Source organism: Nymphalis io, chromosome 7 (assembly GCF_905147045.1).
Source record: "Nymphalis io chromosome 7, ilAglIoxx1.1, whole genome shotgun sequence".
In the NCBI taxonomy this organism is placed as follows: Eukaryota; Metazoa; Arthropoda; class Insecta; order Lepidoptera; family Nymphalidae; genus Nymphalis; species Nymphalis io.
The window spans coordinates 10,593,197-10,737,375 of NC_065894.1; the positions used below are offsets into that span (position 1 = coordinate 10,593,197).

At 32.8% G+C, this 144,179-nt stretch overlaps 11 protein-coding genes, 1 long non-coding RNA gene and 5 other non-coding genes across 21 annotated transcripts in view; 8 read left to right on the forward strand and 9 right to left on the reverse strand.

The window, feature by feature from the left end:
• Positions 1–1,844: 1,844 nt before the first annotated feature.
• On the forward strand, positions 1,845–7,499 carry LOC126769531 (uncharacterized). The gene is made up of 4 exons (XM_050488391.1): positions 1,845–2,141; positions 2,531–2,698; positions 3,642–3,804; positions 5,809–7,499. Exons 1-4 carry the CDS (start codon positions 2,055–2,057, stop codon positions 5,937–5,939), a joined length of 549 nt encoding a protein of 182 aa, XP_050344348.1. The 5' UTR covers positions 1,845–2,054; the 3' UTR covers positions 5,940–7,499.
• Positions 7,500–15,387: 7,888 nt separating this feature from the next.
• LOC126769565 (uncharacterized) lies at positions 15,388–23,158 on the reverse strand. Of its 2 annotated transcripts, XR_007669387.1 has the most exons (7): positions 22,956–23,158; positions 21,535–21,699; positions 21,242–21,416; positions 18,539–20,741; positions 17,259–17,429; positions 16,666–16,846; positions 15,388–16,217 (listed from the first exon to the last, which is right to left on the reverse strand). It is a non-coding gene; the product is annotated as an uncharacterized LOC126769565 (long non-coding RNA). The 2 variants fall into 2 exon arrangements; XR_007669388.1 differs by lacking the exon at positions 17,259–17,429.
• Positions 23,159–23,973: 815 nt separating this feature from the next.
• Positions 23,974–27,806, reverse strand: LOC126769530 (uncharacterized). Its single transcript, XM_050488390.1, has 4 exons — positions 27,526–27,806; positions 26,196–26,372; positions 24,930–25,080; positions 23,974–24,233 (listed from the first exon to the last, which is right to left on the reverse strand). Exons 1-4 carry the CDS (start codon positions 27,610–27,612, stop codon positions 24,097–24,099), a joined length of 552 nt encoding a protein of 183 aa, XP_050344347.1. The 5' UTR covers positions 27,613–27,806; the 3' UTR covers positions 23,974–24,096.
• A 1,934-nt stretch (positions 27,807–29,740) lies between these two features.
• On the reverse strand, positions 29,741–34,751 carry LOC126769528 (uncharacterized). Its single transcript, XM_050488388.1, has 4 exons — positions 34,536–34,751; positions 31,209–31,376; positions 30,509–30,650; positions 29,741–30,027 (listed from the first exon to the last, which is right to left on the reverse strand). The coding sequence occupies exons 1-4, from the start codon at positions 34,620–34,622 to the stop codon at positions 29,864–29,866; spliced, it is 561 nt and encodes a 186-aa protein (XP_050344345.1). The 5' UTR covers positions 34,623–34,751; the 3' UTR covers positions 29,741–29,863.
• Positions 34,752–47,474: 12,723 nt separating this feature from the next.
• Positions 47,475–49,550, forward strand: LOC126769535 (uncharacterized). Its single transcript, XM_050488395.1, has 5 exons — positions 47,475–47,610; positions 48,184–48,390; positions 48,546–48,681; positions 49,098–49,212; positions 49,447–49,550. Exons 1-4 carry the CDS (start codon positions 47,512–47,514, stop codon positions 49,184–49,186), a joined length of 531 nt encoding a protein of 176 aa, XP_050344352.1. The 5' UTR covers positions 47,475–47,511; the 3' UTR covers positions 49,187–49,212; positions 49,447–49,550.
• LOC126769529 (uncharacterized) lies at positions 49,301–52,069 on the forward strand. The gene is made up of 4 exons (XM_050488389.1): positions 49,301–49,556; positions 50,546–50,758; positions 50,912–51,041; positions 51,854–52,069. Exons 1-4 carry the CDS (start codon positions 49,470–49,472, stop codon positions 51,976–51,978), a joined length of 555 nt encoding a protein of 184 aa, XP_050344346.1. The 5' UTR covers positions 49,301–49,469; the 3' UTR covers positions 51,979–52,069.
• An 843-nt stretch (positions 52,070–52,912) lies between these two features.
• Positions 52,913–62,942, forward strand: LOC126769440 (symplekin). Its single transcript, XM_050488242.1, has 13 exons — positions 52,913–53,165; positions 53,264–53,457; positions 54,326–54,521; positions 55,167–55,354; positions 56,095–57,641; positions 57,970–58,209; positions 58,408–58,608; positions 58,900–59,006; positions 59,306–59,411; positions 60,101–60,219; positions 61,156–61,299; positions 61,963–62,103; positions 62,666–62,942. Exons 1-13 carry the CDS (start codon positions 53,118–53,120, stop codon positions 62,717–62,719), a joined length of 3,285 nt encoding a protein of 1,094 aa, XP_050344199.1. The 5' UTR covers positions 52,913–53,117; the 3' UTR covers positions 62,720–62,942.
• A 1,037-nt stretch (positions 62,943–63,979) lies between these two features.
• On the reverse strand, positions 63,980–64,101 carry LOC126769799 (U5 spliceosomal RNA). Its single transcript, XR_007669422.1, has one exon. It is a non-coding gene; the product is annotated as a U5 spliceosomal RNA (small nuclear RNA).
• Positions 64,102–65,643: 1,542 nt separating this feature from the next.
• Positions 65,644–65,760, forward strand: LOC126769801 (U5 spliceosomal RNA). The gene has a single exon (XR_007669424.1). It is a non-coding gene; the product is annotated as a U5 spliceosomal RNA (small nuclear RNA).
• Positions 65,761–67,698: 1,938 nt separating this feature from the next.
• Positions 67,699–94,213, reverse strand: LOC126769429 (uncharacterized). 2 transcript variants are annotated; one of them, XM_050488214.1, is made up of 23 exons: positions 94,073–94,213; positions 88,309–88,406; positions 86,997–87,166; positions 84,043–84,203; positions 82,398–82,545; positions 81,828–81,992; positions 81,376–81,433; positions 80,509–80,729; positions 79,417–79,519; positions 79,091–79,218; positions 78,553–78,840; positions 77,692–77,847; positions 76,610–76,732; positions 75,251–75,526; positions 74,611–74,831; positions 74,252–74,435; positions 73,302–73,379; positions 73,020–73,215; positions 72,151–72,735; positions 71,194–71,375; positions 68,806–68,995; positions 68,472–68,585; positions 67,699–67,875 (listed from the first exon to the last, which is right to left on the reverse strand). In XM_050488214.1, the coding sequence occupies exons 2-23, from the start codon at positions 88,352–88,354 to the stop codon at positions 67,805–67,807; spliced, it is 3,864 nt and encodes a 1,287-aa protein (XP_050344171.1). In that variant the 5' UTR covers positions 88,355–88,406; positions 94,073–94,213; the 3' UTR covers positions 67,699–67,804. The 2 variants fall into 2 exon arrangements, with proteins under 2 accessions (XP_050344171.1, XP_050344173.1); XM_050488216.1 differs by lacking the exon at positions 73,302–73,379 and having other exon boundaries at positions 67,700–67,875.
• On the reverse strand, positions 69,821–69,937 carry LOC126769798 (U5 spliceosomal RNA). The gene has a single exon (XR_007669421.1). It is a non-coding gene; the product is annotated as a U5 spliceosomal RNA (small nuclear RNA).
• On the forward strand, positions 70,507–70,623 carry LOC126769802 (U5 spliceosomal RNA). The gene has a single exon (XR_007669425.1). It is a non-coding gene; the product is annotated as a U5 spliceosomal RNA (small nuclear RNA).
• Positions 94,214–98,711: 4,498 nt separating the features above from the next.
• Positions 98,712–101,451, reverse strand: LOC126769550 (uncharacterized). Its single transcript, XM_050488416.1, has 4 exons — positions 101,371–101,451; positions 100,539–100,736; positions 99,280–99,409; positions 98,712–98,788 (listed from the first exon to the last, which is right to left on the reverse strand). Exons 1-4 carry the CDS (start codon positions 101,449–101,451, stop codon positions 98,718–98,720), a joined length of 480 nt encoding a protein of 159 aa, XP_050344373.1. The 3' UTR covers positions 98,712–98,717.
• Positions 101,452–114,897: 13,446 nt separating this feature from the next.
• LOC126769546 (uncharacterized) lies at positions 114,898–124,956 on the forward strand. Of its 2 annotated transcripts, XM_050488410.1 has the most exons (6): positions 114,898–115,403; positions 117,796–117,896; positions 121,024–121,111; positions 121,549–121,701; positions 123,055–123,220; positions 124,745–124,956. In XM_050488410.1, the coding sequence occupies exons 3-6, from the start codon at positions 121,031–121,033 to the stop codon at positions 124,828–124,830; spliced, it is 486 nt and encodes a 161-aa protein (XP_050344367.1). In that variant the 5' UTR covers positions 114,898–115,403; positions 117,796–117,896; positions 121,024–121,030; the 3' UTR covers positions 124,831–124,956. The 2 variants fall into 2 exon arrangements, with proteins under 2 accessions (XP_050344367.1, XP_050344366.1); XM_050488409.1 differs by lacking the exon at positions 117,796–117,896.
• On the reverse strand, positions 123,693–123,809 carry LOC126769803 (U5 spliceosomal RNA). Its single transcript, XR_007669426.1, has one exon. It is a non-coding gene; the product is annotated as a U5 spliceosomal RNA (small nuclear RNA).
• A 5,918-nt stretch (positions 124,957–130,874) lies between the features above and the next one.
• LOC126769547 (uncharacterized) lies at positions 130,875–134,391 on the reverse strand. 2 transcript variants are annotated; one of them, XM_050488411.1, is made up of 5 exons: positions 134,290–134,391; positions 133,743–133,829; positions 133,149–133,334; positions 132,100–132,229; positions 130,875–131,012 (listed from the first exon to the last, which is right to left on the reverse strand). In XM_050488411.1, exons 1-5 carry the CDS (start codon positions 134,290–134,292, stop codon positions 130,942–130,944), a joined length of 477 nt encoding a protein of 158 aa, XP_050344368.1. In that variant the 5' UTR covers positions 134,293–134,391; the 3' UTR covers positions 130,875–130,941. The 2 variants fall into 2 exon arrangements, with proteins under 2 accessions (XP_050344368.1, XP_050344369.1); XM_050488412.1 differs by having other exon boundaries at positions 134,193–134,295.
• Positions 134,392–137,855: 3,464 nt separating this feature from the next.
• LOC126769480 (alkaline phosphatase-like) overlaps positions 137,856–144,179 on the forward strand; it is a 10,874-nt gene continuing 4,550 nt past the window's right edge. The window contains exons 1-3 of the mRNA XM_050488324.1: positions 137,856–137,978; positions 142,294–142,496; positions 143,565–143,757. Coding sequence (XP_050344281.1) covers positions 137,894–137,978; positions 142,294–142,496; positions 143,565–143,757 — 481 coding nt within the window. The 5' untranslated portion in view covers positions 137,856–137,893. The remainder of the gene's footprint in view (positions 137,979–142,293; positions 142,497–143,564; positions 143,758–144,179) is intronic.

Genomic DNA, 144,179 nt, shown 5'->3' on the forward strand with positions numbered 1-144,179 from the left:
ACATTATTTTGTAAAATTTGCAAATTGATAAACAAATTATTCGGTGACATAATATTTTACAAAATTCAACGTTTGCGAAGTAAGTATTTGTTACATTATTATAATTTATGAAATGATATGTTTGCTGAAGGCATTTTTACCTGAATAGTTTTTAAAACGATTTTTTTTAAATGATCAGTTGCTTTACAATTATTTTATTGTTAAATATATTAGAACAATTCACGCCAACTGGGAGCTTTACTAGCTTACGCCGCGTAAATCAATATGCGAGTACATATCGTTCGGCATTTATATGCCATGTACTCGTATATGTATAATGTGAACATTGTACGAAGACCCTTAAATTGTACTCGTGTGAAGGCGGGACGGGTAGCTATCTTATAAATAAATTAATATTAAAAATATTAGTAGTCTCTAGCAATCTATATGTATGTTTGAAGAATACAATGTATCTGAATGTTGGTAAATATAAATAATAATATGGCCGCGACTTAAGTGAATGTTGGTAAACATTTTTATTATTAACGCCATTGTTTGAATGTACTTAGGACATACAGATAACATTTTCACTATAATTGTTCATTTACAGAGCTGGATTCGAATTCTTAGCCTAATTACTTCATCAACTAAAGCGATGATAAGAATGTAAATAAATAATTAAAATCACTTATCGTTAATGGTTCTATAAAACATTCCATTGTTTTCTTCAATTATGGATCATAGAGGTAGTGAGAAGTATATTTGTTCAGGACTTAGAGATCTATGGCTCTTAGTGGTTGCCGGGATAAACAATTTACCTATCAAATTATACTTCATTTAAATATGCCCCTTAGAGTACTTTTGAATCATTCAGTCATTCATTCTGCAGGATTAATTAGAAGTTACCGTACATTAAACGCAATCATATTATTTCGAAATATTATTTTTTTAAGAGCCCATGAATCCCTGTGGTTGAGGTGGATTGCGGGTTCAAGCTCGGGCAAGCATCACTGAATTTATATATTCATGGTGACGGTGGAGGAAAATTTCGTGAGGAAACCTACATATGTCGGATTATAATCTTTCAAACTGTATCCAACGTACATCAGAGCAGCGTGGTGGAGAAAGCTCCAAGCCTTCTCCTTAAAAATAGAGGAGGCCTTAGCTCAGTAGTGGGACCTTAAACATTATTTACGTTTACATTAAACTGTTGAATTGATAATTCAAGTACACATCAATTATATGCGAACAAATTACAAGTTATAATAATAGAAATAAAAATGATTACTCGCTATGTTTAGGTAGCTATTGTAGTAAGTATATATAACACATATATTCATTTCCTGGCGGAGTTTTCATTGTCATTTACAAACAGATAACAAAACCGGGAATTCGTTTATATACTATCTGAATGTTAGGTTGCAATAAATTTCCTTGTATTTGGTTTTTAGGAATCTTGCAAAAACATTTTAAAGGAAAAGTCTTTGTACGCGTTGAGAGGAGGATTCCTAGGTCAAATTTGAGTGCAGCATAAAGTTACGTTAGAACGTTAAGTTTTGAACGTTTTTAAGGCAAAACGATTTTGTTACATGGGCTTAGTTACATATTATCTTATATAAATTATATTAAGTATCTAACTAAACATTTATTCATAATTTGTTTGCGCCCGTAGCCTAGCCCGCGTTTGAAGGAAGAAGATACAGCTGTTACCATATGCCCTATTATGCCCTTTTTCTGTAGCCCTGACGACAGTTATACATGTCGTGATGATCGGCTGTGTAGTTAAAACGCGAAAGCGTGAAACAAATAAACAAACACAGCTTCGAGTTTACAATAGTTAAGATTTCAGTATTGTCACTTCAGTCGCGCGAACTCGTGTCGGATCGCTTGTACGTTTTTTATTTAAAACGCAGTTAACATTATCAATTGGTCAGATGATGTCGTTCGTCTGCAAATCGCACTGTTTACTAAAACTGGATTCTGAACGAATAAAACAGAAGTGATAATTCGGATTCCTTTTAACGAAAAATTTTGTGGTTGATTTTAAAAAAAAAGGTTATTAAAATAATATAAAAATGAAATGTGAAATACCGGAATTGGGGAGGTGTTGCTTCTGTTTCCCTTTAAGGCTCGGGCTACTGGTTTGGGGTTATGGGAAATTAGTAAGTGTATTGTATTTCCATTTAAACTACAGTGAAATTAATCTAGAAAGATAACGTTCAAATTTTTTTTTTAATAAACGTATATTTGTTTGTCGAAGGTAAAAAGTCAGTGATGACTATAATCATTAATGGCGGGTTCAAACTCGTGCTAGTTTTTATATTAAGTTCGTTTCTTGTTTATAATTTTATTCTCGTCATCTAAGGTGAAGGAAAACATTGTGAGTATATCTACATAATATTTAGAATACAATTTCGATTCATTATTCTTATATCAATAAAGTATTTGTATCAAATTGATGCCGAATTCCATTTTTTAATAAATATATATTGACGAGGAAGCAGGAAGCTTTATCGATAAAAAGTACCGCAATGTGTTATTTATTTTACAGATAGCAAGTGTAGTACTGCTGAGTTTGATTTTGATAAATCTAATAAGCGATTGGTATCGTTTTTGGACAACTGTTGACCTGGCCTTTGCGATTATTTACTTAACATTCATAGGGTCAGTGGCAACGGATGTCGTGTTTCTCATAATATTTGCTGTTAGTGCACACAAGGTAAGCATACACACACATAACAGAACACAGAATGAAAACAAGGAAGATGCGATTGCACTCACACGGGGAGCTAGGTACACGCTTTTTATAATTTGCCGTTAATTTTATCAAGACAAAGGGTCTTGAATAAAATGAGTAAAAATTAAATATTGACAAACACTATTTATTATTATTATTATTATTAATATTATATGTTTTATTATATTATTATATTATTAGTAGTAGTTTCATGAGTTTATAGAATAATGTTCTTTGAATTCTTGGGAATATAACATTACACATCATGAAAATAAACTCTAGTAATACTATTTATGAGTACGACCAAAGTCCACGCGTCGCCACACGTATTATTCGCTTGCCCTTACGTTTGCGCAGTGTGTTTTCACTGCAAGAAAGAGGATTTGCCAGACATTTACGACCAATCGCGTGCTGCGAATCGTTTTAGGAAATGCTTCTCTTGGTTGATTGGTTTCTCCAACAACAGTCCTCGCATACACTGCAGCCGTTTTGAAATTAAAAATATATTTTGCTTCTGTAATGTTAATAAGGTTGTATTCTAATAATAATGTCTTAAAATAAAACAGAACAGGCTTATTAGACCGCAGCTCCTGCGGTCCCGGTTCAAACCCCAGGTAGGACCATTAAAACTATTGGATTTCCTTAGAAACATTCATTAGTAGGGTTTCCTCCAACAGATTACGATAGTGAGCGAATATAGTATTGACACACACACTTGTGTTTTATGGAAGAATCGCACTAATCTCTATAAAACATTATGAGCCTGTATTACAATAGGCTGGCTTCTCTCTTTCATAAATAACTGTTATAATGCTTTTACTTTTGAGAAAAAAAAAATACATATTTTATATATATATCTATTATTTGAGAATTAAATAATTATAAATTTATATAAGTTTAACGATGTTGTTTTGTTTTGTTTCAGAAAAATTTCAAATTAATGGAACTGTTTTCTAAGTTTTGTTTGTACATGTTAGCAGTGTACATTCTAGGTTTTGTTCTTTCCATTGTGTATGCGACTTCCGAAAGTCATTTCATCTCGTTTTACATCGAATTTACACTTGCGACGATAAGCTTCTCCTGTATCGGTAAGTAGCTGTTTAAGTTTAATATAAAATATTATAAATGCGTAAGTGAATTTGTTTATTTGTTTGTTACGCTTTCACGCCTTAACTACCACAACGGATCATTATGAAATTTTACATACACGTTGTTAGGGGTATAGTAGTTTTATTAATTTTAGCTTATTAAAGGTTAAAGTATATGAAACTTGGTACACGTGACTGGGGCTTATATATTACAATTTTGCAACAAATTTGCTTCAGCTAAACTTTACTAAACTTTATTACTTTATTGGTTAATTTTTTAGTTCATATATGTTTCATACTGTGTATTCAATATGTTTTTTGTACATACGTCAAAATGTAGGTAATATTAATTGTCTTAATTCATACTTGCCATTAGATGGCGCTGCAGCCGATCGTTATAAGAATTCCTTTTCCTACAATTGAGCATAGTAAGGTATTCTGTAAGAACAAACGCGAAACTCACTGTAGAAAACGGTCGTGAAATTTCAGAAATTGATATGCGAATTGGACCATAATAATTTTAACATTTCAAGAATACACGCATCAAAATATTATATCACCTTAAGTCGGTTATCAACATTTGAGTAATGAGGTGAGTTCTTACAGAATAGCACTGCAGATAATATTTAAGCGCAAGGTGGGAGCGCATGGTATCCCGTAATAGTTTTCCAACTTTAAAGAGGTATTGCAATTCATGCTAGGCGTTATTTAGTAATATTATATTTATTCTGTACATAATGCCCATTGTTAAAAATAATAATAGCGGCGCTATTACATGTAAAATGCTAGTTTAGATATCATGGTCGGCAGCGCATTGTCAGAGTTATATTTGCTTATATATCATTGGACTTGACTTCAAAAATATAGAGATTTTCATACCGACTTATATTTGTTTGTGTTTTTATCAGAAAATAACACAAAGTGGATCCGATCAGAAGAACAACTCCAAAAGCCTTATAAAGTATATATAGTTCTTTTGGATAAATGTTTGTAGTTCAGTACATGTAGTCAAATTTTGTAGTTGAAAAATAAAAATGAGCTAGTTTTCGTATGATTCATTTATTTTCATAATTAACTCTGGCTCGGCGGTAAAGGAACACATGGTGAGGTAGCCTGCATGTGTCAGATGAAATTTTACTATTATACCGGTATTGGAGTTGAACTTGATGGAATAAACTGGAAGCCGTTCTTGATCAGCACCTGACTTAGTGCGAGAAGTTGGAATTAAGAAAATAACAAGCCTTCGCTTAAATTAACGAATAGTCAATTCAATCTTATTTAAATATTGTTTTATTGTACACTATAAAAATTATTATTTTACTCTTACTGCTTCGAAATGGGCCACGCTCAAGTCCAGTCGTGCCTAAATAATAATAATGTCCTTCTGACCGATTTTGGCCACGACAGCTAATCTTAAGAGAGATTAGCCTAATGCGCATGAGATATTATAGTGTACAAAAGTGTGCGCAAACACAGGCGCACTCTCTATTCCCTAACTCTCTAATCCGATGGGACGGCAATCATCGACACGATCGGAAAGAGTTCAGGCGCACGAGAAACGGCTTTATGTGCTTTCCGAGGCACGGAGTGTACACAATTCCAACTTCTAGACTCCGGGCTACTACTGAAAATTTTCGACAGAAAAACCCAATAACTTTTTACTGGCCTGACCTGGGATTTGAACCCAGGACCTCATATCTCAAGTCTGCAGCCTTATATCTAGCCACTAGACCAACGAGGCAGTCAAAATATGTGGCTAATATGTGCCTAAATATCGACTATATTAAATATGTTTATATCGCTTGAAAAATGCGTTACGCGTTTCCCCTACGCCGAATACGCTCCGAACATCGGACTACCCAATAAAAAACCTGAGGTACTCTCTTCATCTTACGAGGAGCGCCACGGAATATCTTGGGCATGCTACCGTGACGAAATCATATTAATCGAGACTTTTAAACACAGTTACATCTGATTATTGAATTATTATCTTAATTGTTTCAGTTATCCAAATGTATATTGTGATCCTTGTAAGAAGTGAAGTGTTGAAGCTGCAGAGAAGTACGAACTTCGAATTCGTCAATCACGGCGCTGACGCAATCATCAATGTGAAGATGGACTGCAATGCTGCCTAATAATAATATAATTATTTATGTGAAGAAAATTGTCCTTAATACGTATACAAATAAGGGCTACACCAATTTATTTACCTGTGTAAGCACCATGTGTGCTTGTCCGCACACAGACACAGTTAAATATTTGTTCATTAATATTTTACAAAAAAAAAGTTTGACAAATGATCATTTTCAAAATTTTTTTTAGAAAATAGTCAGTGTGTCTAGTGCGAGTTTTTTTACTTATTCCATAGTCATTAATTCGAACGTTAATTTCGATTTGTATGGAATGAAAACAGCGCCATCTAGTGACAATAACAACAAGGCACACAGGTGACAAGCATCTTATTCTACAAACGTATCGTTTTATAAAAGACCATTTGTCAAACACTGCATTCGCAAAATGCCTGACCTAACCTAACCAATATTAATATTAAATCAATTATTTGCCAAATTACATTTTATGATTTTTTTATCTGTTTTTTAATTATTTTTTTTCATTCTTGTATAAACATAAAATTCATAATTTTACTTAAGCTTGATTTTAAAATAAAAAAATATTTATTTATGTAATGATTCTGTCATTAATACCTGTCTAATTATAATCTCATTACACTAAGTAAAGAAATAAGGCTTAACCTAGCAGACTTATCAAGCTAGTCTTTGTAATGTAGTATTTATAAAGTTAAGTTTACTGAAGCTGCGGTAGCCATATATGATTTGGGACTTTCTTCTCATTAGTGACTCTCTTTATACTTTAATGAATGATTTGTGTATTGTATAGGTTAAGAAATGATGGGGCTTACATGTTCAAATGGACAAAAGTCTCAAAAAAACGAAGATTAAAAAAAAGTTAAGCTTAGTCGTCAATTAAGTATATAATATATAATCGTATTAACCAATAGTATTTTCTTTGCTTATACCTTTTTATTGATGGTTAAATAATAACATCATAATATAGGCAATATTATGTATTTATTACTTTTTTGTAAATAAAACAGCCCCCCGCTTTTAATGAAAGTCTTATATTATGATGTAATTAATTTATATTTAATGAATTATATGTTTTAGAGATGATTTGTGATCGTTATAAATATAGTTCAAATTAAATTTTGTCAAAGATAAAAACCAAATATTACTTTCATGACAATTCTAAATTAAATTATCCAGCCATTTTCAAAATCCCAAATAAACGGAAAAAGTTTAAAAAAATACAGATATAATGTTCCTACAATCAAATAAAACGAAACACATTTTTCCCACTCTCCAAATATTCTACCCCCAATTAGTAATTGTATTACTGTCGTTTTAATCCAGCTCAATATAAGGTATGTGTGCATAATATAACGCGATGCATTGATGACGTAGGGGTTGTTGTATAAATAATCTTAACTATCTAGTAACTCTTCTATCGAGAACATTTTATTTATTTATGTTTTTAATTTGACACGACCCTTGAAAATATAATGTTGTTTACATTATATTCACAGAACATATAATAAATACACCAGTAGAAGTAATAAATTTTATTTTTCATTAATTTTATATATCTTTAATATAATAAACTTATGAGACCTTTTATTTTTTTATTTAATTAAAACAAAATATCATATATTGTTAATTCGATGACAGTCGTTCAGTTCTCTTTTTTTTCATATAAGTGCGGGAAAAACTATTTATTAACTTTATTACCAAACAATAATGACCTTCTGAAACCGATTATATTTTAATTAAATATAATACGATATAGAAATTTGTAATTTTTACATATATTAAGTGAAGTACATAAATAAGTATTTCTAACACATACATTATTTTATTTTCAACTTTGAACTGGATTTATCCCTGCAAAATCAAACAAAATATTATTATCAATTTTGTTTTGCCTTTTAACGCTTCAAATAAAATCTTAAGAAAGCCATATATCAACTAATTTGAGATGAGATCACCTATTGGGGCTATTTTGAAATAAAAGCAATAAATGATCGAAATCTGCTTCGTCAAAAATCGAAGTGAAATTCGGGCAATACAAATCGGGTACAAATATGAAAATCTTTTGTAAATTTGTAAAAATAGGACCGGAATATATAAAGAATTCTGTTAGCGGCCTCATATGTAGATATTTTATTATATTACTCAGATTTATTATATCTACTACTATAAACACCAAGAAAAACGTGACTATACATCTTATTTCTTGCTAATATTATAAATGTCATTGATAGCTTGATGTTTACAATTACAATAGGAATACCATTGTATGTGACGCCAAATTGTGATGCCAAATGGGCATACACCAATTACATGAGCCGGTTTGCGTGGTTGGTAGATACTTGCCTTTCACGGCGAAGGTTGTAGGTTCGATTCCCACCCAGGACAGACATTTGTGTGCATGAACATGTCTGTTTGTCCTGAATGTGGGTATAATTATCTATATAAGTATGTATTTACAAAAGAAAAGTAGTATATGTAATATATCAGTTGTCTGGTTTCTATAGTACAAGCTCTGCTTAATTTGGGATCAGATCGCCGTGTGTGAATAATGTCCCAGGATATTATTATTATTATACTAAAAATATTGCTATTCCAAAACTCTACAAATTGCATGTTGTGTCATTTTGTGTTTTACCTTTAAGGAACTAAACAAGACGAGACCAACGACGACACGAAGACAGATAGTACATACACGAGACCCAACACGATTTGGACAACGTTCTTAGTCGAGGTGAGTTCTTAGTTTTCACAGAAGACACCCATAGGAATCCTCCCGTGGTTCCTAATTTCTCGCCTCAATACTCGGCTCTCAAACTCGTGAGGCTGTCGAAAAGGACCAATGACACATTTCAGAATAAAAAATCACCATTAATAACAACTCACGTCAACATGTGTTGTGTTTCTGTGCATAGCCATACGCATACGTCGTATCCACGTCGTAAGTATATAGATATCATATATAAATACCATTTGGTTTTTTTTTAAATAAATAAGGGATATTTTTATGAGATGGCCTAGTGGTTAGAACGCTTGAATCTTAACCGATGATCGTGGACAAGCGCGGGCAAGCACTGAATTTTCATGTGCTTCACATTCAAAACATCCTGAGGGAACCTGAAGGTCTAATTTTCACTGAAGTCCTGCCACATGTGTATTCTACCAACCCGCATTGGAGGAGCGTGGTGGAATAAGCTCCAAAACCTTCTCTTTAGCCTCTCTGGCTTTAGCCCAGCAGTGGGACATTTTTTTTATAGTATTGGAAGTCGGACGAGCATATGGGCCACCCGATGGTATGTGGTCACCAACGCCCTTAGACATTGGCATTGTAAGAAATGTTAATCATTGCCTACATCGCCAATGCGCCACCAATGTTGGGAATTAAAATGTTATGTCCCCTGTGCCTGTAATTACACTGGCTCACTCACCCTTCAAACCGGAACACAACAATACTAAGTACTGCTGTTTTGCGGTAGAATATCTTATGAGTGGGTGGTACCTACCCAGACGAGCTTGCACAAAGTCCTACCACTAGTGTATTTACAGGCTGTTACTAGAACTACTATTTTTGATTTAGAATTAAATCCTGTGTCATTCGTCATTTATTATTGCTATCTGCTCCGGCCTTTGGATCCGGCGCAAAACAATAACATGTGTATCACAAAGCGTGGGCTAACACTTACACTTTAAATAGTTTTATATAATAATTGTTCTAAGCTTTAAAATTATTTATTTTATTTACTTTTGTTTATATGTATTATATTGTATTTATAAATAACTTTTCAATTAATGTTATATGACAAATTGAAAAATAAATGTGTCAGACAGCTTAACAAATTTGATTATTTTTTAAGCACTATTTTATTAAAGTAAGACTTATTAAAGTTTTTCGTTTTCACGACTGCATTAATTTACCTAACTATCAATGATTAATATTTTTAACGATTGTATTTAATCCCTTAATAAACAGTACTCATTGTAATTTATACAATTTAAAACAATCATACTGATCTTATCAGTGAGTAAAATTTCATTGTGATATCCCATGTCGAGTACGCGTAAGGAAGATTTATTCCATGCTTCCTTTGTAGTTTTTTTAATAATAATAATAATAATATCCTGGTACATTATTCACTCACGGCCATCTAATCCTAAATTAAGCAGAGCTTAATTTATGGAAACCAGACAACTGATATACTACATATACTACTTTTCTTTTGTAAATACATATTTATTTATTTATTTATTTATTTATTTATTTATTTATTAGGGAAACATACAGCATATCGTATATTACAACTTAATATAATAATCATATTTTAACACTTATGCCAGTTAAGTTTCCACTACTGTTTTAACAGGGAAGTGGACTAATTTTGATGTTACATAAAATATAACTATTTATGACAAAGTAAAATTTTAACGTAAATATGGTTATGGTTAATTACTAATAAGTATTTTTCACAAGATTATAAAATTTACTTAAACTATTTTTAAACAGATCAATGTGGTTGTATTTTCTATTATGACTATTACAAGATCTTAGAATAAAAGAATTTTTGAAATAATTAGTTTTATAAATGGGTATTGAAAAAGTATCCTGAGAGCGAGCGTTAAAACGAGGACACTTAAATAAAATCTCACTGAGCAGATATGGAGAATCAATTAAATTATTTAATATTTTGTAAAGAAACATTTGGTCTCTTTGTTCTCTACGTTCTTCAAGTGGCATAAAAACAGAGTCAGGAAAAGTAAATTTGTATCGCAACCTCCTGATAAATTTGTTTTGTATATTTTCAATTAAGTTGACATATTTTGCATATTGTGGATTCCAAACAGTTGACGCATACTCTAAATGTGATCTAACGAAAGCATTGTACAAAATTACAAAGGTATGAATATTTTTAAAGTCTGCCCCTTGCCGAAAGATAAATCCAAGCATTTTATACGACTTCATCACTATTTCCTCAATATGCTTATCGAATATAAGTTTGTTGTCTAGTTGTACCCCAAGGTCTCTCACCTCGGTTACCCTTTTTAATTTAGTATTAAATATGGAATAGTCAAAAATTATTTGTTCTTTTTTTCTCGAAAATGTAATTACACAGCACTTGTCAACATTAAGCTGCAAATTATTAGCAATGCAATATTGTCCTAATTTATTTAAATCCTCTTGTAAATGAAAACAGTCTTGATTATTTTTTATTATCTTAAAAATTTTAGTGTCATCAGCGTATAATAAAACTTGAGAATTTTTGAAACAATTAGTTACGTCATTAATAAAAATGTTAAAAAGTAAAGGGCCAAGGTGAGAACCTTGTGGTACACCCGATGTTACAGGAATAAAACTAGACGTATATCCTTTAATAGCAACGGCTTGAGATCTTTCGCGGAGATAAGATGTAAGCCAACGTAGAAGGTCACCATGTATACCGATGTTGTTAAGTTTTTGTAATAACAAATTGTGCGATATCTTATCAAATGCCTTCGAGTAATCAGTGTATACGACATCTACCTGGAAACCAACTTCCATAGCACTTAATACTGTATGCAAGAACTCACACAGATTGGACTCAGTGGATCGCTTATTAATAAAACCATGTTGGTTACAGGTAAGTAGAGGCCTTAATAATGGAAATATCGTATCATAGACAATCTTTTCAAAAAGTTTTGGAATAACTGACAATTTAGAAATACCGCGATAGTTTTTTATATCGTTTTTATTTCCAGACTTATAAATCGGCGTAATTAAAGATTTTTTCCAAATAGTTGGTAATAATCCGTTGTCCAATGATTTTTTGAAAAGCATTGTTAAAGGCACACATAACACTTTACTGCAGTTTTTTAAGAAAATGGGATGTATTCCATCTGGACCATAACCCTTGGATGTATCTATGTTCGATAAATATCGTTCTACTTTTTTGTCAACAATCTCGATAGAACTGATGATAGTCTGATTTGCGCTAGTAGAATAGTGATCCATTGTTTGATTTCCACTATTATCCTCAAAAACTGAATGAAAATAAGAATTAAACATATTTGCTATATCGTGTCCATTGTATCCAACTTGAGAGTTAAAATACATTACATTAGGTACAGATGTATGACCTTTTTTAGTCTTTATATAGGACCAAAACTGTTTTGAGCTAAAACGAATATTATTCTCTGCTCGTTCCAGAAACTCATTATAACACGTTCCTTCTAAGTTTTTTGATTGTAGACGTAATTCAGAGAACTTGTTATAATCGTTTTGTTGGCCATAAATTTTCCATTTTTTGTGGAATTTTAATTTTTTATTAATTAATTTTATCAAGGGTCGCGTAAACCAGCGTGGATATTTATTGATCTCATTTATACACTTAGACGGGACAAATGTCTCTATAATGTGATTTACGATAAGATAGAACGTATCAACTGCCTGACTAATATCTTTGTTTTTAAATTCGTGTTGCCAGTTAACTTTAGCTAATTCAAAATTAATTTTATCATAATCAGCGCTGTGAAAGCGACGTACAACACGAATAGCTGGATTTAAATTTCGCTCAATGGTATTCATATCAACTTTAATACAAAGGGAAGGATGATGTTCATCTTCAGGTTCTGATAAAGGGTCCACACGAGATATGTTACAATTCAGATTGGAAAGTACTAAGTCTAAGAGCCTGTTATTTAAGTTAAGAATATAATTTAATTGTTGTAATCCAGTAAAATTCATAAAAACAAATATTTGATGTACAAGGAGACATTCCGAGGGATTTAAAATATAATTTGAATTATTATTATTTAATGACCAAACAGCATCTCGTATATTAAAATCACCTGTAATAATTATATCATCTTGTGAATTTTCTATAATCAAATCAGATATAAATTCAAAAAAATTAAGCTGTGAATCCGTTTGAGAATTATTCTGTGGAAAGTAACAACAAAAAAGATGCAGAATTTTCCTAATAATACCGCGTTTAGTTATAATTTTTATATAAGTGACTTCAGCACTAGGAAAATTAGGCAACTGAACATTTCTCACATCAACATCAATTTCGCGACGGACCGCTATCAGAGTACCACCTCCCTTTGTCATTTCTAACTGCTCGTAATCACGGTCGTTACGATAAACATTATATCGAGCATCAAATATTTCACTGTCAAAGATTCCAGGTAAAAGCCAAGTTTCTGTTAGGCAAATAATGTCATAATCGCAATTAAGCACGTTTTTATAAAATTGATTAGTTTTAGTCCGTAAACCTCGGACGTTTTGATAAAAAATATTTAAGAACATGTTGAATACTTAAAACACAAATAATAATTGTATATATTACATATCTGTAATAAAAATTCCTTCATAGTTTCTATTTCTAATAAGTCATAAATAAATGATTGCCGCAATGAACGCTGCTCAGATAAAACGAATAAAATCATAAAAGAATATACAACACTAACAATAAAATAATAACTAAAAAAGTCATGAAAATGGACATTAACTAAAAAAGTAAAGTTATGAAAAAATACTAACAAAATAAAATTAGACACTTGAAACTTATGTTTTAAATAAAACAATTTCGCACTTATACGATTTTTTTTAAACAATCTTCAGAAGTGATGTGCAGGACAGGCGAGCTTTCTGTGCGTCTAACCATAATCGTGCAGTTACGTACCCAACAAAACAAATAACCCTTTTCCTTTGACTTTCGCTTTGCCTCATTGAATAAACTTTTATTGCGAGTAGAAAGGTGATCATTAACGTAAATTTGATTTTGCATTCCTGAAAATCCTATATCGCAAGCTCTTATAGTTTTTAATTTTCGAAGCAATGACAAAAAATCGTCTTTTTTGTAACGAGCTTGCATTTTTAAAATAATTGGTTTAGGCCTGATGTCATTGGAATCATTCTTAGTCGCTACTCTTGTGATAAAGTCTATGTCAGTAACCGGGTTCAAAGGGAAATTGCACTTATCAGCGAGCACTTTTATTAACTGTATAAGGTTTTCGCCTTTCTTTTGGGGAACTCCACTAATTTGGATATTTGAACGTCGAACCCATTGTTCATTCTTGTAATGGCTATCTTTTAAATCTTTCATAGAATTCTTTAGCTCATTTAACTCCAATTCGATGTTATGTATTTTTGTAACTTCCTTGTCAAAGTTATTAACTTGATCCATGACCATATCAATTGATGATTCAACGAGCTTAATTTTTTTTGTCCATTCGTTTACAGTTTCGGTAACTTTTTTAAACTCATTGGTTATAAAACTTTTAAATGATTCAATAGATGAATTTAAATGAGTGAAACGTTCATCAAAGTGGTCTATTATAGATTTAGTATTCAAGGTCGAATAGGGCTGTGCAAGATCTAAATTGGTTTCGTTGGCGACATTAGGTGTAATGGGACTTATATTATTATTTTTTTTGGTCTGTTTACAACTTGGACATTTCCATTTAGCTTTATTCATCGGTAGAATCTTTTTAAAATCTGCAAGCGAAATTCCCACGCAGCCATGATGATATATATTTAAGCAAGCAGTACATTTAATAGATTCTTCAACTTTCAATAAGCATAAGCAATGTTTACACTCCATTCTATTCGCTTTTAAATAAATGTAGGTAAGCTTTAATGAGTTAACACAGCGTATTCAATTTACCTTGCTCTTCGATAATAACTCGCGCCCAAAAAGTCGTAAGCGCCGCGTATATCGCGTACTTACGCGTTCTCTTCAAATAGTATGCACTTCAATGTAATTACTGTGATTGTTTTAGTATTTTAAATATTTTTATTATACTGTGTCTTTGTATATTATTAAAAACAAGCACAAATATACTTTAATACTTATTAAACAACATGAAATAAAAAGTCACTTCCAATAACACTTTTATAAGGAATTAGGGATTATTTTGTATAGCACAAACGATATAGCACCGTACGTCAACTGTACTGTACTGTACGTCAACTTATATAGATAATTACACCCAGACTCAGGATAAACAGACATGTTTAAGCACTCAAATGTCTGTACTGGGTGGGAATCGAACCCAACCTTCGGCGTAAACGGCATGTATCTACCAACCTTTTTTTTTCTCGCAGTGGAAACCTTCAGAAATGTAATTTGAATATACTTCAAAATGTTTCAATAACTTAATATTCCATCCATTGTGTTGGCTTGTACCGTCACCCGAGTCGATGGAAAACTTGAATAACTAATATAAGTAATAAGTAGTTCGCTTAATAAATAAGGGTCATGACAATGTATTATAATGATACACATCGATGTATTTAATTAAACAAATTATCGTGGAAATCTTTGGGGAACGATTTTGTCCATCAGTGGACATTTTCCAGCTGATATGTTAAACCAATGAACTTTAAAATCGTATATACTTGATTGTATTGTATTGTATTGAGCCCTTTGGCATTCACATTGATCACATTTTAAGAATTTTAGGAGTAGCTTTTAAATAGGAAATATAAATAAAAAATAAATCATCATTATTATAATTTTATTATTTATTTGCGATCTATAACAATTGAGGTATCTCGTACAATAAATTATATTCGTTACTTTTTAATTTACTTATATTAATATTATATTACAATAATAATCTTAAGATATAAATAATTTATTAATATATCTTGCATTATTTGTGGCAGATTGGAAAAACCAGCACATTGATCTTTCGTCAATCTTATATGTTTGTACATACGTTAATAACATTAGTGCTTAACGTCTTAACCAGCCGAATAGATGAACTAAAAAACCATATAGCAATAAGTATTAGCGTCGGACAGCTTTACTTGGTGGTAATGCCTTGTGCACGATCAAATAGTTTATTTGCAAGTATGTAAAGGTCACCACAATATTTTTCTTCACCGCCTAGTAAGAGATGAATTAAAACACAAATTAAGCACATGAAAGTTGAGGGGTGCTTGCCAGGATTTAAGCCCTCGATCTTCGTATTCTCCTATCTCGGTTTTGGCTCTGATAATAAGAGAGTATTAACTAACCAGCCCATAAAACAATACCTTTCATATTCATATTGTATACTGCGTGTTCCTTTCAACTCCATCCGTATCAAATTATTTTTGCCTTAAATCCTATAAATCATAGCTCTTGACCGTCCCGATCTATGTGGACATTGCGATCTGCGATTTAGTCGTGATGAGGTAACAAAGAGACAGGTAGATAAATTAAGCTACAATATCATTGTTATAAATTGCCTCAGCGTCCACTGCACGATTCGTGAATTCGAAGTTCGAACTCCTTTCTAATTTCAGAGCCTCGCTTCGAACCAGAATTATTAGATACGCCTGACTAACTGAAAAGTTAGAAGTTTATTAGTTTAATAAATATATGTCTAAAGATAATAGTTTTATATATATAACTAACTAAAAATTTAAGTAATAATAAAAACACAATAATTATTTTATAATTATTTCAACCGTTTATTATAAATTTTATGTTATCTACTTGTATGTGAATAATATTTATTATTTGTAAGAAAAACATTGGTAATCGATAAACAAAATTTGTATATATGTTGATTATTAAAATTGTTTTCCTCTCTCTGTGATGATTGCGTTCTACAAACTCTCCAACTTAAAATTATTTTATTATATAATTATGTAAATAAATATTATTGTAAATATAACAATGATATATATACGAATCTCATGAAACAAAGATAAAACAAAAATTGATACTGAGATGTACTATATTTTTAATAATAAAACACTGTAATGAAAATTAATATGTAAATTACTTACTCAAAATCCAGAAAGATATTGACCAAATCAACAACAGAATCCACATCATTAGGCTGATATGTCTAAGCGAGAACTCAAAATCATATAGCACGAAGATGGTGTAATAGAAAAAATAGAATACATATACACCTAATGCAACCATTGCTTCTTTATAAAACAACTTCATTTTCCTATATTCTTTCTGTAAACAAACAAAACATTTTTTTAACTTAGTCAATGTCTATGACCACTAAAAAAGTTTATTTTATTAGTTTATTTAGCATCCCTTACATCGCTAATAGGCTACTAACATTAAGAACTAAGTTGTTGTCGTGCCCGTAATTACACTGGCTCACTCACCCTTCAAACCGGAACACAAGAATACACAGTACCTACTGCTGCTTCGCGGTACAAGATATTATTAGTGGGTGGTACCTACCCAGTTTTAATTAACATTAATTATAAAGTAACTGAAATATTTTTCATCGTTTTATTTTATAGGGATAATGTTAATATATCAATATACAATTCCTTTATAATGTATAAGAAAAATCTTGTACGGTGGTGTAAGACACCACTGTACCAGCTGTTAAGTTAATAAACATGGAACTTACCGTATGAGCACTGACAATAAATATTATGTGAAAAGCAATATCCACACATAAGAGAATTGAAAATATAATTATGTTAATACACATAAAATGAACTCGTTCGGGGTAACCAACGTGTATACAGCGTGTAACTATAACGCCTATTAAATTGGCCAAAAGTAGTAAACTGAAAACCTGCAACAATAAAATAAAATAAAATTTCTGTTTATTTCCCATAGCTGGGCTAAGGCCTTTTAAGGAGGTTTTAAACTTAAACACCACGCTGTGCCAATTATAAACACTTTTTTTTAATCGAAATCTTCCATGTTCTTATTTATATCAATTTCCTTTCTTTTCTAATAGAGTCTGTTTAATTAAATAAACATGAAAGTAAAGATACTTATTACAATTTATCTATATTTCGGTTCGATAATGTACTAAACAAGAACCTCTTTTGTTTCGTATTTTGAAAAACTGAAGCTCACACCGGCTTAAACCCCCCCCCCCTTATTTAGCAATTTAAGTGCACGTATTCATTACTTACAATAAAGTCCTATTCGAGAATTTCAACACAATCACCTGAAATATTGACTTTTCTGAAATAATGCACTTTTAGGCACGTAACTTTAACGCTACTTCATTAAGAGCAATATTTTTGGCAGAAATTTCTTGATACAACACCTAATAATTTTTATCGGGCCGACCGAGAATTTAAAACCAGAACCTCGGTTTGCATCTTATTAACTAGCCATAGACCAACGAGTTTTAACTATTCAATACCGTTTGCGTTAATAAAATGTATACGGAAAAATTCTACGAATATATGAGCTATGAGTTAATTTACGTCAACGGAATGCAACAATAAACTGGCTACTGAATTGTGTATTCTCTATTCCGAGAATCTATTCTAATAAAAATATAAACGCGACAGTAACTCTTTCTTTCTGATACGTTTTCATGGCTAAGCCTGAACCGATTTTAAAGTAATTTGGTATGAAGCAAGCTTGAAGCTCCAAGGAAGTATATAGGCAACCTTTTTTATATCTAATACCTCTCACAATCTCCAAACACGCGGCCAAAACTAGTACAATATACGTTGCAAATATTTTGAGAATAATACTACATACAATACAATATCTCCAATTACGAGTTAATAACAAATTAATCCCACTATTTTTTTTATTTTTTTTTGTTAATTATCTCATTTATTGATTGTCTTTTTATATAAAAGTTAAGATATATACATTTATTTTTTATGTATTATTTATATAACATATAAGTTAAAAAATAGCAAATATACTTACTAATTTCACATAAAACCACAGTAGTAATCCCAGCCTGAGTGGAAAGCAAAAACAACATCTCGCATATTCAGGAATTTCACACTTCATTTTTATATATTTTAAAAGTATATGGAAAATATTTAAATTTCGAACAACAATTATATTGTTTTCGAAACGTGTTACTCCTTTTACGTTTTATTATTTACAAACAGCTGTACTGTGTACGATCGCATTATTTCTGACCCAAAGCTGACATTTGCTTCGGTTTATGAAGATAAATTTATCAGTATGTAATTATTTTATTTATATATACCCATAAATATTTTTAATAGCTCGAGGAAATAAGAAACCCAATGGTTTCAATTGGATTTATTGGGATTGGGAAAATACAAATGTGGCCCTTTATATTCAATTCTGTAGTAGAATATAGAATTGCGTTTTTTTGGTTCTCTTTTAAATTTCCTTTATTTTGTATCTACTAGCTGTGTCTCGCCGTATTACCTATGTTAATTTTTTCTTATTAAAAATCCTAAATGTAACATTATTATTATCAAATCAAAGCTACTTATCATGTCCCAGAAGAGTTATTTGTGATTATTACCTACTCATACGCCTAAGAAATTTGTTTTTTATTAATATTTTTTTAAATTGCTGGGAAGTCCAATGAGTCAACTCCACCTGATGATAAGTGATAATAGAGTACAAAACGACGAGGGCCAGTACAGTCGGAAAGAACGAACTACACTAGGCGTGCCGGCCCATAAGATGCCTCGTTTGAAGGAACCCAGGTTATAAGAGGAGAAAAATGGAATGGAATTGATGTTAGGCGGTGACATCGAGAGCCAGCATGCGTTGACTTGTGAAGGAAAGGGGAAGCAGGAATTAGAGAGAATAATTCCTAAGAGCAATTATATGTAACTTGTGGTAGAGCTTTGTGCAAGCTCGTCTGGGTAGGTACCACCCACTCATCAGATATTCTGCCGCAAAACGACAATACTTGGTATTATTGTATTCCGGTTTAAAGGGTCAGTGAGCCAGTTTAATTACAGGCACAAAGGACATAACATCTTAGTTCCCAAGGTTGGTGGCGCATTGGTGATGTAAGCGATGGTTAACATTTCTTACAATGCCAATGTCTATGGGCGTGGGTGACCACTTACCATCACGTGCCATCAGGTGGTCCATATGCTCGTCCGCCTTCCTATTCTATATAAAAAAATATACAACTTTATGTGTTTGTGTGTTTGTTTGTGACAAAAAGATAATAAGCTTACTAATAATTAATGCGAGATATATAAGGGCTTATCCAACACATGCTGGTTTCAACACAAAATTCCATCCATGACAAGGAAGCAAATATTTGTTATAATCTCTTTGAATTTTCTTGCCAACTCTCGAACATGAATGGACTGGAAGTGCGGAATGTTTTGTTGTGCTTAATTGTTGACAAACATGACGACATGACAGACCGGATGCTTGCAAACGGACAACACGATAACGTGAAATATTATTAATCAACATTACAACAAATCAGAAAATTCCTTTAAGTTTCGTGACGATTAATTTAATATCAGATCATAATTATAAAGGCACATGCAATGAAATACGTTAAATGTTTACGACGGAAAACTGTTTTAATATTTTTTAAACCTCATTGCATATAAAAAACAAATTAGAGTTAAATAATAAAATATTGTTTGAGCCAAAAGATTACATTCAAATAAAAACTGTAGCTACAATTATATTTACAATTATATTATATAGTTACAATTATATTATTAGCTATTGTGTAAGAACAGACTTGAAACTCACCGCGAAATACGACTGAAATATCAGAAAATGATATGCGATATTGACCATGACAATTATAATATTTATAGGATACACGTATCAAAATATTGTATCACTTAATCGATTTCCCTTTAACGAGTGAGATACGAAGTGTGTTCTCACATAATAGCACTTCTAACGGAAGGGCTACGCGATTCCGATACGTCTGTACCATGACATTCTCCCTGGTACATGTCAATTATTGATTTTTTATTGATCATCAAACATAACATATAATCACAAGAAATTTAAACTTCAGAGTTATTTCTTTCTACGTATCCATGTATGATGCATTCAGGATCCTCTATTATGTAATTATTTGCTGCACAATCTCTATCATCTTCTAGATTCGAAATAAGGCTCCGCACAGCTATCGTGAGGTAGAGTTGAAATACTGTAAGGAAACAGATATATTTATTAGAGATTAAATATATTTACATAAATCATAATTTGTTGTTTTACATAGAAACCTGCCTTATGGGTAGGTATCGATATATTCTACCAACAAACAGCGATCTATTTATTTATATAGAAAGGCATATGGTGATTTTTAAAATCTTTAATGTAAAATTGAATTGTCTGTTATATTTCCTTTCCATGTCACACATAACTTAACACAGTAAGAGTATAGTAACAGTAACAGCCTTTTAAAATCCCAGCTGGGCTAAGACCCCCTTTCCTTTTTGAGGAAAAGGTGTCGAGCTTATTCCACCACGCTGCTCCAATGCGGGTGGGTAAAATACACATGTGGCAGAATTTCAATGAAATTAGACACATGCAGGCTTCACATTGCAAAATAAAACATAACAATTAGTATATACAATTATATGTACATGTAGGCAGATTAACGTCTTCTTTTAAGCTAGTTTCGCTGTTATCATTCAGATTACTTACGTAGCACAATACCCGTTGAGCATACACCGGCCACGACGAAGATCCAGACATCACTCAGAAACAAATTGCGTATTCTATATGCCTTAACTGGAATATATAGAGAAATTATGATAGTTAGTCCTATTATTGTGATAACGTTGTAACCGTAGAATATCTCTAGACAGCCTCGACTTCTCTGGAAATAATAAAATAATTTTATTAAATAAACAAAAATAGAATACATTACCAATTTAGTTATTTAATTCCAAAATAAATACATGTTCGTTATTACGACTTTTATTTTCTTGACTTACTCTATGTAGACCTGCTACGAACACGATGTAGAATATAAAATATATTATAGATATTCCCAGTGATAGAGATATTTCTATATACGACAACGGGTCGAAATGTTTGTATTCATCTAAAATATCCATAATCTTGAAGAGCATCCGGAGGACTGTGAAGTAAATTAAAATCTGAAAATAAGAAACAATATTACTTGGAGGCAGATCTTTCTTCTCACCCATCCACTTATACGTATTTTCCGCCTAACAGCAACTTTCACTGGTGGTAGGGCTTTGTGCAAGCTCGTCTGGGTAAGTACCACCTACTCATCAGATATTCTACCACAAAAAAGCATTACTTGTTATTGTTGTATTCCGGTTTGAAGGGTGAGAGAGCCAGTGTAATTACAGGCACAAGTGACATAACATCTTAGTTTTCAACGATGGTGGCGCATTTGCGATGTAAGCGATGGTTAAAATTTCTCACAATGCCAATGTCTATGGGCGTGGGTGACCACTTACCATCACGTGGCCCATATGCTCGTACGCCAACCTATACTATAAAAAAAAAAAAACTTAATATTGCTGTGTTCTGCATCTGTCCTTTATGCCGGTAGTTAAACTGGTTCACTAACCCTTCAAACTTCTACACAACAATACTAAGTACTGCTGTTTTGCGGTAGAACGACGACGAACAGACGAGCTTGCGCAAAGACACGTAAAACTGTTTGGATCTGGGTATAACCAACTTGTCAATTATTCCACGGCCGCGGCAACACCTTGTAATTCATTCACCTCTCAAATCTCATGTACCACTTAATTTCAGATACTTCTTACAGTGCCAGTACTTACGGATATACAATACAAATGGCAACAGGAGTGATAAAAAAATCTCTATCTTATCTAAGGTTTCTTTATCTTTAGTTCAAAAATGATCCCTTGATGATTGACGAGCCGGTTGGCGTAGTTGGTAGATACATGCGTTTCACGATGAAGGTTGTGGGTTCGATTTCCACCCAGGACAGACATTCGTGTGCATGAACATGTCTGTTTGTCCTGAGTCTGGGTGTAATTATCTATATAAGTATGTATTTACAAAAGAAAAGTAGTATATGTAGTATATCAGGTGTCTGGTTTCCATAGCACAAGCTCTGCTTAATTTGGGATCAGATGGCTGTGTGTGAATTTTTTCCCAGGATATTATTACATACTATACAAACCGTGAAGAAACCTGTGTGTGGAAGATGAATATGAAGATGATAGTCATCAACATGTGTATCTACCGACCTGCATTGGTGCAGTGTGGTGAATAAAGGTATTTTTCCTCAAAATAAGGTCTTAGCTCACATTGAACATTTATAGACGGTGACTTTGCTAGGGCACTATATATAAATGTATCTGCAAGTTATAATTAGCATTTATCTAAAAACTTTATTAATAATACTTACAATGGCAAGATATCCCCAAACGAATAAACCTGGTTTCAAGGGAAAACAAAAACAACACGAATTGATTTTCCAACTCATTTTAAAATACACTATTCAAATATAACACAATAAAACTACATATTATTACGGTATGATTAAATTTCTTAAATATGTTTATTAAACACATCTAATATAATCAAGAATACGTTGATAAATGACGTTTATATTTAATAAATCATTTTGTTTTAATTGTAACTCAATTGATATAATATTATGCTAATAACAATCATATCGTTAATTCCACAGATTATAATATATTATAATTATAATAGTATTTGCATACAAAGTAAGAAATAAAAAAAGAGCTTTCACCGCTGGAACAATTAAATTTTTAAACCATACAGAAAATTTAAAATTTTATAAATGTTTTTTTTTATGATAATTTTATCATAATTATAAATGGTATATTTATGTATCAATTTTCTTAAACGAAAACAGACAAACAGTCACAAAGATAAATATATTTTTAGTTAATCTTGTTTTAATCGAACCGTGACCCCGGGGTTCCCGAACGCGTCAACATTCATACACCCGCAGATATTATTGACCGAATGATAAAACTACACTGCAGAATTATTCATTTATTCACCGCTTTAATTAATATTACTTAAAAATTATAAATTATGTAATAAACTATGTTTATGTTTGGTTAAGGTGGAAGAAGCTCCAATAGAAATCAAAACCAAAATACATATTATTCAAGTATTTATCAAAATATTTTATAAGACCATATATATATTAATATATGTACTATTATATATCATAATAGTACATGTATTATTCTCTTTTTCAAATTGATTTTGTAGTAGTTATAAATTATTATTATAATTTTAAAGGACTAAGTAACTGGTATAATTTAATTTCAAAAACTAAATCTCTATTATATTATAATACAATTTTAATATGAAAAGCAAAGAAGGATAAAGGCTTTAAAGACAAAGTTTACGATTAAACAAATAAATATTAATATTTCCTATTATTTATTATAGTATACTTTACATTTAAACTAGCAATCTCTGCTATAAACAAGTCTGCTATTCAGTAAAGAAACAACAGAAATATGAATTAGTTAGAAAGCCTGTTTGGTCAAGTTCTGTATGTTTTAAAACGGATTTCTTCCGCTTTGTATAGGAGTATCAACTATTATTTCTGCGGCGTGATTCACATAACAAAGACGACTGGTATGGCGTATCTTAAGCAGCTCGCTTCGCACAAGTAGAAGAAGATATACTTGGATTCCTGAAAAATATATAAAGATCATTTTTTTGTTTGCGTTCGATTGAAAACTTTGAAATGTCTTCTAATTTCCTTTCACCAAAAGTTTCTCCAAATGAAGAGACTGATAAAAACACGACTACAAAATTCATAGTGAGCTTATGTTATTTGTCCTAGAGAGGGGAGAGACATAGTGACTTTATTAACAACTTCCTTGTTCATACAGTAGACACAATAACCATGAGTTAAACGTGAGTTAGGACGGGGAAATTGTGAATATACTGAATAAAGAATAATTTTCTTAGCAAGTAATTCCTTTGTTCCTTCATTTGAAATCTTTACAATTGTATTTACCATCCCACTGGGTATAGTGAGGGCAACACAGAGCGCGTCACGGCAGTATGTGCAAGCGAATCCGTGACCGTGAGGTAAATGCGTAAATGTGCTTTTCCAGTGAAAAAATAATTGATCTTATTAACATTGAGTGCTTTTGTGTTTATGCACCCACATGTATATTATATTTTGTCCTGCGTAATTGGCTCCTTTATGAAAGATGGTCAGGATAAACAAATGTTTGGGTATATTGACTCCACCCAAGTCAGTACAACGCCGAAGCATTGGTAAGCACATTGAAATTGAAATAGGTATATACATAGTTATTAGAGACAGATAATTGAATAAGATATTGTGTAGTTGTTTTTATGTCATTCGCCAACTCACCTAAGCCGGTTAGGACGAAACAAGCTTCTAAAATGTAAAAGCCGAAGTGACTGTATAAATCACTGTATCTGACCACTATGAACGTGACGAGGGATGCCAGCGTTGTTGTAATCCCGTAATAATAGTATGCTCGGAGAAGTTGCGTCTTTTTCTAGAAGTTTAAGCGATATCTTAGACTCTGGATTATGAGATTTTGAAAAGGGAACCAGTTCTACTAACAAATTGTCACTTCGAATCGAAACGTAATCGTTTGCCGTTTAACCGTTTTCTTATTCAACTAACACAACTATAGTTGCTGTTGAAGTTTGAATTGATTAGAGACGAGAACGTAGCGTAGCTGTTATAAATTAGTAGAATTGGTTTTCAGTAAATACCGACGACCTTAAGAAGGTGGCGGGCACCAACTGGATGCGGAAGGCGGAGGACAGGGAGCTTTGGCGCACCTTGGGAGAGGCCTATGTTCAGCAGTGGACAACGATTGGCTGTTGATTGAAATACGGGTTCGAATACTGATTTTTAACTAACGTAAGAAATAAATAAGAAAAAAATATGGAATTCTATATTTTATTCTTACTTATTTTTTTATGTTAGTCAAATATCATTGCGATTATGTATGTATATTAATATATAGTTAAAATTGCAAAAAAAGTGATTATATTTTATTTATATTTTATCTTTTGATTATATTAATTTTATAAAACTATTTTAGTATGAAAAGTTTTTTTTTAATATATTGAAGTTTATTTTAAGTATATCACATAAGGAATATGTATATTTATGGAAGTTGGAAGTGTTTACACTCCCGTGCCTCGGAAAGCACGTAAGGCGTTGGTCCTGCGCCTGAGCTCTTACCGGTCGTGTCGGATTGCCGTCCCATCGGATTATGAGAGTTAGGGAATAGAGAGTGCACCTGTTTGCGCACACACTTGTACACTATAATATCTCCTGCGCAGTTGGATAAGCTCTCTTGAGATTGGCCGCCGTGGCCGAAATCGGTCTGGAGGTCTATTCTTATTAAAATTATTTATATATATTTTCGAATGTATGTATTTATATCTCTATGTATGTTTATTTGTATATTTATGTATGAGTCAACTTTTGCCCTTCTACAAACTTTCTTTGGCACTTCTAAGATTAGTAGATAATGTAGGTCTTAATTTTATCATTAAACCGCCTCTCGCACAATGTATAGAAATAAAATATAATAAATATGTATGTAAATGATTTATGATAAATAAATATCAATATAATATCAATTGCATGTACCATATGCGCTCCCACAAGTAGCACTATGTTAAAAAGGATCTCAGCTATGAAGAGTATGAACGCAAACCACACTTGCGAGTAGAACGCCACCCCCTTGTACAGCGCCATTGTGTGTTGGGATGATACGTGGTTTATACTGACGTAAATCTCCACTGCCAGCACGAAGATTGAAAATAACTGAAAACAATTTGAAAATCTTCTTTTTCGTGGTAGGGATTTGTTCAAGCCCGTCCTGATAAATACGCACACACTCATCAGATGTTCTACAGCCAAACAACAATACTAAGTGCCCGAAGAATTACAGACCCAAGGATGTCCCTTCATTTCTAAGGTCGGTGACGCATAGGTGGTGTAAAGGATGATTAATCTTTCTTATAGTGCCGACGTCTATGCGCGGTGGTGACCATTTACCCTCATGTGGCTCATTAGCACGCCAGAATATCAATGTCATAAAAAAATTGACACTTCAATTGCTCATCTTATAACAAAAATGAGATAAATAAATAAAATATGCTGTCGAAATGTCCGCAAAAGAACACACCTTCTATGTTCACTTGACAAAATAACTAGCTGAATTCAATAAAATTAAGTAGAAAACTGATAAAAAGTTAAAATGTCCTATTGCTGAGTGAATTTCTTGAAGAGAAATGCAATGGAGCCATCAAAGTCAAAGTTAAAGTCAAAAATCTTTATTCAATATAGGAGCGTTACACTTGCTTATTGATTGTCATAAATCTACCACCGGTTCGGAAATAAGCACCTCAGACCTGAGAAGAACCGGCGAAAGAAACTCAGCGGTTTTTTTTATATCTCAGCCTTTACATTAAGCAATATACAACAATATAACCTTCTAAATTCTACCATCTAACTTCTACCTTGGAAATCAAAAAAATGTGGTAAAAAATGTGGCTGAATTTCATCCGTACATATTCTTATTATGTTTTCCTTCACCGCCGAACTGAATTATATAAACACACGAAAAACCAATAGTGCTTTTTCGGACTTAAACCCACAGTTTTCGGTTAAGATTCACATGTGATCAACACTGGGCCATATCATTTTTATTTTCCGCTAGAACAACACTGAAAAAATATAGATATTCTATGATTGTATATTATTGAACTATTCGCAGATTTTAATAGAAACAAAATGCATCTTATAAAAGGTGGGCGACCAGTTACAAAAGTCACACATTGCTTACATTTCCATTTATAAATATATTTTCCATAAAATAAATATTATTTTATAAGATTTTCTGTAAATGTATATTATAATGTTTTTCTTGTCTCCCATATTGTATTATACTATAATATTAAAAAATATTACTTACCAAATGAATATATCCAAAAACAATAATTCCATGTCTTAAAGGAAAGCAACAACAACACCGCCTGCACTCAGGTATTTCTAAACGCATTATTGAATTTAATCAACAAAAAACAACACTATCATCTATTAACCATAGCATGTATGAGCAAATTCATGAGATGAATACAGAAACGCATTCGTCACTTGTGATTCCTAAATGTACTTATGACTTCACGGTTCAAAATTGCTCGTATGGACAATGTTGACGGTCCAATTATCTTATTTACCATTTAAGGCGCGGAAGCTGTGCATTGTCCACGCTTTGTGAAGAAACCAACACAAACATACATCTACGTGTTACCATAATAGTTTTATGGGACATAGGAAGGAACGTCTTATTGTGATTACCTATCCCGGTTTCACTTATCCTTTATCATCTCATTATCATCAAAACTACGTTCCATTATCAGAGAGTACATCCTAATCACTGATTTTATGAAGATACATAACATATACATAATACTGTTATATGGTTTTATTGAAATAACTTGTCGCTATTTTAAAACTATACGTGTTACACATTATATAAAACAGCAATACTTGATATTGTTGTGTTCCGGTTTGAAGGGTGAGTGAGCCAGTGTAATTACAGGCACAAGGGACATAAAATCTTAGTTCCCAAGGTTGGTGGCGCATTGGATATGTAAGCGATGGTTGACATTTCTTACAATGCCAATGTCTAAGAGCGTTGGTGACCACTTACCATCAGGTGGCCCATATGCTCGTCCGCCTTCCTTTTCTATAAAAAAAAAAAAAAAATTGAATAATTAATAAACCAAGCAAAAACATAACAACCAAAATTGTATTTCAAATAAATAAACAAATGTAGGATTTTTTAGGAGTTCTTATGAGAGCCTATGAGTATTAAACGACACTCCAAGATATCTAAGGAAGAGGTAAGGATATCTAAGGTGTGACTATTCGTTTTAGGGCTTTAAAAAGTAGATAAGGTAATTAATATATAATACAGGCATACTATTTTTAATGTAACATCTATCAACGCATTGATATTATCATCATTTTGTTTTCCGATAACTCTTACTTTACTTTTTTATTTCCTGTATTGTTAATCTAGTAAATGATCAAATTATTTATAAATAAAATTCTACACATTTTATTATATTTTTTATTAAATTTTACATACTCATTATTATTATGCTCTTGTAAAATAAGAACATAAATATTTACATCTAAAGAAATAAAACACAGCCTGCTGCTTACGACTAAAACATATAATTAATTAAATTTAATTAATTAAATAAGTTATCTTATAATTATATGAAAATTAATGCTTGTTTTATTAAATATAAAATGACAAGGGAATTGCAACGCATACCAGCCATTTGGCAATAATTTTATGAATATATTAAATTATTTTGGCACAACTTACACTGACTGGTATTAAATTATATAATTATAATATTTATCCATATCTAACTACATAATAATTAAATAATTATTAAACTATTAAGTTCATAAAATTGATTGTTTGATTGTTGTATTGTAAGCAATCTTCTCTAGCACTACTACTTCAGACGCATAACTTAACCGATATACTATATATATTAACAAATAGAAAAACAAAATATAAGAAATAGATTAATAAGCGCTATTGTAGTTTAAATTGCATAATGTTTATTAATAATCCCATATCTGTTAAGTGTGCACTCTTTTCTCTTCTGATGGGATGGCAATCTGACAAGACCAAAGCGAGTAAGCAAAGCCTTAATACTACACCAAGCTATTACAAGTAAATTTTAAAATAAAAACGGTTTGAACATATATTTGCCTGACCCTGGATATCAGAATCTATGTCACACTAAGCTAGCCTCTTTTTAGCAAGGCATTTAAAAACACGAGAGTGATCATATAATCATATAAAGGTTTCGTTTTAATATTGAATGTACGAAAACCTAATTAGAAAAAGGATTTAATAAAAAAATATTTTTTCAATATTACAAACATAATATCATAATCAATTATTTTTATATTCATCTTAAATATAATCAATAAACGTCATAATCGTATTGTAGAAGATAAGGTCAGCTGTCATGTTTCGCTTAAATTATTTCCATATATAGTTAACAGGAGATCTTGGTAGAGAAAGAAGAGAGAATTTTATCTTAAGAGAATAATTCTAATATTGAGTTATTCAATTCTATCATTAATAAACTCTATATGAGCGGTTGCATTTATATATATGTATGTATGATTGATTTAAAAAAAAGTACGAATGTGTGCTTAATAAGGAAATTCAACAATGTAAGGTAAGATTTAAGTGAGATTCTATGTAGAACATCTTAAACATTCTCGATAGGTACAACAGTGCTAGGGTATATACCGTTTGTATCGACTTTCAACTCCCCATTGATAAATTGATGCAGCTGATTCTCATACGTGTGGCCGGACATATCCATCTTCTTTAGCAGACTCCTCACCAAGAACAGGAGGTAGAGATGTATACCTGTAGAAAACATGATGAGATTTAAAAATAAATGGACGTTTCATTTTATTTCTGTTTCTTAATTACCCAAAAATTATGTCAGAATATTTAACACATTTTATTTTAGTTTGGTAAACAAAATTATGATATAAGAATTATGATAACATTCTGAATTGGATTCAGAAAAAGGAATGCGATATACGAAACAGTATTCGAATAATAATATTATATATATTAGCGAGGCAGATGCAATGGACCGGCCTGATATTAAATAGTCACCTTCACTCATGTATAATTATAAACACCGTGGAGCCGCAAACCACGAGTTCAAGGTATTATGTCCCATGTACCATAGTGGTAGAATAAATATATCCTATCCGGACTGACCTACACAAACCCCTACATTTCCCGTTTATCAAAATTATCAGACTGAAGCACAATAAGATAGTCAAAATAGCATTTTTTTTTTAATTGTATTAATATATTTATGTACTATACTTACATAAACCAGTTACAAAGAGCGTCATCAGCTCCAAAGCTTCGAAACGGTTTGAATTAATTGTCGATATTATCTCCAATATGACCACTGCTACAACTGTGGCGATTGTGTAGTAGTAGAATATCCTCAGGTATGTCATGATTTTCTGAAATTATGTAGTAATACAAATACTCTTTATATTTTATACTAAAAACTAATACTTCCAAATTGTTTTAAATTTTTCTTTTCCTTTATTATTATTTTAGATGCTTAGTGTCAGTTTTGAAAGTCGTGGTTACCTATAAGTATGGCAACTTTTCCCTATTAATTTGTAAACATTTAATTTGACATTATTGCTGTATTTTATGTTAATTATACTAAAAAATAAAACTGATCTGTATTAAGAGCAAGTCTCCAAGTCTGAATTTTCTATTGATATTTTATTCCTCGTTGAAATAAATCTTGAAATAACTCCACATTATCGATTTTCTTTTATAAATATCATTAATTTCGATTTAAGAGATTTATTTAAGTGTCCAATTTTGCCGAAATGCATTTGTTGCTCTTAAGTTCTTTTTTAATGAATTCCCTTATGCACTCAATTATAATCTTACGCAGTTGCCCATATTCCTTTGATAATGGCGACATGACCGAAATCGGTCTATTTGCTGTTAATCCAATTCATTCAGGGTGGCGCAATATATGAAAAAAATATGTTAATAACCTTATGGGCGCCATAGACCAGAGCGATGTTGAATATGATATCCACGCAGAATATAGCGATACAAAGTTCACCGTCCAAGTCAGCAGGCACGCCGTGGTACACCAGCACAATACCAGAGCCATTGTGGACCGAATAACTGTATAACCCAACCATGAACGCAGAAAAAAGCTGGAAATAAAAAAAATATCACAGTGTCTTACAAATTATATTTGTCGTCTATTTTAAATTTGTTATTAATAAATTATTTAAATTGTTTTTTAAATATATTTATTACTTTTATTAAAATATTTTACATATACATATTTTAGTTAAAATAGTACTAAAATTCGGTTTTACCAAAAATATATAATGATAACTTAATATATAATGATAACAAAGTAGAGCATTATCTTTCAAAGCTGAAGATATCTAAGGGTAGCGGCCCAGATGGCCTACATCCTATTTTTCTAAAAAATTGCAGCAAGGCACTTTGCACTCCTTTAACTATTCTCTTTACAAAGTCCTTGAACACGGGTTGTATGCCAAAGGAGTGGAAGAGATCTTTAATCACACCTATTTTTAAACAAGGCGATAAAAATAATGTTAAAAACTACCGTGGCATTTCAAAATTGTCTGTGATTCCTAAGATGTTTGAAAAAATTATTTTTGATACCTTGTTTCCATTATTAAGGCCTTTACTTATACCAAATCAACATGGATTCATCAATAAACGCTCAACTGAGTCAAATCTTTGTGAATTTCTTGATATAGTATTGAAAGCTATGGAAGATGGTCACCAGGTAGATGCCGTGTACACCGATTATTCGAAAGCTTTTGATAAAATTTCTCATAATCTGTTGCTAAAAAAACTAGAAAACATCGGTGTACACGGCGATCTTTTGCGATGGTTGACATCCTACCTTCGTGATCGTACTCAAGCTGTCGCAGTTAAAGGGTTTACTTCTACTTTTGTACCTATAACATCCGGTGTGCCTCAGGGTTCCCACCTTGGTCCCTTATTATTTAACGTCTTTATCAATGACTTAACATGCTGCTTCTTAAACTCACAGTTTTTACTCTATGCCGATGATACAAAAATTTTCAAAGTTATAAGGGATAACCAGGATTGTATCGAACTCCAAAATGATCTAAATAGGTTAGGACAGTACTGCAAATCTAATGGTTTACAACTAAATTTGGCTAAATGTTGTATTATAACATTTTCAAGAAAAAAAATGCAACATTCTTTCAGTTATTCAATGTTTGGTGTTAAATTGCGAAGGGTAACTGAGGTACGGGATCTTGGTGTACACCTTGATAGCCAACTCGTGTTCGATAAGCATATTGAAAAAATTACTTTAAAATCTTACCAAATGTTGGGCTTCATCTCAAGGCAAGGTACTGACTTTAGGAACCCTAATACACACATTATACTTTATAATGCTTACGTTCGGTCACACTTGGAATATGCATCGACTGTATGGAATCCATGTTATGCTAAGTATATTCAAGCAATCGAAACAATTCAAAATAAATTTATTAAAAAATTAAAATATAAATTTGGTCACGATTTGCCTACTCTACTGTCCTTGAAAACTAGACGAGAACATAGAGACCAATTGTTTCTATTTAAAATTATTAACAGCCTTATAGATTCGCCTTATCTCCTAAATAAAATATTATTTAACTGTCCTCGCTTAAGTGCTCGGTACAAAGCCACTTTCGCAACTCCAAATCATCAAACAAATTATTACAAAAATAGTTTTATAGTAAGATCGTGTAGCAACTATAACGATAAATATAACCACATAGATTTGTTCAGCAGCGGTCTCGGTAAGTTTAACTCGATACTTAAAAATAATTAGATTAAGATTTGTTATTAACTTTTTTTTTTTTTTTCCTTTTTCATATTTCACATGATATAGGTTTGGTTTATATACATTTTTTACACTTGTTAGTTTTTTTTTTTTTTTTAATTACCATACATTTAATTTTACTGTTTTATCTATTTTATATATATGTTCACTTCCAGATTAATTATTTGTGGAAACTGTATTGGCATGTGTGTTATTTAAGGTTTTTATAAGTTTTATGTAATATAAAATATGCTGTTTGTTTCACTTACTTACAAATAAACAAATAAACAATAAACAAACTTATTTTTGCCAAGCAGCTAGGCTAAATCAAGAAACTTTAATATAATATTTAAGATAAATATGATATTAAATTATTTTTATTGCCTCGATACAGGCAATTATTAGCGGACGATACAAAAAAATATATTGAAGCAGGAAATATTTAGTAAAAGCCTAAAATTATAAATTTGTCAGTGTAACATTTCAGTGCCTCAGAAAAGGCGTTTTACATATGCTAGATCTCTCTTAAATCGTGTCGTATTGCAATCACATTATAAGAGTGAGAGAATAAACTGTGTTTTTTCACTCCGATCATGAAGACATAATATTAATAAAAGTATTAAAGACGAACTACAAACTATCTCGCTTGTACTAGGTAATTCATTTCCTCCGGATCCTATAGGAGATAGTATTATACACTAATTACTGGACTAGTGCGGTCGGTCAGGGTTCAGTTAAATATTGACACATGGCCGTTATCCGAAGTGAACGTCATTTATCCAGCTTGGTTTTCGTTTAATATAAACAATGATGTCCGACTGAGTACTGACTGATTTCGGCAACGACAGCTTTCTCAAGAGAGATTAGTTAATTGTGCGGGATATATTACAGTGCACAAGTGTGTGCACAAACACAAGTGCACTCTATCACTTACTCTTATAATCCAATGGGATGGCATTACGATGCGACTGGATAGAGTTCAGTACTCGTTCTAGTTAAAATATTAATTGGTAAAATAGACTTCATTAAAGACATTTAGGAAACCATTAATTTGAAATTACAGTATTATATTTTGTAAAATAATTTTAATTTAAAGTTCATTAACCTTAAGAGATAACTTAACCACGGTGATAATAAAATTATTAAATAAATAAATTAAAATCTTCTAATTATGTATTTATATTTAAAAACGTAAACTACTGTCTATTAGTTTCGTCATCACTTAACCTCAAACGATGATTGCAATGTCAGTTAGGTCGTTTAAAAATATAACTATTACGATTACATTAAAACCTATAAGCTTTGTTTATTATTCCTTTAATTCATAATTTATTAGTAAATGTCAAATAAAAAAAAAAAAACAAAAACCATGAATCTGTTAAAGTTATAATGTAACTATGTGTAATATTTTGAAAATCTGCACATTGATCAATAATAATTAACGCGACCCTATGAATAAACTTACAATAATATCATACTATACTGTACTTACAATATTTAAGTAGCCAAATACCAATATCCCTTTTCTCAAGGGCATGCAGCAACAGCATCTCCCAAATTCCGGTATTTCGCAGAACATTTTCGAAAACACTATGTAAAATCACGGTAAGTATATTGAGCGCTATGTACGTGCGTTGATCCACACTGTCCCGCAATGTAAATGCCACTGCAATTATCTATTATATGGTCAGTTATATACGAGAATGTACAGAACTCACTGCGATCATTGGGAAAAAACTTTTGATTATATACTTTGTTATTTTTGTTATCAAAATGAAAGTTATTCAAGAGGCGTTACCTATTTGTATATACATATGCATAATGTGCATTTTCCTTTTTTTTTTTTTTGAAATAACTAATTGCGTTTTTTTAAGACTGTCAATTTTTGTTATAATCAATGTCACAGCCAAAATTGCAGAATTACAGTAAGAATATTAGTTTTTATCAAAGGCACATACTGTTGCCAGTATAAATGGCATAAAAGTTACAATAAAAACAATAATTATGTAACAGTAGTTCTATTCTGTCTAACTTGAAACTCAGCACACCAAAATCAGGTTAGTGTTAACATTCGTAAACAATCTGAAAGTAATTTGCGATTTTGACTATAATATTGATGATGATGTCCTCCTGACCGATTTTGGCCACGACAGCCGATTACAAGAGAAACTAGCTAATTGTTCATGACATAATATAGTGCACAAGTGTTTTTTTTATAGAATAGGAAGGCGGACGAGCATATGGGCCACCTGATGGTAATGGTCACCAACGCCCATAGACATTGGCATTGTAAGAAATATTAACCATCGCTTACATTGCCAATACGCCACCAACCCTGGGAACCAAGATGCTACGTCTCTTGTGCCTGTAATTACACTGGCTCACTCACCCTTCAAACCGGAACACAACAATACCAAGTACTGATGTTTTGCGGTAGAATATCTGATAGTGTATAGAATAGTGGATGGTACCTACCCAGACGAGCTTGCACAAATCCCTACCACCAGTAGGAATGGCAATATAGGCAATATACGCAAACATAGGTGTAATCTGTATACCTTACTCTCATAATCCGACGACTTTACGTCGCCGAGGCAAGGCTGTGTACACACTCTCAACTTCCAGACTCCGGGTCATATTGAGAATTTTTCGACACATAAAACCCAATAAGTTTTTATCGGTCCGACCTAGGGCTTGAACACAAAACCTCGGGATGCGGCTTAATATCCATTAGACCAACGAGGCAGACTATAATATTATCATAGCATTAAAACGAATCAAAATAGCGTATCGTGAGATACCTCGTGAGTTCTTACGGAATACCACTGCTGATGTTAACACGGCTTAAATTGGCCTCGTGAATGTATATTTTTTCGGACAGAGGAAGTAGCTTGTTCACTACATTAGTCGTACGATTTTTATAATTCAAAGCGTTAAACAAACTGTCAATGACCTATTTTTAATAATGAAAAATAAAACAAATACCCTAGCACTCTATCATTTTGAAATTTTGATTTTATATTTATATTTAAAATATTGTACAACATTTGTCATACGTTATTATCTAAATATAAAAACATATATACGAGGATTGTAATTGGTTGATGATGATGATATGAGAGGTAAGTGACTATTAAAAGGCAGCAACATGACATTTCTTAGATCCCTTGATTGGCGGATCACCGTCGGTATATGAAATGGCTTATACTTCTTGCAGTGCCAGTTCATAAGTACAGCAGGCCGGTGTACCTTTATAATTCTATTATTGCCACAGATAATAAATCCAATGACTAATAAATAAAATTTAACTTTTTTTTTTAATATAGTAAAATTTCTAATGTAGCAAAGGTAATGTTATTGAAAATAAAAGTTAATAATTTGCGTAACAAAATGCGTTTTGACCTTTTCTCAACAACATAAATAAAAAATTTAAATATATGTATAACGATATACCTGTGAACAAATAAACATTTCAAAACACCAGGAAAACCATTGCAATTCTTAAGAAGTTTAATAAACAATGATTATTTTATCGTATAGTAAACAATTTCGCGAGATAACTGGTGACCTCTGGCATTGAATGTTCGTCGTTAACGTTATCGTTTGTTATTTTCTTATAAATCAATGTATTAGTAATTTTAACAACGATATAGTACAAGCTTTCGAAATACTTAGCCACCCGTAAAACTATTTCATTTGATGTTTATCTTAATCTTATAACGTTAAAAATTATTGTGATACAATTTTTTTTGCCATCGAGTTTATTTCGCCGGTTTTTTTTTCAGGTCTGAGGTACTTCTTTACAAACCGGTGTTAAATTATTGACAGTAAATAACTGCAACGCTACTAGAATATTAATATTGAATAAAGATTTAGATTTATTTTTTATATTGTTGTGTTATGCATTTTCTGTTTGGTTTGGAATTAATTTTATTCCTATTTGTTTTCTACATAAGCGTTGAGCGTTGATTAATGTTTATTATTGATAATTGTATGAAAAAATATAATGATTTTACAAAATCCTATTCAGGCTACAAAACTCAATTCTCAAATATTTTACTTTAAAAAATGCACTAATGAAGTTTATTTATAAAATATTGATGATCTAGACTATTCGATATTTATATTTCTATTTTCATTGTGAGGCTTTTATGCCATGCGTTATTTAATAATTATTAAATAATTAAATCAATTATCCGTGAAATTATATATTATAAAAATGAATATGTATGTATAAAATGTCTGTTTATATCACAAATAACGTTAATGGTTTTAAAGAACCAGTAGTTTGAATATAGATCTGAATAATATGATTTATAACTTTGCTAGAAGTTGCTGAAATAGAACCCTGTTAATTATTATTTCTACGGAACGTTATCAGTAGTTTTACAAATATTTTTTGAAATTAAAAACAAACACCTAGTATTGTTCTTTTTATGTTACTTAAAACTTATCAATGAAAGGTCCTGATTTGTTTAAAATACATATTATTAAGATTTTTATTGGATACATTTTGATATAACCAAAACGGACATTATAGTTTTCTAATATTCGCCTACAACAGATTAATATGTTTATTTAAGAAAACTACAGTATTGTCTTAAAGGTGCTTAGGTGTAACTATATTTAATTTTGATTAGTATACTTCCTTAAGTTCTCAACGTACATACATCCAAACTAATGTCTTTTTCTTCTCTTAATCCTTCTGATTTTGGCCACGGCGGCCAATCTCAAGGGAGATTAGTCAACTGCGCCGGAGATATTATAGTGCACATGTCTCTGTACGTAAAAACAGATACACTCATGATTCCCTCACTCTCAATCTGATGGGACGGCAAACCGACACGACAGGAAAGAGTTCAGACGCAGGACCACCGGCTTTTCGTGCTTTTTGAGGCACGGGAGTGTACACATTTCCAACTTCCAGAATCATGGGTACTACTGATCTTCAATAGAAAACATCACTAACTTTTTATTGGCTCGACCTGTGGTATGAACCCACGACCTCGAGCTACAAGACCAATGAGGTTGTCGTCAGATTTGACACACCTTTGTGTTTAAATTCGTATTAAAAATCAACCGCTGAATAAGAAAAAAAATTACAAACATACATTGTTTTTTATATTATATGTAGGTGGACGAGCAAATGGGCCACCTGATGGTAAGTGGTCACCAACGCCCATAGACATAGACATTGTAAGAAATGTTAGCCATCGTGTACATCGCCAATGCGCCACCAACCTTGGGAACTAAGATGTTATGTCCTTTGTGCCTGTAATTACACTGGCTCACTCACCCTTCAAACCGGAACACAAACAATACCAAGTACTGCTGTTTTGCGGTAGAATATCTAATGAGTGGGTGGTACCTACCCAGAAGAGCTTGCCAAAAGCCCTACCACATTTACACCACTCACACACAAACAATACTACAAATATACATAATTATATGGCCTGATACTAAAAAAAAGATATCAATGACCCTTAATATTTTTAATTATAATAGATACAAAGAACGGACGTGATTTGTTTTATACAACATATGCATTTTTATGTTAAACTGTTGGTATCACTAATGTTAAGCTTATACCGTTTAAGCACAAATAAATGAAAAGCAAAAAAAAAAAACGATTTTTACAAATTAACGTAAATGAAACAAAAAAATGTGGTTAATATTTAGTGTTTGCCTTATTATTTGTATTACTGTTTATTTACATTAATATTAATAAAAAAAAAATGTTTTGATGCTGCTAATGTGGGTTTTCTCCGCCCACAGACAACGATAAGCTAACGAGGAACGTCGGCATCTGACTTCCGACGCGTGACGTAACCTTTTATAACACACACACACGATATTTAAATGGATAATAAATATGTATATACACAAACATTAAGAAAAGTCGCAACTAGAATATTAATTATTTATTTAATTACTCAGTACACATTAGAGAGGCTTTTAAAAATATTAAAAATAGGCAAAGATTCAAGTGTAAGTACATAAAAAGTCACCTTAATTTCTTCTTCATTTAAATAATTATAAAATAATTATGTAACTAAGCTACAAGTAAACTTAATATATAATAACAATATGACAAATAAAAAAAACGTACAACACACTTCGCTATTCGTTTTTCTACTTCTCGACTTTTCTATTTCAACAAGTCTCGATTAGCGCGGAAAAATTTGTTGGAAAAAACAACACCAGTGATATACTGTTTTGTTGTTACATCTCTTGAAATAATTCTACGAAACTGCCTCGATAATGAGTGGCTAGAATATAATTATGCATATCCCGAGGTTACATACCCGGGTTCGAGTCCCTAGTTACACTCGGAATTTGGTAATCGCAGTGCTTATACTCTAATATTTATATAAAGTTGTTGCTTCTGTGCCTGAATCCAATTGCGTTGCATTACCATCAAATTGACAGTTAGGGAATAGGAAGTGCACTTAGGTTAACAATAACACCCTACCCACTCGGCTAGTTTTCCTTCAAAATGTCCGCCGTGGTCGAAAGTTTGCTCAGTTTTACTTGAAGATATTAAGAAAAATAAATTACTTACTGTAATTCAATGTATCAATGTAATGATTTCAGTATTACCTAAAACAATCATTTAAGGTATTTTTTAATATTTGATTAAATTAAATATAAAATGAATAATATTTTTTATAATAAAAATAAACGAACCCTCGTTTAAGTCTTAGTTATTAAAACATTACATTTTCTTCAAAGACACAGTTTTAACCACAGTTGTAAGACTGTAAATAATGTACATATCACAAATTTCACCAGCTTTAACGTAACAATCTTCGTATTTGTCTACCATCTATTTTTATTCAAGTAATATACTCATACTTATTATATATACTAATACTTATTTTTTAAAAATTCCAGAAAAAAAATTCTTCTTTATTTAAACATAATAATTAAATTTCGCGATATAACAAATTCATACATTTTGATCATTTAATGAATTTACATTTCTATCTTCGATCACTGGACTTGAACCAACATTTAACTGTTGCTCATCATATATAAATGGTATATCTGATATGTCGACTTTCATTTCACCTTTTAGTTCTAATGCATTCGGTCTGACAGCTCGATCCACTTCAGTAGTAACTATATCAGAAGGAAATAAATCATGATGGCTGGAAATGATAGTTGAATCATTTTGACCATTCGTTTCTGCACTTGAATTGGCAATATTCGAAACAGTTGTATTCGTAGAGTTCGCTATGATATTATTTAAATTTTCATTTATAGTATTCAATGCAGGTGGTGATATAGTTTCTATCGTTCTAATATCAGTAGTAACGATGTTATTTATATTTTCAAAGTAACAGGAGCAACTCCTGCAATGACTCTGGTAATGTCTGTTATAGTATCGTTCTCTTTGTTCGGTGATAAAATTGTTTACGTATATTTGTTCTGTTCTTTGTTCAGCTTCTGTTTCTTCCACGGGTAATCTTGACTTACCTCTCATTCTCTTATATTCACTGTTTATAGCTAAAATGTTGTAGCCTTCGGATACTGAAATAATATAATAATAATTATTATTTTATTTTAAGACCATCATATTAGATCAGAAACAAAATGTAAACGATAATAATTGCTATAGTGTAAAACTGTGAAGCAGTTATTAACGCATCAAGAAAGCATTTCAGTTGCACAAACATTTCAGTTGCACAAAATAAGATAATAAAAAAAGAAAAATATACAATAGAATTAAAATTTACAAATACGAATCGTTGTTAATTGACACAAGAAAGCTTTGATCATTTATAAAATATAATAACAGAAAATGATAAGCAAAGAATCTACGACAGCCGAAATTTTAGTTTCTATCAAAAAGATTTGATTTCGCTTTTTGTTGGAAAGAATAAATTTAATAAAAAATTAATCGCTTATTAAAAAGCATTTAATTCAAATAAATATTAAAAGAAACGACTAATTCAAACAAATCATTGATAACATCAGGGTTTTTGTTATTTATAACAGAAAGCAAATTCAATGAAATTGTATTGGATTTTGTTAAGGAAGTAAACGTTCCTTTGAATATACTATCGTCGCTACACAACACAACGTATATACTTTGTCAGTACAAGAATACTTTCAATTTAATTTAACTTTTATTTCAGTTATTCAAGCAATCAAAATTTAATTTAGATATACCTACATATGTATGATGACATGAGTGTTACATAGCAATACCATTAGTATTATAATATAATATATAACTATTTGTATGTATGAAAGGTATTGATTGTACCAGAGTATCTACAGACTCAAGGAACATAACATCTTAGTTCCTAAGGTTGGTGGCACATTGGCGATTTAAGAAATTTTCAATAATTTTTATAACGCCAATGTCTATGGGCGATGAACATTTATGCTCAGGTAACACATTTGGTTGTCTTATTTACTAAAAACAACAAATCAATCTTCCTAATAATAAAAAGTAAGTAAAAGCTTCTAATAATATTATTAACTTGTTGGTCTAGCGAGTTCAAATAGCATTAAAATTTTTACTGGTGGTAGGGCTTTGTGCAAGCCCGTCTGGGTAGGTACCACCAACTCATCAGATATTCTACCGCAAAACAGCAACACTTGGTATTGTTGTGTTCCGGTTTGAAGGGTGAGTGAACAAGTGTAATTACAGGCACAGGACATAACATCTTAGTTCCCAAGGTTGGCGGCGGATTGGTGATGTAAGCGACGGTTAACATTTCTTACAATACCAATGTCTATGGGCGTTGGTGATCACTTGACCACTTACCATCAGATGGCCCATATGCTTGTCCGTCAACCTATACTATAAAAAAAACGTACATGTTTTTCGTCGAGAAACTCACAATAATAGATGGGAGTATGCAATCAGTATTTTATAACGTCAAAATTTCAAATTATGTCTAATACTCACAGTTACAAATAACGAGTGCAACCTTAAGACCATCGGTTAGTAACATTGTGCCAATGAAGGATATGAAGAAGTCCAAGATCATATTGGGTATGCTTATATAAAGCAGTACTTTCAACATCCATGTGTTTTTCTGAAACGATTCATTAAAATATAAAATAATAATAAGAAAACGTCAAATATTATAAACGAATAAATAACACAAAAAAGAAGGTGAAGCTTAAATGAACATCGCGATCCAGGCAAATAATACTGTGTTTTTGTGTGCGTAATTTCTTTTTTAATTAATTCATCTGGTTCTCAAGGATGAAATAAACATCGTAAATTCTTTAAAAATTAATCTCGAATATTTTTTTTTTAATTATCAATGTTATTTTTTTTTAATTACGTGAAACCCACTAAAACTTTTTGACTTAATATTTTTAAAAAATATTACTAATAAAATAATACTATAACGACTTAATTAGTCAATTCAATTAATTTTTCGAACAATGTAACGAAAATATGTTTATTTTAACTGAAATTTCTGAGTATATAATTAATCAAAATGGACAAATTCAAATTAAAAGAAGAATTTACTATAATATTAACTAAGTATTTCACGGCGAGTTTAGTTTTAAAGTACAGCATCACCATCGCCATACAATAACATAAGAAGCATTAATACGTACCCTAAAGATAGCATAGGCGGTAAAAACAACGGTTAGTAGATATATAATCTTGAAACAAATCCATATAATATAGTATGCGAGAAGGGATTTGTATATAAATCTCAATGACGCCTGATCACTCTCAGCCTTCTCCCTGTCTGTTGCGATGTAGTCACCAATGGCCGTCAAGTTGGCGTTGTATATTATTGGAGCTAGACTGACCAAATAATTTAATATCGCACCATTGACAGTTAAAGAAATTGCTGATATAATCTGAAAAAGAAATAACATACCTTTAACATGTTTTATTGTTACTATTAAAAAGACTGATTACATTTAGAATATATTTTTCTACTATATTTCACGCGCCGCTTCGCTCGCGTTTTAGAGGAGGCGTGGCACGTATTAGGTAAAAAAGCCTATGTCCTTCCTCGGGATTCAAGCCACATATAAAATTTTATCAGAATTTGGTCAGTGATTAAGCCGTGAAAGCGTAACAGACATATATTCACAAGGGACATAACATATTAGTTCCCAAAGTTCCCAAGTAAGCGATGGTTAACATTTCTTACAATGCCAACGTCTATGGTTGGTGACCACTTAGACATCAGGTGGCTCATATGCTCGTCTGTCATCTACCTATACAATAAAAAAATATATAACTTTCTCATTTGTAATATTAGTATACATAGCAACGTAGTACACAAACCCCGAATACTTCTCCTTAGGAGAGGAGCCCTCTTTCACAGCTGGATTAACCAGCTTTAGATAGAAATCAACCCTTATATTTACTGGCAATGTATAATAATACCTTGTTTAACTCATTCCCATTTTTCCAAATACTGGACACAAAGATCTTAAATTTGCAGTGGATTTACAAATTACTTAACTTTCTTCATTTTTGGTGAAAACAAATACTATTCTAAATATAAGTAAATTTATCAAATGCAAATAAAGCCACTGACAACTTATGTCGTTATTTATTAAGTCTTATAACAACAAGTAATAAAATATTATGTTTTTAAGTAAGAAACTTGTTTTTTTAATTTAATGGCCAGTATCTTAAAAGAAAAAAAAAGAAAATTAACTATTCTTATCTTAAAGTAATTAATAAAAATATATATTTTTACCAGTGTGATAATCGACCTAATGTAGATACCAGTAGATAGATTGCAGCATCCGCAGTATGAAATGAATTCGGGCCAGTAACAGTTACTGGACTTCTTATCCGTCCTAGAACGACATGAAAAAAAATTAAGATGCAAAGATCCCCCAACGTCCACAGTTCTATAAAAATATTCATTTAAAAAGGATGATTATCCTAAATTTCCTCGGACTTGCAAATGGATCATCTGATGGTAAGTGATAACCACAAGCCATAGAAATTTACACTGTAAGAAATATTAACCACATGCCGATGCGCCACAAACCTTGGAAACTAAGATCCTATGTCCCTTGTGCCTATAGTTACATAACTTATTCATCTTTTTTTTTTTATAGAATAGGAAGGCGGACGAGCATATGGGCCACCTGATGGTAAGTGGTCACCAAACGCCCTTAGACATTGGCATTGTAAGAAATGTTAACCATCGCTTACATCACCAATGCGCCACCAACCTTGGGAACTAAGATGTTATGTCCCTTGTGCCTGTAATTACACTGGCTCGCTCACCCTTCAAACCGGAACACAACAATACCAAGTACTGCTGTTTTGCGGTAGAATATCTGATGAGTGGGTGGTACCTACCCAGACGATCTTGCACATACCACTTACACTTCGGTTATAAGATTCATGTTTGTATTAAAATAAAAACGCAAAAATAACACACAACAACAGTGGTGCTTGATATAATCCCATTATCTAGAGCTACGATCTACATACTTAATCCAATAAGCTATCACGGCTCAATTTTTTATTTTTAAGCTATAATATACAACATGGCTAATATTGATCTGAACAATAATAAATATTTTTAATAGAGATTTGTTTGCAAAAATGCCAAAGTGATATCTCAATAAAAAAAAATATTTTTGTGTGTCGTAATCGTGCGACAATATACGTAATCATCTTTTTAAATTATCTTTCAAATCTGTTTACGGAATTCTAATGTATTTCGAATGCACATAAAGATAATTTTCTTATTATCTTAATTAGTCAATAAAAGGACAAAAAAATATGATATAAGTCAATTAAGGGCAAATATATATATCCCTAATATATATAACTACTGATAGGAGAAATTAGATTTTTATCCGAAATGATTCAATGGATACCACACGTGAATCTTAAACAAAAATTGCAAGTAAAAATTAGGGCAAACACCGCTGCGTTTTCATATATCTAAATTGTGTTTATAATTTATCTGGATCTCGGGAGTGACTGCAAACACCATAAGGAAACCTGCATGTGTCTGATGAAAACTGCTACATAATATGGCTGGGGTGTCCTGTAGTCTATGTATGGTCTAGGTATCTATCTCCATTACAGATTTCATGCAATTCCGTTTTTTAGTTTATGCGTGAAACAGTAAAAAAGATTCACTAATCCATCCTCCGAAACTTTCGCATTTATTACTCACTGGACAAACTTTTGTTCACTGGCAGGTAAACAAAGTTTATAATATGATATAGAATATATTATATTTTTTTTTGTTATTGTATTGATAAATTAATAAAAGATGACGATTAATTTATTTATTTCAAATTTTACAGAACTCATCCAAATCCATATTGATGAACTGTACAAGCGTAAAATGAAATATACGTAATCTTGATAGAATAATAACCCTATCTTAAAATGTAACGCTACAGAGAAAAAGATAAAAAACATTTTATATATATATATATATATATATATATATATATATATATATATATATATATATATAATGTTTTTATATATATATTTGTTTGAGATAATTAATTATATATGATTTTTAAATTAAATGATAGTACACTTCGGAAAATAAATGTTCGCATCCAGATCATTTAAATTAAACAAATATATGTTATTTAATCTATTATACACTTTCACGCTAAAAAGAAAGAAAAAAACCCTCCCATCTTTCGCTAGATTATCTTTTCATGTTTTTGGTATAAATGGGTTATTTCCAAGAAGGTGGTATTATTTTTACATTATAAGAGTAAAACAATTCGATGTTACAAAATTATTTTGGCATTGATTTAAAACACATATGTTTGTCTTAAAAACACAAGCGATATAAAAAATCACTTACCTACCTTTGAACCGATCTTTGATTTTTTGACAAAATTTCTTGATACCTCTTCTAGGATCCATTATAAGAATAATATTAAAAAACACATACAGTACAATTTTTATTCGAACGTTGACGATTTTATAATCACAAATGTAATGAGTGAAGTATTGTCTCGATATTATCATTAACCGTCAAATTATCTTATCAGGGATCATAAAGTAATAAATATTTTTGAGACATTGTATAAGAGATTGCAAGACATATTTAAAAACTATAATGATAAAAGTAGGTACCACTTTACCGGTGGGAGGCGCAAGGAATATAATTTATTTTACCCCAAGGTTGGTTATCACCAATTCACCATTACATAGAGCAGAGGAAGAGAGAGAGGAAATATGAAAATATTGTAAAAGGAAAGTGATATAATGTGGACATGTAATTCAAAATATAATGATGTTCCATTACAAAAAGAGCTGTAGGGCAAGAGGGAGGCCGAAAAATACGAAATAATGTGCACGTGCTACAGATAAAAGAAGAGGCTTAGGATATGACTAGAGAAAGATAAATTACAAGCTACGCCTCACCTCATTAAACACGATAAGGACAAGCGAATTGTTTTGATATATATTTATATTTAAACTACCTTCACTGGAACTGTAGTTGGGAATCTGCCTTAGTCCAGCAGTATGTCATGTATCCCACATGACATCATGCATAACCTTATGCATTTATTAGATCTTACGTATTATGAGTATGGTCAGGGTCACTATTGCTTATATCTTAATATCTTCATGTGCAAGTGTCCAACTGCTAAACTGAGTGCATTTCTACACTCTTCCCACAAATCTATGTTTATTCTGACTATACAAATCATTCCTTAAGGAAGAAGTACCGCGCATCTTGCCAATACCAGGCATATCTCATCTGTAATCACTGTAAGGGATAAATTATAAAAGTATATTTTGTTTTGTTCTTGCCAAATTAACGGAGTTCCTATAAAAATAACTTAAAAGAATAATCTACAACTTTATTATTAAATATAATATGTAATATGTACTAACAAATATTCGTCTCTTATTCAAAATTAAATTTTCCGTTTGCAGTTGAAGTGCTTGGACTTTGACAGGAGGGCTAATTCATTTTTCGCCCAGAGAATCGGAATTGCGATTCAAAGGGGAAATGCTGCTAGCATTATTGCCATCATTCCACGCGGTCACAATTTGTACAGTTACTATTTTTAATTTTTATTTGTAATTATTTAAGGTTTTAATGTAAATAATAAAAAAAGATGCACTCTGTACTTTTCTTTGTCAAAAGTGACGTATGTCGCATCATTTGTATGTAATAATCTTGTTAGCAAAATTTCACGATCATTTCAAAGAGAATACAATAACCAATTCTTCTCTTATGTTCATCATAAATGATATTTGGCAAATAATTTTCCGAAAGCAAAAATGAAAAAGTATTTACATTGCTCAATAAGATCTCTCGTCAATAAAATACAGTGTGATCCGTATAAAGTAATAAATGAAATGTAAAAATTAAATTCACACTTGAAAAACTTTTATTTATGACTTTTATAACTTTTATATATAACTTATATTTTGAGCTTTTCCTTCATATAAAATTTAAAATAAGAATATATTATATAATTTTAGTATTGAACTTCTTAACGAAATAATGTGCATAAATATCGAAGTGATTTTACCAACTATAGAAAAGTTCCTGATATTGTATCCTTTGCGATGTGGATGCATTTTAATTCATCTCTGGACAACGGTGACCCACTTTATTTTATTTCACGTTTTTATTATTATTTTAATCTGTTATAGTTACAGCATATAATATTTTTATTGTAAGTTTAATTACAGGCACAAGGGACATAACATCATAGTTCCCAAGGTTGGTGACGCATTGGTGATGTAAGCAATGGTTAACATTTCTTACAATGCCAATGTCTATGGGCGTTGGTTACCATCAGGTGGCCCATATGCTCGTCCGCCTTACTATTCAATAAAAATAAAAAAAAGTTAAAGTATTTCTACACGGGTTTTCTTGTCAAAAATTCTCAATAGCAGCCCGGAGTCTGATAGTTGCACAACCGTATCTTGGGAGGCACGTTAGGCCGTTGATCCTGCGCCTGAACTCTATCCGGTCGTATTGTCCATCGGATTATTAATTACAGTGAGGGAATAGTGAGTGCACCTGTATTTACGCACACACTTGTGCACTATACTATGTCCTGCGTAGTTAGTTAATCACTCCTGAGTTTGGCTATCGTGGTTGAAATTGATCAGGACATTATCATCATCACCATATTATTAGGACAAGGACATATTCTTCATGTTACAGTTACGAGCGGGATTTTGCATACTGTTCTATTCAACTGCAATCTTAGAGGTTTTAATTGGCGAAGAGTCACCGTTCGGTGCTTCGCTGGTTAGAGAGAAACCGATCACAGATAACCTATACCTCGTTTATTATACACTTTTGGCATTATTGTTGTGTGAGACTGTTGTGTTTATATTTATGATGCATTTTGGAATCGGATTATATTGTGTAAGTACATATGCAAAACAATCATATTTTTTTTAAGAAAATAGCGCTATGATATTTTTTAAAATCATTACGTACTTCAAACGTAAAGGCCAGTAATAGTACTATAAGCAATTCATGTAGTTGTAAAACTTAGTAATAATCGATAACTTTTTCAGTTCAACTTAATCTTGATGAAACATTACTTAGTATGCCGTTTTTTTACATGGCTTATTGAAATGGGAGGACTATTAATTATGTGTCTCGCTCATAAACTATTAATAGGATGGTATTTGGGCATTTTGTTCTTTACTAGTGAGTATTTGGTTTGAATTAACATATAGTTGAAATTGCTCAAAACAACAAAAATAAACTTAAGTGAATTAGTGTAATTTCAAAACTTAATATTTCCTTATAATTTGACGATCGTTTCTTTAGTGTTATTAAAATAACACGAATCATAATAAGAGTCACAATAAAACACTTAAAAATATTTTAGACATACATATATGCTAATTATATTTATGTTATCACACTGCTTGGCTCCTGTCCTTCTTGAGAAGAAGGTTTGAGCTTAGTCCACCACACCGCTCCAATGCGGGTCGGTGGATAAACGTGGTTACACAATATTTGACAAAATTCTAATTTTAAAGTGCATGATCATGACTTGATGTTTTTTTTAAACGAATTATCTTTTAAAACAAAATATAGATTATCGAATAATTCTTAAGTTCTAGAATTTTACTCCTTCGTCGTAGTCTACAGTTATTATGTCAACCAATTGGAAGATCAAATGGAAGCGGAAAAACACATTTGTTAATAAAGTCATTAACACATTGTTCTAATGTGAGTACTAAATTATATACAAGCTAAATAATGTTGCTAACGTGGTGTCGGTCACTCGTTATCTATCCCTTCCTAATCTGATAAAAGATAACGCTAAAAACCAATGCACGGCTGCATAATTCATACGGAGTCCTATTTTATTATAACCTTAAAAATAAAAAAAAATAAACTGTCAAAATTGTATAGAATAGATTCATCAGATTTAAAAAACAAGTTTTTTTACGTCTTTTATAGTGTTGTGATTGTTGTTAATAAAGATGGCCTTTGAACTGCCTAGATTGAAGAAGTGTTGTTGTTGTTTACCGTTGAGAACAGGATCGCTTGTAATTGGATATATTTCTACTGTAAGTATTGTAAAACTATTATATTGCTTTGGTAATAAAACTTAACCTTTTTGGGAATTACATATTCATAAATTATTCAACTAGGTCAAACGATTATGGGTGGGGTTACTAAAATGATTATTAGGCACCAGACATTTATACACTTATATACAACAATAACATTATTGCGGATTGTAGACTATCTTACTTATAAAATCGTATACCAATTCAGTATAAAGTGCATTAAATGTAAAATAATCGTAATACATAATTAAGTATATGGTATGAATATGTCCAATTAAGTAATAAAAATAGTTATTGTCTATGGGATTATCCTTGGCTTTAAAAATTCGTGTAGGTATCTATATATTTGACAATACGTTAAAGGGCTGTGTGAGTATGATATTGTCGGTTGTCCTAATAATAATAGACTAGAGATTTAATGTGATAATAATACAGTATATATTTTATTTAAAACTGAAGAATCACTTTTAAAAAGATAATTATTTTACTGTTTTTGTAGTAAAAGATAGAATTCCATTCTCAACTGATTTTAATCGTAGGATAATTAGAATATTTCTAGATGTACATAGTATACGTACCTACCTACGGTCTTTAAAAAAATATCTATATTTATTTTAAAAAAATGTATTCAAATCAAAAGAACGCTGTTGCAATAATACGACATTTAAATAGATGTGCACATAAAAAATAACCCAATTTAACTCGTGTAAAATTCACATATCAAAAACCTATTCCAAATTGATTTTTTTTATATTAAAAGTACTTCGAGTACTTGTATGAAAAAATATACGTACTGGTAAGATTCGTACTAAAGTTGAAGTATTATTTCAACCGTCTCAGAATACTGTTTCAATCTATTATCTTTACCTAAGTAATTAATTATAATTCGAAAGTAAATAATTTAGAATAACAAGTTTTTGATAGTTAAATATTTTATTGTGAAAACTGAATATATCATTTAATGTTTATATTAATTTATATTTCAGGTACTTTCACTGTTATGTCTGGGTGTTCTGTCCTTTTCGCTCTACAAAGTGGTAACATTTGTTCAAACACATCAAAACGAACCAGACCCAGAACACACGCCAGAGGAATATGAACAAGTTTCTAAAAGTCTGTACATAACACATGCGTATATGATAATAGTATATATATACTATTTAATAATAAGCTTATTTCTTATTATTGGTATTCACATGGTGAGTAAAAATCTTAATTAACAAAACTATTACGAATATTTAAATATAGTAAAATAGAATGCTAAAATTATATTATAATGCTGACGTAATAAGTACGATGAAACGATGTAAATTCATTCATAATTATTTTGATCGCATTTTGTATTTTTTTAGAATAAAACCTTGTTTATGAGGTATTACTATAATTGCGGCTTGTTCCTGCTTATACTTGCTCTGGCGACTGTTGTTGTGTCGACAGTATTTTTACACTTCATCGCCACTGTATTACTACTTAAATGGTGTGGTAAGTAAGAAAATCTTTCATCGTTATTACTTTCAATAATAAATGACATTATCATCTGTTTGCAGACGACTTAGAACTCTATGCTGAACATTAAATTAAATATGACTTGAACAACAGCAATCGATTGTTCAAGTCATATTTAATTTGAACAATGCTTTAAGTCATTTCTTTGACTAAACTTTGTTCTGACAAACTAATTAATTAATGACAATCGATAGTCGTTATTATTATCTCTAGTACGACTTATTAAACTACTCGTGAAATTAACATATAAAAATGAATTAATATTTTCTGTTTCCGTTATAATAAGTTCCGAGTGTGTCTACTTTTCCAAATTCCAATAAGGGTGAAACTTATTATTTTATTTAATATTTATTCACAGTCTATATAATAAGCTGTGAATAAATACTAAATATCTTTAAAACAAAGCTAAACTTCGTTATACTGAGAAATTTATATAATAAATTTTCATTTGTATTCCACTCTACTGATTTCCCGCCAAATTCCCTCCGCCATTTTATTTGTCGGAACTTACTTCTAACTGACGCGAGTCTGTCACTATAAACTTATTCGGAGACAACCTTTAAAGGCTTTCTTAAACTAAGACATTCGATAGGCATTTTTGTCCTATATTTACATTTTATTCATGAATAAGTTTTATTAATTGGCTAAGTGTGTGATATTGTTGGATTGACTGAAAAATATTTGCAATTAAATAAATAATTATTGATGAATATCTGACGAAATTCTGATGTAGATATAAAATTATATACATATGTTTATCAATTATTTATTTTTTTTACTTTTTTCAGTGATCATTTTCTACTGTCTTCTAGTGGTACGAAGCTCTTATCTAGACATTGAAGAAAAAACCAAACCGAGAGATTTCGAAATGCAGAATCTTTACATACCACACAGGGCTCCGCTTCTATTATAACGTTTTTATTTCATATTTTTATATTACAAAAGCAGTATTTAGTTTGCTAATTAGATTTAATTTAACAAAATAATAAAGTATATCTTTTTCACGTGACTTTATTATTTCATCTTCTTTTTTTATTATTTACCAATGATTACGATTTTAAGGTTTTTAAACATTTAGGTAGGCATTTGTAGTAGGCACAATATGAAAATGGGATAGAACTTTTTTAAAGCTTATAAAAAATGACAGTTCTCAAGCGAAGGAGCGTGGGTTAAGAATTTCTGAAAAAGAATTATCCAACGCTGGCAACACCGAAAGTGTCATAAGATAATAGTAAATTATTTCTATTTAGATATTTATGGAGGCGTTTGTATGTATTTATATTTAAAGGAAGGAAATATTTCGTGTGATTAGCTTTTTAAAATTTTACTTATCTTTATACTTATTATTCTAATCTAATAATAATCTATTCATTAATTGTATAATCATAAATCTCTAAAATAACGCAGTAGCAAATCATGAAAAATCCACTCTAACAAATAATTAATGTCAATAAAATTTTATGAAGTATCGACCTGTCATCAGTAAATATTCAAGATAATTGCTTGCATGAAGTTAGGTAGCTGCTATTTTGCGGCGGTGAGGCAGGGCCAATATTTTAATTCAAGCTGGGGATGTATAGACTTTTAAAAGCTGCAATGATATCATAAGAATAAATATAATAAAAACAAGTACAAATTAAAAAATATACGTTTTTATAATTGCACATACTTTAAGCTACTATATCAACAGGATTATTATAAACGTTTTTGAACGTAACTTTATCATGTATTAGCATAACTTTATGTTAAATATTATTTATCTGTGTTTATTATAAGCCCGACAGTTATAACGATACACAAGTTACTAGTGTCAACGTATAAATAATACGAATCTCTCTTTCAGTTCTATGTTATTTCATATAATGAATTTGACATTTCTCGCATTATACGTTTACGATTAACTTTAATTTGATATAGTTAGGTTATACTATACTATGATGTATGTGCTTTCTTATTAATTCACAAATTGTTTTTAGTTAATAGGTATTTTAATGCGTCTTAAATATATTTTAATGAAATGATATAAACACAATACAAGAGAATTATAAAAAAATGTCGAGTAAATATCAACCAGGGTCGAATGTCACTCCTCAAACACAGGTTTGTTTAATGATACGCCGAACATTGTAATAAGTACGTAATTTAACGAAATATACAATTTTACTAAAGGGTTGTTTTATTTCCCACTTTTATTTCAGTTGGTACAATGGATAAACGAAGCTGGGATGGCAGAGGGCACGAAAAAAGCCAATCTTGTAAGAAAGATAGTGGAGGTTTTGTTGCACCAAGCTCCACAAATGGTGCCTGTTTATATGGAAAACATTTTAAGCTTAGTTAATGATAAATCAACTGACGTAAAGAGACAGGTTGTTGCCTTTATTGAGGAGTTGAGGTAAGGTTAAGAATAACATTTGACTTGGTAGACTAATTGAAACAACAAGAATTGTCACAATTTGTATGACAATTCTATTACTGTTTATTATGTATCTTTATTTTAACACCATATAATAATAAACGAAATGGTCTTGCTAGGTACTGAACATTTTATTTTTTACCTAAAATTAAATATAGTGGAAAGTTGAGATGAGGCAGCCTTAATGATTAGAAAATTTTTATTAAAAGACTCCACAAAATTTCATAAACTACTTTTGTCACTAGTATTTACAGATTTTGCAATAAAAGTAAAGTTAGCAAGAATATAAGCAAACAAAAACTTTTTTAATATCCTTAGAGTATTAATTTTTTTATTTTATTGAATAGGTAGGCGGACGAACATATGGGCCACCTGATGGTAAGTGGTCACCAGTGCCCATAGACATTGGCATTATAAGAAATGTTAACCATTGCTTACATCGCCAATGCACCACCAACCTTGGAAATTAAGATGTTACTTGTAATTACACTGGCTCACTGACCTTTCAAACAGGAACACAACAATATTGAATATGCTATTTTGCAGTAGAATATCTAATGAGTGGATGCCCTACCTAGATAAGCTTGCACAAACCTCTATCACCAGTATGCCTAATATGCACCTCATCAATGTGCAATTGTCAGATGAAAATCGTTCATATGTGAATTTCAAGCCCAGTAACATTTACAGCATTAAAGTAATGCTGTAAATGTTTTTTTGGTAACTTTAAGTTACCAAAGAGATATATATGGATTACTTTTTTAAATTATATTATATGTTTAAAACAAAACACTTAAAATATCAAATTTCAATTTGTATAAAATTGGTTTTTCAAATTTATTTTCAGTAAAGCATTCCCTCACCTCCTACCCAAGATAATTGGTCAACTCCAATTACTAGTTATTGACTCTGTGATAGCAGTACAGAAGAGAGCTATCCAGGCAGCGAGCATTGTCTATAGAAATGTTTTAATATGGATTTGCAAAGAAAGTGCTGAGGTTTCTGAGATGCAGTATGTGTGGGAACACCTCACGGAATTAAAGGTATTTAATGTGCTCATAGAATTTAAGGAACTAAAAGTACGCAAAAATAATAAGTTGGGAAGGAGCGATTTGATACTTTGAATTCACCTAACCATGTGTTGTAATATACTTATTATGATTAGAAAAGCCAGGCAATAGCTTAATTCCCAAGGTGTGCTATCAACCATAAACTCACAAATTATACACATTTGCCCACAAGCATTTCTCTATACAAGATACTATTATTCTCCATTCAATGTTGGAGTAGTATGAAAAATTATTTTATATTATCTGCATTAGTTACCAGGGCTTATAATTACAATGTAAAATTTTATCAAAAAAATCAACTAAACATGTGACTAAGATAAGTAAATATCTGTATTTCTGACATCTTCCTTATAAATAATACATTTAAAGTACACAAGATTTATTGTAAAACTAAAACTATCTATAGGAAATCAATAATTACATCATTACTATAAATGCGAAAGTGAGTTTGTTTGTTACACTTTAACACCTTAACTGATCAACGAACATCATGAAATTTTGCATACACATCAGGGGCACAAAGAAGGGCACCTCCCTGCCTCATTCACCCTTACTCGGGGTGTTATATATAAGTATTATATTCAGAAATAATAATTATTTATCAAACACTTTTTTCAGTTACTTATTTTGAATATGATAGACAGTGACAACGAAGGAATCAGAACTCACTCGATCAAGTTCCTCGAAGAAGTGGTTCTCCTCCAGAGCTCAAATCCTAGCGATGATTCCGATGAAGATTTTAGACTGGAAAATTTACCTACACACTTGGCTTTCTTGAAAAGGAATGCAATGGAAGAGGAATCGGAGTAAGTAAATATGTAATTAATATTTAGTGCAGGAATTACACTATGCAATGTAAGAAACTATTATTAATAAAAATGTAAAAATTTGTGTACCTTGATTATTGTTTAACTATTCTAATAATGATTTGGTCAAATAATATAAGCCGAGATGGCCCAGTGGTAAGAACTCGTGAATCTTAACCGATGATAGTGGGTTCAAACCCGGGCAAGCACCACTGAATTTTCATGTGCTTAATTTGTAATTATAATTCATCTCGTGCTATACGGTGAAGGAAAACATCGTGAGGAAACCTGCATGTGTCTAATTTCACTGAAATTCTGCCACATGTCTATTCCACCAACCCGCATTGGAGCAGCGTGGTGGAACAAGCTTCAAACCTTCTCATCAAAAAGGGAGAGGAGGCCTTAGCTCAGCAGTGGGACATTCACAGGCTGTTACTGGTATTCTAATAATGCAAAAATGTCACCCTACTAATAATATAAATTAGGAAATTAGTTTGTTTGTTTATTTACTAGTAGATTTGTTACGCTTTCACGTCTTAACTTAAACTGATCAACATGGAATTTTGCAAACCCGTTACCAGTGGTTCAGAAAACGATATAGGATACCTCCCTCCCTCATTACGCGCAGGCGAAGCCGTTTGCGGTGACTAGTGCATTATAAACCAATAAATTAATGTATATTGTCATAGATAATGTATAAGTGTAAAATTTCATTAATATTATCTTTTCTTTAATTACAGTCACATATTTCAACTGCTCCTCAAGTTTCATAACTCACAACACATTTCAAGTGTGAATCTAATGGCTTGTATGACAACGCTATGCTTAGTCGCGAAGTTAAGACCTAAATATCTATCAAGTGTAGTCCAAGCTTTAGGCGACCTGCACACAACCTTACCGCCGACATTGTCACAATCGCAAGTGAATTCAGTACGGAAACATTTGAAGATGCAAATTTTAATACTGGTCAAACATCCATCTTCGGGCGAAATGATGCCCCAACTGATGCAGCTGCTGTCAGACATCGGAATGACACCCCAAGAAATAAACAAGGCTGTACCTAAAGAAAAGAGGAATAAACGGTTGGGTGAGATTAAGAATGGGGATACACCAGCCAAGCGGCTAAGAGTCGATTCCCCCCAAAGCACTGTTGGTAGTGATAGTAACAGCAACAGTCGAAGCGATTTCATCATTTTTGATGAAGATAATACTCAGCCGATGATCACTAAAGCAACAGCAACTGAAGACTCTATATTCGAAGGTCTGAACAGCGTAGATAATGTCGTCAATCTCGTTATGTCGACATTAAGTAATAATTTACCGAGCGAAATTACGAGTCATTTTCTCTCCACATACAAACCCATACCGAATTCAGGTACTAAAGTCCAAAAACGTGCATTGGCGAAAATGTTACTGGCCCTAATAAGGGACGAAGCTCCAGCCCCAGTAATGCCGCCTCTATTATCGGATTTCGGAACTAAAATTCCACTATTGAGAGAAGACGACGATAAAGTAACTCTTAAGAACGCAGTAGCGAAACTTCAGGAATCAACGAAAGATAAACAAATAGAAAACGCTTTGTCTAAATTGATGGAGGAAACGAGACAGGAACATTTGAAGGAAGAGGAGAGAAAAGCTAAGGATAAAGAAAAGTTAGTGCCTCCACCGACACCGACCGTTCCGAAACTTAAGCAAAAAGTCAAGCTATTGAAACTGCAAGAAATAACACGACCAATACCTAAGGAAATAAAGAGTAAATTAATGTTACAAGCCGTCGATAGAATTCTAAGAGCGGAGAAAGAAAGCGCTATAGGCGGAGCTGCTCAGATACGTGCGAAGTTCATTACGATATTCGCATCAAGTTACACTTCAGATATCAGGGAATTAGTGCTTAATTATATACTCGAAGATCCTTTGAACAGAATGGATTTAGCGTTGTCGTGGCTGTACGAAGAGTATGCGTACATGCAAGGTTTCAACCGGCACCCGGTGACGCTACAGCCAAAAACTCATGAGAAACCTGACGAAAATTATAACCAGCTGCTCTGTGCCTTAATCACTCAAATATCAGAGAGGGGGGATCCTATAATGGAGGCAAGCAAAGATATCCTTCTACGGAAGGTGTATATGGAAGCTCCGGTGATCACGGACGAAGCGGTTGATTATTTAAAACATTTAATCTCAGAAAATAAATCGTCGAACTTAGGATTAGAGTTATTGGAGGAACTGTGCATAATGCGGCCGCCGAGGTCGCACAAATACGTCGCGGCGCTGGTGTGTAACGTACGTAAGTATACATTGGCATTCTCTACTATTTACTTGGTGATGGGGTTTCGTGCAAGCCAGTCTGCGTAGGTACGACTCACTCATTCTATATTCTACAGCAATACATAGTTTTGTTGCGTTCTGGTTAGAATGGTGAGTAAGCCAGTGTAATTATATGCACAAAGGACATAACATTGTAGTTCCACAGGTTGATGGCGCATTAACGTTGTAAGGGGTGGTTACTCAATGGGTAATACTGATCTATATAATCTAGTCGGAGCGCTTTCAATTTATATAAATGCGTTTTTATTTTTAATTAGCTTAACCTAATTCTTTGTTTAAATTTTCAGTGAGTGAAAACGAAGAAATACGAGACCTAACGTTAAAATCCTGTGTGAAAATATACAAACAATGTACGGAGGCAGCAAAGAAAGTGATCGAGAAAAATGCCCTTCTGTACCTCGGGTTCATATCTCTCTCGACTCCCCCGCAAGAGTTGTTCGGCAACAGATACACGAATAGACCCTGGACGGACGAGCTGTTCAAGATGTGTCTCAATCTTGTGATGGCCTTGTTTCCAGAAAATGAAGGTAACTAACGAACACGAAAATCACACAAGCTGCTTTTTTAGTATTTGTAATTTTACATCGCAACTAGAGACACAGATAATATAAAATATAAGTTTTAATTTCATCTGAGATTTTCTTACATCAATAATTAAAAAAAAAACATCAATTCTCGGTATTAAACACAATTCAATGATACACTATTCTCTATCGGATCTGCAGAGCTGATAATGGAGATAGCGCGCGTGTACGGCTGCGCGGGCGCGGAGGCCAAGCGCTGCGTGCTGCGCGCGCTGGAGGCCCCGCTGCGCGCCGCGCTGCAGCCCGCCGCGCTGCGCCCCGCCTTCGCCGCGCTGCTGCACGACTGCCCGCGCGGCGCGGAGACGCTGCTCACGCGCCTCGTGCACATCCTCACCGACAAGGGTACCGGCCCGCTCGAGTACATTACGCAGCATGAGGGCCGGTCGCTTTGTTCGTGTCTGTTGGTGATGAGCAAAATCCGTTTTAAAAATCTAAATGCTCATCGGTCGCGTCCTGCGTCATTGGCCGCTATATACGAAAACCGTTTACATAAAAAAACAAAATATTACTGGCCCTAAATCTTTGTTAGAAATCATTAGTAACAAAATAATGAGATATTGATATAATTTGATATAGACGCTTAAATATGTATGCGCTAAATAAATAATAAGTCATATAATGTACATAACGCAGCGGCGCCGAGCGCGGAGCTGGTGCGGCGCGTGCGCGAGCTGTACGCCACGCGCGTGTCCGACGTGCGCTTCCTCATCCCCGTGCTCAACGGACTGTCCAAGAAGGAGGTGAGCCGGCCAACGTCACGGCCTTGGTCGCACAGCGGACGGGCTAGGGCGCCGTCCCGTCCCATCTGACCACACCATAAACAATTTTATTTCATTTTTACCTGCTTCATTTATCTAATGATTAATTTGAGATTTAAAGATCCCGGGAGCCTGCAGTTTATGATTCCTTAGTTTCAAGGTCATGCCAATAAAAAATATTACAAAGATTTTGAAACATAAAATTTCCACAAGCAGCAAAGTAAATTAAGTTTTTCAAAGCCGATTAAGTACGATTAAATATATTTTGTATAATTTTTCAGATTTTAGCTGCTCTACCGAAATTGATAAAGTTAAATCCAGCTGTCGTGAAAGAGGTTTTCAACAAGCTGCTCGGATTGCAGAACCCCAATAATGAACAACTGCCGGGTAACCAAAATTATTAAACAAAATTATAGTTTCGTTTTCAGTCAAGTATAAATTGATCTGTGATTCTACAGTACAGTAACGGCCTGTTAATGTCCCACTGCTGGGCTAAGGCCTCCTCTCCCTTTTGAGGAGAAGGTTTGGAGCTTATTCCACCACGGTGCTCCAATGTGGGTTGGTAAAATACACATGTGGCAGAATTTCAATAAAATTAGTCATATGCAGGTTTCCTCACGATGTTTTCCTTCACCGCCAAGCACGAGATGTATTATAAACACAAATTAAGCACATGAAAATTCAGTGGTGCTTGCCCGGGTTTGAACCCACGATCATCGGTTAAGATTCACGCGTTCTAACCACTAGGCCATCTCGACTTTATCCCACTAATCAATATTCCACCGCCAAACATCAATACAAGGATGATTAGTATTTCTTGCGGCGCTAATGTCTATGGGCGCTGATGACCACTTTCCATCAAGTGCCGTTTGCTGTTCCATCAGATTATTAGAGTGAGGGAATAGAAATAGCACCTGTGTTTGCGCATACCTGTGTTCTATAATATGTTCTACGCAGTTGGCTAATCTCTCTTGACTTTTTCCACCGTGGAAAAATCAGCATGGAAACATAATTTATGTTATAATTTATGTGACTTTATTTTTACTCTTAATAATGTATTATCTTTTCAAATTCAGTGTCCCCGGAGGACCTTCTGGTGGCTTTGCACTTAATCGACCCGAATAAGGCCGATCTCAAGTACATTATCAAGGCGACTGCACTTTGTTTCGCCGAAAAGAACATCTACACACAGGACGTAAGTTCATATTCATAACTAGTAAATACTTTTCGACTATAGTTTTAATAAATATAATTGAGGTTCAATAAAAAAATGTTACATTGGAATTATCATTCATATCTGTATGAAAAGTCCAAGTCCAAAAGTAATTGTCTGTAATTGGTACATGGGTAGTGGTGGATTAACTAGTAGGCCGAGTAGGCTTCGGCCTAGGGTGGCAGATTTGAGAAGCGATTATTTTAAGGACCAATATTTTTTTTATTATGCTTGTTACAACTGAGGCAGCGTGACCATAAACAAGTTTTCAGACGTTACTAATGATTTTTCCTCATTATTTACACTGTTCATGCGACCTATATAAGCTATTTTTTATGGAATCTAAATAAGGAGGCATAAACTCAATAGCATATACTTGGAAAAATTGTAAATCCGATGCTGTATAGCAGCGCAATACCGCAAATATATGTATATGTGCCCATGTACATATATTTACTGGTGTACATTTACTGGTGGTAGGGCTTTGTGCAAGCTCGTCTGGGTAGGTACCACCCACTCATCAGATATTCTACCGCAAAACAGCAATACTTGATATTGTTGTGATCCGGTTTGAAGGGTGAGTGAGTCAGTGTAATTACAGGCACAAGGGCCATAACATCTTAGTTCCCATGGTTGGTGGCGCATTGGTGATGTAAGCGATGGTTAACATTTCTTACAATGCCAATGTCTATGGGCGTTGGTGACCACTTACCATCAGGTGGCCCATATGCTCGCCCGCCTTCCTATTCTATAAAAAAAAAGAAAATAAAAAACCATTATAAGCAATTTCTGTCTGTCTATAATCCAGATATCATTTGTCCTGTACTTAAGAGCCAATTTAATCCTAAAAAACAAGTTTTATATGTGTAAGTATCGATTTTGTCCTTCATTTTTAAAGAAATTACAAAAAAATTATAGGTATTATCAGCAGTGCTTCAGCGGCTGGCCGAGGAGACTGAGATCCCTGTGCTGATGATGCGGACGGTGCTGCAGGCACTCACACTGTATCCAAATCTAAGCGCTCTTGCGATTAACATTCTGCAATTACTTATAGAGAGAGAGGTAAACCTTATCATATTATAGTAGGAATTGAAGAAATTGGTCGGACTTTTTTTATATTTTTCAATAATGTATACAAATTATAAAGCCGAATTATTTTAAATTTAACTTAGTTTTATATATAAAATTGTAACTAGGTCAGTTATCGCTTTTATATCTTGCTACATGAATATCGAGAGATGATATTATATAATATATAATAAAATAAATATTTAGTCGTTGCACGTATTCATTGTTTACAATATATAAATAATAATGTTGTGTATCTTTCTCTTAAGTGAGGCTAGACTCTATATTTCGAGAGGTTTTATTTATTTCTAATTAGACGTAATTTATTCTGCTGCAAGCCGAGATGGCCTAGTGGATAGAACGCGTGAATCTTAACCGATGATCGTGGGCTCAAACCCGGGCAAGCACCACTGAATTTTCATGTGCTTAATTTAATTCGTGTCTATAATTTATCTCGTGCTTGACGGCGAAGGAAAACATCGCGAGGAAACCTGCATGTGTCTAATTTCACTGAAATTCTGCCACACGTGTATTCCACCACCCCGCATCGGAGCAACGGGGTGGAATAAGCTCGAAACCTTCTCCTCAAAAGGGAGAGGGGGCCTCAGCCCAGCAGTGGACATTGACAGGCTGCTACCGTTACTTATTCTATTGCAGGTGTGGAACAACAAAGTGGCGTGGGAGGGCTGGCTGAAGTGCGCAGAGCGCCTGGGCCCGCGCGCGGCGCCCGCGCTGGGCGCGCTGCCGCCGCGCGCCGCCGCCGCGCTGCCGCCGCACGTCGCCGCGCTGCGCCCGCAGGTGACATACGTGTGACATGGGAGCATCGTGTTTTTTTATATAGAATAGGACGGCGGACGAGCATATGGGCCACCTGATGGTAAGTGGTCACCACCGCCCTTGGACGTTGGCATTGTAAGGAATGTCACCCATCGCTTACATATCCAATGCGCCACCAACCTTGGGAACTAAGATTTTATTTCCCTTGTGCCTGTAATTACACTGGCTCACTCGCCCTTCAAACCGGAACACAACAATATCAAGTACTGCCGTTTTGCGGTAGAATATCCGATGAGTGGGTGGTACCTCCCACCAGTAAGCCAAGTCTTACCAGCAGTATGCTAAGCCTGTATGTTACACTAATCTGAACTGATCTGGATTCTAAATCACTTTAAGTGACAATTCAAATATCACCTAAAATGGACAGGCGCTGTTGATTAATATTTTTTAAAGTGCGTTTTCGAACAACGCAACGAAACAAAGTTTATCGCAGTGTCCCAGCCATTTTGTAATAAAATCACGTCTAGTTACTTCACATCCTATATGTATCATAAGCATAATCAGTTTATGTCAATTGTTCCAGGAAAAGCCGTACAAGCCAAAACCAAATGAGCCATTGCCACCGGGCATGGATTGACGAAAACATCGTACAGTGTGAGCGCTGAATAGGTGTCTGCCACACTGTACAAACATTATGCTAAGTCTTGCTAAGACTTCCATGGTACGTGATTGCTCGGTACCAGATTAGCAAATGTCAAATGAAGTGAAATAAAATAAATCCGCTTGGTGATTATTATTTTGTTCTAACCTAACCCCATGTTACAAAAACATAATAAAATCCTTTGAAATCGTAATAGATACATTGTCGTGTTTTATTTACATATATTATATATTTTTAATTTAATATTTTTTTAATTCAAAGTATAGACAGTAATCAAAACTTAAAAAAGAGGTAAGTTTTAATATAAGGACACTTCTCTGAACAAAGTTATGCCGTCTTGTCTCAGAAACTGCTGGTATTATATAATTTTTGAAATGTTTACATAATATGACAATTGTTGATGACGTCGTTCTAATCGATATTGAACACGGCGGCCATTCTCCACGGCGACTAGCCAATTACTTATATATTAAAGTGCTGGATACGCAGATGGGCATTTTTTTAAAGTTTGCACTATTGTGGTTTTGGGTGTCCCCTTTTTAAAATAAAAGATTACGTGAAATTGTAGTATCTATATGAGTGTTCTGTTAATAAAGTTAAATTGTTATTATTTATATAGATAATATAAACAAATTACTTTTTTGTTGTATATTAAAAATAAAATAGTATTTAATGATCGATGAACATGGGATGGGAACGTGGGACATGGCAAAATATGGGTTTTAATAGTAGTAGTAATTCAATAGTTGTCAGGTTTGAATACCATTGTGTCTAAAATCTGGCTTTATTACCATCAACTGCTAGTTTTATTGAAGAAATAATGAAAGGGTCTTTTGATTGTGATATATTTATTATTACCATTAGTTATTCAAAAATTTAAATTAATTATTTAATTTCAACCTAAAAAACCGCCCCTGTGGAAAATTCAACTGAGTTACGTCATTTTATCAATAAATATACCAATATATTACTGCGATTCCGGTATATACTATAACATTTCCTATTATTTATATAAAACTTTACTTATTTTCTAATATATGATTTAATATTAGTACCAAAACTTTAATAAATACGGATACTTCTAAATACTCGTGGAACTACTCGTAGTTTTTGGAACAGGATCATACGCTACGCGTACTCGTAAGAGTCAGTCAGTATGTATTTTACCTATTACCTTGGACGTCACATCTCTACTGCAAATAGTCAATAGTCATATAATACATGACTCCTCCCCCGACCTCACCCGAAAGTGAGGCTTCAGCCTTCAAAAATATATTTAGACTCATTTAAGTGTTCTCTTCCACGGAAATCTTTAGTAAAAAGCGAAAGATTTATACGTTTTGAAGGCTTCTCGGGCTTTTGGTTTTGGCTAAGACGTTCACCCTCATAAGGGCAGTCTCTCTTATAAAACCTTCCAATCATCTGTTCTTTTCAGCTTATCATCTGGAAGTTCCCGCACTACGGGACCAGTAGCCATATTAAACTGATTTTTGTATAAGCGATACCATGTAGAGCTGTAGCAAACCGTATGTATTCGGTACTGAGTAACGGGTTCGCCATCTAGTACCGAGTAACGAAACGTTACACACAAATACATTTCGTTACTCGCATTTTTCGTAGTATGGGTATATACACTGTCTCAGTTTACGCAATTACTGTTGATGTGTGTATAGGAACATTTGCTGATCGTATGTTTTACGCATGCGCGAGCATATTCGGTGAATTTAAAAACGTACGTTACAAAGAGCGATGTTTGTTTATTAAGTGAAGTATAATTTGGAAATTCGTCGTCCATGTTTTTTACTGTTTATTAAAGGTATTGTGTGTGTAGACAAAGTTTTAGATTAGAACAGAAACAAGGTAAGAAAGTATTTTTTACAAATTAGAAATATGTGTGTTTTTGTTTTTTATTATCACGTATTTTCACGTTATTTTTGTTCTTATCCTAAAAGAGATATTATAATAAAGCCGCTCTAATGAGATTGAATTAATTCTTGGTTAACAGAAGCTATTAATTATCAAATATTGTTAGTTGTTTATATTTTTAATGTTGATTTATGGTGAGAATGTTATTTAAATATTATTATCAATAAATAATTGTTGACACCTATTTGTTGCTTTTTCATTATAATTGATGCATAATGGATTGCGATGTTACTGTGATATAACATAAGCTCATAGGTAAAATTTTCAAAATAGTAAATCCGAATTTTTCATGAGAAGTATCGAGTAACATAACGATACTATAGTAACGAGTAGTAAATGTTACAGTAACGAATACACACGGTTACGCTTTTTTTCGTTACTTTCACACCTCTAATATTATGCCAGCTGCTGCTCAGGGACGTCATTCACATTTTACACGCGAAATAATCTCGCCAGCGCGATGCAGGATAGTGACGAAATTATACAGCGCCATCTATGACATTTCAACAAAACTAGTAGGATTAATAATGCCATTATTAGGATTAATATCGAAGATCAATTCATAACATTGAATTCTTGAAATAAAAGTGCCAGTTATCGCTTATCAGTCCAAAAGTAGTGAATGAATAATAATAATACATATTAATACTAAGATATATAATTACCATTAGCATTTCGGCATCACTATACTTTTATATTTATATACATATACTGGTTTTGTCAATAATAAAAAAAAATATGATTGATTTTTTTAAATAGTTTTTAATATTGTATCGTTTCATATTATTTAAATAAATGTAATGCCGAGAGTTTTTGTCTCACTAGATGGCGGGCTTTTCGAATTTTCTTAATTCGCGAGTCGTCAATTTCTAACGATTTCGTTAGATGGCGTTAATAGAAGAATCCATATATCTGAATCGCGCTGGCAAGATTTACTCGCTGTACCTTATATAGTTTCCGTTCAATATGTAGGATTACTCTGGTTTCCCTTCAAAACGTATAAATCTTTCGCCTTTTACTAAAGATTTCCGTGGAGGGGAACACTCAAATGAGTCTAAACATATTTTTGAAGCCTCACTTTCGGGTGAGGTTAATATTTGACTATAGAATGTACAATGAGCAGTAGAGATGTTATGTCCTAAGCAATAGGTAAATTACATACTGATCGAGTCTACGAGTACGCGTAATCTATAAACCTGTTCCATAAACTACGAGTATTTAGAAGTATCCGTATTTATTAATTTGGTATTGATATTAAATCATATATTAGAAAATAAGTAAGGTTTTTAAAAAGTATGTAAATCGTCTATTCATACAAACCAGAAGTTTGCGGGAAGTCTGCGGAAACTATTGAAGTTACTTAAAATAATGTACTACGTGTTTATAGTACTCATCATTACCTACAAAAAAGATCGGGAGGCTATATATCTAACTATTATAGTTAAGTAACAATAAATATTTTATGTTCAAATTATTCAATGAAAAAAACGGGTTGAAATGAACGATGACATTTGTATAATTATATTATTCCTTATGCAATAAAATAGCTTCATAGTAAAGGTACATTATACATATGTAAATTCCTCTTTAAATTATTCAAATTTGACCTTTTGCTTCGAAGTTAGTCAATTATTTATCTACACATATTATTATTTGTTTAACAACTGAATTTATGGTACGTTTTTAATGTTAATAGGATAAAATATAATAATACGAAAACATATAACAACAAGAATAGTACAGCACGCCCTGCGTGTTTCATATTTTATTCATTTATTGGAACGAAGTTCTTTTACGCGGCTTACAGTAAAGTGAACTGGCAGAAATTATACTCTCTCCAAGCTACCTTTCCTCTTTTTCTTTCTTACTATATATTTCTATTTTATATGTGTGTGTGTGAGCAAATTTTTTAATTTGATAATAAACATTGTGTAAGAAAATAATTGTGTGCAAGGCCAACGATATAACCTCAAATTCTATACACATGTAAATATTTGACGAGCCGGTTGGCGTGGTTGGTAGATACTTGCCTTTCACGCCGCAGGTTGTGGGTTCGATTCCCACCCAGGACATATATTTTTGTGCATGAACATGTCTGTTTGTTCTGCGTCTGGGTGTAATTATCTATATAAGTATGTATTTACAAAAGAAAAGTAGTATATGTAGTATACCAGTTGTCTGGTTTCCATAGCACAAGCTTTGTACAAGCTTAATTTGGGAACAGATGGCCGTGTGCGAAAAATGTCCTAGGGATTTTATTATATATATTATATAATATAATTTACTAATTTTTTTTAACTTATACTTCGCTATTTTATATGTAATTTTGAATATAAAATGAAATATATCAATTTTAATCCTTACTTAACACTCAAATGAGTAAACATATTTTTGAACAATCACTCTAGGGCGAGGTTAATAATATTTTTTTTATAGAATAAGAAGGCGGACGAGCATATGGGCCACCTGATGGTAAGTGGTCACCAAACGCCCTTAGAAAATGGCAATGTAAGAAATGTCAACCATCGCTTACATAGCCAATGCGCCACCAACCTTGGGAACTAAGATGTTATATCCCTTGTGCCTGTAATTACACTGGCTCACTCACCCTTCAAACCGGAACACAACAATAATTGATTTAATTCAAACAGTTAACAGCGGTTAGCGATTTCTGTGACTATAAGAATTAAATTTTGTTGTATCGGACTTCGTTGTCGTTATGTTGATGTTATATTTTAAAGGTCATCATTATGAATCGCTATTTTTAGGTTCTTGCCAAAAATCTCCTTAGTAATCGCCATTTCGGCCCTCTTAATCGGTTTCCATGAGGTCCAGATCATGAGTAAGAACTCATTTCTTTAAACTTTGAACATTCCATATGATACCTACCCATGTTCTCATTTTGAGTTTTATCTATAAAATAAAGTCTAATTAAGTAAAAAACGTCACATCCATGTTTCTTTTTTTTCAATACTAAATGATTTGGATACATTTTATCAAATAAGGAGACGAAGTAAAATTTAATACTTTATTTAATTTAACATAAATTCTTCGTTATAAATGACGGTTTCGAAAAATTATGACAATGTTCACTCGTAAACTTGATTACTGATTGCATGAAATGATTCTATTTTATTATTTTAACTTATAACTTTTTATGTTTGGAGAAATTCCTTTAATAATATTCTCCACGCAGTATGGTGTATCTGAAATGTGAAAACGTTACTTAGTATCTTTTAAAAGGAGTGCTGTAAGTGGAGTAGAAGAAAAAGATAAATAGTTAACAAATCTTTTCATACTTTTGTTATTTGTTATATGAACATATTGTTTTTGACTTTGAATCTTATCTTTATACTTGCCAAGTTACTTTTCAATAGATATTTTTTTTAATAGTAGTCTAATATATTTACTATTAATTTTATTTATAAACCCATTCGATGTACCCACGGTCAGCGTAATTCTCATATTTAATGTATGACGATAAACAACTAGTTGCCGTTTTTGGATATTCTGCATAAGAAAAATACGTTTTCTGTTCGTGATGCGGCAACACCGATCGGCGTATTACAGGGTTTATATTTTATTTTATTCACATAAAGCTAACTATTATTAATGTAGTTATGCTAATAAAAAAGAAATAAAAATAAGTTTCATACTTAAAAAATAGAGGACTCTAATTACAATAATTGCTAATAACTGTTAGAAAAGGTTTAATTTGGGCAAAGAGTTATGCTGTTCTGTCGGAAATTAAGAAAGTGAAAAAACAACTAAGTATATTACAAAATTGGAAATTTAAACTTACCAACATGAACCCATTCCTTATCATCATAACCATATTCCTTCCGAGCCTCAACGATAGCCTCGTGTAACGCATGTATTACGACCACCGCCAGAACTAAAGCTGGCTCACCGGTCGCTAAGGGAAAAAATATGTTTTTTTTTAATGCTTTACGAGTTTACTTATCTTTTAATAAAATATATTTTAATAAAAAAATAATACCTGACGATAGGTACATTAAATATTGTTTTATAAATGGCACCAATTTATTTATGCATAAACACTGTTTTGCTTCTCTTGATAATGGTGCTCTATTCCTATCTATATTTTGAATGAACATAGCAATATAATATCTTACCTTTTGAACCTAAAACCCCATTATTATTTATCGAGTTCCTGCTAAATGATACTCGAAAATCCACTGGTATATCACACGCACCAGGCGGTTTATACGTCCATGTTCGATTCGTCAAAAGTTGACCTGAAGCATCATAGATGAGATGTTCCGAGGTCCAAAGGCCTAAGCCCATCACAAACGCGCCCTCGATCTGAAAACGATAAAAGAATACGCTTTCAATAATATACATTACAATATTATTATTACGTCATGATATATTATACAATTATTTTTAATTATTTGTATAAGTTGTCGTACTCATAAATTTATATTATTACAATTTGTTGGCTTTCCGTGAAAACTGAAATAATTGACGCTGAAATATTTACGTCTTTAAACAATTTAAAATAATGATCATATAAATTGTTTTTCCTTCGCTATCGCTATAAGCTGTACACTAGTAGACAATTAATTGGTATGGACAGAACACGTAAAATAAGTGACGTAAGTATCTTTGTGTAAAAAGCGTCCTTCATATTGTATATCCAATTGAGTTAAAAAATAAATATTGTATGTTTAAGTAGCAAGAATGGCGATTGATTAAAATAACTACCTTTTAACGACATAAGATTAACAATACTTATACAATCAATAATACTTAAATATGCATGTTATGTAAAAGATCAACATTTTGTGGAATTGTCTATTCCGTAACCGTTATAAGTAGAAGCCCTTAACCCCCAGATAGCTCTGTACATGTTTTTATTTTTTAAATTGTTATTTATAGATTCTGAACCTTATGTAATAAATAATATAGTTCAAAATGTATTTAACAAATTGCTTACTTAATTTAGACAGTTCTTCTCAAAATGAAAAGCGTTGACTATTTAACGCGATATACTTTGAAACAGACACATAAGTTTAACTTAGCAATACTTCGTTAAACAATTTATTTTTATGAATCAACTTGAACACAAACGCTTAATGTTATCAATAAGTATTATTATTATTGCACTTAGCTGATAAGAGTTAATTAACCTCACCCGAAAGTGAAGCTTCAAAAATATGTTTAGACTCATTTGAGTGTTCCCCTCCACGGAAATCTTTAGTAAAAGGCGAAAGATTTATACGTTTTGAAGGGAAACCAGAGTAACCCTACATATTGAACGGAAACTATATAAGGTACAGCGAGTAAATCTTGCCAGCGCGATTCAGATATATGGATTCTTATATTAACGCCATCTAACGGAGTCACTAGACAGCGAGGTCTCTTGAATTTAGTAAATTTCTGAAAAGCGGGCTTTCGGACTTTGTTTTAAGAGTCAAGAGTTTTTTGAAATAATTCATGACATCCTATTAAATATAAGTACTTTGTTTATGTTATATTACTCCAAAAAATACATAAAAAGAATTAGTTTTTCGCTCACAAGTATTTTATAACTGTGCCAGATTTTTAATTAATAATAAAATACATAATTGCTATACATTAGAAACTGTTTAAATGCAATAAATAACGTTTGATAATATTAAGATAATTAATGTAGTGCCAAGTGTTTCTAGATCTCTCACTAGATGGCGGGCTTACAGAAATTTACTAAATTCAAGAGACCTCGCTGTCTAGTGACTCCGTTAGATGGCGTTAATATAAGAATCCATATATCTGAATCGCGCTGGCAAGATTTACTCGCTGTACCTTATATAGTTTCCGTTCAATGTGTAGGATTACTCTGGTTTCCCTTCAAAACGTATAAATCTTTCGCCTTTTACTAAAGATTTCCGTGGAGGGGAACACTCAAATGAGTCTAAACATATTTTTGAAGCCTCACTTTCGGGTGAGGTTAATTAATTCCTAACAGCAATGTATAACAATGTTTAAACTTTATTGTTAGCATGAATGAATCGTGTTCAAGTTGATCTATTAAATTATATTGTTTAACGATGTATTGCTGAAGTAAACTTATGTGTTTGTTTCCAAGTTTCCAAGTATGACCCGTAAATAGTCGTTACGACGCTTTTCATTTTAAGAACTGTCTAAATTAAATAATCGATTTGTTAAATACATTTTGAACCATATTATTTATTACATAAGGTTCAGAATCTATAAATAATAGTTTAAAAAATAAAAACATGTACAGAGCGATCTGGGGGCTAAGGGCTTCTACTTATTTATAACGGTTACGATAAGTTTCTAGTCTATTTCTCACAAAAATAAGCCTCAGCTGAACCTGACCTCAGTTCCAGATTCGGTTCCGATCTAACTTCGACCCAATCGTAACTGGACTTGTGCTTGTAAAAAACGAAAACGGTTAAACGGTAACGATTAAATTTCGATTCGATTGCGATAAAGTGACAATTTGTTAGTAGAATTGGTCTCCAGTTTATTTAAGATGATTGGTAAAAAGTACTCACCTGTCCCACGTCAAGATCAGGGTTGAGACTACGGCCTGTATCTTCCAACAGATCCACTCTGTTCACAATATGAGTTCCGCTGAGTACATCTAAGTGCACTTCTGCGGAACAAACTCCATATACGGGATATCCGACCAGGTTGTCCAGCTGTGACGTCATTGCGTTCACTTGCAGATTTATTCCTGGTAGATTTTTGTTACTTATACAGTTTTTTTACTTGGTTGTAGGACTTTATAAAGCCCGTTGTGGATAGAAATTATATATATTTCTCTCAAAGGAAAATAGGTATCCAATATACAGTATATTCATCAAAACCAAAATACATTTCCAAAATACAGTCACTCTTTTGGGAAAAACTGGTTTAAAATTCAGTAACCAGATATGACCCATACATACAAATTAAGATAAATAAAGCTTATAATTAATAAGACTTGGTGGTAAAAACCGTCTAAACTCGTACCAACCGCTCATTAAATAAGTTAGTATTAGTAACTTAGTATTAGTGTATTACGGTTGGAATGGTAAGTGAGCTAGTGCTACTACGGGCACAAATAACATAACATCTTAGTTCCAAGGTTGGTGGCGCGTTGGTGATGTAAGAAATGGTTAATATTTCTTACGGCTCCAATATCTATGGGCGGTAGTGATCACTTAATATCAGGTCCATCTACCCGCTCGCCTACTTATATTATATAAAAAAATAGATATAAGCATTAAATTGGTTATATATTCCATATAAACTATTAAATGTAGTTAGTTGAATTTAGTTTAAATATATAAATGTACTGAATACGAGTAAATAGGATTAACGTTAATCTTATTTTTAAGTTGCTAGTTAAAATATGAAGCTACTGTGGAAAAAAGTGTAAATGTCGAAGTTATGTATTCTTATTCTAAAGAAATTAACTTCGATCTTTATAAAAAAACCATGCTGAATTCTAATATGAATCAAACTACCTTTATTATATGCAGCTTTAACGACCTCTTGCCAAGTCGGCCCGTCGAGCTCTTCCTTGACAGTCTCCAATCTCTTCAACAATTCATTACAAGCTTTAACCGTCGCAAATGCTACAGCTTCACTAGTTATGCTTCCGTTACTCGCTATATTGTTCGGAGATACGAAGCTATCAGAGCCCTTAACGGTCACCATGCTTAATGGGACTTTTAAAGTGTACGCACAGACTTGGGCCACTTTCGTATTTATGCCTTGGCCCATTTCGATACCTCCATGGGACATCAAAATAGTCCCATCAGCGTGATACACAGAAATCGTTACCGAGAAATTTCCATCGTATACTATAGGATAACACATTATCGTTAGTTGTAAGCCCTTTTTCTTCCAAGCGTTATCGGCATTATATTTTTCAATTTCTGACCTTCGGTCGTTGTAATTGGTTTCCATTTTGAATGTATCTATCATGTTAATCAGGCTGTTGTGCTTGGGAGCGATGTTGATTTTTCGTATGTCGATTGGATCTATTTTGGTTATGTGCGATATCCGTTCCATTAAATGTTCTGTGATAGCTGTCCCTTCGGTAGTTGCTAATTAAGAAAGAATATCGGTCAAAATGGGCCCGAAGATGTCTATATGCTTTACATGCAAAGTGTTTTGTTTTATATTACAGAATCGTCGGATCTACACACACCTCCGGAAAAAGTATCATATTATTAAATTTGTTTCTGTAATATGTATTATAACTTTAAAATGAATAATTTACCTTTTGGATGAATTCGTTTATTTATTACATATCAATTTCCATAAAATAAAAAAAAGGGTTCGACTAATTCAAGGTCATTTAGTTATACTAATAAATAAATGAACTTACCTGGAGCTCTGCACCATGTGTTACCAGCTTTATCAGTGAGGACGCTGTACCCTTTGATGTTCCACCTTGAAGTATCATACAGATTACACATAATCGATGCTATATGTGAGCCCGACGTCTCGTTGTACGAACAACCGCAGTCCGAGTAGTAGACGATGTCTGCGTGCTGAATAACACCGTCGTTGTTCACCCCTAACTGATATTCAAACAGTTTATTTATTTTTTATTTTATGTTCATAGGTCTACAAAACAAAATGACAATCAAAAAATTCAAATGATTACATTTCTCTTGATGTAGACACGACATGCATTTTTGATTAAGTGCGAAAAAAGCTTCAAGTCTGTGACAGCAACAAAGACCTAAGATTATAAGTTTTTTTACTAGTTAAATAATTTAAACTATCGAAACAAATTTGCATTAAATTATTGTACTGTTCGCGGCTTACAACCTATTGACGCCTATGAATTGTATCTACTCGTGGTTGTTGTTGGTTGGTGTTGGTGTTATGGATAAATGTGAAGATCTTTACAATTTACTTAAGTTTTATTTAAATCTGGTTATTTATATTCAAAAGCCAAACTAAAGAAACAATAAATAATCAATTTGAGATTAAAAAAACAAAGTGATTTTGAAATTTTAATGCTATTTATATATTATTTATTGTTATTCATTTAGTACATATTATATCCGTTATATACCTGCCTCGTTTGTCTAGTGGCTTGATATAAAGCCGCAGACCCGAAGGTCCTGGGTTCAATTCCCATGTCGGGCCACTAAAAAGTTATTGGGATTTTCTGTCAGAAAATTTTCAATAGCAGCCCGGAGTCTGGAAGTTGGAAGTGTGTACACTCCCGTGCCTCGGAAAGCACGTAAAGCCGTCGGTCCTGCGCCTGAACGCTTTCCGGTCGTGTCGGATTGCCGTCGCATGAGAGTTAGGGAATAGAGAGTGCACCTGTGTTTGCGCACACACTTGTGCACTATAATATCTCCTGCGTAGTTGGCTAATCTCTCTTGAGATTGGCCGCCGTGGCCGAAATCGGTCTGGATGACATTATTATTATTATTATTATCCGTTATATAAATACGATTATTCATCAGTCTATGTGTTTATGTGCCACCTGCTGCTGTTCAGGCTATATTTACTTCTCATAAAGCTTGTTTTCAAAAGCACTGTCGTGGATGTGGTCTGGTCATAAAAGTAATTTATACATAAGACATAATGATATCCCACCTCGTACTCGAAGTAAGCCGCCTGCCGCTTGCCGATGGCTTGCATGTTGTCCGTGAGCGGCATGACGAGCGACGCGGAGCGGTTGAGCGCGTGCGCGGCGAGTGCGCAGGCGCACGCGGACAGCGCCGCGCGTGACGCCTTGCCGCCGTACGCGCCGCCCACGCGACTCACCGACACGTCCACGCTGCGGGCGACGGCGGGGTCACATACAGCGCAACCGGACAGAGCCGATGTCGTAATACAATTGAAGATTGTGCTCGACGCATTATCCTCAGGTGTGTTTTTTAGCTCAATTCGGCCCTGGCCTAATAATATTAGTCGAACCATACCAGTAAAGACGAATATATATAATGTATTACCTATTCAACGGCAAGTCCAGCGACCTGGCTACAGCTACATGCACTAAGTCCATCCACTGAGTCGCCGACCATACTCGTATCCCGCGACGCGTGTGTTCCACCCTGCAGCTCTGAGTCTCCATAGTAAAGTGGTATTGGTCTGGGATGTAGTAATGACCTTTAATGGTGTGAGTGGTATCATTGCCCTTGTCGGTTGCTTTAATTGTCACGTCTTCGCGAATCTAAAATAGCATAATTCCATGTTTAAATAATTGGATCAAAATAATATACGTTAAAGAAAATATTGAAGAAAGTGATATTTTGTTGAAAGCAGGGTTTATCACGGGCTTTAGATAGATTTTAGGAGTGTGTTTAATATATATCATCTACTGCGGCAAAAATTATTGGTAGACGACTATAGGTAGGTGGGTAAATGGTACACCCGATGGTAATTAGTCACCACCGCCCACATATCGATGTAAGAAATATTAACCATTCCTAACATCGCCAATGCGCTGCCAACCTTGGCAACTAATAAGATGTCATGAACCAATTATTTTTTAATTGCAAACGTTAATCTGTTAAGCCTAATAAAACTAAACCAACAGAGTAATTTTCCTCACTCTGTCTCCCTCATTTATTATACTGAATAAATACTCACTCGTGTTTGTTTATCGGGAGCGTTTAATGCTTCTGTTATGCTTAAAACCGGTTTAGTATCATATTTTTTATATGAAACTTTTACCAAACCGGCTGCCTTAATAGCGAGTTTTCTGGACACGGCCGCGATCAAACCAATCGGTTGGCCGTAGTACGATATCTTCTTACTAGCTAATATTTCTTCTTCGATCTCCTGCCAAGGTACTTCTTTGGGAGTGAAGGAGTTCTTTCCTGGTATATCTTTAGCGGATAAAAATGCTAAGACGCCTGGAATTTTCTGGAATATGTGAAATAAAATGTTAATATGCTCTGAAAATAATGTTTTAGGTTTAGTTTCGGACTTAATAAAAGTTATCAAAATAAACTTTTGATAGCAATTGCTTGGTTATACTTTGAATTTTTTTGTACAAAGATTTGTTCTTCTCGTCTTTGTACTTTAAGACAATGTTATAATTATAATGAACGTTATATTATACAATTATACGAATAATCTTGTATGTAACTACTGTATATAATTAAGGTAATATGTTTCCCTTCTTATCTACACTACCAATTATGTGATATTATCTCAAGTCAGCCCATTGTTCGTATTACATAAATATAGGATGTTGTATTGTATACTATATTGAAAAAACCTCTTACACTAAACATTGGCGAAACAGTCGTCGTTTCGTTCCGACTGACCATCGATTAGATATTCGTACGTAAGAAGATATTTTTGTTTATTTATGCCCTTTCATTTGATTTTTTTTAATATAGGTCTTTATTTCCTCTATTGCGCCCCATGTTAATTTTACTGTGATTTCCATAGCCTTGGCTACAAAGCGGTCGATCATAACGCTTTTAACGATCTCATTTATCAAAAAAAGTTTAGAAGACATGTGCGAAAAGATAAATATACATACGAAACGTGCTAAAATCATAACCGGGTAAAATTTAGTGAATTTGTGATTTACGGGGTATTTAATTGAATATAGCCTAATCTATCCTAGCGAAGGAGAAAAGATAAACAAACCTTAGATTTACGTATTCCATGAGATTTTGTAATAGCTCAGCTATATTTTATAGCACAAACAGTTCTTAAATAATATTTACAACGCAACACTATTCCACTGAGCTACTTATATCTAGTTTAATTTTACGTCCATAAGTTTCAAAACGACTTCCCCAACATGCAAGTCGCCATTTTTTTGCGAATCCATAATGAAAATCATAGATTATTCAAGATCAAATCGTCAACCAATGATATCGCGTCAATTCAATTTCAAAGTTGTTTATACATCCTTACTCCTGTGGTCTGAATAAGCTATACTTACTTTGACAATAGTACTCACATGATATATTAGATAGGTGAACTTACCAATGCTTCAGTGGCATCGAATTGGACGATCTCTCCGAGACAGATAGTGGATAGGACGAAGGCTACGTGCACGTCTCGAGGACCCGAAACTGCGTCGCAAGTGTACAACGCTTCGCCTGAACACTGAAAATAATAGATGCATAAATTATAACATTTGTCATGTTATACATTGGCTATGTGTATTCTGGGTGGTACAACACGCTCATCATTTGATGTACCGCTAATCATCACTACTCGATCTCGACGAGCCGGTTGGCGTGGTTGGTAGATACTTGCCTTTTCACGCCGAAGGTTGTGGGTTCAATTCCCACCCAGGACAGACATTTGTGTGCATGAACATGTTTGTTTGTCCTGAGTTTGGGTGTTTTCTATATAATTATGTATTTACAAAATAAAGGTAGTATATGTAGTATATCAGTCGTCTGGTTCCCATAACACAAGCTTTGTACAAGCTTAATTTGGGATCAGATGGCCGTGTGTGAAAAATGTCCCAGGATATTATTATTATTACTACTTAATATTGTTGTGCCCCGCAACCAAGCAACACAATATATAGCATTACAGATGATAATTAGTTTTCGTCATCAACTAACTAATTCACGGCACAAGCATTACCAACTCAGTAGACAATAAAAAATCATAGTTAACTTTTTTTTTTTGTAAAAATTATGTTAGACAATAACAATTATTATCATGAGCTGTTTGAAAAAAAATTAAATTTTGTTTAATTAAATTATATTTTATTTTATGTTTACATTGAACAAATGAAAAAAAAAATGTGCTATCGAACTGGAGGGCGTTAGTAGCTACGTTTAATAGTACAAAGTAGTTAATATCGTATATATTGTTTATGATAAGTATTAATTGTACAAAATAAACAAATAAATGAATCAAAAAATAAATTTGTTGGTTTACTTAATTGTAACATTTATTTAAAAGTTTGTAGCCGTTTCTTCGTAGGTGAATCTACATTCCAACGCGGAGCAGTAGTAGTAGTCGGAGCAGATTTAAATAAAATAATTACTTACTGTATATTCTTATTTTAATTTTGTTTATAATTAACTTGTGTGTATAGTCTTTACCTGAGACAAAGCTTCCAGTTTCGGTACAGGCTGGTTGAGCGGCCACAGGCTCTTGTCTGTATCATAGGTCTGCATGCCGCTTGACACGGGTCTGACTAGCTCACTGCCTCCGGATGCGTACCTAGGATTCACTGTAGGACTCAAGGAGAGAATTGCCTGAGGAAAGAAAAGTTATATGAGATTAAATTTACATATATTGTAAAATAAGGTTTCGATAAAAAAGTGTTTGGAAGACGATCGACTTGAAAGCCGATTGTAGTTTAAAATGATTTTACTTTTAGTTTCATATAATTTAGTAACGATTCTATATGTAACATTATGAATGAAAATTATTATTTACTTTAAATTACTTTAGCTTTTTTATATATTACATAGCTGAGACTATTCAATTTTCTATGTACGATTCAATATGTTTTTATATTGATGACGTGACTACCTCTTATTTATCCGTTTTATATCTAATGCGTGTAACAAATATATTGTTGAGAACAATATCATTAAAACTATTAAATTGTATTAGTGATTTTAAAAATATGCTAATAAAATAATTTACTGGTGGTAGAACTTTGTGCAAGCTCGTCTGGATAGGTACCACCCACTCATCAGATATTCTACCGCAAAACAGCTGTACTTGATATTGTTGTGTTCCGGTTTGAAGGGTGAGTGAGCCAGTGTAATTACAGGCACAAGGGACATAAAATCTTAGTTCCCAAGGTTGGTGGCGCATTTGATATGTAAGCGTTGGTTGACATTTTTTACAATGCCAATGTCTAAGGGCGTTGGTGACCACTTACCATCAGGTGGTCCATATGATCGTCCGCCTTCCTATTCTATATAAAAAAAATTGCAATAATTTCAAACCTTGTAAAACAATCCCAAAGCGATAGCCTTCTTACAGAACGACGCTGGTTCTGGCGGGACGTCAAGTGGGATGAGATCTTCCTGTAACTTCGCTAGCGCTATCCGCAGAGTTTCATCACTAAACAGCGGTCGACCTTTAAGAACGTTCTCAACATTTCTGGCGTGATTGTATGTAGGACTTATAGAACCATAGACTATGTTTGAAGAGAGAATTTTTTGATTTTTATCTACGTGGAAATTGAATCCAGCGTTGACTATTGCATGCGTATTTTGGGCGCGGGCCATAATCTGAAATATATAAATTCAAAATGCAATGACATCTGAGTTTATAAATATTTTAATGAGTTTCAAAATGCCGTCAGTACTACTTCACAACATTTTGGAAGTATATAGTTTTCGAATGTATTCCGCATTGGCTCAAAATCAACATTTTTTTATGTGAATATGACTGAATCAGCTGGTCATGAACTACACGGCCTCTTGAGGATGTGACACCGAATTAAAGAAAACATAATATAATTTATACTTTCTTACATACCTTGTATGTTCTTATTAAGTGGTTATTAGACAAAGGCGGTAGTTTTACGTTCAAAATAATTTGATCGTTTAATTTAGTTTTTAAGAATTTCGGCAAATTAATTTCCGTTGTCTTCAAATGCACGTCCTCTGCAAAAAATAACATCTGAATTATATAACGTACATAAAGTCTCGTGAAATCACGTGAAATTGGAAAAATATCTTAGAATACGTTACAAATTACCATGAGGCCCATATGCTCGTCCGCCTACCTATTTTATAAAAAAAAAAAAGAAATAAAATGCAAAAATCCAAATATTTAAATAAAGATATATGATAATAACAAACCCAATGTCACAGTCGCGTTGACTGTTTCAAACAAGACGAAAACGTCTGAGGGGAAGTAGGGATGTTTGTTCTTTATCGCTAAATTACCGCCAATCGTACCAACCTATGGAAAATAATATGTCTATTATGAAATTTTGAAAGAGGTATCTCCTGTTTGATATTAAGAAAATTTTATGATTTAAAATCGGGTATCTTACCCGAATTAAACTGAACTAAAATCACAAACTAAAAGCACTTATTTAGGGAAACCTTTTGGTAGTTTAGCTTATTAAATCATTTGTTTAAAAATCAATCACATGGTGGATACTATCATTACTATCATACGAGAGTGGATACTATCATACGAGACAAATAATATTCAAGAAAATACAAAAATAATTTAAAGCTTTCAGAACGTTGAGGTATTTTAACGAAATAGGAACTTGGGCCGTCTACCATCAAGTGTGAGTGAGACAGAGACAGGCACAAGGAATAAAACATTCTTAGAATTTGTGATTGGCAGGGTTTTGACGGATTATATTATTTTCAGTTGCCGCCAGTTGGGCATGTTTTTTTAATTTATTTTATTTTATTTATTTTTACTGTCTTTTTTATTTATTTTCACTGCTGACAAATGTTCTACTAATTATAGGTTATCACATCATTCGTAAATGCATCACATTATAAATAGTCATTATAATAAAGTTAATCGTTAACAAATACAAGTCCATAAAAATACAAATACATTAACATTATTAAAATTATTAAAAATATTGTGAAATTAATATTAAATTTACGATTGGATATTTACACGATTACCGCTTACCCATATATATGGTCATATATGGGCACCCTGGTGGTGCCCATATATATGCCTTCCAAATTAAATAAAATTTCAACGCTAACATTTTGTTAAGTTTTTCGTGAATGGTACAAGAACGAACGCCATTTTTTTTTATTGACACGAGTTATAATGTGTTATATTTAATTGTTCACACATTTAATGTGTATATAATAGATTATATTTTATACTGAACTAATTGCCAATGTCTATGGGCACCATGCCTTCAGGCTCCATGTTACAAAAAAAATATATAATAAAAATACACATACATTTTTAACAGGTACATTAGCTACTAATTCGAGATGGTCGTGAAACTGCTTCAAATATGAAAAATCATCATTTTTCATTTGGCTCTGAAATATTGCCATAATTTCGTGAAGTGAAAGACCAGCGCCTAGAACTAGGTTTTCGTCTATGAACATGTCTTTTAACGTGCTTATCGACGATATGTCGATATAAACACGAGGCTCACTGATTGGTGGATACACTCCTAAAACAAGATAAAAAACTGATATAGTGTCAACTGTCATTTGTCAAAAACAAAAAAATAATAATTAAAATCTTATTAATCACTCATTGAAACAAGAAAATAAAAATCGAATACTTTCCTAACAGACGATTTTAATATTTAATAATAATTAATATTATTAAGATGACTTCTTCCGATCTAATGTCGGTTACGACGTTTAGTGCCATGGGCGATCCAACGCAGGATATATTGTAGAATACAAGTGTGTTCATAAACACACGTCCATTCCCCACGCCCTTATTCTCATAGTCCAATGGACAACGAATCGACACGATCGGAGAAAGATCAGCATTAGACCCAATGGTCTTACGTACTTTCATACGCGGGACAACGCTACATGCTAACCCCGGGCACTATTGTTTTTTTGACAATGATGTTAAGTTAAGGTGTTGTATTCAATCAATCTAACTTTTAATTGATTTTGTTTTGTTTAAAATTCTGACGCATATAACTGACAAAATAACAAAATACCACAAAGAAGACTATCTGATCGATATTTAAAAGTAAATATTGTATTCGTTATACAATTCACAATAGGACTGACGTGCCTGTGTAGAACAAAAGTCCCTAAATTAAATAAAGAAAAAAAAATACAATTCACACCCACCTTTCCCTGTGTTTCCCGCCACTAAGCTGTAATTATCTGTGCCTTCTTTTGTAAGTACCTGTAATTTAAATGGATTTATTAAAATTATTATTATGTTTTATGACAACATTATCTAAAAATATAATAAACTTGGTGGTAAGGCTTTGTGCAAGCCCATCTGGGTAGTAACCTTTACATATTCTACCACCAAACAGCAATACATAGTATTATTATGTTCAAGTTTGAAATGTGAGTGAGCCAGTGAAATATCAGACACAAATGACTTCTAACATACATAACATCTTAGTTCCCATGATTGATGACGCATTGTTGATTTAAGGAATTGTTAAAATTTCCTACAGCGCCAGTGTCTACGGGTAGTGTCAGCATCAGGTATACCATTTGACTGTCATCCTATTGTACAAATTAATAAAAATGAAGTAATTATTATGTATTTCAAAGTCGAGTATTACCTTAAATATATCATTTACAGAAAAAGCCTTGTACCATCTGTTAGCATCCATTTTAATATCCAATATATTTCGGCTGTTGTGATCTATGAAACACCAATCGTCTTCGGTAATGTCTTCTTGAACACATTTTTTTGCGCATTTTAGTGTATCGAGATCTTCTAAATCCTAAAGTAAAAACCAATAGTGAATTCAAGTGTAGCAATATTAACCTAAAATAGACAGTTAATTTGAAATAACAAACAGACACTTCAGTTTCAGTTTTATTTGTTTGAATAGATCCATAGATTTCATATAAAAATGATTAGCCCTTCCATAGGTCCTTACATTTCTAACTACGCTCCGAGGTATAAGCCGAAGAATATTACGCAGATACATATATACATCAAATATTATATATGTGGATTCTAAGGTGACTTAATTGTTCCTAACTATATAGAGTTAAAAACATGATTCCTTTTGTATACATAACAACGTCACGATTAAACATTTTCAATCGCGACTTTGTTTTCGATAATGACATTACACGATTAATCAGTACGTATAGTTATATATTATTATTATAATTCTTACTTTTACTTCGTTACTGGCTTCAACATCCGAAGCAAAAGTCTTAAAAGCGTCGAGTATAGGCCGGTAGCCGGTACAGCGACATATGTTACCAGCAAACGATCGCTCTATCTGTTTCGTAGTGAGGTTTTTCTTTGACCCCTCGAACAAGCTGTTGGATAAACAAGACTGTATATGAACATATGGATTATAATAAGTAAATAGATTAGTTGGTGGTAGGGCTTTGTGTAAGATTTTGTATATCACTAAACTTAGTATTGTTGAGACCCTGTATGGAGGGTAAGTGAATACACGTGACAGAATTTCAGTTAAATTAGACACATGCAGGTTTCCTCACGATGTTTTCCTTCACCGTCAAGCGCGAGATGAATTATAACACAAATTAAACACATGAAAATTCAGTGGTGCTTGCCCGGGTTTGAACCCACGATCATCGGTTAAGATTCACACCACTGAGCAACTTGACTATAGCAACTTCAAGTTTAATAATTCCTTTATGTTAATTTCTATGTTAGTATTCATGACTTTGAGTAAATATATACGAGATTATATGTAAGAGTATAATATAAGTTCATTATTTTTTTAATTATTTTTTCTTAATAACTACTATTAGATATAATTCTTTAAGTAATAACTACTACGATATTATAATTATGGAAATTTACATATTCGATTGTAAAGACAGATAAAGGAAGTAAAAAACAATTTATGAACATACTGGCTGCCCGTGCCGACTTACGAGTAAAATAAGGATTTTTTTAAAGTACAAAGTTATAATTACTTTTTTTTAATAATAATTAACGATGTGGTAGATATTCGCCACTGTACCAGCTTCTGACAATAAACACCGTCTGTATATATATATAATATATACATTTATATATATATATATATATATATATATATATATATTATCGTCTCTCTTATATATGTATATATAGACGATAATAAATAAGCAGGTATACGACGTCACTTATTAGAATAGCAACAACGTGATGTATGTCATGTAGGTTGGTCGGTTGTCAGACGTCAAGTGTGTCGTAAAAATATAAGACGGGTGTCTATTTTATTATGAAGCCGACTGATAGAAATATAAAATATAAAGGAGTATGTCAGTAGCGCGTGTGATCGTTTGTCTAGCGACCCCTTTGGTTTTTTGGTCTCTTGCTCTCAGGACAGCGCCAGCGCCGGACGTGCGCACTGACTGATTTAATAAAATCAACATATTGGAGGACAATGGCGGCCATTAAAATAGCAATCCATTTGAATCCGCGACATATATATATATATATATATATATATATATATATATATATATATATATATAATACAGATATTGTATTGTATATCATCATCATCATCATCATCAGCCGAAAGACGTCCACTGCTGGACAAAGGCCTCCCCCAAGGATTTCCACGTTGGCCGATCTTGCGCTGCCCGCATCCAACGGCTTATTGTATATATATATACAATAATTAACTTGCAAATATCAAATAAAAATTCAGTTGAAATCACAGACAGTATATTCAATTTCATTAATTTATAAAATTATTAATTTAATTAGATACATATTTTTCGTAATACCTAAAAGTATAATGGTACCAACACAAATAGCGACCTTAAAGTTCGAAGATTATCTAAGCATACCTGTACATGTTCATGATCCAGCCAGGTGTGCAGTACCCGCACTGGGTACCGTTGAAGGCAGCCAGCCTAGTCTGCAATGCGTTGTAACCGGTTTTCCTGCATCCCACTCCTTCTATGGTTGTGATCTCCCATTCGTGGCAAGAAAGAATGTGCACCAAACACTGAAAGATATATCATTTGGCAATGATATCGTCTTGGGGCAAATTCTAATGATTCAAAACGGTTACGATGGGTTATTTAGTCTATTCTTGTTCAACTTCGAGCAAACCGCAACCAGATGGTTATGTCAGTAGAATAAAAAAACTAGATCCACAAAAGCATTGGCAGTCACAACACTCATAGCATGGTATGGTAATGACATTTGCAAATTATAAGTATGTGATGTTAAAACTATGCACTTAGGGACCAGTTATTCCAGATACTTGGGGCTCCGTGATCATGATATTTTATGGTATAAATACGTACACTATACACTAGTTTGTTTAATGTAAGTGGAAAAGTTCTAGACGACCATCTAATGGAAAATGATTATATTTACATACTAGCAGTCCGTCCCGACTATGAACGGGTATAATTTACCCAAAGCTACCTCGTCGCATTTCTCCTCAAAGTTTAAATATTTAAAATCCTTAGATGTATAGATAGAAGCTATAATAGGATGTGATAACCAAATTGCTGATGGTAGAGCTTTGTGCAAGCTCGTGTGGGTAGGTACCACCCCCCATCAGATATTCTACCGCAAAACAGCAGTACTTGGTATTGTACTGTTCCGGTTTGAAGGGCAAGTGAGACAGTGTGATTACAGGCACAAGGTACATAACATCTTCATAACAGTTCCCAAGGTTGGTGGCGCATTGGCGATGTAAGGCGATGGTTAACATTTCTTACAATGACAACGTCTAAAGACATTGATACTTATTTTGCATTAAAATTACAATTAAACATATTAGTGTGCGTGCGATCGTAAAATATTAATTGCCTGAGTTGGCAGTTCATCGCGTCATAAATTTTATTCATATATTTTATGTATAATAGGTAGGCAGACTGGTAAATGGGCCTCCAGGCTATAAGTGGACACTGCCCATAGGCATAGCGGCTGTAGTATTTCTTATACTATCTGAATAATACTCACATCGCTAATACACTACCACCTTGAGAACTAAGAGTCTAAGAGGTTATGCCCCTTGTGCCTTTGATTACCCTGGCTTACTTACCCTTCAAACACGAACAAAACAATATTACGTATTGCGTTACAATATCTAATGAGTGATACCTATACAAAAGGTTATTGTGTATTTATGTATATTTTATGCACTTCTGCAATCACGGTTCATGCCAAGGCCTACAAGACACCAGCTAAGACGCTCCATCCAGCCAGAAAAAGAATATAATTTTACTCTAACGGCTCGAAATTGAGGGCCTCAATTCTAGGGTGCCTTGGATCTCTAAGTCCAGGCCTGCTTCTCCACTTACTTGATAGTTAGTTCTAATTCTTAATTTTTAGATTTCATAACCTTAGACGTATTCAGCCAATGTACCACGCATTAGAAGAAAAAAAAATACGTTTATTGTATAACGTTTTTTTTTTTTTTTTTATAGAATAGGAAGGCGGACGAGCATATGGGCCACCTGATGGTAAGTGGTCACCAACGCTCTTAGACATTAGCATTGTAAGAAATGTCAACCATCGCTTACATATCCAATGCGCCACCAACCTTGGGAACTAAGATTTTATGTCCCTTGTGCCTGTAATTACACTGGCTCACTCACCCTTCAAACCGGAACACAACAATATCAAGTATTGCTGTTTTGCGGTAGAATATCTGATGAGTGGGTGGTACCTACCCAGACGAGCTTGCACAAAGCCCTACCACCAGTACGTCTAATTACGTGAAATAATTGCGATGTGTGTACGTATAAGCAAGGTTAAGGTTGTTTTAAAACATTGCAAAAACTTGTTATTGTATGCCTTACGCGTATGAAGTGTTCTTTTAGGTGGTAAGCGAAAATATTCCCCTAGTAATTATTTATAATAATAAGTTAGGCTATATAATAATAAATAAAGGCTGCTGCAACAGAACATTTACTATGTATCGTCAAAAGTAGTAGTGACAGACTGTGAATGTCCCACTGCTGGACTGAGCTCTTTCTTTATGGAAAAGGTTTCGAGGTTATTCCATCACGCTGATCCGATGCGGTTTGGTGGATACACATGTGGTAGAATTTCAGTGAAATTAGATACGTGCAGATTTCCTCACGAAGTTTTCCTTCACCACCGAACACGAGATGAATTACAAACTCAAATCAAACATTTGCATGCACTTGAACCCGTGATCATCGATTAAGATTCACGCGTTCTAAAAACTGGGCCATCTCGGTATAGATACTATATGGTAAATAAAAAAAAAATTTAATTAAACTGATTTGTTGTGACAAAAATAAGTCAAAGCAATAATGTGAAAAATAACACATGGAATTTTTTTTGAAATATTTTATATAAAATTAACTATTATATAACTGTTTAAAGTCGATGCCTAACCCTTAAATAATTTTCACCTTAATAACATAACTTACGTATTTAATAATTATAACATTCAGCTATTAATAAACTAAGTGAAACATATTTGAATATTTCCTTAGACTCGACAATGACAGTTTTGTAACAAACCAAATTGAGTAATTTTCACTTTTTATTGCAATCTAAATCTGACTAGTTTTTTGTACTCAATTAACTTTTTACCCACTTAAACAAAAACTAACATAATTAACAATATATAAAAATAAACTATAATTGTATATCTGAAATGTGATACGATGCATTTTAAAATGAAGACGAAAAACGATACATTTATCTCGACGGCTGTCATTTTACTAACTACGGGTAAAAAAACACTATAAAAAAGTAATTTAGTTGCCAAATCACAAATTGAAAATATATTTAAAATAAATCTTACCGAATTAACAGCAATAATTTGTTTCTCCTTACTTCCGGGATGAATTTTCGTGACAGAGACGATACATGCGCCACACCCCCCTTCATGACACATAGCCTTAGTTCCTAGGAGACCAAGGTAGTTCCTCAGATAATCATTTAGGGAAGTTGAAGGGGATACTTCAGAACCAGCTGTAAATTTTAATATTAAAAAAGTAAGCTATTATTCAATTCGTGTACTAAGGAGGCTAACACTTAAAAAAATGCAAATGTTACATTTGCTTTAATATAAAATAAAATATAATTTTACAAAAAAGATGAATTATAATTTATATTTTAAGAAATGTAATATTTTTATGTTAAATTTATTTATTATTAATAAATCTAAAGCAGTCTAGTAGAGATATTCTGTAAGAAATATCTAGAATCTCTTCGAGGAACACGATCGTAAAATGTCTGCAAGTGATTTTATGCTACATCAAGTATAATAATTAATTAAAATAATCATGCACGCGCAAAAATAGTATACCACTGTGAGTCGATTTTTTAAATTTCATAATTGAAATACAAAATTCTTACAGAACGGCACTGTTGGATTCAGTTTTAAAAAGTATGTTATTCTGATTCAGAGTTTTAAATACAAATTTCAAAATAAGAACATAAAAATATATATAAGAATTTATGTGTTAATATTTATTTATGTATTTGGGAAACATACAGCGTAATATAACACATAAACATTTGATAAAAAATAAGTCTCACATAAGCCAACAAAGTTTCCACTTTAATATTGAAACATGGAGTGAACCTAACCAGAACAAATTATTTAAAAAGCAAAACAAAAAAAATACGATAACAATATTAATGACAAATACAGTTTTTTAAGGCTTCTAAGAACTTAAATAAATTTATGTTAAGGATATCTATATTTTTGTAACGTTTATTATAATTGTCAGTTGCTCTTACCAAAAAGCGATAATATACTGTTTTATTATTATTATATGTCTTTGGCCTTATTTATCTATAATTTCACTATGTACATATTAATTATGACAGAGGTATCAGGCATAGACCCTACTCTATCTATCAATTATTATTTTTTTTATAAGCGCCGGTTTGGCAAATGACTCTACTCCACCTGATGGTAAGTGGTAGTAGAGTCCAAACGCGACGACGGCCAGTACAGTCGGGAAGAATGTTCTGTACTAGCCGTCCCCGCCTTGCCGGCCCGCAAGATGCCTCTTCACGCCTCGTTTGAAGGAACCCGGGTTATGCTAATCAAATATGTTAAAACATAACCATAGACAATTTACTACTTTTTAACATATACTTACTCAAAGAGATGTGTTCACCATTCACCGTAAAATTTATTTTGTCCATAGTTGTTTGCTTATTTTTATTCTTTATACAGATAAGTCTTCAGTATGATTACCTAGAACATGAAAAATTAAAAAAAATATCATACTTGCTTATAAACCTTGTTTAGCGGGTATGTTGTTGAACACTGTTTTTATCTTTCAGTCATCATAGATTTTACATTTGAAAGAAAAAGTATTGTTTAACGAATCATCCTTTAAACAAAGTATTGAGGGACATTTTGCATGATATAAACACGAATTATAATCACAAATTAAGCACACGAAAATTCAGTACGGTTTGAACCTGAAAACCTATTAGGATTCGCGTCCTAGCCATATATAATATCTAGCCTAGTATATAATATCTCGACTCTCTCATATTTATTTATTTTCAGCCTTTTGCCGTCCACTGCTGGACGAAAGCCTCCCCCATAGAACGCCAACCATCCCGATCTTGGGCAGTCCGCATCCATCCCGACCTGCCACCTTTTTTAAATCGTCGGCCCATCTTGTCACAGGGCGTTTGCCTAAGCATGGTCTCCACTCCAACACGTGTCGGCTCCATCGGCCATCAATGCGCCTGGAGACATGACCAGCCCACTTCCACTTCAGCGAGCTAATTCTAAGCGCGATGTCGGTGACTTTAGTTCTCTGGCGAATGTCCTCATTTCGGATTTATTCTACCAGAGAAACCCCAAGCATCGCTCGCTGAGCGACCCTAAATTTGTGGACCAGTCCTACGGTAAGTGTCCACGTTTCGGCACCGTAAGTCATTACAGGTAGGACGCACTGATTGAAGACCCTGGTCTTAAGCGACTGTGGGATCGACGATTCAAAAATATGACGTAACCTCCCGAATGCCGCCCAGCCCAAACGTATTCTTCTTTTAGCCTCCTTCTCAAAGTTGTGCCGGCCAAGTTGTATAATTTGACCTAGGTAGATATATTCCTGCACAACTTCAAGTGGAGAGCCATTTAAGACCACTGGTCTCGGGGATACATGACGGTTAGCCATAATTTCGGTCTTTTCAATGTTCATCCCGAAACCTACTTGTCTTGAAGAATCGCTCAGGCTGTTTAGCATCTCTTCCAAATCTTGCAGAGTCTCCGCCATGATGACAATGTCGTCGGCAAATCGCAGATGTGTAATGTGTTGGCCATTTATATTACCTCATCTATTAATGATAATTGAACTTTTGCGAACCCATTCGTTTAACGAAACACAAATACATTATTTATAACAGTTGTAAACATAAAAGGTATCAGTACAATAGCTTAAGATGAAATCACGACCAAAGTTAAGTAGGGCGTTAACGTTTTAACTTTCAACAAAAACATCATTGATAGAGTTTTTCATAAGAAACGTATTTTAACAAAAACGTAAGAAATACAACAAATAAAAATTAAAAACAAGCTACTGTTATAATAAAAATAATGTTATAATAAGTTATAGTTAAATATGATTAATTAAATCAAGCAAGTGATTTTGCATTTATCAACAAACATATTTAAAGCTCGTATTAAAAATAAATATTTACAAATAGGTATATTAAGGCTAGGGTATATTATTATAAACAAGATAGATGATTAAGAATTTAGAATTAGTAGTTAGTTATTTGTAATTATATTATTATATTAATTTTTATTTTATTATTTATTTATTATAATAATTATATTATTGCCTGTATCTGATCTGTGAATTAAAAAAAACACTACTTCTCAAAAAAATTAATAAATTAATTGAAATAATTTTTAGCCTTTGTCACTCGGGATTCTCACGATACTCCATTCATCCTAATTTGTGACAAGATGCCTGACATTAAAAGTTATGATTGAATAAAGAAACACATACTCGTATGTACCCCTAAAACATTACACTTCTTGGGCAATCGTGTATAACGAGCAGCTATTGAGATTCTAGTTTCCGTTTTACATTTTATTTTACCTTAAAAAAACGATTAAAAACACCTATTACATCCATATACAATTAGGATTTTTTTTTAAATTATAATGTCGTTAGAACAAAAAAAAGTATTGCAGAATATGAGCTACATCCCTTTGATTTCCCAAACTCCTGCTATTTAATAGAGCCCACCCAACACTTGTTTAATTCTATATTTGTATTAGACTTGTTCAAGTAGAACCGGTACTAGATCGCAGTCATACGTTGACTTCTTCCTAACGACACATTTATATCATAACAAGGTTATTACTTGCTTCCATTTTTTGTACTTCCATAAGTTGCGGCTAAACTACTTAAATAATTTCGATGTAATTTGCTATGAAGCAAGCTTGAACGCCAAGGAATGCTTTTCTATGCCTGCCCCCCGTAACTAATATATAGTTTTTAAAATAAGAATAACAGATTTATTATTAATATATAAGTCTCATTAAATTTATCGTAATGAGGCTTGTACGCTTATCAATGTCCTACTGTTGGTCTAAAGTCATCTTTTTTTTTGAGGAGAATGTTTGGAGCTTGTACGCTCCAATGAGGGTTGATGATTTTTAAATAGATAGGTAAATAAATGAATATAATTAAGTATTCTAAAATTTGTTTTGCTAATGTTAATAAAATTATCTACGATTTCACGATGTCTCCTTAACCGATTACGATATGAATTACAAACACAAAATAAACATGAAAATTCAATAGTGATTGCCCAATTTTGAACCCGCAATCTTCGGTTCTAGCTGGTGAACCAATCGGCTCATTTGGCATTTAATATTTTTTTCCAAACAATTGACATTGACAAAAATATTCAAATATGTTATATACAGACAAGGCCATTTTTTATTGAATCTGATTGTATAATTAATTAATGATATTTAAATTATCTACGTAAACATTGATTCGATTTTTTTTGCCCTATTCTTTAGGCTGTTTTATTGCCTATTCACCTACAAATACTGTTTGAGGTCAACGAACGACAAATTCCTTACTAACTCGGTCAGCCGGGACGACAAATAAAACACTACAGAAATCTCGCGCAAGACCGACGGCTTTACGTATTCCGAGGTCCGGGAATGTATCCGAACTTCGAGCTTTTATTGATAATCTCGATAACTATTTACTGTCTGACCCGGAACTGTAAGGTAGTATTTTAGTCATAATTACTTTTCCAATTACAGGGAGAAGTAAAGACAAAACGACTTTGACGTTGAATTGGTGTAGTATCGTTTGTCGAGATCTTGAACACTCTCTCGTACTAATTAAGAATTCGTGAAAAATAACGTCACTCATGTTTTGAATGTCACTCAAGTTGTTTTCGGGACTTTGGAAATAAGTGATTCCACTTATTTACATACATTTACTAGTATTATATTTAAAAGATACATTAATTAAGGACTGTTAGAAGTGCAAAATAATATCAAAGCTATTAGCAATCGCATGGGATATGTAAATATTCATCAGATATTCTATCGCAAACAGCAGTACTTAGTATTGTTGTGTTCCGGTTTGAAGGGTGAGTGAGCCAGTGTAATTACAGGCACAAGGGACATAACATCTCAGTTCCCAAGGTTGGTCACGCATTGGTGATGTAAGCGATGGTTAACATTTCTTACAATGCCAATGTCTATGGGCGTTGTTGGCCACTTATCATCAGGTGGCCCATATGCTCGTCCGCCTTCCTATTCTATCAAAAAAAAAATGGGTTTGTTTATCTCTAATCCTTCTTCAATTGGAATCGGTTAGTCTATAAACTTATTCAATGAACCGGGCTGGTGGATCTTGAGAATCATATAATACATACATACAAACAAATCAACATACTCTTAAGTTTATATTAGTATATATTATTTTAATACGACGTAAAATCCTGCTTCTGTAAATTATATAAACCTTGAACTTATTAATTGAAAAACTAATTATTATATATATGTTCTTCATATCAATAGCCAAATATTATAATATGGTTCATATTAATACAGCTTTATTCTAGCAATGTTCTAAGTATAGCTTTATTTAACAGATGTTGTAACTATATCTCTAAACACTTATTCACAAAGTTCTTAGTATAGCATTTTATTTATTATATTTTCTGACCAAGTTCAATGTAAGCACGTATCTGTTTGCGATGCGTCTATCGACCTCGGCACCTTGACATTTTTATGACTAGCGCGTTCAAAATGGTATACGTCTAGTGAAACATGTCCACAATCGGTATTAACTTTTTTTTACCTCTTTTTGATTGTATGTATATATATTTAATAATGGTCATTAGTCATATGGATGTTATAAAATAAAATTTGAGAATAATAATGCTCATATATATTATAATACTATTTTTCGTTGGCATGTTGGGGATGGCAGGGATTGAGTAAAAAATTCTGTGTCCTTCCTTGGGGTTCAATATTGCTTCACTCCAAATTTCATCAAGATCGGTTTAGTTGTTTAGCCGTGAAAGCTTAGCTCACAGACAGAATTACTTCCGCGTTTATAATATATGTATAGGTATGTCTCTTTAAATATTTATTCTTGTTCCAAGTATTTATTACAATTATGAATTAAATCCAATGTCGTCCCATTCTAACAGCACTCATAATTCGACACGACCGGAAACGGTTCAAGGGAGAACCAACGGCTTTACTTCTACTTCTACGACATGACTGAAATCAATGGAAGGAAAGGCAAGGAATGTCGTAGTGGTAGAATAAAGCCGTTGATTCTCGCCTTCTCCCTACTAAGAATTTTAAACAAAAATTCTTATCTCATTAACTTTTTATCGGCCCGACCCGGGGCTTGAATCTAAGACCGCGGGGTCTTTAGCCGTATAAGCCAGGCAAGACACCAAAAATGCAGTCAAAAACATAAAATATGTATACATAATGTCTGTAAACATCTTTCCCTCATATATCAATCATAAACTATGATTTGTTATCACTATTTAAGTTTCGTGTCAATCATTTTAGTTGTTTTACTAATTAATAATAAAAACAATTAAAAAAAAACACTTTTTAAAAATATCAAAGGGTAACCTAATTGTGAGCAATAAAAAATCAATTAATTTAAAGTTAAACATGGGCACGCTTAGTCCGTCAAAGCGTCACGGTAGCATCTGCAAGGGATCCCTTGGCGCTCTTGGTTAAGACGGAAAGGGTACCACTGGTTTTTTAGTGGGTATTCCGACGTTCGGGGCGAACTCGGCGTTTTGGACACCGGTGAGCCCCCTATACACTGTTCCCGTGGGTGAAACGTGGGATTCTTCCAGCGATAAAAAAGCACGCTTAGTCTGGAGATCCAAAGACAATATACATATAATAAATATATTTTATAATAGTCCTAACCGATTTCGACCACCGCGACCGGAAAGGCGCAGGACCAACGGCTTTACGTGCTTTCCGAGGCACGGAAGTGCACTCTTTCTACTTCCAGACTTCGGGCTATCATTAAAAATTTTCGGCAGAAAAACAATAATTTTTATTGACCCGACTTGGGATTTGAATCGAGGACCTCCGGATCTGCGGCCTTACATGTAGCCACTAGACCAACGAGGTAGTTACAGTCATACTTTATTAGTACAATAAATAACAAATAATAACAATTATCCAATAACTAAAAACGCTTATAAGCTTATAATAAGCTTAACTTCAATTTTGTTTATATCTTAATCATAAATTTTATATATAACATTTTATCATTATATTATAACACAAAAATGAAAATTTATATAAAATCCAATGCCTTTAAACACAATAAATTCATACAATTTAATATCACGAATAAAGAAATAACTCACCTCTCAATAATCTCGACACATTACTTTTAGTTTATCTGATAATAAAACATCACAGCACAAGTCTCAAGTATGTCAATATACTGCGTGATAACAAACCAAAATTGTGTATGCTTTAAAATTTAAATGACATTTGAAATCCGAAATGTTAGAGACATCGCGCATGCGCAAGATAACACGGATCAACAGTAGATTTTGAATGAAGTTTATTCTTACTGGCTTAAAAGTGTTGCCAGACTGACTTTGATTTTCTTCCAACATTATTGGGAGCTAATTTATTTAAATTTTATGTGCATATATTAAAAGTATATTAAAAGTACAGGAAGAAACAAAAAAAATACAATGACTTATTACCAACATTCTATAAGTGGAAACAATATAGATAAAACAGAAAACAACATCATATTATTAATATTTTGTATGTTAATAGTTCTTTAGCAAAAACACGTAATTGCTCGTCGAAATCATCAGGTGCTTATGATTTACTAATAATAATCATAAATATTCAAAATTTGCATTGTATTCGAACATTTTACTATTCGATCACAGAAGAAAATGTATTCGTAGCCAATTGGCTATGCAAACACTTAACACAGTCGCCGTTGGTATTGGTTCATTACTATATTTATTTATCATATTTTACATGTTTTGCACTGTTATATACATGAATCACTTTTTTTTTCGTCGTCTATAATGTATGTTTTAAAATACTAGGACAGGATTATTTTAAAACTCGCTGCAGAACACCTACGATTGTGAAATGTCAGAAAAAAGAAATTGAAAGACCCCCTAAGTCGACTTTCAGCATTACACGAGTTAAATACGAACTGAATTCTTGCAAAATAGTGGTATTTTACTGGCAACATTACAAATTACTACTAATGTAGCGTAAGTGTCATTTTTTATTGACTAATTCGGTTTCACTTACCGAATTGAAGACAGCCGAGGTCTTATAGAGGTCAGTCTATATGTCGTTCATAATCGTCACCCATTTTTTGTTACTTTTTGATTTGACTTTTCTTAATTACACACATGATCGTGATCTAAAACTCATTTTTAAATACTTCAGTAACAGCTTATTAATGTCCCACTGCTGGGCTAAGGCCCCCTTTCCCTTTTGAGGAGAAGGTTTGAGCTTATTCCACCACGCTGCTCCAATGCGGATTGGTAGAATACACATGTGGCATAATTTACATGAAATTAGACACATGCAGGTTTCCCCACGATGTTTTCCTTCACCGTCAAGCACGAGATGAATTATAAACACAAATTAAGCATATGAAAATTTTGTGGTTTTTGCCCAGATTTGAAGCCACGATCATCGTTTAAGATTCATGCGTAGGTCTAACCAGTAGGCCATCTTAAATACTTACCCAGACTTAAGTAACCTTATAATAATTAATCCTATAATACGACTTTTTGGGTTAAAAAGGGGTGGATTTTTTTTGTGTGTGTTTCCTGTATCTCAGAAAAGACCAGGTAGGTAAGGAAAATTACAAAGAGGCATTTATGTGCAAAAGATTATACTATTAGTGAGTATTCACTTTTAGAGCCGAGATGGTCTAATGGTTAGAACACCTGAATGTTAACTGAAGATTCTGGGTTCAAACCTGGCAATAGCCGCTAAATTATCATTTTTTTTTTACTATTAATAGGCCAGCGTTTGACCGTTGACTTGCCTGATGTTAAGCATCGATATATATATATATATATCATGTCCTTATTTTTTTTTATTTTTTTTTTATAGAATAGGAAGGCGGACGAGCATATGGGCCACCTGATGGTAAGTGGTCACCAACGCTCTTAGACATTAGCATTGTAAGAAATGTCAACCATCGCTTACATATCCAATGCGCCACCAACCTTGGGAACTAAGATTTTATGTCCCTTGTGCCTATAATTACACTGGCTCACTCACCCTTCAAACCGGAACACAACAATATCAAGTATTGCTGTTTTGCGGTAGAATATCTGATGAGTGGGTGGTACCTACCCAGACGAGCTTGCACAAAGCCCTACCACTAGTTATATTGTGTGTATAAATTATCTCGTGGTCAATGCATCATTAACTTGAAGATCATATAGATATATATAGTAAGGGGATACCTTTATCCCCACAACAGCGTAAAATGTCATGTCAAACCGCCATTTTGATTTATGTTTATGGCGCGACTTGTATGTGTTCTAGTGTGCTATTTGCATTTTTAAGGGTAATTAAGCGAGTAATTTACATCGATTTGTATGATTTCGTGTTCTCTTTATAAAGAAAAAGGTTTTTATTAAATCAGTTTCACTTCTCGATGTTAAAAATATTATATTTAATATTCATTACAATTATTTACTTGCATAATTTGCAATTCATAAAAGTATTGGGATGAAATAAAGAAACAAATCAACGTATATGTATTTAATTAAATAAAAATACAATACCGTCATTTAACTTTAAGAATAATCTCTTATTTTTTATAAAACTATACATTTTACAATTGATATTATGCACACAAATTAACCGCAGTACTGCCGCGCTATTAACACAAATCACCCCCAGTAGGACAATGGCCGATAACAATATAATTTAGTAGATACCTACTCTGATTTTTATTCGTTTTAGTACAGAAATCAAATAAAAGGTACCTATTACTTATTTTGTATCTCCCGCAAAATAAAATAATTATTATATAATACATTGAGAACCAAGTTAAGAATAATTTATACTTTCATACTTACTTACTTTATATTTTATTGTACACCACAAAGAGTACACCACAAATTGTACACCAAAAATACAAAACATGGATTCAGCCTAAATAAAAGTAGTATACAATTTTGGCGACCTTATCGCTACATAGCGATCTCTTCCAAGCAATTATATTAATAAATATACACAAATATATAACATTCCAACATTTTTTAAAGTGCGTAGTTTACAATTTATATTGAATTCATTGATATGGAAAGTTGTCTGTAAATCGTAGCAAGGTATCACATATCACGACACAAGCTTGCTTAGTGTGGATGCCACTGGAAGTAAAATTATGATATCGCTTCAGCAAACAATCCAGCTATTGTATCAAGTGTGTAATATTTTTGCTGTAAAATAAACTATTTCTTGATATTTTTTGATAAATGTATAATTTAAATTATATAAATAATACTTAGATATAACGTTTATTAATAATTTTAGTTGATTATTTATAACATTTTTGCTATGAACACTAAACATTGCTTATGCGAATATATAAAGATTATATAAAACATGAATATATATTATTTTTAATTTTATTAAATACTAGTTTTCGCCCGCAGCTTCGACGGGTGTTTGGGATGCAAGTGTAATGTATAAAAAAGTAGCCTATTTATTTTCTTGGGGTTCAGGCTTGCTTACCAAATTTAGCCGTGAAAGCGTAACAGAAATAGGTACTTTCGCATTTATAATATTAGTATACATTACGACCGTAGACTTACAAATAGTAAAATGCCGTTAAATATATCATACAGGTATAATTGTTGGTATAATCATATTGATAATAAGAATAACAACACAAATATGAAAACAAATACACAAGTGCGCGCACACATACACAATATTTATATAAACGACGGAATAAGTAACATGTTAAACTTAAATATAGGTATCTTATTTATAGTAAGGAAAAAAAAAAATAAAAATACTAAACTAATTCCTGAGCTCCAATGTTATCATTTAAATCTATCAGGATTATGTGACATTTACTCTTATTTTTGAAGATACACTGTCGTCGTACTCTAAAATTTTATTAACATTTTTTTATAGAATAGGTAGGAAGAGCATTTGGGCCACCTGATGGTAAGCGGTCACCAACATAGACATTGGCATTGTAAGAAATGTTAACCATCGCTTACATCGCCAATGCGCCAGCAACCTTGGGATCTAAGATGTTATGTCCCTTGTGCCTGTAATTACACTGGCTCGCTCACCCTTTAGACCGGAACACAAAAATACCAAGTACTTCTGTTTTACGGTAGAATATCTGATGAGTGGGTGGTACCCAGACAAAGGTCTATCACCAGGTAAACATAGCCTAAGTACGGTAGGTTTGACATCCAAAGTGGCGCAGATTATTATTTTAAATGCAAATCAAATTTTAATTGAATTTAATTATGTAATAAAAAGTTTTTTTAAAGCAAAGTATGTATCGATTAATTATTAAATACTAAAACTATCAAAATGTACATATCCTCTATGATCTTTTAAATGCCCCAAGCGATGCTAGTATTTGCAAAATTTTCCATTCTTAATGCTAGACTTGTTTAAAGTATACAGGCAACTTGATTTAACTATTATTATGTTGAAATTAACATTTATACCACCATTATAACCAATTAAATAATATATAAATAAAAATATTAAAACATATTTTCATACATTAAAAGATATATATTTTTATTTAACCGATTTTTTTTTAATAATAAAGTTTTTTAAATAAACTTTATAAAATAATATCGGTAATAAACGGACAAATATTTTCACTGTTTTAAACGTATTGTTATTTAATATATATTGTCCTATTAATTTCTTACGTTTGAATGGTGTTGTATAAGTACTAAAAAAAAAATATTACTTTGCTTTGCTTAATTTTACAATATAATAAAATATATATTGCTAATCTTATACCTCTTCTCTTGTATTGAGTAATTTGTAAAAACTGTGGCTCAGCAAGATGGCGTAGATATTCAAACCTAAAAATAATGAAGACAAATATTAGATGTATGCTTAGAGAGGCTTATCATAAAATCATATCTCATGATTGCTTGAAATTAGAAATTATCACACATTAACTGATTTCCTGTTACTTTATTCGATTAACGATTCGTTTTGGCTTACCAACAGATGGTAGAATTGCTTGTAAAATATTAAAATGTCTATCATAGTTCAGTCTAAAATAAAGACGCTAAGCGTATGAAAATGTTTCATTACATTTATATCATAACAAGATAGGCTGAAAATATGATGATAATGATCGTTAATTAAATATTAGGATTTTTTATTTATTTTAGATAGGCCATAAACATCAGCGCTGTAAGAAATATTAGCCATTCCTTACATCGACTACGGGAACTAAGATGTTATGTGTCTTGTAACACAACAATAATAAGTATTGCTGTTTTGCGATAGCGTGGATGTATCCTAACACTTACTTTTTTTCATTAATATAATGAATAAACCATACCAATATAGAAAACTTCCATGCAGATTGTTCCAGCGCCATAACCTGGTGCATTCAGGAAGAACGTGAAGACGGAAAGAAGCAAGAACACCACCCACATGACAAAGTACGCTCTGATGATGTTGGCACGCTCCTGTAATATTTAAATTGACAACTTCAAATACGGTTCAATGACCTTCTATGTATTGTACAGTAAGCAATATCAATATGTTTAAAAATATTTTTTCCCCCACCATATTTTTTCACCAGCGGCTTCTCCCTTGTGTGAGGTATGTACTCCATGTTCTTTAATGTAACCCTTAAAATTCTGACAGCGCATTTATAATATTAGTTAATAAGTATTCATATTCATAATAATGTAATGTATGTCCGTAACCCGCGATAGCAATCGATATTTTTAATGTCTTAGTGTATCACACTGTTAAATAAACATTTTTTTTCACGTCATATTATCTGGTTTATGCATATATTTATAAATCAGTGTTTTTGAAATAATGATACCTATCTGTATGCATATATACGTAATCAATTTAGTATATTGACTGTTCCTACATCGATATAGTCAAACATAGTTTACTGAAAAAACTATTCCGTAACCGTAACAGCCTGTGAATGTCCCACTGCTGGGCTAAAGGCCTCCTCTCCTCTTTTTGAGGAGAAAAAACTATTCATCAAAGGCTATATTCATAAATTCACGCAACAACACAAACATAAACCAATATATCGCAGGCACAGCAGGGCAAAGATAATATTAAAAAAAAAACAGATTAAAATAAAATTACACAGTTATTAAACAATAATTGTTTCATACGTCGTTTAAAAACATGATTGTAGCTGCGTAGTTTGTAGTAGTAAGTGAGTAGTGTAATAATAAATCTATAATCCTTACTAATATTATAAATGCGAAAGTTTGTTCCATTGCTACACATTTACGTCTTAATTGCTGAACCGATCGTCGTGAACCTTTGCATACACACTGTCGGCTGTACAGAAAAGGCTGTAGGGTATCTAAGTATCCATTCCCTAGAAACCTGCTTGTGTCTAATTTCACTGAAATTCTGTCACATGTGGATTCCACCACCCCGCATTGGAGCAGCGTATTGGAATAAGATCCAAACTTCTCCCCAAAAAAAAGAAGAGGCCAGTGGTGGGACAATCGTAGGCTGTTACTGTTTTTTAGATATAATTATCATCCTTTTGTGAGCAAAGTTATAGAATAATAAAAATAATGCAACAACCAGCGGTTGCATAATAAAACTCACCATAATAACACCGTAAACGAAGAACATGTCGAAACAGAACTTGGCTAAGAACATCAGTACGAGTATGATTGACATCACATACAGGCCCGTGGCCGCGGCTTCAGCGTTCAGATCCCTTTCCTCTTCTGCGGCGTATTTGATAGGTTCTAAAGTGCTGGCGACCACGATCATTATCACGAACATTGTGAATGATAATAGCTGAAAAAATGTTTTATATAACTTTAAATAATAATTAATTTAACTTCCTAACTAATCTTTACACACATATATATATATGTATTTATAGATATATATATTGTTATATTTTTGAAATTACACACTCGTTCGTCTGCTCCTAAGGAAGACAACATAATATCTGTGGTTTGGGTAACATCATACTGATATACGTATATGATTTGAAATGAATGTACATATTTATATACAAAATACAAACAGACTCGGGGCAGGAATCGAACCTGCAACCCCAGAACGGAACGCAAAGTCGCTAAGCTAACTAAAGTCACCAACTGCGCCAACGCGCCTAGCACGAGGCGTACATACCTATTATAATCGAGTGAATGATTTTGAAAACTTCTTCGATTGTAAAATTTCTACAACTTATTAAAGACATTGACATACAAAAACACAAAATTAAGTTGTGCTACTTACGTCACCTAAAACCAACACTACACTGTACTATTCTAAAATTTTATCACCGCGAGAACGACAGTTGCATAAATTTAAAGTTCAAATCTGTTTAAAGCTGGCTTCATATGAGTTTTTAATTTTATTAAATTTCATTTTTGCATAACATTTGTCAATATAATTAAGTGTAATGCAGAAAAACACAAACCGCATTCAAGCACCCCATAACAATGTTACCAGTCTTCAGATCCAAAACGAAGCAACAATTTTCTAACTGCGGTAGTCCCATGATTGTCTGAAAAACCAGAATTTTCATTAAATAAGGATTTTTAAAAATTTAAAATACAATTTGGCAAATACGCCTTCTGAAGGTAAGCGGTCACCACTACGTACCACCAATACTAAATATTGCTGTTTGGCGGTAGAATATGTGGCTGTTTGGTGGACAGACCACCCAGACCACCTACCATGAAGTAAAATCTCATTTTTTACGCTGAATTACAATGGTCCACCCGAAGTCACGTTTGCCGATAGACGCTTGGACTGCTAGACGTACATATAAGCCACTTTTTACACTGTCAATAGGACACCTTACACCTGAAGTGATGTCCTTTGTGTCAAACATTGGATCATTCATCAAGCACTTACGTCAATACATAGATGACGAAGACGTTTGGAAGTAGAATAATTGGTACATAGTATACACAATAGCGAATTCAAAAGGTGCTGCCCACCATGGAATTTAAGTTATTACTCTTAATTACGTCAAATATAACTTCTTCGTTTCAAAAGACGAAAGTGACATATGGTAATTAAACATGATTGGTGGGCTTTACCCACCAAGGATACAGACTTCACTACCATTAAGTTACATGGAATTTAGATTTTTATATAAATTTAGCAGTTTTTAATAATAGTATTTATATAATATTATATAATTATGATATAACGTGAATCACTAGAAAATATATAGAATGTTTTTTTTTAATAATTGTTTGGGAATTGCTTGCCTTGTAAACTTTTAACTTTTGTACTTACATTTGAAGAGAGTCCTAAGCACTGAGCACCGAGGTTGAAGATACAATAACCGAAGATGAGTAGAGGAGGCAGCGCGCAACCAAGTCTTGACAAAGATTATCAATACAGATGTGACACACGGGTTTCATATTTTATACCTCCGACAGATTAAATCCCTTTTTTTAAATATTTGCCGGAAAATCAAATGACTTCACTCCACCTGATGGTAAGTGGTAGTAAAGTCCAAACGCGGCAACAGCCAGTACAATCGGGTAGAATGACCTGCATTGGACGCTTCCGGACGTCTTCACGCCTCATTCGTATGAAATCAACTGACCAGACAGAGGCCACTTATTTAAAATATTAAAAAATCCACTTCTGAAGGGATAATTTTCTTCGTTTGTGGTATATATTACTTGAAATCTACGTCGACTGTGAATCGATATTAATGTAACTTTTCATTGCATACATCCTATTGAAGATTTAAGAAAAAACGAGAAAATCTACGTGATTCGTCAATTGTTGTGTCATTCGCCGTATATTGCAAATAATAAGTATTTTTATCCAATCCTTTTTTATATTTTAATGTTAAAAAACTAAGTGGCATTATTTCATATTAAGTTATGTCTGTGATAATATCATACGTTTTCCGATATCACAACACACCGACGCACCTGTTTTGTAACTATACTTTGAAACACTCCGGCGTCAGAGAGTCTGGAATTTAAATCAATGAGTATGAAAACATCACATTTGGGTAAGCCGAAATAGATTTTTTTTAAAATAGGTACCCATAGTTTCACAGTGTTAATAACTTTTCGTCTTAATGGAGACTAAATATATAATTAATATAATTAAAATTCTTATTATCTCATTTGTTACAGTAACACACTACAAATGATGTTTACTTTTACTGGTGGTAGGGCTTTGTGCATGCTCGTCTGGGTTGGTACCACCCACTCATCAGATATTCTATCGCAAAACAGCAGTAATTCGTATTGTTGTGTGTCGGTTTGAAGGGTGAGTGAGCCAGTGTAATTACAGGTACAAGGGACATAAAATCTTAGGTCCCAAGATTGGTGGCGCATTGGCTATGTAAGCGATGGTTGACATTTATTACAATGCCAATGTCTAAGGGCGTTGGTGACCACTTACCATCAGGTGGCCCATATGCTCGTCCTTCCTATTCTATAAAAAAAACTAAACAATAATATGTACTCGGTGGTAGGGCTTTGTGAATGTGTATCCAACTACTCACTTTCTACCACCAAACAGCAACATTTAGTAGTTCAAGTTAAAAGGTAGATTGAGCCAGTGTAACTACAGACATACTGGATGTAACATCTTAATGAATATTTCTTAGTTATATATGTGGTGGTAAGTGGCGTATTATTTTTTTTATTCATTAATGTCTTATATATGTATAAAGGTTGAGGTGACCATGTGTCATGTGCCAACAGGTAGCACCATTGTCTGCCCACATATTTATAATACAAATATGTACCAAAAATATCACAATACAAGAAATTTTATTTTTTTATTTTGTTTCATTTTGCTTAAATGTGTAATATTTTGTTATATTTACAAGCTGTTTGATTATCTAATAAATAAATAAGATCAAAATTGCGTAGTTACTTAATTTTAATTCTTTTAAATAATTTACTTTCTGGTAATTTTAAAATCTTTTTATTGTATTTTGAATTTTTTCAATAAAATAATACAGGGTTTAATTTTTTTTAATTATTATTCATGTTTTTTTATTTGTAAAACAAATATAAAAACTATTTAATAATAGTAAAGAAAAATAAAAAAATAGGAAGTTTCCAAGACAGAAATCATACACATGTATGTTCCGTATAAAGTAAGTAAATGAGTTTACCAATATTATAAATATACATAATGAATACTATCATTATAACAATAAATGCAGCCAACATTTGTTCCAACAAACCAACAACAAGCCAACAAAGAGCCAACGAGCCTTAATACGAGAACACGGTATCTAAAGATATAAAATTTAACTACACATTGAATATACAGCTAAATATGATTTAAGTCCTGCTCTTTCATTTTCTTGTAATGACTTCCGAGACGAGAAGACAGTAGATTTCGAGGACTGAAACAAATAAATGTGCATGATAAACTTTAAGCTTTATTATCAACTAGTTTCTTCCCGCCGCCTTGCCCGCGTGCGGGAGAGAGATAGGTGTTAGCTACCCTACGTCATTTTCTGTGCCCCTGACAACGTGTACGCAAAAAATCATGATAATCAGTTCAGTAGTTTGGGCGTAATAGCGTAATAAACAAACTCGCTTTCGCATGTATAAGTTTAGTAAGGAAATAAGGCTCTATACAGTAGTAGCAAAACCCAGCAGAAAATAAGTTAATGTGCTGCAGCGTCATCTAGCGGCAATTAATAACGGCTATAAAAATAAGTATTAAATTATTAAATATTGTTCACTATTAGGCTAGGCTAGGTGTTACAGAAATACGAAAACCACGAAAGTATTTAACACTGCGGGTAAGCCTTAAATAATTAAAATAATTATGTAGAAAAATAATTCTATTATTATATAAATATTTTTCTAATAACTAAAAAAATATTTTGGTTTTTATGTAAAAAACATTTATGTAAATCCAAAATTAAAAACATTGCATTTGTCTTAAGGAGGCTTGGTGTATTTATTATAAATATAGTTAATATATTTATCAAATAAATGTACATACCGATCCACACGGATCGAACAAATCCTATGATTACCGATTCATTTGATGTAAATGCGATGTTAACGGCTAATAGGACGCTGAAGACAAGGACTTTTAATCCTAATATTAAGTATCCTTTCACATGACCAGGTCTCTCCTGAAAAAAAAAACAAATACGTTATAGTAAACTAAAAAAATACACTGAAATAACTACGTCGAAAAGTATTAGAAAATATTTCACCGTCAGGAAGTTAAAAAAAATATCATATTTGTACGTTTGCGATTCTATCGCGACACGATTGTCTCATAACATATTTGTTTATGATTAATTTGTTGTTGCGTTTAAATAAAATTACAATGACAACGGGTCGAATGGATCAAGTTGAAGTTTGAGGAGGTGCATTGTCAAACTTAAAATAAAAATGAACAAATATAACCAAACTTGGTATGCCTGGTCTGGAATGGTACACACTCTGTTGTTCTACGGCCAACCATCAATAATTTCTATTGCCGTGTTCCAATTTGTGGGAAAAAGTGAGTCAGTGTAATTACAACAAGGGATATAACATCTCAGATATTGGATCTGGGTTAGCTCAATGTGCATGTAAGGAATTGCTAAGGCCTAGATTGCATGTCTGTCGATTCGATTCGCATTGATATGGATGGTTTTGTATATTTATACGCGTTATTAGTAGGCTGTGATAGGTGGCTATCGTATGCCATCGCGTACACGTTTAAAAATACAAAAATGAAAAAAACCATGCCGAGATAAAAATGGATGCGTACGCATCGTCATAGGTATTTTTCCTATGTATACAATGCGAATCGATCTTCTTACCCTATACTTCTTACAGTGCCAATGATTATGAGCAGAGCTGAATTATTATTATCCGATAGAATATTTACAAGTATACCATTCCGCGGTTAATAAAAGTCCTAACGTACCTTGTGTAGTCCAACGAGCAAAACAATGGTGAAGGCTATGAACATCAAAGTCAAATAGAGTATCACTGAAAACATAGCCACGTAGCCAGTCCCCTCGTTGATGTACCCATTGTAAAGTAGAGTGATATATGCGATTAATGTTATACAGTCCAGTATCGCTAGAACGATGGAACTAACCTAAAAAAAAAAGAATAGATAAAACTGAAAGATCGAACAATATCATTTTTATACTTCAAAATGTCAGATGTACATTAATTATTCATAACAGAGCTTGGGTAGGTTATTAGATAAAATATGTTTTTAGGTGATCACCACCTGGGCGGCGGTAAAACATTGATGCTGTAATTTTTTTTAAATATTTCTCACATCGCCAATGAACAACGTACGGAATTAAGAAGTTTCTTAAATAAGTAATTACTCTGGTTTACTCAAATCCGAGCAGAGCAATATTAAGTCCTGTTTGGCAGTATATAATGAGTGGGAGGTACCTTATGATGGTGGTAAACCCAGACGGATTTACAAAAAGCCTTACCACCCCTACCACCAATCTTAAATATAAAAAAACTCGTTTAATTTGTTAATAATTAAAAACCAAAATGCATATTTGTTTTTCTAATAACTTTCTTTAGTTTAAAAACATATAAGAATTAAATAACAATATAAAGCCCGAAAAGGGATTACATACAAACTTTAAAATACACATTAAGATTAAACATAATTCGAAGCTTTTATAAGGAATAGATTTAATAATAAATAAAGCACATATGTACAAAGATAGATTGCAAGTAATGTCACTTAAAAATAACGTCTAAGCTTCTAGTTTTTATTTTTTTTATTTCTTAAGAGTTCGTTTTAGGTGCAATGAGACAGCAGACGAACAGTAATGAATAAGAAAAGACGAACATAGCGGTTTACTTGTTGATAAGGATACCTACCTTGTGCTGCGTCATGCGTCAGTACAGTCCACTCATATTTTCTAAGCAGGATATTATTATATAGTATTGTTGAGATGTGAGAGTGAGGTAACTGTGTATATACAGAAACGTCATCCCTTAGTTTCTAAGGGTGGTGGCGCATTGGCAATGTAAGGGATAGTTAATATTTCTTATAATGTCAGTCTGTCGAAGGAGGTCACTTATCAGGTGATCATTTCAGTTAAAAAAAATTACATTTACGACATTTTGACTTTAAACGTGATTATACACCAGTTTAAATAAAACTCAATTATTTATATAAGTGCACTCGGTATTCCCTCACTCTCGTAATCCGATGGCATGTCAATCAGACATGACTGGATTCGCAGTACCAATAGGTTTAAGAGCTTTCCGAGACGCGGTACATTGCCTATTACTGAGAAGTTCGAAACATAAAAATAAAGGTTTTTTTATTGGCTTGATCGATTGATTGGGTATTTAGTCAAAACATCGAAATCCGCAGTTTTAAAAGATAGCCACAGGACCAATGATACAGTGACATTCTATAGTGTATGTGTCCGTAGAAAAATGATTACCAGACTCAGATATCCGATGATGAGAACATTAAGTTCAATCATCTTTGTTTGGCTGAAAATTATTTTTTTTATAAATTATCTATAATTTTATTAATTTAATTAGAAGCACATATTAAAATAAAATATTGTAGAATAAGTAAATAACGTCTACCTTCCTTAAATAAATAACATATATATAAAGTATGGCAGCCAAGGGATGTCCGGCAAACGTGTGCCGTCACGTACGAGTTTTTACCGACGCCAAGATGTATCACATCAATAATGTTGAAAAATAATACAACAATTAAAATAACTACTTTATTAATAAAACATATATAAGGAATGGAGGTTACTAATAATGGATGTTACTCCACCGATTTATTCTTCACCCAGAATATTAGAATTGCTTTTTTTTCAAATTGACTTGTTGCTGTTGGAACTCTGATCATAAAACGTTTATGAATATTGACGATAAAAGCAATTAAATTTATATTAAATTGCAATATCAAATAAGAGTCGAAAATAACAATATTTTTACGTTGTTTATGACACAAGTTTTATATATACAAATAATGTTGGTTTCTGTAAGTTTCATTAAAAATTAAAAAGTAAGCAATGAAGTTACCGGAATTTCTTGGAATGTAGATTTTACAAAAAAATAGTCAAGAACGATGTGCAAGAGATATGCAGGATGTTTTAGATACATAAGCATAACAATAACTAATCCAAAAATTTTACAGACACACGTATATATATATACATATGTATTATTCGCAAGTTGTATGTGAAAGGATCATGGCGCTCATGGCGAGAGCGGTTGCGCTGATGCAGATTTTCAACAGTGGATATTTACCTTCCTTCCAGTTTGTAAAATATAATAAAAACACCGTGAACACTGGCGTTAATAACAACATTCCTAATCATTATTGTACTAATTTGAAGTTGGGGAAATTTTTTCTATTAATAAAAACGTGTAGGTTCTGAACGCAATAAAGAAATTGAAAATTTTACTGGCAGGCTAACAATGATTGTGGGATTGCATTAGAAATGCCAACCAATGATTGTGTTGCAAAGACGGGTTATAAGTACGAAGGCAGTAATACATTCGTATTAGTATATAGGATATAAAAGTCGCAAGAAATACCTTAAAATGATCGAAACACACCAATAGACTCCGCCAGTCAACCTCCAACACTGACAAACTGACGACACGATCGCTCCTACCTTGAATATGAAACTATAAACAAATTTTGACACGAACGATTTAATGAATTAGTAATGTATCATTATGTATACATATAAGTAACTGGGACTTCGTTTGCGTGAAGGAAAAACATCTGCGTGAGTATTTTTACCTATAAGTTTTATATTATGAAAATATATAAAATCAGATTTTTGTCTAACAATTTAAGGTTTTTTTGCCTACTTTCATCCCTCCCTAGCCGACGAGAGATAATCACAAATTGCGTTAATGGTGTGGCTAACGCGTATCTGCAGATGCCGATGATCCAAATGGGATTTGACTTGCTATTAAAAATAATATCCGTCTAAGTATTATCTTAAATCTTAAATGTAACCCCTGATGGTATATATATATTTAGTTTTAACGACGGACAGACGGCTCTTTTTTACATATATATTACACGTTAACCAGATAGATAACATAAGAGCTAGATAGTTAAATGAGGAATGCAATTGGTGCGATTCTCGGTAAAATATACATGCAGAACCAGTACCACTAGTTCGGGTTATATTAGAATTACCTATAGAATGGCGGATGGCGCTGGAATATGTAAACAATAGAAATAAATAAAATAATACTTCCTCTGTTCACTTTGTATTTGTTATACTTGTAATTAAATATATATATTAGGTCCTTACATATGAAATTGGCGTTTTGTCGTACTGACCACTTTGACCTGAAATATGTCCTATATACGTACGTACATTTGAGTTTTGAAAACAGTCATTCATTTGTTTTTTCCTCATCATTTTTTCGCTTCTTATCGCACAATGGAAAACATAAAATATCGGTATATATACGAGTACGATTTCTACCGCGGCACCAGTGCTGCAGAAACAGCTCGAAGGATTAATGATGTGAACGGCGCTGGTGTCGCAAAAGAAATCACGGTACGTTTTTGGTTTCAACGTTTTCGTTCTGGAAATTTCGGCCTTCAGAACCAACCCCGTGGACGGCCGGAGACCAAATTGGAAAATGAAGAATTAAAGGCTATTGTGGAAGCGGATCCATCACAAAGCACTTCAGAGCTGCAGGCTTTGGGGTAAGTGATAAAACTGTATTAATCCAATTGAAGCAATTTGGGAAAGTAAAAAAATTTGAACGATGGGTACCTCATGAATTGAGTGAATCGAACTTGCAAACACGCGTCGACTGCTGTGTTACTTTGCTCAACCGACACAATAATGAGGGGATTTTAAATCGAATTATCACTTGTGATGAAAAGTGGATACTGTACGATAATCGGAAGCGCTCGTCGCAATGGCTGAACCCTGGAGACACCCCATGCAAATCCTGCCCTAAATGAAAATTGATTCAGAAAAAGTTACTTGTGAGTGTTTAGTGGACTAGCGCCGGTGTCGTTCACTACAGCTTTCTAAAATCTGGCCAAACGATTACGGCAGATATCTATTATCAGCAACTGCAAACCATGAAGGAAGAACTAGCTGCTAAACAACCGAGATTGGTCAATCGCTCTAGGCCACTGCTGCTTCACGACAACGCAAGACCACACACTACAACACACAACCACTCAGTTAGATGAGCTACAATTGAAATGTCTGCGACATCCACCATACTCCCCGGACCTTGCTCCAACAGATTACCATTTTTTCCGGAATTTGGACAACTTCTTACAAGGAAAAAAATTCAACTCCGATGCGGCAGTCCAAACCGCCTTCAAAGAGTTTATTGATTCTCGCCCCCATTGTTTTTTTAGTAAAGGGATCAATGAATTACCTATGAGATGGAAAAAGTGCATAGATAAAAACGGTGCATACTTTGATTAATTAAATATATTTTACAAAAAAAAAAATTACTTAATATTCCTCCCGTACAAAACGCCGATTTCATATGTAAGGACCTAATATATATTGATAATTATTAAGTATTTAAAAAGACAGTAGTAGTAATAGTAGAAGTCCTCCAGACCGATTTCAGCCACAGCGGCCAATCTCAAGAGAGATTAGCCAACTACGCAGGACATATTATAATGGACAAGTGAGTGCGTAAACACAGGTGCACTCTCTATTCCCTAACTCTCATAATCGGATGGGACAGCAATCCGACACGACCGGAAAGACTTCAGACGCAGGACCAATGGTTTTACGTGCTTTCCGAGGCACGAGAGTGTACACACTTCCAACTTCCAGACTCCGGACTGCTATTGAGAGTTTATGACAAAAAAACTCAATAACTTTTTATTGGCCCGACCTGGGATTTGAATCCAGGACCTCCGGGTCTGCGGCCTTACATCTAGCCCACTCACCCACGTAAATCTAATCTAAAATTTTATTGGTGGTAAGGCTTTGTGCAAGCTCGTCTGGATAGGTACCACCCACTCATCAGATATTCTATCGCAAAACAGCAGTACTTGGTATTATTGTGTTCCGGTTTGAGTGAGCCAGTACAGTTACAGGCACAAGGGACTTAACATCTTAGTTCCCAAGGTTGGTGGCGCGTTGGCGATGTAAGCGATGGTAAACCACCACTTATCATCAGGTACCTACCTATACTATAATAATAAAAAACATTTTAAAACTGCAAATAAAGTTTGCCGGTTGAAAGTTAAAAAGAAACCTATTTATTTTGATGTAATAGAAATTCATGAATAAGCTTTGTTACTTTTAAATTGTAAGTTTAGTTTTAACAATCGTTTTGTTAATTTACAACGTAAAATTAATAAGGAAAACTTTTTTAAAACAACTAAAATTTTGACTGAACTAGTCCTTTTACGATATCTAAAATATTGAAACTGAATGTAATCAAAAGAACTAAACAATTATGTGCTGTTTCCCCAGATAATAATTATACAATTGAATTTTTAATTTAAAAATATTTTTTTTAACAAATGAAGAGTAATGGTTTGTGTTTTAAAATAAAACTAAAGCATTACACCTTCTTTTTATTAATGTCCTCCAGACCGATTTCGGCCACGGCGGCCAATCTCAAGAGAGATTAGCCAACTACGCAGGAGATATTATAGTGCACAAGTGTGTGCGCAAACACAGGTGCACTCTCTATTCCTTAACTCTCATAATACGATGGGACGGCAATCCGACACGACCGGAAAGAGTTCAGGCGCAGGAGCAACGGCTTTACGTGCTTTCCGAGGCACGGGAGTGTACACACTTCCAACCTCCAGACTCCGGGCTGCTATTGAGATTTTTCTTACAGAAAACCCCAATAACTTTTTATTGGCCTTACACGGGAATTGAACCCAGGACCTCGGGGTCTGCGGCCTTACATCAAGCCACTAGACCAACGAGGCAATCATTTCTTTTTAATATTACCTAGCCAAACCATACGTTTTAATTATAACATTACTTAGTGAAGTAAACTTGTAAATTATTTTAGCAATAATCAACATAATTAAGTGCTTAGGAAAATCGACATATACTAAAATATTCTCCGAAACACGTTTAATGTGTATTGGTTTATAAAAGTTTTTCCAGTAAGGAATAACAAAAAAATGTCTTTATTTATTAGTAAAGATTAAGAGGCCAGTTTTTACAACAAGAAAACAAGAACATGTCGCTATGGTTTTGCCTCGGGCGACGTCAGTGACGCGACTTCGTGACGCCAAGCTTTGTCTAGGATGAATTAATCTATTTGTTTCGTAAAGCGCACAAAGCATCAATCAAAAGCCCTTTGCTTGTACAAGTTTTATATAAAGGAAGAGGTGAAAATAAGAATAGAAATGCACATATATAAATATTTGTAATCATTTACCATCACGTGGCTCCAGTGGATTTTCCAGTGAGGCATAGGAAAGCCTATATTAAAATTAAAATAAATATAATTATTAATACGTTTTTTTTTTACTAAATAGAATAAATTAATATCAAACTATGTAATATATGTAATTGATTTTTTAACGAAACTAATTTACAAAATTATATAAATAAAACGAACAAACGAGCGGGATACCAGATGTTTGTAATTTAATACTTTGAATTACCATTGATAGGTATACATTTTTAGATAATATATTATAATTTCAGCATCCATTACTTCACAAAAACATCAACTATTATTGATTAAACTAACAAAAGAAGCATTGAATTAACGGTTGAAATACTATAGGAAATAATCTTGTCGAATGTTTAGTTTTTATGTAGACTGTGTCAACAATACTTGTATTCACTATCCAGTAAATAACAAGAACTAAACAGCATAAAGCGCTTGCAAACGAATATGCGCATGAATTAAATAACATTGCAAAGGACAAAAATATGAGAAATAACACAACGATCCCGAACGATGCCGTCGGAGAGGAATCAAAAGTCTTCGAAATCGAAGAACTTTTCGCCATATTATGGCTGATTGGAACCGGCGTGTCTATCATCAGCCTCCTGATACAGTCAATGATATTTTCCTTGATTCCAAATTCCCGAAAGTTTGACGAAATAATTCTATGCCAGATGACAGTAGCGAGGACTATGTACACCGCTTTCGAGTATTACGTGATGTATTACGTGCAATTTGAGAATTACGTAGTGAAGTTTTGTGTATTCGTTTTATACATTCACTGTGACATTGTGATACTTTGTCTTATGTTTATATTTAGTAAGAATCTTTATAATAAAGTGGTTGTAGTGTTTCCGCTTCAGTCTTACAATTTGATAGTAACAACAGTTGTTATCTGGACCGCGCCTCTTCCTGTTTCATTACTATTTCCTTTCTTAATCGAAATGAATAGTAATTACTTCGAAATCTTCTATAATGTTTACGCTCATATCAAATTTTTTATATGCATTTTAAACGCGTTGGTCTTTATTGAGATAATACGTGTCGCTTTTAGCAGAAGTGCCAGCAACAATACGAGAAGTATCAGAGACTTTTTAAAGACTTCGTTGATAGCTTTTATATTAGTATCGGTTACGAGCTCTCAAGTTCTTATTACTGATATCGTTTCGTACTATTTTAAACACATACGAAGTCATTTGCTTGTGTTGATATTTTGCGCTGTTAATTCATATCAAGTAGTGGCTTTAACTGGTATATTATTCGTTTTAGTGAGAAGTAAGATGAATGATTCAATGATTAGAATAATATCAATCAAACTGGAAGAGCTTATGATATCATTAAATTAATATCTCGCTCCAGCTACGGCTTCGCGAGTTTTTATATATGTATTTAAAATGTTTAATGTGAAATATAGTTCATACTTTTAATTTTATGTTAAAAAATTAATTACATATATGTAGCTAATTATTGTGTATGTACTTGTATCTTGGAAACCGTCTAGGATAGTTGAAAACTTTAAGAAACGCGTTATTTTTAATGTAATGAATGTATTATATATTATAGTATTACTTCATAAATATTACAGAGTATGTAATATGTTAATAATTATTGTTCTTTCTCATTATTAAACATATGCAGAAAATGTTTGTGCTGTTTTAAATTGTTAATTAAATATTCTTACCAACTGAAATATCTTAAGTGTTATAAAACAAACCTATATACCGGATTACTTAAGTGCTCTATATGCTACATGACACAAAAAACAAGGGAGTCCTAAAGATACAAAGAGACTAAAATAATATTTAAATATTAAATTTAATGCTTATTATTATCGATTATCGAAATATGCATAATAAATATTAAAGTACTGTTGTCAATAAAAAAAGGGCACTAAAAAAACAATTGAAAAATTTCATTAAAATGTCATCACTAATATACTTATTCGTGGCTGTTGCAGGTATTTTTGTATCTCCCTTTTTAATTATCTAAAATCTATATATATATATATATGTATATAATAACGACTAGCTGACATATCAACGCACATATCCAAACCACTGGGCTACACTATGAAAATTTGAATACGGATTCCTTTAACACAGTAGGAGTATGAAAAATGTAACCCTTAGGTAATGAAAATTTGTATGAAAATCCTTTATTTTTGAAGAAAGAGCTGTGATATTGGTATTTAGGAATTATACGCTCGCGTCATAATTCTCTGAATTATTTGAAGCAAAGCGCTAGTTAATATACGAGTACATCTCTGCTTTAGTCGTTCGTTTATTTCTGAAGGTTGTACCGTTCTTCTCGGATGGATCAGCTGTTTCGATTTTCTTATGTTATTATTAATATAAGTAATAAAAAATATTCAGGTAATGTCAATGGCCTTTACTATAACTTTGTACGTTTGGGGAAAAAATAAACATAATATCGTATTTGTTTCGCAAAGAACACTGAAAATGAAATTGTACATATGAAATATATTATGTTAGTCGGAAGTAATCAGAACTATCGTTTAATAAATGACGCAGCATAGTTCTCTGGCAAGGACAGACGTCCGACGAGTAGGAAGCGTCGCCAGTATGAGTAGTACGCTACTGAGCGTCGATGAAAACGCTTATCTTTTTATAGCTCAAAAAAAAAAAGTTCTAAATTCAAACTCTTTCTTTTTTAAATTGCCAGTGCGTATACATTCTAGAGTATTTAAATTTTATGTGAAACTATTTCATCACAGTACCGTTTTGCGCTCATTCGAATTTTAAATCTACTGATTAATAAACGCGCGTAAACAATTAAACTTCGTCTTTATAATCGTATTTTTTGTCTATTGTTTTGTGGCTTATGAGATCGAAATAGAATCAAGTGCATTGCTTATATAATTTGTGTTTGTAAATAGTGCGAAGTGTATCGAAACACTGAAGACTCGAAATTATACCACCGATGCGATGAGTCAACTGTTTTCGAGTTTTCATTTTAATTTCCAACAATAAAATTATTAAATCGTGTGTTCTTGATAATGGCAAGTCTGTGTTTATGGTCAGTGTACGGATAGATATTGGTACAAGAAGATTCAGAAATAAGGAGTAATATTAAGGTAATCCCAAAGATGTTTAACCACGATTACCAAACTTGGTTATTTTTTTTTCATCACGCATATTTACGTACATAACGTAATATACACGGTATATTATTTTTTTTTTTTTATTATATTTAAAATTTGGTGTACATATTATATAGTTGTTATAAATTGCGAAATTGTTGTTACATTTTATTTTTTTAATTCCAGTCATACTTGAAATAAAAATAGCGTGCGTGCTTTCCTTAAATAAACTTTTTATGACAACTTTTGCGTGTTGTACCTTCGGCTTTGTTTCGAGGACTTTGGATGTAGACAAAATTTTGCTATACTTATTTTTTGAATTTTGAAGTATCTAAATATTTACAAAGGTATTATGCATTTATGCCAAGTTTTCATTCAATTAGTAAATCTAATAATATTGCCTTGATCAGTGCCAGATTAAGCAAGCGCGGGGCCCGTAGCAATTCCTTTCGAAGAGCTCTTGATCTGATCCGATCTGATGAAAGAAGAGAGATTTATTTAAATTAATAAAAAAATTATATAATTATTTATAACTAGTCCCTATGGGGCCCCCTTTTGCGCGGGGCCCGTAGCAATTGCTACTCTTGCTATGTGGTTAATCCGGCACAGGCCTTGATGCATCCATATGCGTTCAACTATTATATTTATTATTATTATAAATATCCGATTCAACGGGAAAATATTACTAGCTTCTTACACCAACATACAATGCACTCAATATATATGGTTATTATTTATTTTTAAAATTTCATCTCTATATTATATTAAAACACATTTTTTTAATACTCATTTATATTTTCATTATTATCACAAGAAGATACAGTTGCTTAACATAGAAAACAAACTTTGAATCAAGATTATTGCCACTGCAGAGTGCAGACAATTGGAATTTAAAATGGAACCTCGGGTACAAAATCCAACCAAACTTCGTTCGTAATATGATATATATTGCAGTTTTTAATCATATTTAAATATTATTATCTGCTTTGAGCTGGTTTAGGTAAAATAATCCGCAAAACACTTTGAACTGCTGACTGCTGTCCAACTTCTGTCAAAATGTTGAAATAAGGTCTCCTCTCCTTTTGAGGAGAAGGATCGGAGCTTATTCCATCACGCTGCTCTAATGCAGTTTGGTAACATGTAGCAGAATTTCAGTAAATTAGACACATACCGGTTTTCGTGTTCTAACCACGGACCATCTCGTTTCTAATACTAAAATTACTTGTAAAATTACTTTGAAATTATAAGCAGACAAAGCAAACAAACCCTTATGATATAGTCCCCGTTTAAAAAATACCACATTTTAGTGGGTAAGGTCTCCTGTCAAAGAGAAGTTTATTCCAACCCGTTGCTCCAGTGGGTTAACAAAGGCCATCTCGGTTCTTTTTAATGTGTTTGTGTTATTTACTTAGTAAAGTATGTTTCAGGATTTAGATTTTAATTACATTACACAAGGTTTTTGAGGGTATAATAAGAGGGCAAATACAGAATAATGTACAGGATCGTATGTAACTATCATGAAAGTTAAAACGTTTGTTAATAGTGATTCATTTGGTTATTTGCATGACCTTAAATCGATTATTCTTTACCTTGAAGTAGCTTGTTCTTGCTTTCTTCGTATCGAACGTATGGTTATTATAGCTATTTTTTAAATGAAAGTCAAAAATCTTTATTCAATATAGAAGCGTTACACTTGCTTATTAAATGTCATAAATCTACCACCGGTTCGGAAATAAACACCTCAGACCTGAGAAGAAACGGCGAAAGAAATTCAGCTGGTTTTTTTTTTAATATATATATTTTTTATTAACTTCTTGAAGTCTGAAAGATCCATTAACTCTTTTTACAGATGAGGATTGGAAATTAATATTATTTAGTGCGCTAGTAAAAAAAACTGCGTGTTTTAATACGCATAACCAACGAAGATTTTGATATTATCCATTCGAAATATTTGTAATTATTTTTTACAACATATTTATCTTAAATGAGTAGTAAGGATTTTTCGAAAGCATCAGTTTCGCCTTATCGATGTCAGTAAATAACATATAAAGTCTGATACTGCATAACGTAAATGATATAATAATAATGTACTATTCCAAAATTTTGGCCAAAAAGTTCAATCTTAAGAAATATTCTTAAAAATGTTATAATGGACCAGACAAGGACATAGATTGCACCTATATTTGTACACAGCAAATATAGGTGCACTCTATATTCTCTCATTAATTAGAGTACTGACCTATTGGAATTCATAATCGGACGAGACAACCAACCGATATAACCTCAATCGCATCAATAAGATCAAGTGCAGACCATGGATCCCACTCCAGCTTATTAATACTTACTTGTAGAATATTATAAAGTACTTACTTAAATTTACCAACAGTTCCACATTGTACTTGCCTTTCACGTCGAGGTTGTGACTTCGACTCCCATCAGGACAGATATTTATGTGCACGAAAACGTCTGTTTGTCCTGAGTCTGAGGGTAATTATCTATATCTAAAAGAAAAGTAGTATATGTAGTATATTAGTTGTTTGGTTTCCATAGTACAAGCTATGCTTCGTTTGGGATCTGATAGCCGTGTGTGAATAATGTCCCAGGACATTATTATTGTCCCAGGATGTTATTATTGTCCCAGGATGTTATTATTCTATTATGTGTTGGATAAGTTAATTTCATAATACATAGGCAGACTGACAAATACAACCTTATGTGATAAGTGATCAGCACCGCCCATAGACATTGGCACTGAAAGAAATATTGAACATCATTAAAGCCTCACGAGCCTGTAGTTACACTGGCTCATCCTACAAACCGGAATACAACTGTACTAAGTATTGCTGTTTAGTGGTAGAATATGTTACCGTCTGGGTAACGGGTACGGGTACGCGGGTTGTACCTGTCGAGATGTGCTTGAACAAAGCCATGTACGCTTTCACATTATATCATTTTATAATTTTTTATGTCAACGTAGTCAGACTGTATTCATATGTAATAATTAATAACGTATTCAGAGCTTTGTATGAAAATTATATTTGTACTTGAATGTGACAGCATACTCGTAGTTCTATGTATAATATATAAGATCAATAAGAGTAAACATTTAGATGATTAAGATATGGAAAAAATTAAGAACAACTTCAATGAAATGTATTTCTCACATATTAATAATAAACAACTTGTAGAACAATATACGCTTTTAGTTAAAATTGGCGCTAAAACTTTATTATTATAACACTAAAAAGGTAATGTTAAAAAAAGTAAAGACACGCCCAGTTTAGACGCAGGATCCTTGGATCTACGCTCTTCCGATACTGCCAATTTCCTAGCTTTATGCCGCGGAGATTGGGATTCGAACTTCGGACCTCGGAATCTGCAGCTTTATACAGGACCAATGACAACCTTCCTTAATACACAAACAAACGAACAAAACTTTCTCCTTTGTTATATCCGTATGATGACGCTGTGCGTACATTCCACCAGACGTAGGTACTAAAGTGCCGCCATTCTGTCGACTGAAATAGTTTTGTCCTATATTGCAGTATTACGTCATGGCCACTGTTTTACCACGCCGTATCTCGAATATGGTAGAATATATGAGCGTGATATAAATAAATATTAACGTTACACACTCAACGACTACCACTACGATATTTTACGGGTATGCTCATCAAACATACAAAGTAGAGTAGAATATTGTGTAATTTTGCCACTGCTGGAGTATTTTGAAGCTTATCCTAACACGCTGCTCCAATGCAGATGCATTTTCATTCGACGCATGCAAAATTTCCTCACTATGTTTTTCTTCATCGCTGAGCATGAGATTAATTATAAACTTTATTTTAGAAACAACAACAACAGCAAAGCAATTGTTTCCATTTTATGATAATAATAAGATTATAACAACAACACTTCCATACAAACCTCCTGATAAGCATCTCCCCTCTTATTAAAAAGGTATTAGAATTTATTTCACCTTTCCCCTTTCCTTTTTTGTTAATACACTTATTGCAGAATATTAAGCGACAAAACAAATTTTCTTTACGATGACAAATACAGATCAAGCACACGTAAAAGCTTAATAGTTACTGATTTGACCTTCCGATTTTTGCTAAAGATTCCTGATCGCGATGGGCCATTGTAGAACAACTCATTTTGTACTTAATTATTATGTAAAATAAAAATCTTTGCACTATTATTTAATATGTCTATATACAGTATATAATATACTGTTCAATATACGGTACGTTCTATGGGACCTTGACGTGTCCAACGAACCGTGTTACGAGCATATAACTTTTATTACTTTGTTGATTATTAGTAACAAAATAATGGGTACTTTTAGTTAATAATAGTAGTTTTACATAATTTTCAGATTATTAAGATTTCATTAGTGAACATTCTCTAATACGATTGTTTAACGGGAATTTTGACTGTTCTAAATGTATTGCTTTCTTTTTTTAGCCTCACATACTAGAAAGAAATAAATGTACTTTTAATTATATCGAATTAGCTTGGCATTTCACTCCGAATATTGCCGGATTATTTGTAAAATTATTGGTAAGAGCTGCAGCCACCACCAGTCACCGTCCTTTAAAAGATGCATTCCTGATTGATTACGATCACGGCGACCATTCTGCGCTCTATTCATTCACTCTCATAATCCAATGGGTTGCCAATCTGAGGGAGAGTCAGAGAGAGACAAGACACAGGACCAATTTCTTTACGTGTATAACCTATACATATCAAAATCCTAATTACCTTTCTTTAAATTAATTAAATGCATTAAAATGACCTGTCACAAGTAATAGAAGTATTTTCTATGATATCACTACAATGCTTTAATAATAGTTTCTAAAACTTTTAAAATTAAACAGTTTTGATTTCTAGTAAGAATTATTATTGATGTTTTTTTTTGCTTAGAAATAGATATGCAAGACTCTGTTACCTGCAACTTTGCCGCGCATGTTGTTTCTTATCTCATTAAGTTCACTGGTGGTAGAGCATTGTGCAAGCTGTTATGTCGTCAGGGTAGGTACCACATACTCATCAGATATAAGGTATTCTACCGCAAAACAGTAATTCTTGGTATTGTTGTGTTCCGGTTTGAAGGGTGAATGAGCCAGTGTAATTACAGGCACAAGGGACATAACATCTTAGTTCCCAAGGTTGGTGGCGCATTGGCGATGTAGGCGACGGTTAACATTTCTTACAATGCCAATGTCTATAGGCGTTGGTGTGGTCACCAACCAACCATTAGGTGGCCCATATGGTCGTCCGCCTAACTATACAATAAAAAATAAAACTCAGCCTAACTCAATATCAAATTTAATTAGTACAATATATGCAAGGGCGTGTCTTGATGAAAAGCTAAATAAGTGATTGATTATGAAGTTATGTCTTGTACTAACTAACTTGCAATGTAACTTAACTAACTATAATACTTAACTTTTATTTGTCTTATATTTTTTTGCCTACTACACTACTTTAGATACCAAGGGAATAGCCAGATATACCTAACCCAAATAGCACGGTATCAGTATTTTATTCTAGCTGAGGAGTAAGACTATATAACTTAAAGAATAAATAAGATAATTAATATGTATTTCAGAGCTACAATGGCGTTGCCGATGTTGCGACAATGCTGCGGCTGTGTTTCTTTAGAAAAAGGATGTTTCTTACTCGGCCTTTTGTCCACAGTAAGTTGTTTTAATACTACGCTTCTTGTGCTAGAAAGTTAATCTGTATAAATCCTTAGTAATTAAAATCTGAAAGTGAGTTTGTTTGTTTGTTATGCTTTCAATTCTTAACTAGTAAGCCAATCATCATGAAATTTTCATATCAAATTTTCACAGCTCATGACCTCTGACCAGCGTTATGTACGTGTATATCGTGTGTGTGTATTCGGTTATGACACTGGCTCACGCCCTTCAAACTAGAACACAGTGGCTACTACTGTTTAACTGATAATGGTGACTACCTAGACGTGTTTGCGTAAAGCCTTTTTTATTATGAAAGTCTCGAAACTCGAGTTAAAGATTGAAACAATTATCCATATTTCCTCAAATTTTCATTTTGTATAATCTTTATTCAGTGGATTTTACAGGTAAAGTATACCTAAACAAATATTTTTCAGTTATTCTGCATAGCAGCCATTATGGCTGGATCCTGGAGTCTCCCACGACACAGGGAGAGGGAGCAGGAAGACAATCTCATTTCGATGACATTGGTCATGTTTTCGACTTTATCAGCTATCAGTAACGTTGTAGTATTAGTGGGTGTTGGAATGGTGAGTATAAATCTAAACTTAATGATTATTTATGCTTTTCAAATTAAAAACACAAAGAGACAATTTTTTCGTCACCACTTTTTTTTCAATGTTATATTGACTCGCCTACTCGCCCTCATACTTAAATAAAGCACGACGAAGAGACGGACACTAAAATTATAATTTTAAGAAAATACACAAAATACAATGTAGCCGAGATGGCCTTGTGGTAAGAACGCGTGAATCTTAACCGATGATCGTGGGTTCAAACCAACCCGAATAGTAAAAAATATTAATAGAATCGCCTAAATCCTAAATCTCCGAAGAAAACGTATGAAACAAAAGATTCTTTTGTAAATATTTTTTTATGATAACAACAGATAAGATATCGTTACCCGAATTATGAAACAGTACACAAAAAGCCGAGATGGCCCAGTGGTTCGAACGCGTGAATCTTAACTGATGATCGAGGTTTCAAGCCCGGGCAAGCACAACTGAATTATCATGTGCTTAATTTGTGATTATAATTCATGTCGTGCTTTATAGTGAAGGAAAACATCGTGAAGAAACCTGCATGTGTCTAATTTCACTGAAATTCTGCCACATGTGTATTCCACCAAGCAGCATTGGAGTAGCATGGTGGAATAACCTCCAAAACCTTCTCATCAAAAAGGGAGCGAGGCCTTTAGCCCAGCAGTGGGACATTCACAGGCTGTTACGCAATGTTTATAAAGAATATTAAAATTAAAAGTCTTACTATACGTTATTTAAAACAAAGTATACTACAAATGTAGTTAAATTGTACGATTGATTCACTTGCTGTTGTCCCATTTATTTTGGGGTATTCCCATTTATTCGTAGTGCATAAGCTGAATAAAAAATGAGAACATAACGTAAAATAATGAAAAATAAAGACGAGAGAGTAAATCATATAGAGCTGACAGTTAACAGATTGAAAAATAAGTGGCAGCCATTGTTCTACTTATATATTGATTACTACGAGTATATTTGCGCAGCTTGCTTTTGTCGTCAGAAGCACATTTACAAATGTCTCGTTTATACTTAGAATTTCTTCGAATAGGGCAAAAGGAATAAGCAATAGTAATTAAACTTCTGATAGTTGTAAAATATCAGTCTTGGCAATAATTGCAGCTGAAGTTTTGAAAGGTTAAGATGGAGTTTCGAAATAAATCTCCTTTAGGCATTTTATGCTTTATGTATGAAAAATTAAGGTCGAATATCGTGTAACATATCTATATGTTTTGAGTTCAACGTTTCCGACACAAAATTCTGTCACAAAAGTCTGAGTTTGCTTGCAGTTGTTCCCTATTTATTTTATTATCAGGTTAAAAGAAAAATACTGTAACGTTTCAGAGGCGACCCGGCTGTCTGCAACTCTCATTGCTGTTCAACTCCGTGTTCATTCTGTGCATCTTCCTAGTGGCGGTGGTCACTTGCCTGTTCAGTCCTGAACTCGCGCCATTTTTGGTTGACCCAGGAAACGTCGCTTTAATCGTGGTCATGATTATTGCTGGTGCTGGTACGTAGTGCAGTTTTTAAAACTATTTACTCATCTGTAAATACTCTGATAATTTTAATGTCATTGTAAAAAAATATTATAGCATTTCAGCGGTATAATGCCAACAGAATACATTCATTCATCTCATAATAAGTATGGCCAAAATCGTTAATAGATGCAAGAATCACTGAGAAATAAGTTTTTATCTCATTTTACATTTACAAGTTTTGTAAAAAATACTAAGGAAAAAAATTATATTATTTATTTATTGCTATATAATATTTTCATTGAATTCTCAGTGACGATAGGGCTCAGTGACCATTCATGACTGCATTTATCTCAAAATGTCCTTATAATTGATTAACGAATATTATTTAACCAACATATTTTTGTCGGATTTGTAAGATGAACTCAGGAAGTCCTGTTTAAGTCTATCCGAAGGCTTACATCATCATTTTTGTGTACAAAACAACATTATTTTAAGCTATTATTAACCTCACCCGAGAGTGAGGCTTCAAAAATATGTTTAGACTCATTTGAGTGTTCCCCTCCACGGAAATCTTTAGTAAAAGGCGAAAGATTTATACGTTTTGAAGGGAAACCAGAGTGATTCAATCCATCAAGAGGAAAGTATATAAGAAACTGTGTGTAAATCTTGCCAGCGCGATGCTGACATCTGAATTTTTATATTAACGCCATCTAATGGAATCGCTAGGCAGCGAATTAAAAAAAAAACTCGTGAATTCAATATATTTCTTAAAGACCGCCATCTAGTGAGAGGTATAGAAACACTTGTACTACATCTATTTAAATAATTTTCGATATTAAATAGTTTTCGACCGCGGCTTCGCCCACGTGTTGGGAGATGTTAAATATAAAAAAGAGCCAATGTGCTTCCTTGGGATTCAAGCTTATAGCTTAGAAAATAATATCAGTCGGTTCTGTGGTTTAACCGTGAAATATAAGTGCTTCGTTCATCTTTTATAAGCAAAAAAAAATATTATTATTAAATATATATATAAAACGATTATTTCCCTAAATTTTGTATATGGTTCATAATATAAATTGGAACTAGTTTTCTTGTCATTTCATAGATGGCGCTTTATCATTTCATTTCTATGACTTTCTCGCGTCGAATGCGGAATGACTCCCTCTTTTATCGCTGGAAAAACGCGTTACAAGTTTCCCGTCTTCCGTCTTAACGAGGAGCGCCACGGGATCGCTTTCGCATGCTACCGTGACACGGAATGACCTCCCTGAGTCGACATACAGTTTAAGCTTTGATTTGTAATCTGTATTACTAATAATTTACAATAAACAATTACACGCGAAGACATTTTATGAGTTCGTTCTTTTTTAAGTTGATGCATGGTTAGTAGTTAAGTCCAGCAATTTTTCACTGTGGCTCAGTAGATATGAAATCGTTGAAATAATTGAATAAAGAAGTAGCCAAAAGTGTTTTATCGAACATAATTTCACCAAGCAAATATGCGGATATGACAATATATCTCAAAATATTTATTCCTGTCCTATTATCTATTTCAGCGTACTCTGTATACTACCTTACGGTGGTGAACAGCGTGTACAGGAAGATGAAAATGAGTTACAGCGAGACAGCGCTGCCTATGTAAAAGTTCAAGACTGCAAGTATTGTGATTTGTGATTGAATACGCTTTCTCTTTAATTTTTTGCGTCGAATTTATATAAATAGTCACTTTGTATATTTTTATATGTTTCAATAAAGTAATTTAGATGTTTTTTTTTTATTTATTATCTAGATAAATATTTATATATTTAATTACAAATCTCTAATTTCGATTAAGTGTTAATGTTCCATATACATATTTATTACTGTAAGGTATCCGACATTGATTCTGCTCACACATAGCTTTATGACGTATTGTCAAGTAAGCAAATCTAATCAAAGATATTGACATTATTCCATAGACAATTATTGCTTTTAACTAACTAGAAATATTTCTAACAGTTGAATATGAATTGAAAATAAAAGGCAATTTAGTTGTAAAACCGCCTGGTGGCCTGTGGTCATCTTCGCCCATCAACCTTGTAAAAAGATTACTTAATACATGTTTCACCGTCAATGAGCCGTCAACCATGAAAATTAATGTTGTTCTTTGCTCCCGTAATTACACTGGCATTCAAATCGGAACACAGCATAATAAATTCGTTGTTATATACACGCAATCGGACTGTGGCTTAACACTTAAGAGTGTTAAACCAATGCTTTTTGTTTTTTCGATTTATGTTTGGCATAAATATATACAAAGATCTAACAAACAAAGTGCTTAAATATGCTTAATTCTATTTTTTATTTATCAATATTGTATTTTATTTACAAATATTTAAACAAATATTATTGTTTATTACAAGGTACTATTGAATAAAACAAATGCATTCATTTTTAAATATTTTAATTTCCAATGCGTTTAACAAAGCGACGTACAACGTTCGGAAACATCAATTTTCTATAAAATAAATACAAATTACACATTGTAAATAATTAAGACGACATTTAAAGCGTTTACAATTGATCTTTAGGTGTGCAAACATTACATATTGTTTATATTAAAGGTCTGTGCGCACAATAAATACTATGTAATAAAATATATTATATCCTTTAATACAGAATTGGCGACGACAAGCTCATTCGATGTATGACTACGATTTTAATTATGACGGTAGTGTGTACATGACTTTATATTTAATACAAGCTACAGTCGCTGTATATGTTAAGGGACGGTAGATCTATGGATAAATTTATATATATGCGAACAGACCATTTTATACATTATACATAAAACACGTCTAAGAAATATTTAAATATACATTGTATAGAAATTGAGTACATTCATTATAAATGGATAGGGTATAGAGTCTATAAACATCGAAGGTTACTAGATATGTAACTAGATATAGTGATTAATTAGAAAATCTCTGTAGAAATAACCACCTAGTTACTATTCGCCTAATTAAAAAATATATATTTAATTTTCGAATGCTCAAAATAATAATAAGTAAAAAGAAATCGATTTCAATCGTCTAAATTAAATTTCAATCAATCTGAACGAACAAAGATCAATTAAATAAAAGTGATTTATAACTTTTTTTTTTTGTTTTAATTTTTATATTTCAATTCGAATCGTGCGAACACGCTATTTAAACGAATAAAATCGAATTATTACCATTGGACTGATACGATAATTTTTATAGTTTACTGTTTAGCAACTAGGAATTTTCCATTTATTAACAAACAACTCTTTCGTATAACCGAGGCATATTGTTTTTATCGATAACGTAAACAAACAAATTTAATTTTAAACGTTCGATACAAACGGCACTATACATTGATATATAAAAAAGGTTTTTTTTTATATATATATCAATGGCTCTGTAACAATGATTACAATTTCTACTTTTGAACGTTAAAACAAACATTAAGATCCAGTTACACCAGCGTTTTGTTATATTTATTTAGATAAGTGAATGGAATTTAAAACGCCAATATATGTCATATTTGATAAAATTTATAAACACATTACAAATTAATTACATTTACATATAATAATGAATAGATTAACAGTAACGTACGTGTAATGTTATATTTTAAATTGTCAACATACGACTTACCAATGCAGTACTTTTTGATTAGCAATTTAAGTTTAAAAATGAAACGCTTCTAATTCGGAACTCATAATATACTCGTATATCATTGAAAGCATGCGTCCTTTTTTTTTAAATTGAAAAAATTTGAAAAATATCCTATTTTTTTAAATAAAGGCAACGCCAGTAAAAAGTTTTTATTAAAACAGCATAAGCCCACTTTTTACAGAGCAGTGTATATACAACATACAAATGATATTATCAAGTTATTGTCTTTAGAACCATTAGCGGTACCCACCTTAAAAGTATTGTATCGGAAAATTTTACTTATATTTTATTTTTAATTACATTTGTATTATATTTTATTATAAACTCTATTTAAATATATAAATCTTTACACAGTAAAATATTGTTTAAGCTCCGTGTATCAGAATATCATTAATCACAAATGGCATGATTCTGTTATATTATCTGTATAAATAAATTATTTATTAACTTTTTAATTTAAAGATTTTTCGCCCAAATATTCGTAAATTTAACCATAAAACATGCGTTGCCAAAATTGATAAATATGATTGGTTCAAAACTGGAATATAGTTATAAGGTACATTAAACATATAAATAATTGTTACTCTCTTAATTACAATTCTCAGTTAAATAACAATATTATGTATAGCGTGAAATTATATATCTTTTAGTTGAATATCATAATTAAGATTTTTTTTTTATATATTTTGATTTTAGAGCGGCGAATCGTATCTCATTCGTGTAATCTTGAAAACCGATATGTTTGTCTGATATGCTGTTTTGACGCGTAGGTATGTCCTTTGAATTTTACGGTTTTAAAGTCAATTTCGCAAATCACTCTCTGACGTTTCACGATCATGTTCTGCGATGTGTTTCGTTTTTTTTTCTTCGTGTTCTTACAGATAACAGTATAGCTATTGACATCCTTAAATTCCATTCACTTCTCTTTACAAGGACAGGAACAGACAACACTATGAGCTAATTAAAGCGAAGGACGTTTTATTGTCGTAATTCATATAATTGGTGCCTACACAGTTACTGAATTATACTATTAATTACCTATACGTGTTCACTGCCTACAATTTACTAGAATAACTTTGGGACCGTTAACAATATAAAATATTTAATAAAATACGGATCCAATCTAATTAATATTACATAAAACGTATTTGATATAAACACATACTTATATCAAACGTCAACTTCGAAAAATTATATTCACGAAAACAAACAACCGTTTCAAAAATAGAACGTATCCAAGATGGCGTCGTTTAAAAATATATATAATAAGTATATTAAAAAGGAACATCTTAAACCGTGACATTTTTATATACGTAACTGTGTAAATGCATTTAAAACCATAAATTGGAACTATATTCTAAAAATATCCATGAAGTACACTTCACATATATGATATCAGATGTTGTAGGTTCGATTAGGTTAATCTTGTAAGCGTGTTTTGTGGGTGAACTCAGAATTATCTACATATATAAAATATATTTTTATGTTAGAACAAGAAACACGCAGTTCTGTCTTTTAAGCGCCGACCCTTGGTTAGAGTGAGAGGAGCGATCGCTCTGGCCAACTCTAATCTAGCAAGGCGCGCGAAAATGTCAAAAACAATTTCCAGATATACATAATCGTTGTTTGATTTTTATAAATATTTATATAAAATTAACTGAGATGCAATTTATGTGAAGTGAAAACGTCGACCAAAGGGTGCTAAAAGAATGAACAACAGCAATCTCGTTCAACCCTGATCAAGGGTGAAGTGGCCATGGCCTGAAGTCCCAGAAGACACGCTTACAGAAATAGAACTAGCCTAATATAACCTACAGCTGGTATCTATAGACGAAAGTATTTTTAACCGTATTTCGGGTCAAATGTAAATTTGACTAAGAAAATGATAAGACTGTATTATCAATTTATATAAATTTTAAGTATCTTTTATAAAAATAAATATTCGTTTTTTTTTTATATAATATTCTTATATGAAATGTTGTGTTATAAAGATTTAAATTTTGAACTAAATATAATGGATTAGTTTCTGTTTCTTATAACTGTGAAAATATATTTGTGTATGTGTTATTCATTAAATAGTATCATTTATAAATATAACATATGTTAAAAATATAAATAAATATTAACAATTAAATGTTCATTAATTTCAATTAATTCAAATTTTTAATATGTCATCTTTAAAAATATTATAATACGTTAAATATGAATATATAATTTATAAACGTATAAAAAACAGAAACATATTATATAAAATATATTCTTGACGTTATCAGAGATGCCGCACATTGATGATTTTTAATCCTTTTTAAACAACCATAAGAGATGACGAGTAATTACGAGTGATGAATGATTCAGGGCAAATATAAGAGTAAGAACGTTAATCAATTTGCTTACATAGACATAATATACCATTGCGTTTGTTTCATCTCGGTCTAAGCAGTGAAAGAAATCATCGCCTGGTAACCAGTAATATATTTGAATGAAATTTGTCAGTTGTCAGATATATTCACTTCAACGAAGCGAGATGGAATGAAAACTTCAAATCGTACCCTTTAACAGGAGAGCTGGTCTTGGCCCTGCAACTTCACAAACAACTAACGTCCCTGATATAATACCCGCGATTTAGCTTTAATAATTATTTTCTCCCGTTTTCTCGTTGTTATGATAGCGTAATGCAATAGGAAAATAAAAATCACCGATGTACGGTAACTCTCGTAACGCTCAACGTTAATAATTCATGTCAACTAATCTATATTTTATGGAAGACAAACTCATGATCTGAAGAAAATGAAGTTCATTGTCATCACAATGAATCTAGTAGTTTGGTAATTTTGGCACAGATAATTCAATATTAAAAAAAAAAACAATAAACAATATTAATACGCACATTATACACAATTATTTCTTCATAAGGAGTTATTTTATGCTGTATTATTTACGCAATTCAGAATACGCAACGGGATTTAAAAAAAAAATCGATTATATTCATGTCAACTGACCCCCAACAAATGCACTTCTAATCGCGATCAAGCGAAGTAAAAGAAAAATAGAATTCAAAAAAAAAAAAAAACATTGCACGCCACTCAACTCTCTCCCTTTGTTGTGAAAGCATGTGAAATCTACTCAAATGAAGTGAGATAAAAAGATAGTGTATTATAATCTAGACACTAAACATTTTATGATATAAAAGTTTAATTTCACTTGGGACTATAGTGGAGTGTATTATATTTGAATTTCAAAATTATTTTTAAATACTATGATTCGTAATCTTTGCTAGACGCTGCGTAGGGTAAAAATACGGTGACTGTAAATCAAAGCTGCGTAAGCTTTCAGATAGATTTCATGATCAATGATAAAAATTATAATATTTTATTTGTTTATAATTAGTCCCATATATATATATATATATATATATATTCTCGTTTTATATAAATGTTAAATTTTACCTTTTTTAGTGCGATTTATATGGAATTACGATTATTGTCACTAGACGGCGCTGTTTTCATTCTATACAAATCGCAGTTAACTTCAACGCAGCCGCGCTAACGAATAAGTGAAAGAACTAACAATTTTGTATTAGACCTGTCCATTTCTTGGGATCAGTGAGGATGCCAATAACCCATTGTTTGTTTTTTTTTTTGTGACAATGAACCTCCTTTCTATATTACAAAAGTTAGTTATGATTACAACTATGATATGATTATTCCATCGTGTAATGTTAAATACAACGCAATTTCACAACCACTATTAAAACTGTAAGCGATATGAGATATTGTATTTTTTTAATAAAAACTTTTTATTGTAATACTCGTTTGTATAATGAAAAAATATCATTAAATATAAGTTTTAATTGAATATTTCAAAGTATTAATCATTTGATTTGATAAAATAAATATAAAAGTTATATTTGGATTCAAAAATCATTAACAATACAATATGTATACATCTTTAAATATGATATATATTTTATAAATATAATATTAAAAAAACGTCATACCATTATTTACCAGCGGGTGTGGGATTCGTGTTTCCTTCATCATAATGATACAAGGAAACAAAATAACGTTAAAATTTTACAAAACACCGTCTTCGTTGATTGATATCAAATAACTTCGAATCACCACGATATAGTAGAAATTCTCGGCTGGAAATAAAATACTTAATTATAAGTTTTTTAACTACTTCAGCTCAAAGCTCAAAAAACGATTAAACAACTATTTTGATGTGTAAACATCTTAGCGCTCGGTAGTCGATACACAATAGGCGATCCAAATAGCTAACTGAGAGTTCAAGCGTCAACATGAACCTCAATGAAGTCAACATAAGATTTTGAGCGTCAGATAGCGTCAGCGTAAGATTTGTACACTTACAATAGTAAGTGCGTTAATGTGTGAGTGAGTTCGGTATTTGTTTACAGATCAATTCTCGTGAGTACCTTAGCAGTCATACCATTTTGTTATTGTAATTTAACTTAGTTTGAAATTTTATCTTATTATTAACTTTTCGATTTTTAAGACGAAGTTTTTCCAAAACTTTACATAAAATTCCTCGATAAATAATTTACGAATGATGCCGAAAACGGTTGAGGCATGAGCCATATTGTATAAATAGTAAAGTTTTGTTTTAAATTAATCGTATTACTTTAAATAAAATTTAATTATAATAATATCGTCCTTCGGACCGATTTCGGCTACGGCGGCCAATCCCAAGAGAGATTAGCCAACTGCGCAGGAGATATTATAATGCACAAGTTTGTGCGCAAACACAGGTGCACTCTCTCTATTCCCCAACTCTTATAATCCGATGGGACGGCAATCCGACTCGACCGGGAAGAGTTCGAGTGCAGGACCAATGGCTTTACGTGCTTTCCGAGGTGCGCGAGTGGACACACTTCCAAATTTCAGACTCCAGGATGCTACTGAGAAATTTTGACAGAAAAACCCAATAACTTTTATTGGCCCGACCTGGGAATTGAACCCAGGACCTCCGGGTCTGCGGCTTTACATCTACTAGACCAACGAGGCAGTTAGTAGAAATACAATTTATTATTTTATTAAACATATAAAACCGTTTATCAAATAAGTATGCATATAATAACAATATACTAGGTGTACCTAATCATCAACCGAAGCAGTCATGTGAACACACCTCATCACCATACCAGCGAGTTAACCAAAATGAAACATATATATAATAGTATAACAATTAAAATAATTTATAAGACAACATACCAAGGAATAATATCTGGGCGATGACATGCCCAGCGCCCATGTGGAACAGCGACTTCAGGAAACCGATGATGAAAAGCACCAGGAACACGATCCAAAAGATGCAGTACTTCTTCATAATACCACATCTCTCCTTCAATAACATAATTATTATTAAGCTAAATGCACGTATAATTATTTTGTATACAATTATATAAAAATATATTCTGGTCTGGCGCTTGGCAACGAATTTCTACTCATAGTTCTACTCTTCCGAATATACTTTATCTGAACATAAAACTCTTCAAACCTTTTTTATGTTATAGGTAGGCCCATAAGTGGTCACCACCGCCCATATAAATTGTTAATGTTAATATGAAATATTAACCATTACTTACATCGACAATGCCTCACTAACCTTGCTAACTAAAAAATGTTATATTCATACTGTCTGCAGTTACACTGGCTCACTCACCCTTCAAACCGGAACACAACAATACTAAGTATTGCTATTTAGCGGTAAAAGATCTGACGAGTGGGTGGTACTTAATCAGACGGGCTAAAGCCCTACCATTTATATAAGCAAAGAGTGTATATCGTTGGTCGATTGCGAGTTCAAGCCCAAGAAAGCCACATAGTTTCTGTGTGCATAATTTGTGTTCACAATTTATCTCATGCACAGCGGTGAAGGTAAATATCGTAAGGAAAACTGCATGTGTCAAATAAAATTCAGCCACAGTGTATCCACCAAACTACATTGTAGCAACGTGGTGTTGTTATATGATGAGAAAGCTCGGAAGCGAAACAATTACTGGCTGTTATTTATTATGAGGTAAATACAATCAATCAATATCTGTAAAACCATTTATCAAATTGACGACGCCATAATTACATTAAGAAGTTATTGTTTTTATCTTCAATCAATCCTAAGCATTAAAATAAATATGTTTTATAGCAAGGCTACTTAACCATTAGCGAATATTTCGTTACAGAATATATTATTATAGAGCAAGAATTATACACTTTAATTCATACGGAAAAAAATTTAAAAGTGACTTGTATAAAAAACCTACCTTATACACAGCCCATACGAAGATCAAATCCAGCAGGAACTTAAGGAAAAGCAGTACGACAAGAAGGACAACGATGGTGTAGACCACGGAGGACATGCCATCCATGTCGTCCTTCTTGGACTCAGCGGCACTCTTTATATCCACCGCGAATGTTATCAGTATCACCGCTAGTACGAAAGTCAGGATCTGCAAGAGGAGGTAAGAGGATATATTGTGGCCGTATCTTTGAACTTTGTAGTATTTTGACTGAAAATTCCGCACTGATATGTAAGTATTCGATTTCTTCTTTTATTGGACACCTAGAAACGCTTTTTTTCTGCACTTTCCAAGGTTGGCTGGCGAAGAATGACTTCAGCATTCTGCCTATTGTTAATATATATGCTAATATTATGAATGCGAAAGTAACTCTGCCTATCTGTTAACCTTTCACGGTGAGTACACTGAACCGATTTTGATTAAATTTGGTATGAAGCAAGCTTGGGCCCCGAGGAAGGACACCACCAACACCCCCCCCCCCCTTACCGAACATGCGGGCGAACACTAGTAATTTATTTATTTAACAATAAATGAAATATTGTATATGAAAAAAATTACCGAATTTATGATCCCCATGACGATACATCCTGTTCTCAGGTCGAAGATAAAGCAGAACTTGTCCAGCACTGGGAGCTCCATTCTGGCCTGCAATATATTACTTTATATATTCAATAACTACTTCTTCTAAATATATAATATGGGGTACTAAATCATGATGTAAATGGTTAAATTTAAATGGTGTTCCTATTTGGTTGGTAACAAATCAAATCGATTGAAAAGAGGCGCAGAGTAATTATATTATTACCGTTGTAAAACACTTTGCTTACGATTCTAGTTTTTTTTATTATATATTAGATTAAATAAAAACTCTGTAGTGCCCTATTATGAAAATAAATCTGACCTTGGTTGAATTTCTAGGAATAGCAAAAAAAAATAATCAAAACTACGATTGCACATAAAACTAAAATTTCTATAACAATTACACTAAAAATAAAACATATAATTTACCTTAGTTATCCTTTAATTTAAAATCACTTAATAAAACAATAACCTCATAACTATTTAACATTCAATAATAAACACATAAATCCTCACAGAAACTCACCATTTCCTAATGAATAATTGATTATTGCACAAAACTTTTCGTTATACCCACAATATTAACGCGAAAGTAAACGAATCAGGTACGAGACATCTTGATAAAACACCCAGCTCCCATTGTGGAGAAACGGTTTCAGTTTGTACGGACAAGTTTGATTGAAATAAGGAGAAACATTAAGGAGACGCTCTTCACGTTACAGGTGTATTTATTATTGTAAAAAAATGAATATTTGAAATATTATTTTTGAGGGCTTTATGCTTAGAAAAGCGAAAAGGTCAGTGGGCAGACCACCCCTTTGGTCAAATGATTTTAGAAATGGCGGGTGCTCAATGGATGCGCTTAGCACAGGACCGGCAGAATTGGCGCGCGAATGAGGAGGCCTGCGTCCAGCAGTGGATTAATGAGGGTTGATCATATGATAATGATGATTGTAAATATAAACATATTACAATCTAAGCTGCCTAGTCGTCCCAGAGACTAGTTTAGCTAAGGGTAGATTCGAATCTAGTGAAAAAAAACACGTCCAGCCATTAGTTAAACGCCTGAACCCTTACCCGTCATGTCGGATTACCGCCCCTTCGCATTATGATAGTGAGGCGGTTGAGACTTCACTTTTGTTTAAGCACATACTTGAGTACTATAAAAAGATATACTTAGGATGCCATTACTGAAATCGATCAGGACATTATGACGATGATACTATATGTTATGTGAATACATAGTGTTTTTACTTTACATGACTTGCAACTAAAAAAAATGCTGCTCTGTTTGGAGACGTTCTGGCGTTTTTTATAGTACATACAGTGACTGAAACCGAAATAAACCAGTTTACTATAGATATCGTGTCTAGAACACTCGTATAAGCGTTAAAAGTGTTTTTTTTCATATATTTTTTTACCAACTAGTTCATAGTAAAATATGACGTTGCATTACTAAAAACTCAAAAACCTCCTCAAACTGATTTGTCTGTACCTCTTTTATAAAATAATATAATTATAAAATCATTCAATTTATGCACAAAAATGTTATTCAAATACTTAATTCCATTATTGACTGAGCTGACTTCCCCTTAACGGAGGCTGCACAGTCCTGCGCAGAACACCGCGTCGATCGATCCTGACCCGATATATACCTACTCCTACCACACATTTAATTATAAGCGTCCACATCTCTATACATGTAACCTGTAACACGTACCTGGATTATTTACTTAAGAATAAGAAAAATATAATCTAAGTCCCTTAATTGTTTGGACATTGTATGGCTTGTTATGTTATCAATTAATAATTCCATTAATTGCTTAAAACCTCATTTTTTCTTAAATATTGTAGAAACACAATACCTAAAAGTACAGCTACTGTCATAAACTTTTATAATGATAACAGTATTAATAGGAGATTAAATAGATAAAGTAATGATAAATATTATACTTACGTGATTTTATTCACAATTCATTTTGATAACATGCTCCTTAAGTTACTTACTAATCTAATACTATTTTATTAAAAAATATATTGAAGAAATATATAAACGCTGCTTTAGATAAAATGTTAACAAAATGCCATGAAAGTATGATTAGAAGACTATTTCAGACGCGACATGAAACCTTTGTATTTTCATAATAACCTTCGTATTTTTCAAGAACATATACGGTCATATTAATTATATAAAACTATTATATTTTTATATAATACAAAAGTTATAACATATTTTTTCAGCTAGGAGACACGTCGACGCGTCGCTTAATCAAGTTTAATTAGCCAGATTGGGACAAACGATGCAATAAATCGTGTCCAACTGTCTTTCACAAGTCCTTGAGTTTTACGGGAGTTACAAGACTTAATACCTCCTTCACCCTTATATCACCGGACAACTAGGCCCCGTTATAGAGTCTTACGTCACCAATATCCACATATTCCACCGAGCGTTTTGCTTAATCATATCTCATAGGTACGATCAAATTGGGAATGACCTTCCAGCGACTGTGCTTCATGATCATTATAATCTTAGCACATTGAAGAGAGAATAAGCATCTTCTAGGAAAGTGCGCTTTGTCTTGCAGCAGCTGTATCGTCAGGTAACTATAATATATTACATTCATATTCTATTACTTTAAAACTTTGGACTTTAAAACTAATTTAGATGCTACAGCTATTTTTTGTTCGTTCGTTACTATCTTAAAACGCCAGAGATTTAAAAATAATATATTCTTTTCTTTAACGCTGGAAAAACGCATTACGCGTTTCCCCCACGAGAACAGTGGGGGGTATGTGGGGCTCGCCAGTGTCCAAGGCGCCGAGTGCGCCCCGAACATTGGAATACCCACTAAAAAACCAGCGGTACCCTTTCCGTCTTAACGAGGAGCGCAACGGGATCGCTTTCACATGATACCGTGAAAAAAAAAATATCATGGGTTAACTCCCTAATCGTTTTGTATAACTGGAAATATAATAGTTTTTATGAAGTAAAATTATATATCATATTATATAATTACAGGGCCGAGATGGCCCTGTGGTAAGAACGCGTGAATCTTAACCGATGATCGTGGGTTCAAACCCGGGCAAGCACCACTGAATTTTTATGTGCTTAATTTGTGATTATAATTCATCTCGTGCTTTACGGTGAAGGAAAACATCGTGAGGAAACCTGCATGTGTCTAATTTCACTGAAGTTCTGCCACATGTGAATTCTACCAACCCGCATTGGAGCAGCGTGGTGGAATAAGCTCCAAACCTTCTCCTCAAAAAGAGGAGAGGAGGCCTTTAGCCCAGCAGTGGGACATTCACAGGCTGTTACGGTTACGGTTACGGATATAAAATAGACCTTAGGCGCCCTCTGGGAGTGATTAGGAGGACTTATGTAGCCACAAACGTGATTATATACTCTGTAGTCACCACTTAATGTTAACGCATAGCTTGGGAGAGATGACACTAGTGATCGCTAGTATTGCTAGTTGCGAAGTATGCTTTGTATTTAGTATTTAGGAAAAACATAGTCTTTATAACATTACATCAACACAGCTAATTGCTGAATTTAGTTACCTATTATTGTTAATAGCATATCAAGAACCGTCGTGCCTACGTCTAATGATATGATACAAACGAGATCTTGACACAAATGTTCATTTGTAATCTTGTTCATTGTTTATTATTTAAACAAATACAAATATATACAACTCTTTATGAATGAAACACTAATCTAATAACTTATCGAGTGCAGACGAGAACAAATAGTTTAGACCAGAATTCGACAAAATTCAAACAGATTATTAATTAACCATTACGATTACAATATATAATCATCAATCATGATTACTGTATAAAAATAAAGTGAATCAGTTAAGTGCTCCAAATTATCATTAATCTGATTACATTTTTCCCAAGTCTATTTTAGACTATTTGTGACTTGGAACAATCAAACTAGATAATGATCGATCACCAGCAGTAAACTTATAATTAATTACTATTAAAAGATAAGATACGCTCAAAACAATTGATAAACATATGTGTTACAAGTAGGGAAAGAAATTGGTTCATTATGTATAAGTCAATTCGTTTTGAATTGCAGATCAAATCGTGACGTTGACAAGACAAGTCATTGCGTTCAAATGTCAGTTGTCAAAATGCGCAGGAGCTGGTTGGTCGTGGTTCTTGTGTTCAATGTTGTTAGTGTGCGATGTGTATTACGAAAAGGTTAGTTTTTTTTTATTGAAAATATTATGACACGAAATGTAAGTAACACAACTAATATTTTTACAATGGTTCAATAATTAAGAAAACTATTTCAAGAATGATTACCACTGAAATAAAAAATGAAACGTTATTCATATTTATTCACTTTTACGTACTACTGCTGAATTTCGTGTTTAATTTGAATATCGTTTCATGAATATACTGGTTGACTTTTTCAAGTGGGCGTGGTAGGCCAAATGCGTAACACGGAGTAACGAAAAAATTATAAGATTCGATTTTTGAAAAATCTTATTACACAGCCGAGATTCCGGCATGTTGATTTGTTAAAATACTTAATACACTTTTATTGCATGATAGTGATAAAATCGGTTATAAGAATATAAATATGGAATTTAATTTTAAATGTCAGTGTAAACAAAGTGCTCACTTTCAATAAACAGATTCATGCATTAAAATTATCATACATTGATACCGTCCGTACATAAATTGATAGATTATGTCCACTCGCATTCAACATCTCATCGTATTCTTAATACTTCTAACAAAAAATAAATGTAAATAATCAATTGGTTCAAAATGATGCATTGTTTTTAACATATTGTTGAATTATTTGTGTAGGTATAGAATTATTTATCATATATAATTAGATTTTGAAAAAAAAAACATTATGCTATTATACACGCAGTGGCCCAGTGGTTAAAACACGTGAATCTTAACCGATGATAGCAGGTTCATGCCCAGGCGGACACCACTAAATTTTCATGTACTTAATATGTGTTTATAATTTATCTCAGTGCTCAGAGGTGAAGGAAAATATCGTGGGAAATCCCGCATGTGTCTAATTGTCCGGCAATTCTGTCACATATATATCCACCAAACCACATTGGAACAGCATGTTAAATAAGCTCCAAGCCTTCTTCTCTAAAGGGAGACGCCTTAGCCCAGCAGTGGAAGTTTTACTGTTATTTTACACTTATTCGTGTAACACATATTTATATTTATTACCCTTGTTATATTTATTTCCCTACCTATTAAAATAAAGTGAGATTGCGAATGAGCTTCCGTTAATGCTAAATATTCATCCAGTTGATCGAATCCATCTACGAAGAGCGCAAGACGTATTACTTTTATTAAGATTCAAGGATACACGACACAATGCCAATATCAGTCTTAATTGTTTACAAGAAATTATATATCTGTTTACTTTTATTATAGCAAGTAACCCTGAGGAGATTTTAAATAATACGATAATTTTAAAACGAGAATATGATGGATTAACTAGGATCCTACTGTATTATATTTATGCATAAAAAAATTGGGCTTTCTGTATTTGCATCAACAACTATGATTAAAAATTTACCTTTGAAAAAACAACGGATTTTTACGTCGTCATATTTATTAAAATGTTACAATTAAAAAACTATTAAAACAATAAAACGTATAGGTACTTTACGAATAAAACAAAGATGTTTCTATATTAAAAACCACTTCGAATAATAAATAATCATTTGGAGTTCATTATTTACATGCAAATATATTATAAAACGATAAAGTATTTGGAAGTAGGTATGTAAAAAAATATGTCTGAAAAGTATGGAATGTAGGTATGATGTATATTTTGTCAAAAGGTTGTCGTCAGGTTTTTATCATTTATTATTATATTTTGTAGTTTTAGTGACTGAATAAATCAGCGTGATGCTTTTATCTGTACAAATAAATACAATTCAGTCTTCTGTTTCTCAAAATAACAGCTACAGCGAGTTACAAGTAACAAGATATTTTTTTTAATTTACCACTACATGATAATTTTAACAAGTATAATTCAAATAAGCGTTATCATTATATATGTTAAAATGGCAGATTTTGAAAGATTCTCAAACTGATTTCCACGTTGACGAAGCCGTTGGTTTTGCTTATATTGCTTGATATTTATTAATAAAATTTTAATTGAACATTGAAATTGATTAAAAGAAAGGAAATGTCACACAGTATCAATACTTTATAACAGGATAACTTTTAATCGTCATAAATAAACAATATTATTTACGGATAATCTATATATACTTTACTGTAAACTTGTGTGAAGGTACAGGATACGGAATTAGCTCTGTTAGACCTGTTTTTATTTAGATTCACTCTTTTTTATATAGTATAGGTAGATTAGGCAAACGGGCAAATGGCCAAATGGCCAGATGGTAAACAGCGCCCATAGACATTAGCATTGTAAGAAATATTAACGATCCCTTACATCATCAATGCGCCAGCAACCTTGAGAACTAAGATGTTATGTCCCTCGTACCTATGGTACACTGGATCACTCGCCCTTCAGGCAGAATATATGATGAGTGGATATCTACCCGAGCTTACACAAAGCCCTACCACCAAGTGTATACCTACCACTCATTTATAAGACTAGTGTCGAATATGGTCGAATCCATGACCATGACAAGTTTTAGCGTATAAAAAAAAACAAATTATGACCATTAAATTGGTTGCATCCGTTTTAAAGTGTTTACACAAACATATAGAAAGTATTAACACAGTTAAGTGCTGCGAAAATGCGTTATAGAATTAGGTTTGCTATCTTCTTCTTGCTCGTTCATGTCACGACGTTGTAGAGAGCGAAAGTCGCGAGCAGTGACCATTTAAAAAAGTGCAACAGTCAAATAACATTTTCATTAAAAACAGTTTGTACTTAATGTCACAAACTTGCCTTATTTTTCATGTCTCTAAAAGGACCTGACCAAAGTACTAGATTTAAAATTGGAAGAGAGCAAGTCCTGATGGTAAACGGCCATCACCGTTCATAGACATTAAGAATGTAAGCAATATTAATTTTTCTTATACCACCAACTATGGGAACGTTCTATGTACCTGAATTAAGTCTAGCTAGTTAACCTTGTATATTTGTGTTATAGACACTCGACAGATATATTTGTTTGTCAAATGTCTACCAGACAGGACTGCACAATGACATGGTAAATCTTTTATGCATAATTTCATTAGAATCGGTTCAGTATTAGGTTCACAAAAATTCGCATTTATGTTTTAGCTTAGTTAATCCCACATATTTTTCACGGTTATATTAATCAGTGCTAGTAAAATATGGTCTCTGACAGTGTGAGCTGTTGCGATTAGTTTGTCAGCCAACACAATTTACTCCTGTCCTACACTACGTTTGCCTAAGCGTGGTGTCCACTCCAACACGTGTCGGCTCCATCGGCCATCAATGCGCCTGGAGACATGACCAGCCCACTTCCACTTCAGCGAGCTAATTCTAAGCGCGATGTCGGTGACTTTAGTTCTCTGGCGAATGTCCTCATTTCGGATTCTATCTGCCAGAGAAACCCCAAGCATCGCACGTTCCATTGCTCGCTGAGCGACCCTAAATTTGTAGACCAGACCTACGGTAAGTGTCCACGTTTCGGCACCGTAAGTCATTACAGGTAGGACGCACTGATTGAAGACCCTGGTCTTAAGCGACTGTGGGATCGACGATTTAAAAATATGACGTAACCTCCCGAATGCCGCCCAGCCCAAACGTATTCTTCTTTTAGCCTCCTTCTCAAAGTTGTGCCGGCCAAGTTGTATAGTTTGGCCCAGGTAGATATATTTCTGCACAACTTCAAGTGGAGAGCCATTTACGACCACTGGTCTCGGGGATACATGACGGTTTGCCATAATTTTGGTCTTTCCAATGTTCATCCGGAGACCTACTTGTCTTGAAGAATCGCTCAGGCTGTTTAGCATCTCTTCCAAATCCTGCAGAGTCTCCGCCATGATGACAATGTCGTCGGCAAATCGCAGATGTGTAATGTGTTGGTCATTTATATTATTGCCTTTATACGAAAAGGATATTGGGTTTTTCTGTCAAGAAATTCCCATTAGCAGCACAAACTTTGTAAATTGGCTGTGTTTTCGCTTCCGTGCCTCGAAAGGCACGTAAAACCGTTGGTTCTGCCCTGTGGAAACAAAAGGGATTTACAAAAATATCCCAAATGTCAGCCGTAGATTATTTATAAATATATTTTATTAGTCTTCGGAATAATTTATTTATAATATATTTATTTTAAAAATTGTCTTTTTCGTGATAAGCAAAGTAAATTTGTCAATCAATTTATTATCAATGTTCAACGCCTACAAGCACTGGCAGTCCAAATGCGTGACGCAAGATATAATAAAGTTTTGAAGTAACAAATTTGCAACAATCGTACATTATATGTAATTTTATGAAACAAAATTGAAGAACCGGCTTTTACGATATCAGAATAGTTATTTCGGGAGAAATCATGTAAACTATACATCGTTGTTTTAGATTCAAACTACTGGTCAAATTTGGCCTCAAAAGAGTTAGAAGAAGCATTGAACGTTAAATGGAACGAAGGAATAGCGAAGAATATTATTTTGTTCATCGGCGATGGGATGGGACCAAACACAGTCACGGCTACCAGGATATACAAAGGTGGGGAAAGCCATCGTCTGTCTTATGAGATGTTCCCGCATGTTGGTTTGTTAAAGGTAAGCTTATATAGGAAGAAAATAAATGTAATGTTAAACATAAGTCAAGTAGTAGCAGCCTATAAAAGTCCAACTGCTGGACAGGACCTCCACTCCTTTTGAGAATTTTTGAAGCTTATTCCAACACACTGCACCAATGCGGGTTGATTTTTCGTTGCTCTAACACGTGTTGGTTTCCTTACGATGTTTTCAATCACCACCGAGCACGGGATGATGATGATGACGATACACATAAATTAAGCACACGAGAACTAAGTGGTGCTTGCCCGGGTGCGAAACCTTATCTTCGGTTAAGATTATCGTCTTCTATATCAGCTCTCGTTAAACATAAGCTTATAATAAACGAACACTTTATTTATCCAAGTTACGCACGTATGATGTATATTTATTTTAACAAATAGTTTCCGCCCGATTCAGTCATTCTGTATCAACACGCTTACATATTTTAAGATATAAACTAAACATATAAATACGTGTGAATAATAACAATACGATATTTCAACGTTATCAAAACTCTGCAAAAAGCAATCCAGTAAATCTTATATTCACTACATTCCCAATGAGAAATAGTAAAAAAGGATATAAGGTTGGCTGTGGTGTACTGTGGTGTTTACTTTAGTATACTCTATCTATTTATCTATAAGGCAGCACAACAATAACCAAAAATTGTCTTAATACCTTCGCACGCATAAATATTTAAAAACAAAAAGAAATATTCATAAACAGAGTATAGTAGGTACGACGAAATGTGACCGAAGATGGTCTTATCGCGAAATAAAAGGAGCCATCTCCCAAGCAATTTTTGGGTATATGCCATAAAACACGGTCTAGTACGTTCGGAGTGATTACACTATGTATAACATTTATATATGGATTAAGTGTTTCTGATTGTGATTAATAGACTTCAAAACAGTTTGACTTATTAGCATAAAAGTTGGTTCATACTTATGTTATATACATGGAGTATATACCTTCACGGAGAAGGTTTATATACAGCACTTCAACTTTTATATAATTCAATCGATTGCCACGAGAATATATTTAAATCAAAATATATCCTAATTTCAGACTTATTCTGCTGACAAAATGGTTCCTGACTCGGCTGCCACTGCGACGGCATTGCTGTGTGGCGAAAAGGCTAACCAGAACACAGTGGGTGTTAGCTCGTTGGTGCAACACAGAGATTGTGCCGCGTCGTTGAAGCCTGGTGCTGAGTTAGATTCCTTAGCTACATTAGCTATGAAGGCTGGGAAGAGTGCTGGTTAGTAAAAAAATAAAAGTATATTACTCACGGACGATATTACTAGAATTAAATGACTAATGATCGGATATAACTTAGCGATATATTTGTGATCATTAGCACAGAGACGACTTAATGATACGTCATATCTGCAAGAACACTTAGGTATTTAATTATTATTATTATTATAATATCCTGGGACATTTTTCACACACGACCATCTGATCCCAAACTAAGTATAGCTTGTATTATGGAAACCAGACAACTGATATACTACATATACTACTTTTCCTTTGTAAGTACATACTTTTATATAGATAATTACACCCAAACTCAGGACAAAGAGATATTTTCATGCACACAAATGTCTGTCCTGGGTGGGAATTGAACCCTCAACCTTCGGCGTTAAAGGCAATTGTCTACCAACCACGCCAACCGGCCTG

What these genes read in the sequence shown, in the direction of transcription:
- LOC126769531 (XM_050488391.1), top strand. Translation starts at nt 2,055, where the DNA reads ATGAAATGTGAAATACCGGAATTGGGGAGGTGTTGCTTCTGTTTCCCT. An exon ending in TTTGGGGTTATGGGAAATTA is followed by an intron (nt 2,142 to 2,530) that starts GTAAGTGTATTG and finishes TTTATTTTACAG; the next exon opens with ATAGCAAGTGTAGTACTGCT. An exon ending in TTGCTGTTAGTGCACACAAG is followed by an intron (nt 2,699 to 3,641) that starts GTAAGCATACAC and finishes GTTTTGTTTCAG; the next exon opens with AAAAATTTCAAATTAATGGA.
- LOC126769529 (XM_050488389.1), top strand. Translation starts at nt 49,470, where the DNA reads ATGGCCTTTGAACTGCCTAGATTGAAGAAGTGTTGTTGTTGTTTACCG. An exon ending in TTATTATTGGTATTCACATG is followed by an intron (nt 50,759 to 50,911) that starts GTGAGTAAAAAT and finishes GTATTTTTTTAG; the next exon opens with AATAAAACCTTGTTTATGAG. An exon ending in ATTACTACTTAAATGGTGTG is followed by an intron (nt 51,042 to 51,853) that starts GTAAGTAAGAAA and finishes TACTTTTTTCAG; the next exon opens with TGATCATTTTCTACTGTCTT.
- LOC126769547 (XM_050488411.1), bottom strand. An exon ending in TCATGGGGATCATAAATTCG is followed by an intron (nt 133,335 to 133,742) that starts GTAATTTTTTTC and finishes CTCCTCTTGCAG; the next exon opens with ATCCTGACTTTCGTACTAGC. An exon ending in TCGTATGGGCTGTGTATAAG is followed by an intron (nt 132,230 to 133,148) that starts GTAGGTTTTTTA and finishes ATGTTATTGAAG; the next exon opens with GAGAGATGTGGTATTATGAA.
- LOC126769530 (XM_050488390.1), bottom strand. Translation starts at nt 27,612, where the DNA reads ATGCGTTTAGAAATACCTGAGTGCAGGCGGTGTTGTTGTTGCTTTCCT. An exon ending in TTTTTGGATATATTCATTTG is followed by an intron (nt 26,373 to 27,525) that starts GTAAGTAATATT and finishes AATTGTTTTCAG; the next exon opens with TTATTTTCAATCTTCGTGCT. An exon ending in TACTTGTGGGAGCGCATATG is followed by an intron (nt 25,081 to 26,195) that starts GTACATGCAATT and finishes TTAAACTTCTAG; the next exon opens with AAAAAGACGCAACTTCTCCG.
- LOC126769546 (XM_050488410.1), top strand. Translation starts at nt 121,031, where the DNA reads ATGGCGTTGCCGATGTTGCGACAATGCTGCGGCTGTGTTTCTTTAGAA. An exon ending in TATTAGTGGGTGTTGGAATG is followed by an intron (nt 121,702 to 123,054) that starts GTGAGTATAAAT and finishes GTAACGTTTCAG; the next exon opens with AGGCGACCCGGCTGTCTGCA. An exon ending in CATGATTATTGCTGGTGCTG is followed by an intron (nt 123,221 to 124,744) that starts GTACGTAGTGCA and finishes TATCTATTTCAG; the next exon opens with CGTACTCTGTATACTACCTT.
- LOC126769535 (XM_050488395.1), top strand. Translation starts at nt 47,512, where the DNA reads ATGTGCATAAATATCGAAGTGATTTTACCAACTATAGAAAAGTTCCTG. An exon ending in TAATTCATCTCTGGACAACG is followed by an intron (nt 47,611 to 48,183) that starts GTGACCCACTTT and finishes TTCATGTTACAG; the next exon opens with TTACGAGCGGGATTTTGCAT. An exon ending in GGGCATTTTGTTCTTTACTA is followed by an intron (nt 48,682 to 49,097) that starts GTGAGTATTTGG and finishes ATAATTCTTAAG; the next exon opens with TTCTAGAATTTTACTCCTTC.
- LOC126769429 (XM_050488214.1), bottom strand. Translation starts at nt 88,354, where the DNA reads ATGGACAAAATAAATTTTACGGTGAATGGTGAACACATCTCTTTGA. An exon ending in TCGATGCCACTGAAGCATTG is followed by an intron (nt 75,527 to 76,609) that starts GTAAGTTCACCT and finishes CACATATTCCAG; the next exon opens with AAAATTCCAGGCGTCTTAGC. An exon ending in GTGTCTACATCAAGAGAAAT is followed by an intron (nt 73,216 to 73,301) that starts GTAATCATTTGA and finishes TTTGAATATCAG; the next exon opens with TTAGGGGTGAACAACGACGG.
- LOC126769550 (XM_050488416.1), bottom strand. Translation starts at nt 101,451, where the DNA reads ATGGGACTACCGCAGTTAGAAAATTGTTGCTTCGTTTTGGATCTGAAG. An exon ending in TTATGGGGTGCTTGAATGCG is followed by an intron (nt 100,737 to 101,370) that starts GTTTGTGTTTTT and finishes ACATTTTTTCAG; the next exon opens with CTATTATCATTCACAATGTT. An exon ending in TCGTTTACGGTGTTATTATG is followed by an intron (nt 99,410 to 100,538) that starts GTGAGTTTTATT and finishes TAAATATTACAG; the next exon opens with GAGCGTGCCAACATCATCAG.
- LOC126769440 (XM_050488242.1), top strand. Translation starts at nt 53,118, where the DNA reads ATGTCGAGTAAATATCAACCAGGGTCGAATGTCACTCCTCAAACACAG. An exon ending in CAATAATGAACAACTGCCGG is followed by an intron (nt 59,412 to 60,100) that starts GTAACCAAAATT and finishes TTTCAAATTCAG; the next exon opens with TGTCCCCGGAGGACCTTCTG. An exon ending in AATTACTTATAGAGAGAGAG is followed by an intron (nt 61,300 to 61,962) that starts GTAAACCTTATC and finishes ATTCTATTGCAG; the next exon opens with GTGTGGAACAACAAAGTGGC.
- LOC126769528 (XM_050488388.1), bottom strand. Translation starts at nt 34,622, where the DNA reads ATGTTCTGCGAAATACCGGAATTTGGGAGATGCTGTTGCTGCATGCCC. An exon ending in TATTTGGCTACTTAAATATT is followed by an intron (nt 31,377 to 34,535) that starts GTAAGTACAGTA and finishes TTTTATTTCCAG; the next exon opens with CTTTTTTCTGCGTTCATGGT. An exon ending in GCTCTTTGTAACTGGTTTAT is followed by an intron (nt 30,028 to 30,508) that starts GTAAGTATAGTA and finishes TGTTTTCTACAG; the next exon opens with GTATACATCTCTACCTCCTG.